At 52.0% G+C, this 133,599-nt stretch overlaps 1 protein-coding gene and 2 long non-coding RNA genes across 13 annotated transcripts; 1 reads left to right on the forward strand and 2 right to left on the reverse strand.

The window, feature by feature from the left end:
* Positions 1-36,370: 36,370 nt before the first annotated feature.
* BCOR (BCL6 corepressor) lies at positions 36,371-118,966 on the reverse strand. Of its 11 annotated transcripts, none has more exons than XM_062000076.1 (15): positions 118,735-118,966; positions 75,406-75,535; positions 73,903-73,981; positions 70,177-73,005; positions 69,417-69,470; positions 68,751-68,934; positions 60,504-60,785; positions 59,758-60,111; positions 54,113-54,441; positions 53,507-53,776; positions 47,593-47,759; positions 40,237-40,382; positions 39,027-39,104; positions 38,665-38,815; positions 36,371-37,522 (listed from the first exon to the last, which is right to left on the reverse strand). In XM_062000076.1, exons 2-15 carry the CDS (start codon positions 75,489-75,491, stop codon positions 37,228-37,230), a joined length of 5,304 nt encoding a protein of 1,767 aa, XP_061856060.1. In that variant the 5' UTR covers positions 75,492-75,535; positions 118,735-118,966; the 3' UTR covers positions 36,371-37,227. The 11 variants fall into 11 exon arrangements, with proteins under 11 accessions (XP_061856060.1, XP_061856053.1, XP_061856074.1 ...); XM_062000069.1 differs by having other exon boundaries at positions 75,406-75,538; XM_062000090.1 differs by lacking the exon at positions 118,735-118,966 and adding an exon at positions 95,552-95,572 and having other exon boundaries at positions 75,406-75,538.
* A 966-nt stretch (positions 118,967-119,932) lies between these two features.
* LOC133624677 (uncharacterized) lies at positions 119,933-121,103 on the forward strand. Its single transcript, XR_009818040.1, has 2 exons — positions 119,933-120,140; positions 120,251-121,103. It is a non-coding gene; the product is annotated as an uncharacterized LOC133624677 (long non-coding RNA).
* A 4,237-nt stretch (positions 121,104-125,340) lies between these two features.
* On the reverse strand, positions 125,341-128,229 carry LOC133624676 (uncharacterized). The gene is made up of 3 exons (XR_009818039.1): positions 128,158-128,229; positions 126,179-126,319; positions 125,341-125,624 (listed from the first exon to the last, which is right to left on the reverse strand). It is a non-coding gene; the product is annotated as an uncharacterized LOC133624676 (long non-coding RNA).
* Between the last annotated feature and the right edge of the window lie 5,370 nt (positions 128,230-133,599).

The raw sequence follows: 133,599 nt of genomic DNA on the forward strand, positions 1-133,599 counted from the left end.
TGCAAACACGATCACGTTCAGATATGAGAAAACAGTGAACTGAAGGCAGACCTTAGCACACAGAAGAGGGTTAAAAAGTAGAGTTAAGAAGATGAAAGCATCCTTACGTTTTTCTGAGGTCTCTCTTCATGCCCACCATCTCACATCATGGCCCAGATCTATCTCACACAGCCCAAACCTTCTGTCCTGCTCTCCCTGCATGTCTTTTTAGCCATCTGCTGTAAGTTACTTTTATTCAGAATAAAACCGAGTTTTACTCCAAGTTATGTGCTGTCAATCCAAAGCACTGGCTCACTCTGTTTAACTATGGGCACAGGGAACATTAGAAGCCATTTCCATAAAGGGGTACTAGGCTGTTATTTGATACAGGGGTCAGAGCAGAGGACATGGTCTAGATTTGACCAAGACAGAGTTTAAAAGTGGTCTGGATAAATGGAGTTTCACTGTAGAGTAGACAGGGTTAGAGGTCAGTCTTTGCAGAGAAAGAAGAAAAGAGTACTGATCCAACTAGGTAATTTCTGCAAAAAGCAGTCTTATTTATCAAAAAATGAATTGATGTAGCTTGCACAGCATTAAAGCCAAAGAATAAATAATAAACGGCACCTCCATTTGTCACATAGTAAAAAGAACAAAAGTGCACAACTGGGAAAATGTAATTTGGAGAAAAGTCCAATATGGAAAAAAATAAAGCAGAGTTGCACTAGCGAAATAAAACCAACCTGTGATTTATTAGTGACTATTGTGTGCTCTGTGCTGTATATCTTTATTCAAATAAAGCCCTGTTCAAATTCCTCTGAGGTGACTTTTCAGCAACATTTAGCACATTGCAAGGCAGGGCTTGAGGGTCATGAGTTCAAGAAAGGACTTGTGCTCCGCTGTCCTCCAGCCACCTGATCTGAGCTACAGACATGACTTATTCAGCTGTAGTGATGCTGCTGGTGGGAAGGAGCAGTGTGCCTTGTGCATTAGCGTCTCCTTTAAATTATCTTAGGAACAAGACTGATATAGCTGCAGACCAAAGCAGCATTTCAGCTGTCCTAGGCTGGAGGGAAGCTACAGCTGATGACAAGGAAGGGAAAGAAGCGAGGAAGAGAGAAAAACATAATTTTGGAGGGAGCAGTATGAAAATTTCAGCTGCTTTATTTGCACAGGCCACACAGCAATAAAATACAAAAGTGTTGGAATAGCTTATTCTCCTCTGGCTTCAAGCAATGCAGGAAAAGCTGCTGCTAGGTCTCCTGATGCCTTTTTTTTTCCCTCCCCCCATTTTATTATTAGCCTCCTACATTTTCTCTGCCTTTAACGGAAAATTGCTTTCCAATCAGCACGCTGTGACAAGGCTAACCAGAGGCAGCCAGAGCCCGTGCAGCGCAGGGCCCAGGCAGGCAGCAATGACTCCTATTCAAAGCAGTGACACCTCCGTGTTATTTTTCTTACCTTCCCTGACCCTTTGAGATCAGGGGGCCCTGACCATAATGCTCAGGCAGGGAAAAAACACAAATCCTGCTGGACTTGCAGCTGGGGGAGAAACAACCTCAGGAACCGGGAAAGGAGCTGTCAGCCTTCATTATTAATATCCAGCTGTTAATATTTAATGTCATAAAACCGCGGCTCCCTCCGCCGCCTAGTCATCAGACATGCAGGGGTCACACCAGCCAGAATCCTTTAGACAGACAATTCAATGTCCCTGTGCTTTAGCTTCATGCCAGGACTGCTAAAGGTGTTCTAGATGTATTTGAGATGAAATGCTAGAAGCTTTAATAAAGGCTGAGATTAAAAAAAAAAAAGAAAAATGGGAGGGAGGGGGGTGAAAAAAAATATATATAAAAAGTGGTTATGTTTCTGTCTTCCCAGACAGCTCTGCTCTTCAGCACTGCCCCATCCACCAAGCCAAAGGGCATCTGCAGCTGGCAAAAATAAACAGCACTGGCCAAAGCAGGAGCAAGTGTTAGCACAGCACAGACATCACCCACCGCTGCAGCTAAATCTGCTGGGACAAATCACTGCCCTATGCTTAGTGTCCTGGCACACAGGAAAGGTTTCAACACGAGGTAAAGAGAGGGCCAAGATTTAAATCTTTTGGACTACTAAAGCTGGACGATGCTACTTGAGGAAAAAGACCATCTAGTCCACTCCGGTCTGTGTGCCTGGGCACTCACTGAGGAGCATGAGGCAAAGCACGCTAGGAAATGCTATTGAATGTCTGGAGACATTAGCAGATGGAGATGGAGAGAGGGCCAAGCGTTAGCCGTTTCAGCGGTTCTTTTCAGAGCCTTCATCCTTACAGCTTCACAGAAGGGTCAAACAGCAAGGCTGAGAGCAGGCAGTTTTCCTCTCGGCGAGAGCAGGAGTGCGTCACCTCTGCGGGCTCAGAGCCACGGGTCCTGGTCCCCCCTGCAGATCCCAGGCTCTCCCTGCTAGCGGTTCCGCTTCCTCTGCCAACGTTGCCACTAAAGCTGCCTCGCAGTATTAATTTTTAAAGACTCCTTCCTCCTCCCGGGCATAGATTTAGAGACAGCTCCAGAATCCCACACATACATACCAGCACAACGCAGCAGTCAAACGCGTCAAACGAGATTTTAAGGGAGAATAGGGGAATAAAAAGCACAGCCAGAATGTTTTGGCACGCAGCGCAGAGATAAGCGTGGCACCCCGTGCTACATCTGCTACTCCTTGGCCTTCCCTGCATCTCCTGTTTCCACCTGTAAGCTCAAGATTGATTTCTTTCTCTTTTTTTTTCTTTTTTACCGAGCAGTGTAGTCAGAGGGGCTGGAGCACCCCAGGCAATGAAGAAACATAAGTAATGAGGATCCTCCAAGTATGTTAGTCAGCATGACATGAAGACAGCTGAGACGGTCCACAAAGAATCGGTCAGATCCAGCAGAGCTCATTAGCTCTGGCTTGGGGCTACTTCTGCCAGACCTGGGGTAGCACAAGGTCCCAGGTGTCTCTAAGCTGCCCTCTGGGCTCCAGGCAGCCTCATCGGCCCCGCACCGGCCTTTGCTGGCACCGGGGCTCAATATAGCACAGCCCCGCAGCTAGTTGAGGTGCTGCAGAGCACTGCAGAGTGCGATGCAGAGATATCCAAGTGACTCTTCAGGAAACAACGTGGATGCAGCATTGCCCATATTGAGAGGGAGTTATTATAAACCTAGCTGGGCTTGAGCTGGCTTTATGCACTGACAGCAAGTGCCTCTGTCCTTCAACCCCAGACCTGAGGTTTGGGGAACACAGTGCAGAGACACCTCAGTGGTCATGCCTAAGAAGCCGTCTCGGGTTTGCAGAGATTCATAGTGCAGACTCAGCATTTTGGGAACACATGGGGTCCAGGACTGATTTGATCTGGAAGCAGATACCTGTGTCCTTGTAGCATTATGCCAGAGTCCAGCTCACGCTACACATGAGGGCAGTTGTGCCTTCATACCTGCCCCCATTATGGATGATCCATAACCCAATTAACTTGCCTACAGAGATTGAGGGACTAGCTGTAAGGTTGATTATGACTGTAGTGGTCAGATGTGACAAGCAGAACAAAGCAAACCTCCCCTTCCACCACATTTGCTGACTGTAAAAGTGACTGTTCACAGATAGCATCTCCCTGCTATCTCCCTGTTAACAGTAACTTCAGACAACTCTTGAAAACTAGGACAACAAGTGAACTCCAGCAGTTAATTATAGTAAATATTTACATAATGATGGGGCCCTTCAAATTTAGAAGGAATAGTTAATGCAAGGACATGCCCTTTAACCATCCCATTTTATTACACAAACCACTAGGGAACCGAGCACACTAAGATTTGCAAATGAAGTGTTTGATATTGGCTGAGGCATTAAACTACTTACCTAGTGCTATAAAATGCATAGGTACAGTACATCATTCTTTTTGCAGAAATTTCAACCCCATTTACTTTAGTTAACTCTTCCTCCACACGGAAGAAGCAGCGCACACATGCTTCAAAGAAATACAGTGCATAACCCTAAATAGACCTGGTGTCACTGCTTAGCAGAGTCTGACTTGGAATAAAACTGTTTTCCTCTTTGCTGTTACTAAATTTGGCATCACTTATGTAGATTCTATTGATGTGTCTAATCTACTTAGCATCCTCAATGTTCTCCTATTAGCTGGTTGCTTGGGAATTTGCCTTACACGAAAGATTCTGCTTCTGTGTCCCATCCTCTGCTTACTCCACACACGCACTGTGTAATTAAACCAAGTTCTGTAAGTGGGATAATATTTTATCATCCAAAATGACTTGATTCTCGTAAGCATCGCAGTGAGTCTCGTAAGCGCAAGTGCTGTGGATGCTGTGAGTGAAGGGGTTGGATTGTTTCCAGCCAGGACATAGTTTTGAAAGGATTGCTGTCCAAGTTTGGAAATCCAAGTCAGTCACAAGCACCCTCGACTGGCAGGATTCAGACGTGACATGGATAAGGTGTGATCTACACCAGGAGCAAGATGAGATGCTGACGACTCCCAGGAGACACAAATTGTGGCCAGCAGCTGAAGCAACTCCAGAAATACTTGAAGACAAAGCAAAATGAGCTGATCATCTTCAGGAGCAAAGTGTAGAAGAAAAGGGTGAGAAATGAAACACAAAATAATCCCAGGAAAATATTTCCTTTTCCCCACTGCAAAAAAAAAAAATTGCATTCCCAGCTGCACAAATCAAATAGGGGAAAGGGTTGCCCATGGTTGCATTAGACATAGTTTTAGGTGGTCCATAAAAGAGCTCTTCTTACTGAAATGTTATCCCAGGTAGTATTTACTGCTCTATGACTTCCTTTCTAGAGGATTTTTGTGTTACCTTGGGGAGGAAAATGCTGAAAGGTATCATAAGTCAAAGTGCCAAAGTGTGCTGTGTAAAATTAGCTGAGAAGAGAGGATGAAGTGGCCCAAGAAATGGTCAAGTTTAGCCAAGGGACGACTGCTGCAAAATCTGGAACCCAAAGCGCTTAATGAATGGGGGTTTTGCATGTGTCAGAAACCTTCTGCCAGCCTGGCTGATTTATGGGACCGAGAAGGCACAGATGAACCCTCCCTCCTGAGCTTGCTCATAACATTATGGGGTAGGCTAAGAGGGTTACTCAACGTTATTACTGCTGTTGCTGTTGTTTATTTATTAATGCATCTGTATCAGAGACCGTGGCTGATCCTGGGAGTCTCGCTGCGCTACGTGCACAGGATGCAGAGCAAGAAAGAACAGCCCCTGCCCAAGAGCACTCCAGGTGCTCCCTTACCCCAGAACCAGAGCCAGCTCCCAAAGCTGTCCCCAGGGACACAGATCCCCCTTTGCACTGCCATGTTAGTCACTTATTATTTCCCAGCATAAATATGTTTTATAGAGAAATAAAGTCTGCAATTCTGAAAAGGGAGTGCTTTCACACACCCGCTTCTCATCTATAAAGGCCCATGATTTGGCATCTCAGGTTAGAGTATGAAATTATGACACCAGAATTGACTTTAGGAGTTTCTGATGCTTCCTTGGATGATTGCTTCTATAACTTATAGAGACAGGGGAGCGTTTGTATTCTACCAAACACATAAATTAATATCCATACATGAAAACGATGTGGAGAGAGCAGGACTGGGGCAGCGATGAGTTTTCTACAGAGAGTAACACCGAAGGAAGGTTTGTCAGCAGCGGTTTCTGTTGTATTTGGAGTGTTGTGGTGAGACTCTGTGAGTGCAATAAAGTAAATAAAAATATTTTATACTTGACTTTTTAAAGCAGCTGGGAAATTTACAGTCTTTTCCGTCATCACACCGTTTTGCGGGGGGAGGGGAGAGTGCTACTAAAAATAAATATACATTTTTATTCTTTCTGGTAGATACAAACCAGATTTTCATATTTTCACAAGTGCTCTGTATACTTTACACCATGAGCAGGGCAGGTTATTTTGCGTACTAGAGAACAGATGTAAAGGTATCTGAGTCTGGTCCTATCATGCATAAGAGATAAGGTTCCACTGTTCATGCTTGCTAAAAGCTTTATTTTAGTCTGTCATGGCAGAGACAAAATTATTTGGTTTTGCTTCTTCCCTACATTTCTAACAGCAGTGATATTATATCTGTTGAAAACAAATTAAAGCAAAACAGGCAACAGAATATCTCGTCCCTGGCACAACCCGTGGATCTCAAAGCTCGTTAAATCCGTGTCAGCAAAGCTTTAAAAGCAGAGAGGATGAAAACTAGCCCCACTGAAGTCAATGGGAAGCTCTCAGTGAGGAACAGGAAACAGGAGAGATAGATTTCACCATGTCCCCTGACAGTCTGATATTAGAAACAGCGACCAGGATGTTTCTGTTTCTTTTACCTCTGACCCAACTATTTTCAAAATTTGAAATAAAATCTCATCAATGCAGCATCAAAGAGTTGGAGACAGAGACGAAACTGTGGCCAGCTCCTGGCCCTACGCACTGGCCAAACTATACCTCTGCATGAGCAGAGGCAGCAGGCAGGCTGCTCCCATCAATGGCACATGCAGCTTCTTGGATGCCACTGCCAGTAGGAGCAAGATCAGAGCTATGTGACACGCACCAGTGGCCGGACCAGATGGAGGCTTTGGACTCCACTGCAACATTCGAGTTGTCCCCAGATCTGATGGCAAAGTCATATGCCAGTTTGTTAGTCTGGAGGGCTCAAAGCGATCCCGAGTGAAACCGTTATTCCACATAAATTGTCTGGAGCTGATGGATGGCAGGAGCCTCAACTATAAAAATCTCAGCCAGAAACATGATAAATAGTTGCAGTCCATTAAAAATAGGCAGCAGAGCAGCAGCCACATACATTGGCTGAGTAGGACTGCTGGTCAATGACTGAATTGCCAAGGCATTTTGGTGTTCAGCTTCAGAACAAGATTTCATGGTATTCTTGCAAGTGAACTGCCTCTCTAGTAACTTGGTTTTCAGTCTACATTGGATTTCCTCCGGATACCTTAGGACCTGGCCAGAAGCAAGCCCTGAGCAGTGCTTTGGTTGACTCTGATTTTTACATATAGTTGCTTCTCCTGGCCAAAACCAAGGTTTTCCCCATGGACATAATTTAAATTTGTTTGTTTTACCACCAAATTCTTTTGTATAAAATAATCAAGGCAAAAAGTTACCTCCCTGCCTCCTCCATCAATGTTTCTGCATTTACTGTAACAGTAGCTGTACTGTTGCGTGGCACCTGCTACCTTGAAGGCTCAGACTCCCATCGTGCAGGTAATAAATAAATATTACTGTGAGCTTTCTGGAGCAATTCTCTCCCTTATAAGAACTTTTATAAAACAACAGTCACTAGATTACAGATAGAACAATAGACCTTTTTAAAAAGTTTTTTCAACACTTGAAACTATAAACTAAGTACGTCAGTCACATGAGGTTTGCTCTATGTGCAGGGGAACTAATGAAACCTTGCAAATGTGGATCATACACCACAAAAACCCTCCTCCCTGTGACACTTAAAACTTTATCTCACTACAAAATTGCTCCTGTAGCACTCTAAATGTTTCCTACGCCCATAGTCTTTAGTCTGTTACAGCTTCAGATCTCTTCTGTGTTCCTTAAATACTCAAACTAGGTCATCTTCTCATCTCCACAGTGCCCTCTTCCTGTCCTGTGTGACTCCTGCCATGCCCACATATGCCCTCACACCACTTTTCCAGCCTTTTCTCTTGGCAAGAGACAACACATGCTGTTATTCAACCAGAAATACATAGATTTGGACTGAGGAGCTGTCAGATGCCAAGCCTCATGGGTAACATCTCTCCAGCTTTTCTCTGGTGGGAATAGCAATTGATGTCTTTCTACTCTAAGTACTACCATCGCCACTGCCCTCTGCCAAATTTGACCAGTGGAGCTCAGAAGCTCATAGTTGGGGACTAACAGATACACAATGTATTTGTATAGCTTTTGTGTCCCTAGGAGATAAGGCTGAAAACAGGAACACAAACAATGTCCTGCTAGCCTGTTCACAGATATCTTTCTTGGTAATATTTCTGTTGAACTTGCCTCTGAGAGTCTGAGCAACTCAATGCTAAGCACTGTATAAACAGAGAGCAAGGCATGGTCTCTACTCCAATTAAAGAAGACAAAATACAAAAAGCTATGTTGTTCAGCTATCAAAAATAATGACTCTTGTAAATATGCAGAGAGGAATAAACTGCACATGAGCATGGCACACAGAGGAACAGCATCAGGCCGGGATTGACCATATCTGATCTGCTGAAAGCAAAGATAGATCCAAACTTTTCCAACTTGAGCACAACATTGAAAGCATACATGGCTTGAAAAAGGCATTTGGAGCAGGTCAGATGCTAAATCCTCCACTAGGCAGGAGGAAATGCTAATGGCAGGGGTAAGACCACACCCCTTGTACGACATCAACCTCGCAACTTCAGACTGGCAACTGAAACTTATCCTCTCTAGAGACTTACAGTTCTGCTCCACTGCTTCTTCATTAAACATCCATCATTTGTTCCTCAATAGCCATGGGTTCAGGACACTCGTTGGCAGGAGGGACACTTGTCCCAACTACTCCACTTGGCTCAGACTTGATCCTCTACTGGTGCTGCCTCTCCTCGTGCTGCTATTTCACTTCACAGTTCCTTGGAGCAGAAGCTGGCATCTTGCTCAACTATAGCTCAGGGAGATGCCCTAGCCACAAGATCACATTGTTAGCAACCACATCTTAGCTCTAATATTCCATCAGTCTATACAATCATCATAGGTTCTGATTGGGATAGTCGATAGCTTGATGGTCAGGCTGCTTTTATGGGAGAAGCTCTTAGATCTGCCCAAATTAGGCAGGGTGAGGCTCTGAAAACAGGTTTTCCATCTATTAAGAGATTGCTCTAACTAATGGATGATGCGTGGAACTTACCCACAAGCTCAGGAAGTAGCTAAGTGGGGCACGTGGGCCTCTCAGCCTACGCAACTAGATGCCTGAATGCCTTAGCTAATTTCAGCCTTGTTTTAAAACTTTGTTACATTCAGACCAGAGTTGTTCTCCATCAAGACTCTGCAGATAAGCAGGATTCTCAACCATCATCTTTCTTTGCTGCACAAAGACGAAGTTATGAAACTTTAAATTCTGCCAGTCAAAGCATACAAAACAGACTGAGCCATTCCTACAGAGTGTCCCTCGGCCATCCCAGGGAGCTCTAGCATGCATGCTTGGCTCAATGTCAATCCCCTAAAAGAGCTCGTGCTGGCTACCAACATCAACAGAGCATGACTTGAGAGCTAGGATTCCTGTTTTGGAAAATACTGCCATGACGTCATCCAGCAAGCAGCTAGAAGTTAACTACACACATTGAGATGAAAACAAACGTGTAAAGGTCATACTCACTGGTTAATATGGTTTTAGTTTGGGGTTTTTTTCTAGAGGAAAGAGGTTTGGGTGGATGTAGACGTCTTGGCAGTGAAGTATGAGGAGAGTTAAATAGAGAAGCAGCAGAAATTTCGGGTTTTACCTCTCTTGTCTAGAATCCCAGCTTTCCTGTAACTGAATTTATGGGGAGGGGTGTGGGGAGGGAAATCTGCAGTTGTTTATTTCTGGAAGTTAAGATGAAGTCATTATGGCTTGCACGGTATGTTTTGCTATTCTGCTGCTGCAAACAGAGCTACAGAAAGGGCATTTAGTGGGAAATATTGTCAGCTGGCAGTATCGAGCACTTGAGTACCCTCCATAACATGCATAACGGAATCAATTTAAACCTAGTGAAAGGGACATTGTCTGATAAAGTAATTCCTCTTTGAACACAAGATGGCAGCCTTAAATAAATGCAACCCCGCACAGCTTTTAATCTTACACATCATTAAATTCCTAATTTACACATTATGTTTTCATGGGCCAACCCATAACTCATTAGTGTTGAACTCGCGAGTTGTAAAGACCAACACACTAGACAAATGCTGGTTTCTTTATCCGCTTTTCTTTAGGTGGCAGTTCTCTTTTAATTTACCATGGAGACAAACTTCAAATTCAACATTAAGAAAGCTTTCTGATCTTGTATACTTTGTGCAGCCTCTACCCCAAAGAAAAACCTCTCTGATTACTGCTCTGATGGTACAGACAGAGGGTGGAGTAGGGAATGAGGAATACCAAGGTTTTTCTCCTTGTTTGAGGTACTGGAGTTCCTTGGAAGATATATCTTTCTGCAAGAGGATTTCAAGCAGGCCTTGAAGTCAAAAACAAAACAGACTACAAAAAGTACTGGTTTAGGAGCTGGTCTTCCCACTTTTTCCACAAAACTTAACACACCAAATAATGTTTTGGTCTCTTGCATTTCCATTTTTTTTGTCTGGATGTTGCCTGAAGGCAGATGAATCATAAATGCTGTCTGAAGAGAAGGGGTTCCATAGTGCTCCAGTACCATGACACAAGAATTAACTGTATCAGAACAGGTGGTAATGTCAAGAGAAAGGCTACAATCGCTTTCTCTGCCTTGGAAACTCCGGGTCAAAAAATGCCAAGCATAGAAGTCTTTTCAAGAGACCTGATACCACTGCTTTAATACTGCATGTAAGAACACAAATGGCTATTGCAGCAGGTGAGGCCAAGGGCCCTTTCAAGCCAGTCCCTGGCCTCAATTTCCTTATGCAGACAGTGGCAGTGAGGAAGTATGAGTCACCACGCAGGGCCGTGAAAAGCAGAGCAGCAAGGCAAGGCTTGAGGCTAAGTTTGTTCTTCCTGGGCTGGGCTGCAGCTTGTCATGGCCACAGGGTCATCAGTTTGCAAGAACAGCTACTCTGAGCACGCCAAGGTCCAGTAGCCTAGGGCCCTGTGTCATCTGTTGGAAGAGGGCTGAGATTCACAGATGACCGGGACCACTGCTCATGACAAGAAGTTCAAGACCATCCCTTTCCACCACAGTTGAGCTAACTTCTGGGGAAAGTCAGTACTCTTCAGGAGAATGATCTGCAGTGCTACTGCCCAAGAAAAGCCACAAATCTAAGAGCAAGTAACACTGATGAGGAGAGAGGAGAAATATTCCCACCTCAAATGTAAACAGTTGCAGGATCTCCTCCCCATCCTCCACTAAGCCAAGCAGAGGACATCCACAACACCAGCAGAAGAAATCTTGCTGAAAGTCCTCATCTATTCTCTTGATAGTCATTTCTCCAGTAGCTCACAGCACTTGCACCATGGGGCGACTTACAGACCCTTCAACCCTTCTAGAGAATGACTGCTGACAGAACTCATCTGCTCAGTATCTCCTATAGCTAACTTTTCATTCTTGCAATATAGATGCCTTCACCCTCACTCAGTCCATTTTTCTGTTTATTACATAAACATTGCTTTTTGATCGGTTTTCTTTATTCGTCCTTTCTCTTTTCTTTTGGTGAAGGAGAATACATAGTTTTATTCATGATGAGTTAATGTCCACCTAAAGGGGAAAAATCAGTCGAGGAAGAAGCAACAACCAGGCAAAATATCTTTCTACAGACACCACTTTCCCAGTGGAACCTCCCAGTGAGCTTGCAGATGGTGAATGATAGTCAGTGTGTAGCAATGGGTGTTGAAAAAGTGGTCTGTGTTTCTTTACAGAGACTAAACTACCTGGGGAAGAAAGCGGACTTGTGATGTAGGACTGAACACCAGCATCAGTAGGTTTTCTTTAATTTCTGGCTCAGAAGGACTTAAAATCATACTGGGCTTCTCTATGCCTTAGTTTACTCCTAGGGAAAAAAGGTCTAGCACTTGGAGCATTTAGATGATCCACTTCATGATCTTGCAAAAGTGAAAGTCCTGCACACCGAGACTTGAGACCCAAGTTGCATTCTGTCCTTATCCACCTCTTCTCCATTAGTGATCTTCACCATTCTAGAGCTCTAATGCAATCCCTAGCACCATCTGTGCAACCTAGTAAGGACTATAATTTTAAAACAATAGATTGCACAAGCATATGGGAAAGGGATGGATTCCTTTCATAGTTAGAGCACAGCAGGAGGCCCTCAAAGATTTAGGTTACATTCTCAGCTCTGCCCAATAGTTTGCACAAATCATTCAATCTTTCCAAGCTTCCAATGCCCCTTTACAAAACAGGAACAACATGTAATTGGAAATACTATGAGGATTAATGCATGTGACATGAAGGAGGTGAGGGTTGTATTCCTAGGTGCATAACAGCAAGTACTCCCTGGAGCTTGCCAAGTTTCCTATACTCCTGTCAGAGATGGCATGTAGCCTCCAGAGGTGGCAATTAGAGCACTGCCAACTATTGCAGCGATGCGTGGCACAAGGCACAGCCACCCCTCCTTGTCAGGGCATCTTTCCAAACAGGGCTGAGCCACACAACTGCTCCCGGGTAGGGCAGTGCCCCTGCAGGCAGCCCAATCCTGCCCACGCAGGTCAGGGTGCCTGCAGAGCCAGGGCAGCCATGCTGCTGCCTCTGCTGCCGTAAGCAGAGTGGTGGGGCTCAGTGCAGCCTGCCTGCACTGACCCACTGCTTATCCTGCCTGTGCTGCCCCACTGCTTATCCTACCTCTGCAGCTGCACTGCTCAGCCTGTCTGCGCTGCCTCACTGCTTATCCTGCCTGTGCTGCTGCACTGCTCAGCCTACCTGCACTGCCCCACTGCTTATCCTGGCTGTGCAGCTGCACTGCTCAACCTGTCTGAACTGTCTCACTGCTTGTCACGCCTGCACTGCATCCCTGCTCATCCTGCCTGCACTGCTTCACTGTTTGGTCTGCCTGCACCCTCCCTCTGCTCCTCACAGTCACTGCTCCCCACAGCCTGCCTGGCCTGCCAGTATTGTTCACACTGCCCAATTCCCCATGCCCTGCCCATAGCACTACTCGCCCTGGCAGTACTGATCCTCTGCCTCTCCAGATTCTCACTCAGAAGCTCCACAGCTTTCTGTTCCCTCACATCCCCTAGCTCTGCACACTCCCTCTCCAGCCAGCCCTCACCAACTCCTCCAGAGTCAGTGCTACCCAAGTGCCTGCCTCTGCTGCTAATATCCACAGACACATACACTAGTCAGGGTTATAGCCCTTTCCATACTCCTCACCACGGCTCACTCCCACGAGCAAACCCCACTAGGCCATGCAGCCAGCAGCCCCCACCTCTGCACACCTTTTCCCTCATCCACAGTCCCTCTGTAGAACTCCCACGTGCCCTCTTCTCTCACACATAGCTTCTCTTACACACAGGGCTCAGCCAACCCTTTACACGAGGGCCAGCCTCTGCAATATTCACTGGAATATAAATGAGACATCCCCTTCAGCTACACATTGCCAAAGACAGCACCTCACATCGTGCAGAGTTCTCTCTTTTTGGGCCTGTTTTGCATACCAGATTTACTCTATGCCCTACGTATACCCCTTCCCTCTCAAATATAGCCACACGCAGCTGAAGCATGCACACACCTGTAGATCCAGAAGCATGAAGAGCACAGGTACATATAACTTACGTTTAACAGCCACGGGACTGAGTCAGCAGACAGCAGGGCTGTGATAGGGCCATTAATGAACAGAGGCCTAAAAACCCAGCCGTGAGGCAGCATGTTTCCTTTTAGGAAATATGTTACTGATCTTGCAACTGCATTCACCTCAGATACAGGCCAATTCCGTTATACACTGTATCACAAGGTCTTCATCTTTGCTCACCACTTGCCCACACCCCACTGACATTTTCCATCCAGGCTGTTCTCAAGCACTACTATAACGGACTAACCCGACAGCAGAAACAGCTGTTCTGAATCAAATGTATCTCTCCATCAGTTTTGCTCTGCTTGTGCCAATCCACAAGTCCCAGCTCCAGGGTTGTGCTGCCCAAGCACCCCCAACCTAGCTCTATACCTGTATACTTTACAGATGCTTACTTCTATACGTACCCCAAATATAGCTCCTACACTTTCACAGCAGTGACTTTGCAAACTCTTTGTGCAACTTAGGTACTATGACTACATCCACACATCCCATATGGATTTTCATACTGTCCAAGTCAATAACGCTCTACTGGCGGGGCAAGTTATGTTGTGATTGTCAAATCAAGAAACATCCCTTAAATCTTCATTAGAAGTAGTTGCAGTCTGCCCAGAATGGAGACTGAGGCTGCTTAGGGCTTTATTCAACTTACTAATTTATCCAAAGTAATATTTATTTCTATTTTTTGCAGCAAAACATACATCAGGATCCCATTATGTCTGATGCTGTAGCAAAATAGATCAAGAACTGACCCTCACACCAAACGGAATAGATCCTAAGTGAGAAGACACAACCAGTGCATACTGGAGATGATGCAGTGCTGTTCTGTTCTCTCCTCCTGCCTTACCACATGAATCTCCTTTCAAAATCTCTTATCATTCTTAACACTGCAGTGGGCTGCTTTACGCCTTCCTGCACTGTGGATACTAGCAAAAAAAAAAATAGTTTATTTCTCTCACATTGGTGACATAATCAACCCTGCCTCAGTTTTCCCTGGCTTCCATCTCCCATTTCTAGCCTGGGTAGTGCCTCTGGTAGGATTTCACCCCACTTCACGTGCTTTCCATCGTCACAAGGTCAGGTCACTTCCTTACAAGTGACCTACTGTGGTCAAGGTTGTTTTCCTTGACCTGGTTTATTGCCTTTTAAATGTTTTAGTGTTTTGACTGTTTCTCAGGTTGAGCACAGGATGTTTGTTGCACTGCTAAGAGGTTAGTACTGTGAAGCCCAGGGAGTGATATATGGATGGTTCATGCTTTCTTTTGGATTTAATTTTTCATCCTCTAGTGGCTCTGCGGTGAAAGGAGTGTTTGCTGCTTGCCTAGGGAGACACCTGACATTTAGACTTTTATCTTCTGCAAAGACTTGGGCCAAAATTCTCTTCTCTGACTTTGGGAGTGGCAGAAAAGGACACACGGTTGAAGCAAAGGAAGGGACATAGAGGGATTTTCACCCTTCTGATCTCAGGCTGCAGTAAGGGACAGAAACAAATTGATCCAATATAAAGGAGGCTCTCATTCTCCAGGCACTTTGCAGTTTGCCCTGCAGAAACTGCTTAGTCCCGTAGTACTCCTGGGCCTTGTGGTGAAGAGGAAGAAAAAAAGAGCAACTTGACTATAGTGTCCTGATACAATGTCTTAAATAAGGGAGTGTCCAATGCCTGATTTTGGAGCTCTCATAGCCCCTGCACACCAAAGTAGAATGCAACGGATGAAGAAAAGGAAAAAAAATCTTCCTTGAATACTTTGTGCTCAAAGCACTGAAATCCGCAGAACTTCCTTTCTTTCTCTATCTTCTTTCTTTCTTTTTTTTCTTTTTTTTTTTTTTTGCAGGGGGATGAGGAGGTGGGTTGAGAAATAATTTTGCATTGTCCTAACCTGGTTTGACTGCCCCTGCCTCTGGCTGTAGCTCATGTCTTGAGTCAGTAATGTGGATTTAACAGAGACAGATTTAGCAGGAGCAGGGAAAAGAACAGGGAAAAGAGACCTTTCTGGAGATAACCTTCTAGTGTAAAATAGGTAAGTGTATGAAACTTCGCATCTCCAGGGGCACTGGGTAGTGATGATCTATCCATCCCTCTAGAGCACTTGCTTTCCAAGAACTAAACACACTGACTTTCAGAAAGTTGCTTAGAGTTGGTTAATGAGATGAGGCTACAGACATAAGCTGGTCTTCTTCTATAGCTGGTGGGGCATATGAATGTTTGAACGTGGGCCAAAGGTGCCAGGAGAGGTTTCTTCTGTCGAATGAAAGGCTGAAAGTATGTGTTCCCGCCTCCTGAAACGCAACCATCACGTGACATTAGTTTGTAACTGCTGATGCCCAGCCACACCTGCATCTTCCCAGTCATTCAGAAAGCTGAGCTGAATCACTGATGGTCCTAAAAAGCCCTCTTGGCACAGTTGTTAAAAAAAAAATATGAACTTTCTGTAAATGACACTGGTTTATAGTTGTTGGAATAAATGCTACTTAGCTGGTTTACCAATTTTAGATAAGAATTTTGTCTTCCTTAATGTGCTCAGTGTGAGAAAGGATCAGTATGATTGTGTTTTGTGGTTGCCACTGCTGACTTCCCTGTGGATAACTAGCAACTGCTGGCAGAACTCTGCATAAACCTTTTATTTCACCAAGTATGATAGACTGTAAAAAGTTAGACTTGCAGCTTTTACTCCCATGCAAGAAGGATATAGTTATGCCCTGTCCAATTCTTTCCTATCAGAAATCCCGGTGGTGGGTTGTTTCTATCAAGTGGATTCTTCATCGTATGGAAAGACTGGTGAGCTCCCTTGTCATGCTTTGAAAGGAGGCCCGAGTGTCCTTGGTCTGATAGAATTTAGAGTGTGTTTAATTTCCATGCCGCTGAAATAAAATAGTATTTGTTTTAGAGATTTTGTGAAATACTGTTGTTGTTTCCTAGGCTGACCTTTCGAGGCTCTGTACTGCCGTGGCAGTACGTTGCTATGGGGATCACCTCACATGGGTGAGAGCACGAACCTGTACATAAAGATAAACTGGGTGCTTTATGCTGCACCTATTCAATAGTGCTGTACAATTGGAAATTGCTCCCAGAAACCTGGTAGGCTGACTCATAAACACACAGGGTGAGCTTGCTTCAACTTCCATCCTTTTTTACCTATATTTTCCTGTATTGTTTAGTGAGGGTAACTTTTTTGCAAGTTGGTTACCTGTATGTACGTGTGTGGTGTCATATATTTTGCTTTCTTCTAGCAAATAACAACTGGCACCAAACAGAGAATCAGTCCCAGAGGAATCAGATTGTCAAGAGCTTAAGCTATGCTATCTATGATGCAACTGAACACTTTTTTTTTCTTGATTTTTAAAATATTTTTACATCACCCATAAGGTAAAAGTATGTCAATGGTTAATTCCTCCTGGAGAAATCCAATCCAAATTCAGAACTACTTTGCTTTTGGACAGATGGCTGAAAGGAAATGATTAATCTACTAACCTTGGATTTAGGAGATATGGATTCAAGTCCCTGCTTGCTGCAAATTTTCCATGTGACACTGATGCGTAAATATCCTAGAATACGGCCACTAGCCTCTGTGCTTGAGTTCACAGACTGTAAAGTAGCATCACCCTGTCTCCCAGGGCAAGGTGAGAAGAATGAAGGCACATAGCCCCGGTTTCTTCACAAGGGAGACTGCAGGCCTGCAGCAGCAGGGTGAGCAGAAGATGACTGGGGCTGTGCCTGAAGTGTGCATAGGAGAAAAGGTAACGGCAAAACACTTTGTTACATTTCTAGAGCAAGGTAGATACGTGTTACAAATTGAGGCTGTTGGGTGCTGTGGCCATGGGGACCATTCCAGCGCCTGGCAAAAGTAAGGGTATTTTCAAGAAGCTAGACCACAATTTACAGCTGTTCATTCTGACATAGATTTTTTCCATAGTTTCATGTCTTGAGGACACTTCTGTTCTGTATGGGCATAATTAGTGCCAGTGACCCTCTCACAGGGGAGTGTCTGAACTGGAATGCAGCCATCCTGAAGACATAGTATCACGGGAAGATTGTCTGAAGGAAACAGACACATCCTCCTAATCCCCCTACCCATTCTCTTTCTCCATTCCCATAACCATATGTGACATCTTTCATACAGATCCAAGTACTTATTTAGCTCCTCAACTATTCTGAAGGACAGACCTGGTGTTTGCCAAAAAACACTCTCCTTCTTTGGCACTCTACATGCAACATAAGACATGCCATAGGCTGGCTATAGGCGCCATTATATATAGCCTATAGGCTATAAGTCGCATTACAATGCCACCTTACGACTCCAAATGAATGTCCTACATGCTCGTCATATATAGAGCATGTTTGTTAAACATGTGTGATGGTCCCTCTAGTGACTGACCGCAGGGGAGAATAGTCCATGCTTCATGTTACACTTGCTATCTTCAGACCATCTGAAAAAGCAGAGGTGAAGGCACACAAACCCAGTATTCCATGTTACCCCTCGCATATCTTCCTGAAAAACACGATCTCCCTCAAAACAGGGCTTTTCTCTGCTTTTCTGAAGAAAAATTCGTCATTAAAAGTATTTATTTGATTTAAGTGAATCCAGAAATCAAGTCTCCTGGCTGCTGTCTTTTGCAATTTCCTGAGCCAATCTCACTTCTCTACACAATTCATCATTGCTTTCTTTGTGCTCTGCCTGCTCTACCCCCAAGAAACATTCAAAGACATTAAGCGCAGGCCTTAAAAGTACACATGCCTGCACACGGCTGTCTCTACACATCCTGAGGCTGTATAGGCTGAATTCTCTAGGATTTGGAGCTTGGGGGAGGAATGCATCTAGCAGACGTCTCTCTTATGGACAGGGGCTGGGAGAGGTACTACCAGGGTTGAGTGTAAAGGTTGGTATGTTGTAGGGAAAAATCACAAACATTCCTCAGCAAGTGGGACCATGGTCCACCTCCAAGAGGGCCTCACAACTGGGAAGAAACTGCCTGCAGGTAATTGGGTTTGCTAGAGTTGCCTCTCTAATTAATAAGTTATTTGACTTGGAGATTTGAAATAATAGTTGAAATGATGGCATAAGCACAGGGGCACTGGAGCTGCTGCTGCTGTACTGTTAAGAAAGGACTTTCCTGCATAGTCTAATGACACTGTATGGCAGTTTGAGGAATGTGAAGTTGTTTGCCCAGGAGACCAACAATGTGATAATATTGGCATATAACCTTCTAGTATTTGAGTAATTAGTTGCTTAGCTACTTTGGATAGGTCATTATTTTGCAAACTGGAAACATTTGCAAGTGGTGATATTTTCCCCGGTATGGTGAAAGAGCTAAACCTATTCTGGCAGTGTTCAACTCCTAGAAATATATATGCATAAATTGTTTCTAATGAGACCATCTGCCTTTTATAGCCCCTTTGGAACTAAATAGTACCCAAAGACCACTCTGTCTTTTAGATATCTGTGGTCAGAAAGGCTGCTCCTGGCAGTAACAGTATATAGTTTTTCACAGACAGAGAAGCTTTTTGATTCCTACATTTCAAGATGTGCATCTGTGTGTGTATGTGTGTGCACACGGACGATACTGCTTATATTTGTTAAAATTGTTAGAAATCACTGGCCCAAATCTCTTAAGAGATGGCATCTGGCTACTCATCTGCTAGATTACTCTTTTCAAAGATAACAGAAAGTCCAATCTTTCACTTACAGGGTTGGGAGTAGCTTTGCAAAACCTCTTCACTGTGTCAGTATCTTCCTGTATTTGCAAGTGAATAACATTATTTTAAAGGAATATCCTAAATTTAAAAATCACAGCTGAATTTCTCAGCCTCTGTATCTCAGACTGAAGCTCTCACAGTTTGACTCTAGTACAAAAAGTGTACGAAGTAATCGGCTTCCACTGAGCTCAGCCTGTTGCCCTCTGGGCAGGAGACACACAGGGGTTCAGCATCTCTCGCTCTCTGAGCAGCTGTCATCCTGGTGCCTGCATCAGGCCTAGGGAACAAGTTTCTTCTTTTACATATGTTTATAATCATACACCAATTACTATAATAATAATACGGCAACCTGTAATTCAGCGCTTGCCTCCTCCCTGCCTTATTTTGGCTGGAGCCAACCGAGTGAGAATAGAAGAGTCAGGTGCTTTTCTTCACAGCTAGTTCTCAGTCAAAGCCCCTTTCAAGTCATCCTGTGGCAACACAGACCTTTAAAAAGCCTCCACTGAATGTTTGTTTGTTTTGCTGTTTTACTCTGCGACCACGTGGAGGTACCGGCATTAGTCTGAGGCTTTGTAAAGTCATAGTTGGTGTGGTTTCTCTTTAAATACTCCCTGCCTGAGGTTTCTGTCTTGAGGAAACAGCCTTGGGTATGTGCTGCCTCAGAGGGTCTGCGCAGGTCCCAGCAGATGGGTCACACGGTGCTATAGGCAGTGCCAAAGGGCACTAACTACGGTGTGATGGGACTGCATGCAGCACTGTCCCCTGGGTTCATAAAACCACGCTTTTTTTGTCCTGGTGACCTGAACGCATTCAGCATCGGCTCTGCCTGCCCCAGAGGAGGTGTCTGTGACTGTGTCCCACCATGTGTTCCCTGGTAGTTCGTTAGGCCAGATGGAGGCCCAGCCCTTGGTCCTGAGCCGATTTGGGCTGGGTGTGCTGGGTATACTGCGCACACTGGGGAGACTACAGCGTTCACACAGTGAAATATCCAGTGAAGGAGGCTGCATGCTTGGCCTGTGTGGGGGAGGAGGGCCAGGCATGGAGGTCACAGAGCAGGGACACAGGATGGCTGTTGAAAGAGGAACTCACCCAGGGACTGACTGTCTTGAGGCAGCTCCGCAAACCTCTCCTCCCTGAGGAATCTCTTCCCCTCAGCACAAGGCTCCTTCCCTCCACCACAGCCCTCAGGCAGGCACACAGCCTGGACAAGCCTGCAGCCAGGCCCGGCTGTTTGGAGGGGCCAGGGAGCAGCACTAGGCAAAGCCAGGCAGCGAACCCACACCCTGCCCCGGGGAGAGCAGCAGCGAGGGTAAATGGAGCTAAAAAACCTGGCAAAGGCACAACCTTGAGCCTGTCTCTGGATTAGCGCAAGTAAAAGCCATTGGTGCCCCTAGGACAGCACACAGGATGGGTTTTTCAGGGCGTACCTTCTAGGTGACCAGCCCTGAGGCAGTCAGATGTTTCCGTGATACTCTGTCTTGAATTGAATATTATCTGCCAGGTCATGTTAATTAACATTCCATCTGTCATAACACAGCAGGGTAGTGAGCTGAGGGGGGGGGAGGATAAACACTTTCCTATTCACTACCTGCTGTTAATTAGTGGCGGAATTAAATAATAAAAAAAAGAAAAGAGGCTGCACTCTTTTTTTCAGGGTTGGTGAAACAGTGCTTGATGGCACCTCAGCTGCTTTGGTGAATCTAAGGTCTCAGCTATATCCAAAACTAATCCAGAACTTTAGTCAGTGAATCTAGTGCATATTGTCGTCTTAATTACAACCTGTCAGTAGTCATGCTACATACAGCTCAGGACAAATGCTCATTCAAGATGCTTAGGGTTGGAGTTTTTTCACTCATCATCTCTGCACCCCAGGAAAAAAAATCTCTCCCTTTGAAAGCTCACTTGCCCTATTTCCTACTAGAAGAAAGTTTTCCTGGGAAGTTTGATAAAATTCCTTTGGTGTTTTCAGAGCTGTAGTGCTTTGAGATGTATCTGAACTTCCTTTAGATAACTTTTTCTCTTTTTACCCATTTTTGTTTCCTTGGTTCAAACACACTTCACAATTACTTGGCCTTGTTGTGTACTTGACTGTGGTAGGTTAACTAGCATCATAAGAATATCGCCGAGTTAGTGGCTTGTCCTGCTGTTTTTTAAATGTGGTGAAATCCCACTCTCACTTCTTGAGTCAAGTGTCCAGCAGTCACCGCAGAATTTGTTATTTTAGCTTACTTTACAGATAAGCTTTTGTACACACCATTGCAAGGGGTAATGTAAACATACAGGACTTCTTACAATGTAGATAGCTCTGCATCAAGTGCGTCCACAACCACTGCCACGCCAGTTGTGAGAGGCTGATGTGATCTCGCCTCACACGGGCACATTCACATCAAGCTCATCAGTCATGGTTAGCTTGATGGCTGCTGAAGCTACTTGTTTCGCTCTTTGGCAGAGCTGTTTTTGTAGTCTTATCTCACCAGCTTTACTGCTACATCTGAACTCACAGTAGAAGCATTTGCCAGCACAGAACAGTACCATTCCCCTACCTACAAAGCACCCCATGCAGGTACCATGTGACTTAGTGCTAAAAGGGCAGCTCTGACAAAGAGCTTGGTCTTTGTTGTTAGTGTTTGTTCCTGAGATAATGGGGTGTTCAAGCTACTGGGAGCTTGTTTTTTTTTAATATAATGGTTGGACTTGGGTTTGGTATTGTTTCCACACTTTAAAGTGGAATTTTTTTTTTCCATGATGATTTTATTTGTTTGCAAATATGGAGTCTCTACCAGCAGTCCAGGTCTTCTGCAAATATGTGTTTTAGTGCAATTAAAGACTGTCTGTAGACAACAGTTATCATCTGGTTTGTAAACCACAGCTCCAGAGATCAGAGGGGGACTTCCCTTGCAGCTTTTGTCAGAGCCCCAAGACGCCTTTCCCCTGGACTGGGTCACAGCTTTGACCTGTAGTAACATCATTAAGCATCTTAGGCCATTTCAGTAAAAATGAGGGAGAGCAAATAGCCTTTACAGTAAATCAACGTGAGCAAATCGCTTCTGTTGCATTGAGAACGGCATGACCAGCCATATGTACACACATACATGTATGAAATGTTATGCACGTGAAAGAGCCTTCAACCACAAGCAGGAAAAATAAAAGTTCACAAGAAAAATCATAGAATCATAGAATTGTTTTGGCTGGAAGAGGCATTTAAGATCATTGAGACCAATCTTTGTCTTAGCCCTATCAATCACTAGACCATTTCCCTAAGTGCAACATCCACCCAAACGCAAGGCATAGGCAAAGCAGGGTCCATGGAAGTGGGTGATCAGAGATGGACAGCAGGTAAGGAGACAGGACGAATCTGTGGAAAGTCTAAGAGCATGCTGGCTTTAGTCCCTTTCATTGTAACTGTAATTTGCTACTGTGACAGATTCCCTGGAGAATGAAGGGAAAAGACAAGACAAATGGCTACACTCATTTCCATAAATTTGGACTCCGAAGGGTGGAATCCAAACTTGCAGAGTAGTTTTTGTCTTGTGGTGTTTTGCAGGGTAGGAGTGCTAGTAGGAATTTTTACTCTTTACCATCTCCAAAGTGAGATGGACTCAACGGAAAATACAGGAGTGTAACACCAGAGATGAACAGAAGACATTTCCTCTTTGTACTGCCATGTAGCTCACCTGTAATCAGCCTGGGATTCTGAGAGAGAGATGCACATCGATGCCCTTGAGCAGTAGCTTGCCTCTGGACAAGCACTTCAGGCCATATCCCTGCCTCAGGCCCGCCACAGGCCTGTCCCTGGCCCCACATATGTGCATCCTTGCCCAAGCAGTCCCATGCCAGGCAGATGAACGCCAACAAATGGGTTTTGGTCATCAGACACTGCAAGATCCTAAACCACTGGGCTGCCTTCCACAGCTCTCTTAGTAAGACCCACCTTTCAGGCAGCAACAGAAGCAAAACGTTTATACACAGAGCACACATACAGAGTTCAGCTTTGCTGGTCGCCCGATATCTTAAACAATGCAATCACAGTCCCACTAACAGCAGTAATGGGAGAATGTTCTGGCAATCAGCTTTCTGAAGGTTACACCAGCAATCTTCAATCTTCCACCTGGCCATGGGTAAGCTATGAGAAGGTGGAGGGAGGGGGTGTGCACTGTGTGTGTCTGCACACAAGGACAGGGCTTTCCTTTAGCTGTTCTTCCTCAAGTAACTGCTTTTGGATACGAAGAACGTAATCAGAAGATTTTCCAGAGAAAAATTGTATTTATTTCTGGTGTCATAATGAAGTCCTGAGGGAAAGTGTCTTCACCCCCACCTGCCAATGCAGACGACACTCACAGATTGCTGGAAATAGCAATCCTTCCAATAAGCCCTGGTGTTAAAATGTTACATAAAGCATAACAATTGGCAGGATCCTCTCTTTGTGTTCCCCTTACGCCTTTTCTTTCTGGTCTTTAGTTTCCGTTCTATCACTGTGGTGCTGCTCCAGCCCTTTCTGGTTTTATTTTATCCTCTTTGCAACAAAGACTGTTTTCTTTTAGGACTTGTCCCTGTTCCCCTAACTATTTTTACCAGTTCCATCTCAGTCTCTTTCCCCTCTGACTCACTGCTGGGAATCCTCTGTTGGATCATTCCTTCTTCCTTCATCCCCATAGCGTCACTCCTCCTCTGCTAGAGGTCAGAGGATGCTTTTCCATTCCTGGATATATAAAAAAAATATATCTTGGAAATTTAATGCCTGGGGGCAGTTGCACCTTCCAAAAGCATAGTAAACAGGCTTCCCCGGCTTTTGCAGTGCTTAGCCAAAGCTCCCATCACTCGTGAGGTTGCTACGTTGAAAAGGGACGTGTCCTTAGCATTTCTACTTGGTCCCCCTGTACTGTCCTTCATATGCTACAGACATCTGCCAAAAGGGACTGGGTGCTGAGCAGAGGCTGACATGTTACCGGCCTCTGCATGGTCAGGGACAGCTTCTCCCTCGGGCTGATGGCCTTCAAAGGCAAAACCCTTGTTTCTTGCCCCTGTCTCCTCACATTGCTCACGTAAAAGTTGTTCTCCTTGTCCTGCTAATAAATTTTTTAAAGGCAGCAAATCTTCTCTTCTTTTAATAATTCATTTTCATCTGACCAGATTCCAGGTGGGTGTTTAGGCTCTCAGTTTCTCCTGGGACTTTGTGGATGGCAAGGAGCCTGTAAAGCACACCATGTGAAAACCCCCGTGCACTTGCCCTCGGCCTCCCGCGCTGCCCGGGAATGGCTCCTTCAGCTGCCTGGCTACAGCTGCCTGTCAGCAGAGGGTCTCTGTGAGGCTGTGTCTTTAAGAACCGCATCTTTTCCCAATGCCATGCCTTTGAGGTTGTGCTCTCCTTCCCCTAGACCTTACATTCCCTCTCTGCAGGATGTCAGCTGTCCTCCTTGTCTCCTCCCTTCAGTGGGATGGCTTCCTCTGCTCTTACTGTGATAAGAGTTTGTTTTCTTCTCCAACATACCCTGGGCTACTGCCGCTCTCTGCATTTTTCTGCTTTGATACCTACATTTATGTTCTGATTTCCCTCTCTCTCCTGGGGCCATACTGCTTTTCTTTTCTCACCCAAAGCAGCTCTGCCATAAAGACAGGTATAACTAATAGCACTGGGCTCCATCAACGAAGCAGAGTTCGATTCACCCTTTGCAGAGCCCACATGGAATCAGGCACAGGCAAGAAATGTTGGGCTAAGATTTATGTGGGACTGTTTGTCTAAATGGGTTCCTTACTTCCTTATTTCCTTGGAGCGAGGAAGCTGCCAACATCTGCTCTGTTCCTGATAACGCCTCCGATTCCATCTGTAGAAACTTTTCCCAAGAGACAGGAGCAGGTAATTTCCCAGGCTGGCAGGTTTTTATGTATCAGGGGCTCTGTTTCCATCAGGGAGATAGGTGCAGAGTGTGGGTTTGCTCTGCAGCTCCCGGCTGCACGCAGCCTATGTGAGCATTGGAAATCCTTTGCTCCAGGCAGCTTGTACCCACTTGCTCTCTGAAGGGAAGGGGAGACACGGAATTCGAGGTCATCCCTCTCAGAGGCTGCTTGCAGTAGGCACAAAGGCAGAGGAGCTCGTGCCTTGCTCAGCGACGGTGTGTTTCGACATCTCCCAGTCCTCCCCAGAGAGAAATCCCACTGATCTTCTCATTGCTGCTGTTGTGCAGGTCTGATGTGAGATCCAATGCTTCTGTTGACCAAGCTGTGGCAGCTCTGCCTCCTTCGGGGTGGCATGCAGCTACCAGAGAACAAGCAGCATGTCCAGGGCAGACTGCCCACTGCTGTGTGCTCCCCGTGTTTGGGGCCAAAGGAAGACTCCAGTGAGCCTCAGACATGGAGACTCTTCTACACCAAGGCTTCAATCAGAGAGAAATCCAGTTTTATGTCTAAAATTTATGTGGTTTATGGCTTTGAAATGTGCGCTAAGGCTTTTGCATGTCACATGCAGCCCCCCTGCACGGCTGCGCAAGCGTCTCAGGATTTTACTCTGCAGATACTCCTGCCTTCAGATGGAAGGGGATGTTGAAACTAATGAAAAATAGGCTGGCTTTATACTAGCCCTGTAACAAAATAAATCGAGGGGAATGCGTTAACTTTTGTTTTATTTAACTTTGCCAACTTTCAAGTCAGCTCTCAAGCACCCAGAAGGTTTTAGAAAATGTTTAATCTAGCTCAGACAATTTCCTGAACTCCCTAACTGGACCACCCCACTTTTCTGAAACCCTGCCAAAAGGCCTTAGCTACTTGCTTAGCTCTGGCGTGCTGCTCTTTCACAACTTCTTGCCGTCCTTTCACCCTCCACCCTCAAGCCGTTGTGTGCGTCTTAATATAGTCCAGAAAGAGGAACCTCGCAGGCCTCGCCGGCAGTGGGTGCCTGATGAAGCAAGCCCTGCCAAGAGCCACCCACGTGCCTGGCAAGCGACTGCCCAGGCGAGCGTGCTCCGTCTCAGGTGTGGGCTACAGCCTGCTCCTGGTGTGACCTGCCCACACTCCCAACTCCCCATTGCCTCTGGTGTGAGCCTCTGAGCTCAGCGCCTGTCCCTAGATAGTCCAGGGATGGCCCCTGGCACAGGCATGTGGGACAGTGGTGTAATCTTTCATCACCCTGGCTCATCTGCCAGGTATGCTGTCTTGATGCCCCAATGTCCTGGCCTCTGTTTGGGAAAAAGGAGCAGAGGCTGTATCTCAGGGTCACAGGATGGTTACGATGGTGAGCATCACCTCTCTCTTCTCACCTCCCTCATCGCCGGGCACTGCCTGTGCATCAGGCTCAGGGCAGGGAGCAAGGAGGGACATGCCTGGCACACAAGGATGTTGTGCTGATGCCAGAGCCCTAAAAGATAAAGCCTCCAGACCTCACAAATTGTTGTTTCTAGCAGAGTCAGAGCAAAGCACAGTTTCAATGGAGCTGCAGCTCACTGGGGTTTTAGTCACTCTCCCACTGAGGGATGCCTGCTGTTTGGAGGGCTTATCACCATGCGATAGAAGTTTCCTCCTGAAACTTAGTTTCCCGCTCTTCTCCTGTGCTTCTCTCTGGTATCCACCCACACCATTAGCTCCAAATAGGGGTAGAGGGCTCCCTAGAGCTCTCCACCACCTACTCATCACCCTGCTGTTCTTCCTTCCCTGCCCACTTGCCCTGTCTCCTCTTGGTCACAGAGGAGGCAGAAGGACAGGAAAAACTGACAGAGCTTTTCCAGGGATTTCTGGATGGATTTGCTGTCTTTGTCTCCTCAGACCTGGACCTGACTGGCTCATCTTCAGGATTTTTACTGGAAGAGGTTTCATTTGTCAAATCAAAATGAAATAAGAATTGGGGGGCAAATGACAAAGCACTGAGAAAAGTGATGAATTAAACTGCCAGGGTCATACATCTGTCTGCAGCTTCTCACTGACTGAAACTGGCCCAGAGCTCATCAGAAGCTATCCAAAGCCCATGGCATCAGAGCTAGCCCTGCAGCACAGCCCTGCTGTGGGACGCTCAGTCCCAGTGTGTGCAGGAAGGGGGGTGGCATTCCCAGCTCCCCAGGCAGAGCTGAGGGGGAGCAATGAAACCTCCACAGCACAGGGCTTTCCTCCCCTCTCCTCCAGGGAAGCAGCTTTACTGCAGGGAAGACACTCTCTGTAGGGAGCAGTAATTTTCTCAAGGCATACTTTTGCCAGGGGCAAGGGCTTTCCCGGGGGCAGAGCCAGTCAAGGGCTGGCAGGGCTGGATTTCACGTGCTCAAGATGGCTGGCTTTCTCTGGGTCTTGCAGGTGGTGTGCAGCTTTTAGGAGGTTAAACCTCCTGCTTCGACTTGCTAGAAGTCTCTGCTTGGAGTACAATGGCACTCGGGGTCTTCCACAGCTTCAGAGTCAAGGAGTTATTGCTCAGGTATAATTTCCCTATCCTCCACAGAATTATTGCAGGAGGGAGAGGATTAGCAGGTATGCAAATCACAGTAGGTGGGGGAGGGAGAGCTATGCTAAAAAATTAATAAATGCCACGGTGGTGTTGCTGTTCAAGCTCACTGGTGCCTTTTTAAGAAAACTAATGTGTTTGCAGGGTGACTGCAGGCCTGATGGAAGAGGGAGCCAGCCTTCCCCCTCCTGGCTTCTGCACTGGCTCAGTTAACAGGATCTCCCGCACAGCTGGAGCTGGGGACAAGCAGCCAGCACCCCCTCCACACACAAATACATGCACACACAGTGCAGAACGGCAGAGTCTCCCCACATCAGGGGAGTGATCAGCAACCTCCCTCCTGCACACTGAGGAAGAGAGATGGCAGATGATGACAGGAGCACTGCAAAGGCTCCCTGTTAAGCCAGCACCTGAGCGAGCGAGGAAAGAGACGCCCCAGCATGTCCGTCGCTGCTGGGACTGGCCTTAGTTCCTGTCACGATGGGCTGCCTTGAGGCCTCATGTCACGCTGCAGCCACACTGAACGCCTGCTCCTGCTGCCTGGCTGTCCTCTGGCTGTGACCAGCACTGGGCAGCAACCCAGGAACAGGCAGACGAGTTCTTCCTTTACTCCGAGGACTTCCCCATTCACCCTGTCCCAGCTTCCAGTCCCCTGCCCAGGTCCAACTGAAACAGGAGGTAGCACATCTGCACTCCCACCTCACCTAACCCAGAAGTGGACACATTGTGGAGTTAGTGGGATTTGGATAAGCCCCTTAATGCCCAATCTCGATTTCTAAATAAATCTGTTTTAAATTACATTGATTTATGATTCGCATGTTTTTATTTGATCAGTCAACAGTGCTGCAAAACCTTCAGGCACTGAAGGTGTTTCTAATCTCCCTGTGCAAAAAGCTTCATTTTAACCCCTGAATCCATCAGCCATTCAGCCAAGACCAGTCAGAAGCCCCATTCCTGTCCTTTTACTGGGCCTGTCCCTTTCCCTGGATCTTGTCCATCACTGTGCCCCAGTGTAATTGTTGCATCCAGCACCTCTGGGGGTCCCCTGCTGTCATGCTGTGAAGCACTGTGAAACTGGGGTGAGGATATTTTGGACACTGGCTGTGACAGTGCACCTCTCGGGGAGTTTACATTTTAACATTTGTCCCAGGAAATCAGCTCTCTCAGTGTCACAGGGTTAGACAAATACCTGATAAAGAAATAAATGTGTCAAATAAATTTACTCTACAAAAAGAGCCCTACAAAAGTCTCTGTTGTATGTTTCAAAACAAAAAAAATGCCTTGTACCTTCACAAGCACACTGCCTGGGACACTGCATTCCTCCCTGCCCCTGCCCAGGAGCTGCCAGCAGCAGCACAAGGAATGTCCTTGAGGCTTCCCTTCAGCAGCACCTGCTCTCCTCTTCCTCCTCCTCTGGGGCTGGCTCACCTTGCTCTGCCTCTAAAGCAAGGCCGAGTGCCCTGCCACGCGCCAAGCTCACTCAAGACTTACCACAGGTGAAGTTAAGGCAAACATGGAGTGGGAAAGACTATAATGTTAGAAACCAAGATAGATGTTTGAGGCCTTGGCAAGTCAGACACGGGCGGACCACAAGGCTGTGTTTTTTAAACAATCTGTCCCTGTAGAAATAAACCTGGGTAAGGCCTTTCTGGATTTCTCCAACTGAGATGGGGCTTTCTGGGTTTCTCCAGCCTGTGCAGCCCCTGACACAGCTTCTGCAGCTCTCACAAAGCAGCCCAAGATCAAATCCTTGGGAAGTAGTGAGTTGCTTTCCTACTGATAGTACTTGTTTACTACTAAATAACCTTGAAGGCAGAGACGTGCTTTGTGTCTGCAGAGCCATGAGCTGGTCTGAGCCACTGGTTTCTCCAGAATAACACACCCTCCCTTCTCTAAACTTTCCCAACAGCCAGAGCTGCTGCTTACTGCTACCCAGGGCATTGACTCCCAGACTAACAAGGCATCTTTTTTTTTGCTGCAGTGTATTTGCATCTCTTTGTTGACTTTGCTAATCAAGCTCACTCCCCAGCCTTTGGAAACAGTAGTAATCAAAGGCTGGCTGCCTCTTTGGGCACAGCAGCCGTTTCAGGAGAGGTAACCCCTTGGAGACCAGACACTTTCGGTCACTAGACTATTAAGGACATACTGAGGAGCTGATGGATGTGCTGAGGATCCAGGTTGTCAGGGCACAAGGTTGCTCATCTTACTGAGCCAAGGTAATGCCACACTGCCACCAAAAGGGCAACGTCTAGTTGCCTTTCCCTGACCCCTTGCCCTGCTCCCATGGCTTTTGCAGGGGGCTGAGTCACTCTCCCACCCTGTAACACTCCATCTCAAGGGTCTTCTGAGTCTGGCTTCTGCTGGTCTAGTGAGGACAACCTGCCCATGAGGACATTCCGAGAAAGGGACCAGCCTATCCAGAAGCAGGAATCCCTGGGATGGGCCGCTGGATCACAAAGCTGTGGCAGTTACTGTCCTGCTGAGCTGGTCGTGCAGCCAGGCACCTCAAATGCCCAGATGGGTAGCACAGGCAGGGTCCTTGGGCTGGAGAAGCTGAGCTGGCCAAGGTAGCCAGGCAGCTTCAATAACATCCTGGTGACATGGTGCTGGGGAGCAGAAGGATGATCTCAATTTTGCACCCAACTCCCATCCCGTGCCCATGGGTTGGCCCACTTCAGATAGGAAATTTTGTGTGTGTATGTGTGTGTGTATACTGACATATCATAAACATACTGAAAACTGGTATTTCCCCCAAGATGTCGCGGAGGGTGGAGGTGAGATATCCAGCTTCAAACTATTTATTTCAGTACCCTCAGTGCTTTATGCCACCAGTTTCAGAATCTCAGCAATGGAGCCCAAGTCTGACCTCAGTGAGCAGTCAGACACCAAATGCCCTTTAGATTCCTGTGGCAGCAGAGGAACTTCTCCTAACAAGCACCCACAGACCACTGGCCTAACATGTGGCAGCCACAGCCCAGGTCTCCCCACTCCCAGCACTGGGCTCTGTGATTAACAGCAGCTGTATGAGAGCAGCCAGGCCTGGCTGCTAGAGAGAGTCCCTTTGGCATATGTTGGCTCCAGTGCTAAATTTGCATACTGTATTTGCCAAGGGTTATTAGTGTTGATCAGCTGTTAAATAATCTGCCCTTTTCATTTTAGGAGGCCTGTCAGGACTTGCCTTCACACAGGCTTTACTTAAACAGGAGTTTTATGGCATATTGGAAAAGAGTTTTCATTAGGGAGCCTTTTCCTTGAAATTTCGATAGCTACGAGTACTAAACACTGCCTCTGACGTCACAAGTGTCTGCCACATGTGTTGCCTAACCCTCTACACCTCGGCACGTGGAAATGGCTGCAGCAACAGAGTGGCAGAAATCAAGCTAGAGCCCTCCTGGCACCCCTCATTTTGCCAGGGCAAGCTCTGAGAGGGGTGATGAAAGTAAGGACAGATCCCATATCAGAAAATTATCCATGTTGCATTACCCAGGCACTGGGATGTTGTTTTACACAGGTTTTAAAAATGGCCTCACCCTGCTCTGCACCTGCAGGGATATAGTCTTTGGGATGACTTATGGCTGCGTTTCACCATCCTCAGTTTTAGCTGTGTCCCTTCAGGGCCAAACACTCTTTGCAATTAGCAAGCAACAGGAGTTCCTGAGCCTGGGGAGACTAGGAGCACAGGCCAGAGGTTCAAAAGGGGTGGCTTGTGACTCATAAGGAAACAGCAGGATGGAATAAGAACCGCATTTGGCCTCATGGTTAGGCAACGTCGTCAAAGGCCTCTCGAAAGTCAAGCCAGGAAAAAAAATAACTTGAGGACTGAGAGGAACTTTGAATTAACCAGCTGGTTCCCACAAGTGGCATTATGCTCAGCACCCTACAAATTGCTAAAATAGCCAGAAAGGAATTAAAAGCATCAATGCAGCAGGGAGCTGGATGGTTTTGATGTGCATATTGGCTAGTCTCGAGTAGCCCAACAGAAAGAAAATCATGCTGCTCTGGTGAAATGACCTGCACTGTTACCAGTAAGCGAATCAAAATACCTGCTTGCAGGACAGCCCTGCACTCTGCATCTCCCGCTGCTTCTCACTGCAGATTCTGGACTCTGAGGGTTTTCCCCCTTGGTTTCTCCTGCACAGGGACATTCCTTCCGCACCACACTGAGGAGAGTGTGCTGCCTGCCCACCAGCCCCATCATCCCCGCCACAGGGCCACGATGACACAAATGGTGGCTGTAGAGCTGTCCTTCGTCTCCCTGGGGCTGAGCCACAGCTGGTGTCAAGGCCATACCTGCAGGGAGGAAAGGTGCGGTGGGGGCCCCTCTGAAGCTGTGACGGCCACATTTCCCTCCTCCAGAGAGGTGTGAGGAAGAGGAGAGGGCAGCAGCAGGTACTGCATCGGGGCACAGACTTCACTTTCTCTCTCACCACTCCTCTGGGAGGGAGAAACAAAAGCAACCCTGAAAAACAAATGATTTGACTGTAAGGAGGCTTAAAACATGTGCTCAGCTGCCTGCCCCTCGCTCACTCACCTCCCTGGCACAGCGACTCGGCTGTGCCTCGCTGGTACTGCCTGCCTTATGGTCATCAGGTGACCAAGCCAGCAGTTGGAATTGATTAATGGATTTGTACATTAAACAGGTATTCCTGCTCAATTATTGGCAGGTTTTTAAGGGATTACCACTTAAATGATTCCAATATTTTAAATTACATGTTATTTCATAGATACCCATTTACTTAAGGGAAAAAAAAAAGAGCACCCCTTGCATCTATTACCACATTAAGGAGAAAATAAAACATCCAGCCTGATATGATGCACAATGTGGCATTACTCTGAGTGCTTCCTCAGCTAGGGAAATCTTATTTGTTTAATAATAAGTTGGTCATGAATATGCAAATCTGCATCAGCCAGTACCTCACTGCTGTCACTATTAATGAGTTGCAAATTAAGGTGACAACAAAAGGAAAATCTATTTAGTGGCAGGTTTGTGTTTCATACCTGGCTCTAGAGAGCAATCGTCTACAGCCACGTTGTTCCGCTGGACGAAAGCCTACACGTGGTGTGGACAAGGGCTGGCAAGCTAGAAACACACATCACATTTGCTCCTAATGATCCTTCACACAGAATTTACAGGAGAAGACAATCTCTTGACCCTGCCATCACAGTGAACCCGTGCAAAGCACACTAACAGGTGAAACACAGAGCTGGCAAGACTGATGCAGGTGGGAAGATGGTGTGGATATCTAGGCACAATACTTTAAGAGAACTTTGTCTTCTTCAGATCTGTTTGGGGATATGTTTTCCCCCTGACAACACTACAAGCTCAGAAAGTGAAACTTACTGGATTCCAGTCAGCTTCTCCTGCCCCTCCTTTAGCACAAACGCAATGGTGAATATGTGTATTGAGAAAAGACCTCATTCATGTCTTCATGACTATGGCATCCAACTGTCTCGTGCAGTGGTGCCAAGCCCTCTCCTGCCAACACAGGACCCGTGTACTGCAATGAAAATATGATGGACTGCAAACAATTTTAAAGGGATATGATACCATTTTTCAGTTAGCTTGCATCTGTAGAAGTTTAAAAACACAATGTGTGCCAGTTTTCCTCTACAAACTGAAGAGATGCTGCTGAATGCTTACCAGCAGCCCCATAGAGCCTGGGAATGGCAGCTGCCTGAGTTTGCCACTCCCTGACACTTTGTTCATATTAATACACAAATGATGTGTCTCATCTACAGTTTTGTCTCTTAGCACAAAAAATAAGAGAGGAGTCAGCTTTAAACTCTTTGACTCAGGGAGTGAGCTTGGCCCCCTGGCAGCAATTTTCAAGACTATTTCATTTCACTGCTGTGATTCTGCAAACCAGAAGCCGGGTCAGGCTTCCAGAGAGTATGGGGGTTCTCCCTTCAGCAGATTGCTCCCCAAAGAGCACAAACAAGGACCAAATATCTCTGGCCCTTGCTTGCCACTTACTGTATCAGTGTCTTCAGTGCAAGTCTCCAGCCAGCCCATCAGAGGAAAAGGGAAAGACAACAGCAAAGCAGAAGAAATGAGGAGTGTCCAGAGAGAGAAATAACCCAAATGGGAAACTCCCAGAGTTGCCCTCACATGTAGAACCCAGCCCTCTTAGGTAAGGAAAAGTGGTGAAGGACAAGTTCAATATTTTTCCGTCATCAGCAGCATCATTGATCTCAGGGGAAACCTCCTAGCGCTGCCCATACTGTGGCCTCCCCACTCAAGCCAGGCAGCCATCCTGAGGCTGGGTATTTCCCAGGATTTCCCAGCCAGCACCAAGTAAAACTTTGACTAAGGAAACTCCCCACTGAGACTCACCTGCCCATTCTAGCTGGACATGGGCTTTTCCCTACTGCATCAGTGGTTCTCCAACACCTTCACAGGGCAGCACATGTGATAAGCAGGCGGAATTCAAGGAAACACCTTGGCTTGGCCCCAACAGCATCAACACTGCACTTTCACCTTGCAGAAGGCAGGACATGGGTTTGGCAGGGTTTTACCATCCCCAAAGGCTGCGTTTCTGTTTCCTTGCTTTTTATTATCCTGGAGCAATGCCAGCAGTGTGAAGCAAGTATCTTTGGCCCAAGGAGGATGTACAGGAAAGCACTTTAAAGAGCAGCATGAGTCCAGAAGCTGAAAGGCTGAACATCAACCCCCTCCGAGCCCTGTCGTGCCGTGCTGGTTGGAACTAGCTCAGTCCTCAGCCCAGTGCCATGCAGGATCCAGCCAGTTTCAGTGCTGGCAAGGCAGACAGAACTTCGACTCCCCTACGTACACTCGCTTTCACCTAGTTCGCTCCCTTGTTGGCATGCTGCCACCTCTCCTCTCCCTGAGGTAACTACCTCCTGGGCTTGCCTACTGCAAAACTACAGAATCACAGAATGGTTGGGCTTGGAAGGGAGCTCTATAGAGTCATCTAGTTCAACCTCCCTGCTGAAGCAGGTTCACCTCGATCACAAACTACACTTGCAGCCAGCCTCCCCTATGACAGTCTCTCCCAGATTGCTCTGAACGGGGTCAACCAAGCCAGCCTGGGGCACCTAACAGCACAGGATGCTGCTCTCCTCCTTCCCTGAGCTCTTCTGTACTCTCTCAAGCTCTCTAACACGGCAAAGTCTCTTTTTAAAAAGCACACCCTAGAAGATAAAAGGGTTACATTATGTCAAGGGACAGCACTGCGATCAGGTGTTGCCTGCCACGGTCCTATTTTTAGAGTGCAGACACATGCTTGCATTACAGCTGCGTGAGGCTGTCACTGTATTTGAGCACAGACACAAGCGCCAGCATGGAGAAGGCCCAACTGTACTCGGTGGAGACAGCAGAAAGCTGACTAAGCAGAGACATTTGGAGAGCACGTGCTCAAGATCATTTGAGGAGGAGCTGGCCAAAAGAGGAAGCTGCATCAGTCTCCCGTTTGCCCGTGGGGCATGGCAAGAAGCGAGGGGTGCCTGCCACACACCCCTAGAAGTGGTATGGAGCTGATTTCTGTTCAGTTGAAACCATCCAAGCTGATCGGATAAAGGTGTCTTAACAGTTGCTTTTATCCTCCAGTGCCTTCGTTCCTCTGGCCCATCTCTGCTTTCTGGGAAAATGACAGGGGTAAAAGCAGCTGGCACTAGAGAGTAGGGATGTCCATGTTTCAGTTCCTTGTGAAGCTGGTTTAAAAGGAAATCCAGGGTGTGCATGTAAGCTGCACAGGAGAGACCACCATCATTCAAACTCTGGAGAAATATGTCAACGGTTTTATTTAGGACTAAAAATTCCATGTCCTCTGCAGAAATGGGACTTCAGCTGCTAGCAGCAGACAGCTGTCAGAACCCTCCCTCACCTCTTAGCTCAGCTACAAAATCACCTTACCCCTATAGCCACAGTCCCACTGAAGCCACACAGCACAAACAGTTTGGTAAAAGACTCAATGGCAACACACCAGGCGAGACATCAGCTCTGGGTCTGCCCCTTTGAGGCACCTTCAGAAATGACCCCTTACCTTCAGGACCAGGGTAATTCACATCCTTTCTTAAACTCTCCCAAGAGCAAAGCTTTAAGCCACAGTACACTCTCTGTTAATCAAAACCTCTGAGCCTCACTGCTCCAGATGGAGAAACTTTTCCCCAGATGCTTTATCCAGACACTCTGCTCAAGACCCTTTTGGTGGGTTGTCCTGGCCCTCATCAGAAGAGCAGCATGACTTAAACATCTCAGATGAAGCTGGACATGCTAGTGTTAAAAAGAGCCTCAAAGCAAAAATCAGGTTTGGGTTCACAGAAATTCTTTCCACAAGGGGAAGGGCAGATCCAGATCTGTAAGACGGGATCTACCAAAGCTCAGGGAGTCCAGTCTCTCAGATGCAAATTCCTGAGCTGTGTAAAAGTGACATTCTAGCTACTGTCCCTTTAGTTTCCCCCAAAGAGTGCTCATGGCTTTAATGTCGCACATTAAAACTGAAGCATTTACCTTGGTGCTATTTTCCTCCCCTCTGCAGACACCGCAGAAAAGAGAATTGAGTCAATTCAACTTAAAATGATGGCAAAGGGAAAATAATTGAACCTATTCACAATTCTTCAACTAAAAAGCGGACTAGAAAGTATTGCGAGTGCTGCTTTTAAACCTCTGTTCCACAAAAGGAGCCCACCCTATGTTTTCTTGCAACCTTAAAGTCAGAAAGCCAATGCAGATTCCACCTCGGATTTCATCAGCTGCTGGCTGACAGCTGTGCCAGCTCTGCTCCGCTTCAGGGACCACGTGCGGAGAAGCCTCCTCGCATCAACACAAGCGAGTCGGAACTTGCTTCACAGCCAAGCACAGAACCAATGGGAGTCACTTTAGCCTCTTAATTTCTCAACAGTTTTATTGCCTTTAAGAAAATTTTTGTAAAATATAAATACAAAGGCAGGAGATTTACTTACAAAGTTAAAACACAGATCTCAAACATAAACACACAATTCAGAAAATTTAGTTTATGTACAGTTTCAAGCAACTTCAACATATGTTAGTTTTTCAATATTTTACAAGGTACAGAAAAAATAGTTCAAAGTCTTCTTTAAATAAAGAGCATAAAATGTTTAAACATATATAAACAATCCGGTTTGATGTGTGAAAACTAAATTTCACAGCTTTTAAATTAGGATATAAAAGTTCTTACAATTAGTTGATGCGTATGGATATGGTTTAATTTATATTACAAACTATTGAATTATATTCAATAGTGCTTACCTGGCCAAAGCAGGTAATTCTGTAAACAAAAAACCAAAAAAATAATATCACCAAGTGCCTTACCGAATTCTATCTCCCAAACAAGCCACACGACTTTGATCACATCACCTAGAAAAAGTATGTTCTGCGTAATCAGTGCTTTGTATGAAACAAAGTCAATGTGTGGGTGTGTTCCTTAAAAATAAAAGAAAAAGACGAAGAAGAAGAAAAAAAGATGTGTTCCGAGTAATAACAAACTTATCCCAAAGCCTGTGTGCATTTAAAGAAACATTATATAACAATTCTGTAAAAACTGATTGGAGTTAAAAAAAAATTCTTCCAAAATCCATCCAACTGGAATTCAGATCTCTTATATAAAGGAAAGATATTTTCATATTTAATAGTGTCCTTTCTTTACAGAAACAATTGCATCTGAACACATATACATAAAGAAGTAACTGTATAGAGCGCTGTACATTAAACGGCCTGAACGGTTCACCAGAGGATGTCGAAGGGAGGGTCCTCGTGTGGGTGCAGCCAGTGAAGCGAGGAGCCAAGCAAAGTCTTGAGCTCGCTTGTGAACTCCACCAAGTCCAACAGCTCTTTGCTCTCTGGGTTAAAAGCTTCAAGGTCCGTAGGGCAAGAGAACAACTGGCTGAGGGAAGTCTGTTTGTAAAACTCTGCCTCCGTGATGGTGACAACTTCCAGATTGGGGAAGTTGCAGCGGAAGATGCGAGATGACATTTTTAGCCTCTTCACCACATCCGAGAGCAGAAGCCAGTTTCGTGGTCTGTGAAAGCAAAGGAGAAACAGGCTCCAGTAACTGACATTAAAAGTCATGGACTTCTTGACTCTTCAACATACTGCTGCATGTCAAATCCTCTCACACAAGCAACCCCCCTGAAAACAAAGCTGCTGCCCGGGTAGGGGAGGTGAATATAACATACATGTAAATACATCTACGTATTTACTTGTATCACCACTGCCCACAGCTTTGGGGAAGGAGGGAGTCCAGGCATGCAGAAGCACTGGAGCCTATAAACCCAGGGCTCATGAGTGCGTGGGTCAGCAGTCATCCCAACAGCTACCCAGCTGAGCCCGACTCTCGTTTAGCAAGTCAGGAGACAGCTAAATTTCAGCATCTCTGACTTCCAGAGAGGTCAATATTACATACAAGTCAGCCCAGGTTTTTTTCTCAGATTAAGAAATTTTTTAATTCCATCTTAGTACTCGTCCACTTTGGAGAACTCTGGTTATAGCCATCACCCAAACAGTGAGAGCACGCTAAAACCTTGCACTCCTGCACGATTAGTATTTTCCCCACGGCTACCATCAAAACTGGTGCAAACGACAAATGGCAACACTTTACGAAGCTAATTTCTATTTTGAACGTAGAAGATGATTAAATTTTCCAAATCTTTGTTTATTAAGTATCACAGCATCTTCCGCGAGACCCTTATTTGTTTGATACGACTCAGGACCCGAAATCGGTTCTGCTGCTAAGTCTAGAACAGCAGTAATGGCGTCATTTTGTGTCACCGCCCACAAAAGTAAGTCCACTCAGCAAAACAGAAAAGCCCGCTGAATAAAACTGAGAACACCTTACAAACAGGATATCCGAATTTAAGAAGCATCACTTGTATTTTGGGGACATTATAACCGAGAAGCCTGTTCGGGATGAGAGAAGGAATCTGTGTACAATTGCCATTCATCCAGCTCACGGCACTCAAAAACAGTGCCCCGACAAGTCAGCCTTTGCCCCTCCTCTCACTGCCTATTAAGCTTATTTCTAAAAAGCCCAGAGGTTACGGTATTACTTTCTCGTTTACGTTAGATAAATGCAAACGCAATTCCCCACAGGAGCAAACTGCTGCCGTGCCAAGCAGATCGTCTCAGCTATTTTTATCCTAAAACCCTGTTATTTGTTCTTACCCCTGAGAGAGACACACTTGAATGTTGTAACACGGCAAGGGAGGCTCATCTGAAAATTCGAATTCAAACACGTCGCTAAAGCCATCTTCGTCTTCATCACCTGGGCCAGGAGGATTTGCCAAGATGTCAAACCCAGATTCGTCTTTTGGATCTAAATAAAATTGAATAAAAGGTGCCAAGTCAGCACTGAAGAGACTGCTGCAGGTCTCGCTTTTTCTTCCAATAACGTGATCTGTAAATAAAATCAGTTTGCTTCCTTCCTAGCTTCCTCTACCGTAAAAACAAAAACAGCCCCCACCCCCACGTGCCGTGTGTTTTGAAAGTCTCCGCATACAAAGAAATAGAAGGTAACATTTGCTCACCGCACACAGAGCTGCCATAGAAATCCCAGTACAAACCAGGGTCATCAACACTTCGACCTTGCAGGTCAGTTAAATACTCTGGAGAGGAAAAAACAACAACAAAAACATACTGATGAGAACAAAAAGCTGGCAAGTTTAGCAGACCGTGTGTCATACAGTCTCACTACGCATCCTCCACACTTCCCATCAAAAAAAAAAACCCCTCCACGCCATATTCCTGTACCACGTGCTACAAACAACAGCATGTACACACCATTGTTGCAAATATTACCGGGATCTGCCTTTCTCCTTTATCAAATAACGACCCACCGCATCAAATAATCACCCAAGGTCTAACACGGATAGACTCAACCTTCAAGCTTCAGAAACTGAAAGTTGCACTTTGTCTTTGTGAAAGACGAGACTGTACCACACTTTTTAGCCTGCATATTTATGCTGGATATCAGCTTGGGGGGGAAACGGTGGCCCCAAAGAAACTGATGGAAAAGGCATAATGTGGGAGATTTGCTAGCTGACTTGATGAAAAGACACTGGGACTCAAGATGCCAAGATACTAGACTTCACGGGAATCCTGATACACCTATGTGCTTTGTACACTGCATCATTTAAAGAGGTATGTGGACTAATACTTAAACTCACTGAATGTGAACACTGCAAACATTTTCAGAGGTAAGTTAGTAAGGAATGCAAGTATCTTTATCCAAAATTAAAAGGAAAAATACCTAAAACTTAGATGTTAGAACATGGACACGTTTAAAGACAAGAACCTTTAACATAGCTCTAGAGTGTTTCAGATATAACATACGGCAGAACTCGCAGAAAGGCAAGTACCAGAAGGATAAAAATCAAGATCCTGGGAAAGCATGATTGTGTTTAACAAACAGCTATTCAGTTTGGCAACTTTCTTATTTTCCTTTTGGGCAGGAAACTGAAGGCACCAAAACAGCCTGCTGACCTCCTGCCTACCTATTAAATCTGATGGAGGCATAGTCCTTATGACTTACTAAGAGCTTCAATCAGAAGGAGCCCCCATGCATGGACATGCTTCCCACCTGCAGCCACTGTGGGCAGAGAGGGAGCTCCTGCAGCATACCCTATGACACTCCTTGGCACAGAGCCATCCCCACCGGGCAGCAGGGACTTTGGGAGGCCAGGGAACGTCCCCCCATCTGCCATGAGCAGCAAAACCCCACGCAATGCAGTCACCGACCTGTGAGGAAGGTCTCCATGAGCTCGCTGTGAGTCATTTTCACGATGGTCCTCCCAGAGTAGGTCGCGAGCGTTGGATCAGCACCGTAAGACAGTAGCAGGCGGACAATTTCCAAGTGATCGTTTTCAACCGCATCATGGATCGGTCTGGGGGAAATAAAAAAGATCAGGGAGTTACATTTTGACCTTATAGCATTATGCAAATGTGTTTGACAAGAAACTTCTGACTTCAGATCAAAGTTATTTATAACAAATAACACTACTAATACAGCTGCCAATCATTATATTGTTGGTCTTGCTTGCACATCATTCCCTCCCCTATTGTCTTTTCACAGTCAAACCACTCAAGGCAGGTATTTCTCTTACATTTGCTCATTGCCATAGGTATTTCACAGAATGGCAGAATGGTAGGGGTTGGAAGGGACCTCTAAAGATCACCTAGTCCAATTCCCCTGCTAAAACAGGTTCACCTAGATCAGGTCACACAGGAATACACTCAGGTGGATTTTGAAAACCTCCAGAGAAGGAGACTCTACATCCTCCCTGGGCAGCCTGTGCCAGGGCTTCCTCATCCTCACAGCAAAGTTTTTTCCTTAAGTGGAACTTTTTGTGTTCCAGCTTTTGTCCATTACTCCTAGCCCTATCACTGGTCACAATGGAAAAAAGTGTTGTCCCATCCCATTTAAAGGCCAATGAAATAACTACACTGCTGTAATAGAAAGCAGGAGTTTGTGTGAAGCCTCACAGGCATCATTTTGCTGCAAATCACTCTACCACTCCAAATCTCTGCCAACTTAACAGTGTGTTGTGGAGCAAGGGCTCACTCAGCCTGCCTCTGGGTAAGCACAGAAATCGGTTACCCAAAGCTCCTAAATTATGTACACAGAAGTCAGTTATGAAGATTTGCTAGGAGTTAAAACTTCCACACTATATCCTCTTTAAAATATCTGCAGGACAATTCAACCTTTCCACTTGGAGAACAGGAAAACATGTTAAGTTTAGTACACCCATGCATTTTACGTGGCATAAGCAATCTATACAAGCTCAGACATAGATTTTGTGAGCCTACAGAAGGATTATTCATTAATACACATGCCTGCGATTCCAGGTTTAGAATTCGCTATCACTAATTATAAATCGCATTAACTTTTGCCTTTAAAATTGATTATACGTAACGGGGAGCTGTCTGAAAGCAAAACATATTACCCTTCAGACTAATGAAGATGTGTTAAAATCCCATCTTTTCCTTAGACAGCAATGAGCAGGGAACTGAAAGGGGAGTCAAAATGCATGGCCAGTGATCATGGCACTTCAACTCAACCCTACACTCCTCCTCCTTTAGGCTGTCAACACCGCTGCCCCCCAACAAGGCTTTCAAGCTCTCAGACAGGTATATTAAAAGGCAAGAGAAGCAAGGAAGGACTTTAACTAGGATCAGGTCCTGCCTTTCTGGTGAGCTTTCAGAACGGCATTATGAGAAGTCATCTGGAAGCACAAACAAACCCTTCAAACTCCATCTACCAATCTGCCAGGCAACACAGTTGGCTAATGACCATGACTGAAACTCCCTCTTGCAAGGCCATGTCCCACCACCCCTTCTGCCACCTGTGGCAATGTCTCCTTTACGTCACCATCACTTTGGTACAGGCTGGCATCCACCCCCAAGCTCTGGGGAGGGGAGAAGCAGATCAAACCAGTCAGAAGAAGAAGTCATCCCACCGTTTCCCTATCTTTCACATTATTCTGCTGGTAGGAGAGGAACTCTGATCCATCTCAAAAAGACCTATGTTCCAGGCATTCTTACACCGAGTACTTCCCAGTAGGCTGCGACTTAGGGTGATTAACGTCTGTGACTTGTGAAGCACCCTCACTTGCCCCTATCTTGCTGGAAAGCTCTCTGCAGTTTTGGTTTTGGCATATACAATGCTGTTACCGACCTAAGGAGGTACACTTGGAGGTGGCTTGCTCCCTAGAGAGAGAGGCCTTATCCCGTGCTGCCTGCCCTCCTACATGCCTCGCATCACCAACACAGCAAGCCAGCAAGCCTCAAGCTGCTGAGGCCAGTCCTCAATCCAGCTCATGCCACCCTCAGACCCCTGGCACCAGAGAGCACAACAGGAGCATGCCTTCAAAGCCCAACGTGCCACTCTTTGGAAAGCCACTGTCACATTTTAAGGCCAGACTGGTCCACGAGGATCGTTTGCAAAGGGTCACGGGGATATCCCCCTTCAATTTGTCAGGGAAGTCTCTAACCCTGAAACTGTCTGACACGCTTGAGAAACACGGTGCTGCAGAAGCCAGCATTCCTAGGGCCTCTGCAAGCCTCAGCCTCCCACCTCCACCTACTGACTCAAGTTCTTCCACACTGGGAATGTCACAGAACTGCATACCCACGCAGCACCCAGCGCATCCAGGACCTGGCTGGTGTTAAACGTCCCAAACAACACAACACAAGAGGTAACAACTAATAGGGGAGCTGACGCTGAGGCTGAAGAAATATCAGGTGTGTTTCTGGCTGTCAGAAAGCATTGCGACACTCCGAGCATCTATAGCAGAAAGGTCAGCCTTGCTGCAAACCCTCCTGTCTCCCACTGCGCATGAAGCAGCCCTGGCTGAAAGTCTGGCAACAGGCACCTGGAACGGATAAGAGTTACGGCTGCTGCCAAATGCTGGGGACACTTTTTCTCCCCCACTCACTCACTTTACTGGAGTCTTTAATTTTGAACAGTTTTCCACGTTACTTTAGAATTAGGATTTTCTGGGTTGTTGGAGGGGGGGGGAGGTGAAGAGTGTTGTGGGCTTATTGGTTTGTGGGTTTTCTTGTTTGTTGGTCTTGCTTTTTTAAAAAAAACGGACCTACCTAAGTGGCTTTTGAAGCAGTAATGAATTCAAGATGATCCCTTAACTTATTAAAAACAGCATCTAAATCACTGCCCAGTGTTTCAATCGATTTAACGACACCCGGACGAGTTTATTAAAAGGCGCCTGGGCATTCCCCAGGAAGGAAAATAAATCGCAGTGCATGGGCTATAACCCCAAGATGAGATGGGAGTATCTCCTGTTCTGCAGGTCACCCAGCAGTGATGCCAGGCAGGGGTCGAGGCAGCACTGGGGCAGGCAGCCCTGTCTTTGTTGCCAGACGGAGCACAGGGAGGCCACCTCGGGCAAGAGAGCGGACTTTATAGAGGCAAAGGGGAAGGAAAGGCATGCAGAAGGAGGAAGAACAATAAATAGTAGGAAGCGAAGGAAGGAAAGAAAACACTGGTGGGGAAGGGGGCAGGGGGGAGGGGAAGGAGACTCCCCATAGATAAGTCGGAGTGGAGAAAAGGCAATAACAGAGCCCTGACAGACTCTTTTTACTGGCTAGCACAGCTTCTTGGCAAGCTCACAAGCAGGACCATGCAAAGGCACAGCTACCCGTTTGCTTCTCCCACCAGGACCAGCAGAGGAGGGAGTATTTTTCAGTCTTGGCAGAGTTTAACCATCCTCTTTGTAGGACAAAGAAGTGGCTACTGGAGTCAGCAATTTTTTCAGATTGCAAGGGAGTGGGGGGGGAAAGAGATCCCTGGGAGTCATCTCCTGGGCTGCTTTACCCATATAATCTTTTCTGCCCTAAGCATCATGGAAATAAACGCTATCACTAACGGTACAGTTAACGGTAGCGTAGCTCTCTTTTAAAAACAAATCCTTCTAAAGGCCCCAGAAGGATCCGGGGACATTCGAGAGCTGCAATATCCTACAGGAGACACACATCTCTACCCTCTCCTGTGTACCATCGAATTCTTCCTCCTATTTTTACCGCTACTAGAGTCAGGAAAACATTTCACTGGGGGTTTATCATTCCACCACCAAAACTGTAAACTATTTAGATCAGATGGGGTTTGCTCTCAGCCTTTCAGGCACCACCACAATTTTCCCCACTACAATAGAGGTCTCAGCCACTCGTAGGCGACACACCCGTTATCTTGGCGCTTGGCTTTTTACTTCCATCTACTCTGTTACGCAACGTTGCCCCGCAGAAGAGGCAAGGCGCGAATTGCAGAGAGAGGGGCAGCTACATCGGATGCCTCTTTAATGCAATTAGCCGCTGGAGGGGTTCACTCTGCCAAGCCCAGCTGAAAGGACATAGGACGAGAGCCATCCTGGCTCGGTCCTCCCATGGGGGGGAAAGAAATAAATACATAAAAAAGGGCTGAGTTTGTCAGCCTCCAGCAAGAAGGATGAGGCAGAACTGGTTGTGCAGAGAGTCTAGCGAGCAAACTCTGAAGCAACGGAGAGGTCTCGCTAGCAGACAGGAGATGCCTGCATTTTTGGCACGTGGCTCTGCTTTTAAAGCGGCGCCGGTTCAGCTAGGGCATGCCACGGGAGGTAAGAGGAGAAGAGTAAGGGGATGAGGCCACATACACTGGCTATCATCCTTACTAATGTCAGCCACTGGCCGTCAGACCTCCCTCCTTGAGCTACTGGCTTACTGGGGTCCTGTGAGGGAAGGAAAGCACTCACCTCTTAAGCATGGTCTGTTATTATTTATAGGTAAGACGATTAAGAGCCCTTAGTGACCATAGCACCTCTGAGACAGGTCTTAAAGATCTCCCCTCTTCTACAATAATCTTTGATTAGCCACTAATTCAACAGCAGAGCGCTTGTACATTCAGGGTCTGAAGGCACTGCATTTGGAAAGCCACAATCAGCATAAAGCTTAAGGGGAAAAAGACAGAAGACCATTGTATTTAGTCAGGACAGAGTGCTGTGAATAGAGTAGCCAGGGGGACATGGGCAGTCAGCAGGGGTTCAGGCAGAGGCACATGTGCATTAGGTGTGCAGGCTGTGCTGAGCTGAGCCTGAAGGGAATGACTACACCATACTCACATCCTCAAATGCTGTCACCTCCTTGCCCTGCCCCTGGCGCTTTGTCTCCTGCTTTGGTTTTGCCTCCAGCAACATTTCCGATAGCATCAGGAACCAGAGGCTGAAAACCTAGGACAGACAGGCTGTCTAGGTACACAAAAGGCAACACCAAAGCAAGAAGCTCAGGTCTTTGCTTCACTTTCAAAAGCACACATGCGCAAAACCATCACACTGATTGGAACATCTGCAAGCAACCAAAAGGACAGAGGCACAGACTTTGTAGAACTCTCCTACAACTTTCATCTTCATATAGGTATTTTGTTCCTCAGTCTTCAAAACTTTTCAGAGTGTCCTCCAAAAAGCTGACCACAGAGGCCACGGGCAGCAAGTAACACAGAGGGAAGAAGCTTCAGGCAGCTAACACATCCACCGCTGCTGTCTGGGGACATGAGAGCTTCAAGCACGCCCAAAAATGTCTTTGGCTAGTGGGGCTGTAAGGTGGCTGAGGGGGCAACAAGGCATATTCAGTGTGGGTAAAAGCAGGGGAGGAGGAGAAGTCTTTGATGGTGTGTTTGGGGCTTTTTGGTTTTAAGGTGGTGAACTTTTCCAAGGGGTTAACATGCTCAGGGATTTGAATTTTAAAAGCAACAGAGTCGAGGAAGACTGACACTTTTTTCCTCCTAAAAGTTAAAGGAAAAAAACTTACTGAGGCTTCAAGAGAGAAACAAGATTTGTCTTATGAATGTTGTGATTTACTCTACATAGACAGAAGAGCCTGGGTCTACCAAAAGGCAGGGTCTAACAACGATCACAAGTTCCTTTCAGAAGCTTCTGCCCTCTGTCCTGACCAAATCAGGGTAGCCAGACCATCTTTCATCTGTATATCAGATGTGGTTTGGATTCACACCATCTGTTTGGCAGCTTTTCAAACAACACCACCACCAAAACGTCTGTCATCAGAAAAGAAAGGGAACCACAAGCTGAGTTCTGACATTACCATCTATGATCAGTTCATTATTACGTTCATTTCTAAAACACGTTTTCCCCAAAACAACTTTTCAGGGTACCCAAGCCAAGTTTCTTTCTTGAAAATCAGCTCCACCTGTGGATTGAATTAAAGGCGCACTCTGAACCGGCATGTGACTAAGACCCCAGGGTCAGAAATTCCCTGGGGTTCATTTTCCAAATAGGTTATTCCAACAAGTGAGACAAAAATAATTTAGGGTCCTTTTTATGGCAACTTTCCTCCATTGTATAGGTCACAGCAAAAAATGCAGGGCTGTTTGTCAGTCCAGAGAGATAAGACTTTTTACAAAGAAGTGGGAGAGGAGGAAGGAATCTGACAACCCAGCCAGAGCTTCAGTGTTTCACCAGAAAGTTTCTTTTGGGCCCTGATAGGCTGGTAATGACTGACCATCATGAACTTCTAATGGACCATTCCAATCCGTCCTCTTGGGACTTTTGTTTTCCTGACTCCTCCCTTCCCAAGTTAATAAATAAAGAGCTTAGAAACAAAAGAGACAGACTCTTAGTTATGCTAATTTTACCTCCCTGGCTATTTGGACGGTGATAGTGAATTCGATAAACCATTTAAGATAACAAGCTTGCAGGAGCTTCACAGCATACAAAGTGACCTGCCCCCGAAATGCATAGAATGGGTAATAGTCTGCATATGCTGAGCATAAGTTACCCCAAGGTCAGTGCGGCAGAGGTGCTTAAAGAAGTACTTTAGGAGATACACAAAAAGCTTAAAAAAGGTGTGAAGCAGCATTTCTATGTCCACAGAGCAAAAAAAGAAAAGCTGACTACCTATTCTTTGAGCATAGGAACTAAGCACCCTGTCAGTGAAGAAAAATGTAAAAAAAAAAACCAAACAAAAGCTACTTCGGGATTAAAAAAAACCCAAACCCCAAAATATCAAATGAGCAGGTAATTTAACAGTTCAACGAAATAACATTTTGATACAGCACATATAGGACCCACACACCCAACCGCTGCGAAAGCCCAGAGTGCTCTTAAAAGTCACCCTGTTAACACAAGGCAAAGCCCGCTATTTCGGCACAACTGGAGTACATAAGAGCAAGGCTGTGGCTCAAGTATCACTCCTTCCTGCCCTGCAACTGGCAATTTTACAAACCCTTAAAAAAAATAATTAAAATAAAGCACAACTTATTAAAATGCCCAGAAGGAAAAAAAAAAAAGACCCTGAACTGGAGTCACAACAAAAGCTTGTCCCCATCACTTTATTAACCAGAGAGCAGAGGTCACCGAGTCCTGCACACTCCTTCCTGCCTAAGGACCAGAAATACAGAGGCACCATGGAGGGGGACCTTGGCAGCATTAGCCACTTTGGGGGGGTTTCATGCAGGATGGGGAGGAGGGGCAAGGAGAGGATAAACAAGAGGCACAGAGAGAGGAAAATTACCCTTCCTCCCACCATCGTGGCCAGTGAAACCTCTGCTCGTTGGTGGTGGTGCCCAGCAGATGCTGGGCCAGAGGTGCTGCTCACCTGGTTCCATCCTGAGCGCTGCAGTTGACATCAGCGCCGTATTCGAGGAGATGCCGCACGATGCTCAGCCAGCCTCTGGCACAGGCTTCATGCAGGGCACAGTAACCCGCGTTGTCACGATGATTCACATCACACACCTTGTTTTCCAAACAATATAGAACCACTTCCTGGAAATAGGAGGAAAAGCAGACAGGCTGAGTTATTTCCTGCTGAGGAGGGGAGCAGATTTCTTGAAGGAAAAGGCAAAGAGGGGAAGGTCAAAACACAAAACCCCACTGATATGCCTAAGTTACCCTTCTTTGAGACAGGTTGTTCAAAAGACAAAAGAAAAGGGGGTAGCTGATGAAAGTCATGTATATTCAGGAGACACTGCAAAGATCACGACTTCCCATGAGCAGACTAGCTTCAGCAAAGCTTCACCGAGAGAGCTCTGTGCCCGGCAGGAACCTTCCTGCAGCCCCCAATGTCAAGAATAATCGCTCAGGGGGAACGTGCAAATTTTTGCAGACAAAACTCACAGCTTTCCATTTCTCAAAACTTCCACGCTGTAAAGCTGGCAGGATGGCTTTTGCTCTTACATCTGCATTTTTTAGCAGAAAATTCTGCAAGCACAACAGCAGCACAGCCGAGTAGTCAGTTTGATTTTAAAAGAGAAAAAGCGCATGACCCGAAACAAAACACATTTAAGACACACAAAGGATGGTTTTGCAATCGGCAAACAACAAACATCAACAACAAAAAAAGCCCAGCTCTATCAAGATCGGGGAAATCCCATTTTCACCCGCCCTGGTTTTCAGCATGCAGCACTAAAGTCAGGCACCAGGTTCCAATAACGAGCCCTGCGCTGTGGGAAGCCATGTGAATTTAACACAATTCATCTTACAGTCAAACACACCACGGTCGAGAGCCTAGGCCAGACTCAGCTGTCGCGTGGCCTTGAAACGATGGCTGCTCCAGCAAACAAAAATTTAGGATGGTGCAAGTCTTTCTCGATTTGTGTCAGATACAAAAGAAGAAGGAAAAAGCCCCCTACATTTCTAAGCGTATAAAACAGCCTCTGCATTCCCAGAGTAGTGGCGAGCCATTCATTTTGCATTTGCTCCCCTCGAAGGCTGAGCGACATCCTCGCAAAGTGGGATATGGCATGCAGAGGGGGCGAGTGTTTGCTTTGCCAAAACAAGAGAATATATAACAACCACCGGGTGTGGTACATTTATTCCTCTCATTTTGAAATCTACCGGAAAGCCCGCAATAATCTGTGCTCTGGGTATACCTGACCTGAGAGCTGGTATCCAGGATACAGCATGAAGCTGCTCTTTTAGCAGGCCCTCACTAACCAGGCTAAAGCCCAGAGCTAATGAGCCGCCAGTCCCAGGCACCAGAGCATCCTCGTCGTCTGCAACTGGGATGGAATGGTCCATCACTCCACCACCTACAGCTGATGCACCCATGAGTTTTTCACCTGGGATCCCCACAGTCCTGCCTCTTGCTGAACATAGGCTCCTAATGTTCCTGCCAGTCAGCCCAAAGGCCAAAAATCAGTCCAGAACAGATGCTCTTTACCCTGGGCTCACTCAAGCCCCTAAGAAAGGGCTGTGCAAAATTATACCCTGGAGGTATGAGTTTTCTTTTAAAACCAGACCACCCTGCCAGGCAAATTAGCAGATGGATATAGGTAGCAGAAGCGGCTGCTGTATTTGGCTCCACTTTTAGCATGCAGTTACCATTTAAAACAGACTCTACAACTCAAAATAAAAGACCTTTCATCTATTTTTGTAAAAAGGAAAGGCTCATCCCAGGGTGGAATACCTACTACTGGACGAAAAGGCTGATTTTGTCAGGCAATTCCGTGTTAAGAGGCTATAAGAAGAATGTCATTAACCACAAAATGTAACCATAAAGACCATAAAACTCTACATTGTTAATTAATTAAATGCCTCATTAACTTTTTTTAACATGATTTATTCAATTTACCAAAAAAAAAAAAAATCAGCCATCATTGCTGAATACAGGAACATGTGGTGCCACAAACACACTTTTGGTTTCACAAGCACCTCTCACTGAAGTTGGAGAAAGGCTGTATGGAAGTGCCAGGGGGCAATTTAATGTCTGTTCAGGTGCTCTATTTAAACCAGCAATCTGAAAATCACTCGCAGCTAATCCAAAGAGTCAAGTTAGCATGTCACAAGCTAGCAAGATCGGTGCCACTGCGGCTCCTGCTGCCTGCAGTTTTGTTAGCCAAATCACAAACAGTAATGTTTAAAGGTGCATGCTAATATGCACGCTCCAGTCTCCTCTTCAAAAAGATGCCTTTTGCTCTAGTGTCTACCACCTCCACCTTCTGCTGCTCTGCAGTCCCTCCCGCCCCTTTTCCAAAGGAAGGGGTCAGCATCTCCCCCTTTGCTACCGCCATGCTCTGGGCACCCGAGTTGCCACCAAGAAGCACTTATTCTTCTCCACGCAACCTGAAAACATGGCCCTTGGGTGAGGGATTAGAATAGAGCCATAAGGCTTCCCTGCAGCTCCATGCCAAACCCCAGAAGCCACGCTTGTTCTCAGGCAGGGTGCAGGACCACTAAGGGAGCTGTGCAAGGGCAGGATGATGCTCAGGGCCTCTTGTGGCAGTGCCACCAGGATCCCTCCTGTGAGGCATCCCCAGGGCAAACAAACTCTCTCCCCCTGCCTGGAAATGCTCTGTCTTTCTTAGTGTTTACATCCCCTGGAAACAAACCCGATCTGTCCCCCATCCCTGTCACACACTACACATTCATCTGATTTCACTGCCTTGCCAGGCAGGATTTAATCCCAAATTCACCAGAGAACTTTCCAAGTCCAGACGCACAACAAAAAACAACAAGCGGGCACAAAGATAGCCAGTGTTTCCTCTCCCATCAAATTCATTACGCAAGTCTTTTGTAATTTTTTTTTCCCCAAAAAAAGATTTTACGCTCCCTATAATTCCCCCTTCACAAAAAGTAAATTACAGTTTTAAGACTGCTATTATCTCGAGTCATTTGATTCAAATGGGGAAAAATAGGATGGATTCGAGAGCATCCACACACTGGGATGGGCTGCTAAACATCCTGATGAAGCAAGGCCCGGTGCAGAAACCTACTGAAGGAAAGGCCCACCAGCTCAGACTGCACAGATTTACAGAGCCAAAGACCCTTTGCAGCGTTGTCTTTAAAGAGCCTTGTTGGCTGCAGCCCTGCAATTTATCTGACCAGACACAAGCTGCATTTGTCCTTCGACATTCCACTCTCACATCAGCTTTTACACACAAAGTTGTAACCACGTGCATGTTCCCTTCCCTGAAACTATCTGGGGGGGCACATCCATACTGTGCAATTGAGAGTGGGGTGGAGGCACCAGAGCTATCACCCTTTGGGCTCCCCTTAGGTCCAGGAGTGACATATACAGTTTGCCAGCACCTTTGCACGACAAAGGTGCCACCTCTGGGTTTGAGGTGGGAGGCTGTCACAAGCAGGTGTGAGCTGATCCAGTCTTGGGGCAGAGCTCTTGGTGCTGCTCTGCCCCATCCAGCATCTCTGCCACCGTCAGGGCTCTGGTGCCCCACGGTGCCAGACACTTCCAGCTCCAAGCCCTGCATCAGCACTCAGCATCCCGCTGCAAGCTGTGGCCCTAGTGATGCCAACTCCTTTGCCTCCCTTGCCACCGAGCTGCCGAGGGCCCGTGGGGTTGCCCATTGCCACCGCAGCTGCTATGAGAAGCCCCCATGTGCCCATGAGCATCCAGCCCCCCCACCTTAGCATCAGCCCCTGGAGGCCACTGTGCCTCAGCCGGCAGAGGCTGCTGCCCCGCTAATGGGGATGGCAGAAAACAGATGTGTGTGGCTCCCGCAGGTCACAGACCAGCAAATTACCTTGACCCAATGAGACTTTTTTTAAAAAGAAAAAAAAAATAGAGGAATGTGTAACTTCTTGATCATTCTAGTTTTTTTTCTAGAGACAGAGGGAATGCAGCTTTCTACTAACTGCAGTAGCCTGATCACTAGTAAGGAAAACATCACAGCAACAGAGCTTCCACAGGCAACCAAACAATCACAGCTTGTCACAAGCCAAATGAAGCCCCGATAGGGCAGTGCAGCCACCCCCCTGCTCCATGCCCTGAGAGACACAGACACTGCTGGTGCACACACAGTGGAGGCTCTCCCTCCCCTGCCCAACTCAGCTCTCCTGCCCCACGCTCCGCCAACAACAGCACCCACTGCTGCATTGGCAACACCAGCCAAACCATCAAGTCCAAACACCACAATATTTAAGCCTTTTAAAAACACTGTCTCCGTTACAACTTGTGGGTTAATTTGAGTCAGAAAATCAAAACCCCCGACCAGCTGATGATAGGAAACCATGGTGAGCACATGAAGTTACCCCATGCATCTCTAGCTTTCTGCAACCAGTCCGCTGACAGGCAATGCTGCAGAGAGCTGCCATTACCAGGAAAGCAAACCCTGAGCCCTCGACTCCTACTTGGGCAAGACCTCAGCCCATCACTAAGTTGCTCCCACCAAGCTGGGCTCAGCAGAGTGCATTAGGCAGAGAAAGCAAAGCGCCCAGGCATTTTGTTCACCACGACAGACACCAAGCAGGAAGAAAATACACCCCGACAGACGCAGAACACACGCTACAACGCTGTTTGACTTCGGTTCCATAGGACATATTAGGTCTGTAGTAAATTAAAGCATTTAAACTATGGCAATTACCATAGCAACGTTGTAATCACTTCTCCACCTCTTTGCTTGAGTTGAAGTGCCCTGGGTTAGAAGTCTTTGCCTAGGGTAAACAAAACCCTTCCAACAAACCCTGCCTTACAGAGCTGGAGAAGGCAGCTCTCCACACAAGGCTCTCTGGCTACACGAAGGGCATTTAGAGGCTTCAACAAATCCCCGAGTCTGGACAGGTCCCACTTGGGCCCGGGCTGATGCCACTTTCCAGCACAGGGCTCAAGCCAAACTCTGAAGTCCAGCCAACCCTCTCATCACCAAGGCGAACCCTGCAGCTGTGACAGAAGCAGTCATCGCTCTGCTCTCTGCAATGAAACACCTCTCCACAAGATCTGAAGTTGAGCAACAACGACGCTCATACCTACATGCCCATATTTCCCCAATAAAAGCGTGCTTCAAAACGGCAGAGCTACGGGATTCATCGGTTTCTGATTTTTGTAGCAACAGGGGGGCCATTTCATTAGACAACATTGTTCCAGCTATGCCAAGTAGCTCCAGACTCTGAGCATAAAGCATGCAGAGTGCTCCTATGACGCATCTGATCATGCAAGAGGACACTCCAAGCGCTACATCCTGTGTAACATACCAGATACTCCTTGGAGAAAAGAACAAAAAAGAAACCCCTTCCCCTAAACTCCACACTCCTCACAAATAAAAGCAAAAAACGTACAGCTCATTAAAGACCACCACAAAGACTACTTTAAAAAGCAATATATATTCACTCCATTTGCAGATGGTTTCTATTTAAACAGAAGCGAGGGTTACCAATAAAACTTTACCCTTTGCTCCTTCACGCTGATGAGTCCCCAGCAGATCAGCAGCGGAGACTCATTCCTGCAACGACCTGCCCCCAGGCCCTGCACAAGGGGAAGGGAATGCAGTAGGGGAGGGGAGGGGCTGCTGCAAATTTCAACAACCAAACCCAAGACTGCCCCTTCACAAATTTTCCATCTACAAAACTGTGAGGGTGTGGAGTTTCTTTCTCTGGAGGTCTTCAAAACCCACCTGGACACACTCCTGTGTGACCTGATCAAGGTGGACCTGCTTTAGCAGGGGGGCTGGACTGGATGACCTCTAGAAGGCCCTTTCCAACACCCACCACTCTGTGACCGTGTGCAAACTGGAAGGAGAACTTTAACCTCTGAAATAATGACATCGAGGGAGCCTTACCTCGTACCCCAGGCGTGCCGCCCGCTGCAGCAGCGTCTCCCCTGCGTTCTTATTGACGATGAGCCTCCGCGCCTCGGGCGGCATGGGCCGGCTCGGGGTGGTCTCCTGAGGGGGGCTGGCAACCGGCAGCTGCGCAGGCTGTGAGACGGGTAGTAATGAGGGAGTCTGCTGCAGGCGATCGTACAGCTTCTGCTCGTATGACTTGGCTGGCGAGGAGTCACAGTCTGAAGTAGGCTCCGGTCGTTTCCTGACTTTCCTCGTTACCGTGACCTGTCAAAAGCATTATTGTGTTGCTTGGGGTTTCTTTTATTCTAGTTTTCACAAGACAGCAAAGGGATTCTATTTTGCCAGTAAAGACTACACTTTTCTTATTTCTTTCCTTCAAGAAAGACTTGCCACAGCTTTTAAATGCAAAGATGCCTCCCCCCCTGCAATAGCAACTTCAACTGGCGTTCAGAAAAGCAGCAATAAAATGTGCAAAAGCATCCACAGACAAATTTGAACATGATCCCCGCTACCCTGCATGCATGACAGCGCAGTAGTTTTTAAGCAGGCTGGCTCTGCCTTCTGAGAGGCTGGTGGACAATTAAGTCTAAATAAAGATACCTTATCTTCAGCATTTTCGATATCTGTGGTGTCATCCCCTGTCAGAGATGACCTCCTTCTCCTCTCCTGCAGTGCCAAGTGTTTTGTTTTACACTGACGTTTCCCTGATGGCTTCTCACACTCGCTGTATTTCTGCAGCAGAGATGCATGTTGGAAATCCTCCTCTTCGTCTGTGTACAGCCCATCTGTCTTCCGGCTTTCTTTAATTTTCTGCTGTTTGGCAGCCAACCTCGAGGCTGGAGTACAGCTTGGCTGAGCCTGCCTTTTGCTGTTTGCATTGGTGGATGAAAGGCTCTTCATGTGCGGAGACACTGGGAATACGGGCAAGCCTAAATGGGAAGGAAAGGCATTACACATCGCATGGTGTGTTAAAAGGAAAACACATTGCTAGCACTTCACACTCCTCGACTGCTTAAGAGATCTACCAATTACACTTTCAAATCATTAATATTTTAAGCGTTCCATGTTCAAATTGTAAATAGCATCTCGCCAGTTACATCAACAGTTACGACGCTCTGATAAAAACGGCTTTGATGAAATGCCCCGCACCAGGTGCCGGGGCACAACCCCATACGGTGCTGTGCCGTGTTGTGCCAGCCTAAAGCCACCACGGCACCGCCTGGCTGGGAGAAAATCTCACCTCCTTACCTGTAACTGCTTGATCTGAAGGGGAACCAACTCCTCCAGCAGCCTGGGCCCGGACAGGCTTGTCCATTTTTGGCTAAGGGTGGTTGCAGGGTAGGTACAGGGATGGCAGGGGAGAAGAGGAAAGCAAGAGAGGCGGGAGCAAGGATGAGGTCTTAATGTGGCAGCATGAGGGGGAACATTAAGCTTAGCCCTGCAATGGCAAGAAGGTGGGGAACATCTCCTTGGCAGCATCTTTACTTAAAGAACAAACAAAGAGAAGAAAGGCTACTCAAGAAGCCATCCTTACAGAAGCCTTGTGCAAACTCTGTATCCAAAAGTGCAGAGATATTGCAGGAAAAGCAATCTGCTGCATTTTCCCAAGGACTCTGTCTAGAATTGAGTCCTTCTGTGAGACCAGAAAGTCCTGGGAGATCAGGGGATGAAGGTTTGTGCTCTGCTGCCCACGGCAGGACACTGGCAGGGCTGAGTTTTCTCCAAGGGCTAACTCTTAACAAGTTGGATCCCACAATGTGGGCCACATGCAAAAAGCATGGTTACTCCTTCTTCTTCTTTCTTTCTTTTTTTTTTTTTTGTTAGAGTGCAAGCAGGTTGACAACCAAACAAGGACAGGAAAGTTGACTTTTTATAGTCTGAATTTCCCTTGGGAAGAGAATTGAGGTGACCTCAGAACCAGCTCCTCTACAGAAAAATTAAAGGTTGGTGGAAAGGAAGGGACACTTCAGCCAAACAATACCACACCACTGAGGGAAGGTGTGGAAAAAAAACCCTAAGCACTTGAAAGAGGCTTTTTTACTCCAAGAAGTCTCTGAAGTGATGTTACTTTCAGAACAGAAGAGATGGCAGGAGCAAATAAGGCAGCTGCTCAGAGAAAAGACCTGTATTTAAAAAAACTCAATCCAGAGCCAGCCGTTAAAAAATAAAATAAAATCTAGAATCCCCTCGGTGGGCAGATTCACACTTTTATTTTCCTTTAAATAGATCTGTGAAAGCAACTTGCAGAAGGTTTTCTAGATTAAAGATGAAAACAGAAATCCTTCAGTTCTTTCGAGTCACTTTCTAGAAAAAGATGCATACCGTGGCTTGCCAGACAGATGTCAGGGAATTTACAGGACAAATGATGAGCAAGATTGTTCAGCAAAAAAACAAGAAGTTTTTCAGGCTTTGCAATCCCGAAGGAAGGCACCTAAGTCATAGGCTGAGCCTACGGATGCAAGGCTGCCTTTCCAACTCTGCAGACAGCATGAAGTAAGAAGTGTTTCATTCTCCTGTTCCCAACTAACCTAATTGGAGTAGCATGTGAAAAGCCCGATTCCAATACAGAAGTATCAACACTATCTACTTAATCACTTGCTAAAAAAATTGTGAAGACGGAAAGCAGCAGTGATGAGGTCTGGTGAGTGCAAAGCTAAGTATGAAACTGCTGCCTGTAGAGAGACTAGAATAGAAAGGAAGAAACCTCCCAGGTCTGGAGAATGACAGAAATAGTGAGAGGATGGAGGGAAAAAAACACAGGAAGAGAAGCCTATCCCAAAGAACTGCAGCCTTTCCCAAGTAAGGATGTCAAGGCATTGAAAGTAGAAGTTCAATCACCACAAAAATGCTCCAGTCTGCAAGCTCCATGTAAAATCTGTGGTCCACTTTGACCCTCCAAAGCAGTGACTGGAGGCATCAGGCTAAATATGTGCCACAGCTAAGAGACGGGAGAGCAGACACTCTATGCCCAAGAGCTTCACGATCAATAACGTTGCAAGAGGCTAGCACTATCCAGAAACAGACAAGCATCAGCCTGGAAAATGCGAGATACATGGGCAGAAAAAAGGCAAGTGATTATTCCTGGAATCCCACCTCATCTTTCTGACCATTATATACGTGAGAGGAGAAGACAAACTAGAGTCAATAGGAATATCCCCAAATATCCATGAAAGAAAACCCCCTAAACAACAAAACAAAAACAACCCTAAACCAAAAAAACAAAAAAAACCCCAGGCCTCCAACTGATGTGGCTTGTGGCGAGTCTGAGTCAGAGCAGGACTTGCCTCCCTTCCCACAGAAGCAAGCTGCAGAGAGGTAGGTCCAGGCAGAAAAGTAGCTGCTGCCTCGTCACCTGGACACTGACTTGTTTAGCTCCCGCCCCAGCAGCTGCCTCTTCCTGCTTGCCAAGCCAGCAGCCACCACGCTGCCTGCAACTCCAGGCAGCTCTGAGGGGCAGGCAGAGCCTTTTCTGCTGGGACAGATCCTCCCAGCTCCTGGCTCTTCTCCTCAGGGCTTTTGTTTCTCTCCTCGAACGGGGTGAGTGGCTGCATCTGCCTGGGGGACTGTTGGAAGAGCTGGCTACCGGCATTGCTGGCAGCTCCAGGAGCTTATGGCTCAGCTGGGAACCCAGCAGAGACCACTGCTTCTGCCTAAGCCACAGGTCCAGGCAAGCAGCATGATGCCCTGAGGCTGCAGGCATCCACACTCAGCACTCCAGAGAGTCAGCAATGGCAACATCGCCTCACAAGCAGGATGAGATTGGGCCTCAATATCATTTCTGGCAAGTCACATCCCATCTCTCGTGATCCTCTCCCACAAGTGGGACTGCACGGAGGTGACAGCAGGAAGAGTCACTGAGGGAACATTTCCAGCAGTTACCAGCAGGCACTGACCAGGGGAGAGAGGGGTGACAGCCTGGCGGCAGCTTCCAACACAATGCATCACTCCTCCCATACACAGGCTGAACACAACTGGAGCAACAAGCCCAGAAGTCAGTACTCTCCATCTTCCCAGAGATTTGCAGGCACAGGCGGCAAATCACCCTGCTGTTAGACTAATGCTTCACAGGCACAAGAGCAGACTTCGACATCCAGCCTCTGAGCAAAAAAAAGCTGCAAGCTACAGGGTATAGTCTTGTATTCACTCTATCTGCTTGTTTAAGAAAAGTTTGAGGACTAGTCCCAGGGAAAAAAGACAAGCTGGAAGATTCCATCCCCACATGACTGTCCATGCAGAGGATGCTCTGTCACGCAATGGAGAAAAATGTCCTCATTCTAGTAAGCTAAGAAAAAGAAGATTCACAGGTTTACACTTCAACAGGGCTGGAGGAGCATCAGCAAACTGAATGCCCTCCAGTTCCTCTGCACAATGAATGGCGAGGCATAATTTAGTCCAGTTTATGGCTTTATAGTGGCTTCCAAAATTGCCTTGGAGTGGCTAGCTCTGAATGCCTTTGGGAATGGTGCACAAATTTAGAGCCACCTCTTTCATTGCCGAGGTCATATGTTGGAGAAGCTTGTCGCTGACAGAGAAGGCATTGCAGTAGAAAGCTAGAGCAGAAACTTTACACAGCGCTGCTTCTTGTTAGTGACCCTCATGTACTCTCTAAAAGGTATCTCCTTCTGAGAGTACAAAGAGAAGCAGGTGATGGGCAGGGATGTTTGATCCAATAGCATGCTTGCCAAGGCAGCACATAAAGCCAGGGTGTAAGAGTCAGTAAGTTTTGATCTCCTGTCTCCACAGGAAAGAGGTTTTTGGAAAACCTCCTCCACAAATAAGCATCAAAAGTTTGGTGTTTTCTGCCCTCAGATAATCCTACCAAGGGGAAATACGGGTGAGGAGCTTTGGGACAGAAGGGAAGCTGATACTTTTGCCTGTGACTGTTTCAGAGATGCTACCTAGGAAAACTCTCACCAGTGCACGATGACCTGGATTTGGTTCTTTCCGCAGCATGGGACAAGAGGATCCAATCTCCCTGTGCTTCTCTCTTTGGCAGGAACCTCACCCAAACTACAGGTTACGACGAATGGAGGGTGAATGCCTACCAATTTGATGAAGCTCCCAGGTCTGCGAAGGAGGAAGCAGCCTAAACACCCAACTCAGAGCTCCCTCTCCCTAAAGCAGCCTCTCCTCAAAAGCAGGCAGAGGACTCAGAGGGATAAGAGGAGAAGAAGAAACCTATCTCCAATCTTTTTACCTGAAAAGCCAAAAGAGGAGACAAGGCTTCCCTGCTGTAACCAGAGGACACCGAGATTCATGATCATTTGCAGGGGATGTGAGAGGGGCATTGGTCACATGTTGCCATTCCCCACTAGCCCTCCAACCAAGCTACGGCAGCAAGCGTCACAGGGAAGGCAAGAAGCAGCAGAACAGACAATGTGCCCAGAGGCTGAGGACAGCAGGGACAGGGGAATGACCTGTCTGTCCAAAGGAAAATTTGGTGGATTGCCTCTACAGGCTCTCCCCCAGGACGGGGAATGGGCAGAAAAGGGGGAGAGGATGAGGAAAAGGAGGAAGCGGAGTGAGAAGCAAAGAAGCAGCCAGAAACAAGTCAAGGAAAGCTGATGTGCTTTGAGGAAGTGACGCTTCAGGAGAGAGCTGCTAGGAAGATCTGTGCCAAGGGGCCAGGGAAGGGGCGCACAGAGGTTTATAAGACATGCTCCAGACAAAAGAGCAAGGCATCCTCCTGAGAAGGATGAGCTTTGCTCTTGAGCACATGCCCTGGGAAAGGCAGGCAAACCCAGCAGTGCTGAGGGTGCTGGAGGCGTTGGGTTCCCGAGATCAAGAACTGCTAGCTGTGCTGATGCTATTTCAGAGGGTGACAGCCCCTCAAATCCTACGTGTGGTTAAATGCTCTTACACCAACTAGCAGCCTGTTCACTTCCTCCCTCACCCAGGAGCATGCCCATGTTATATGCCCCCACCCCCCAGCTCTCCTCTGGAGACATAAACTTCATGTTATCTATGAGAGAGTATTTAAAGCCAAAACACACACGCATACACACACACAAACACATAGTTAAACACACAAACACATTTTCTTGTCTGTCAAATATTAGCTACAGTGCAAACTCTTAAAGAGGAGGTGTGAGTCCTTATATAAATGGACATCTACATAAATATATATATATATATATATAATTTTTATAAAAAGGAAAAGCTCTCAACAATTCCTTAACATCGGTGGCAGCATGCGTCACTGTAAATGCTAAAGCCGTCTGGTTTCCCTAGTAGTCTCTGCATACCTTGTTCATTGTCACTTGTTTTGAGGGACTCTTCAGACCAACTTCTATTGCTTTTGGCCTCTGACCTTTTCTTGGTGTGCCTTTCTTCTGTGAAGTCTTTGACCTTTGCAGTGGCCTCTGGCTGAACAGCCTCAGCTAAATCTTTCCTGCTTTGCCGGCCCAACTTGCCGGACGGGGATCTCTCTGGTGACACCTGCTGCTCCCATAGTTCCCTAAGATGCTGCAGGTGACGCTGCTTTTTGGGATGGAGCCCTGTTAATTCAATGCACACCTTCAGGTTGGTCACCTCATTACAATTGGGCTCTTCTAAGTGGTTAGAGGAACTGTTTGTCATTTCCCTCTCAGGCCAGTCATCTAATGGAAAAATAACTAAAAATTAATCAAAAAGCCCCCTCAACTTAAAACAAAAGCTACATTTCACTTTCGGGGCATATAGTCTCAGCTTTACCACCACACTATGCATTTTAAAGGTTCGCTCATTAAGGGTTACATGCACTACAGTAACTTGTACTGCTGTGGCTACAGTGTCCAACGACTACTGCTTTACCCTTATATACCAGTTTTTTTATATATACGTATATATATATATATATACACACATATATATACATATATATAATTTCAAGTGAAATGACAGTGCTCACATTAGTAACTATCAAGTTCAAAAATGGAAACACATTAAGCCAAAGGGACGTTCCTTTCACAAGACATTCCTCAAGAGAGACTAAAGCAAAATGCTGTCTTACCTTTGGAATTCTTCTTCTTTTTTGCTTTTGATATAAGCTCATCCTGCAGTTCATCCACAAAGTTTTCATTTTGGCTGCCATCATTTTGCACTCTCTCACCAGAATGTTTACGCTTCCTGTCCAGACGTGGACATGGATGTTGGCCAATATCTTCTGTTGGCTGGTCTTCCGCTTTTTCATATATAGAATGTCTCTCTAAATAACATTTCTCATTTGAGAGATCTTTTTCCTCTGGAGTTTCAAGAAAGTGACCTTGGTTGTTTTCTGTACTAGAAAAGTTACCTAAAAATAAAAAACAAACAAACACCACAAGACCCAATAAATACAAAACAATTCATCATGAGAAAGCTTATGTTCTCTGATCACTTCAGAGTCACTTCCATCACGACTTAAGGCTCATGAGGCATGCAAATAATCACAAAATGAACAAGTCTCCCCTCGCCGGCCTAAGGCGGTTTTCTCAACAATTTAAGTACAAAACCCCCAAAAGCGCAACACTTTGAGTTGTTTTTAAATCGGTTTAGGAAGTACAATATTCACAATACCTGTATCCATAGAAACATCACAATACTCTTCTTAAGGAACATGTTTAGTTATGGAAAGCAAAGATCCCACCCAGAAAGCAACCTCACTCCCTTCCCCAAATCATGTTAAGTAACAATTCACATTCCACTTTGCGATTGTTTTCAAAAATACCTTCTGATGCTACTAAAGTATTAGTCTTTAATTAATTCCTAATCTTTCCCCAACTTCTCCCACCAAATTGCAGAGCCTGATTTAAAAGCGTTTGTGTCCCTTCTTCTGGAGATATAAACGGGATACGGAGCACGCACGCACACGTACATGGGAATACCACTAAGAATAGCTGTGATATTTTGCAAAAAGCACTACTCAAATCCAAGGTTATAAAAAGGCTTCCTCACTTCAAGTAACCAGCCAGTCACTGTACATCACATGATCTTTGTCACCTCTTTTCGTAAAAGGCCTCACTTTTTTTTCCCAGGGAATTATTTCCAGCAGCAGCAAGAGGGTGAAGAGCTTACTAGAAACTAGTCCACCGAATCAGCCACATATTCTCCTCTCCAATATCATTCCCCCAAATTTAGAGACAGGTTAAGCAATTTTAAATGGATGTTTGACTTAAACCAACACCTAATCACCACCTTGAGTAGGTATTTTTTCTCTTGGGATTAAGCAAACTGCCCAGGCAGTTAGGCAGACACGAGGTACAGACTGCAACATGGTTAATCAGATTCCTATTTACAGTTCTCACAAATAAGTGGGGTTTCCCATGCATTCCTCCTAGCTGGACCAATACCCTTTCCTGCACATCATCCTCTATTTAGTAAACTATGCTCTGTCCTATTTCCCCACAGTTCACTGTCCCTTTTCCTCTTCCTCCTCCTTGCTGTTCCTTCTTCTCCCACCTCCCTTCCTGCAAATAAATCAGCTGTTTTCCTACCTGGACTCCTGACAGCCCTGTTGCCCTCCTCTCTCCCCTGATCCTCCCTGTCCTTACTCAGCCCCATCCCCCATACAGCCTGGCCTTCAACTTCTGCTCTATCACCTCACCAGGACAGGCATTGCTCCCCTGCAGTCTCTTATTCTCTCCAAGACCCAGAACACCAGCATACAGGCACCAACAGCCCCTAGATGCAGCTCAACTCTATCCCACCTTATCTCAAGAGCACCTTCCTACACCTCTGCCAACATCTTCTGGTTTCACAGCCATCCTTGAAAAACCTGTTGTGAGCAATGGAAGACTGAGATGGGAGGGGGAAAAAACCCCAACTTCTCTGATGACATTTTTCCTCATCACAACTTGGAAATGTCTCCAAGAAGCACCTAAGGTTCTGGAGATGTCTGTGGGCACCAGGAGACACCCCAGCATCATTTTTATGCTGCTTGGGAAGCTGCCTGCAGGACTGCTTTATAAAAGAGTAGAAGATATTTGGCCAAAAAAAATCAAAACAAAAGTTGATTTTTAGCAGGCAAGCAGGACAGCCAGGCCATTCTGCTATTTGGCGATGCTCCTCTGGCTCTGCACGGCCGTCTGGCCAACACCTGCTCCCTTTCAAGACTTTAAAAAGCACTTTGTCACTCTTCCTCCAGCCAGCAACGCTGACATGATCCAGAAAACAGGTATCACAGCTCTCTACAACTGTGCCTCTAAATCGCTAGTGTTCCCCCGAACCAGAACGAATCTGCCAACACATCACACTTGCAATATCTGGCATGAAGATGCTGCCCAACAGCTGTGCCTTATAACCACACCAACAGCACTGGCAGTCCTGTTTTACACAGCATAAAAGAAGCTGGACGTTTGAAGTCTCACTTCAGAAATGCTTCTATCAGGTTTCATTTTACATTTTTAATGCAACCTGCTATTTTCCCCCCTTCATAAGGAAACATTACATTTATATGCTCAGTTTCCCCAAACAGATCAGGTAAGGGCGCTCTCTGCCACGCTCCCACTGTTTACAGCCTTCACATCTCCAGCAGTGCCAGCAGCTACATGCCACGGCTCACGCTGAGAGTCGCTAGATTGGGACGGCTTTCGTGCTCCTAACACTGTCTGGCCTGAGAAAAGGCAGGCACATCCTGACCAATTCCCAGAGAAGCTTTCCACAGGGTCAGAGGAAGTAGCAGGCTGTGGCGGGGGAGGGCGTGGAGGGGGGTGATGGTCTTAATCTTTGGGGCTTGCAGGAAACAGCAAGCTAATTCCAGCCTGCCACCACTGAAAGCGACTTGCTGCGGATTAATTCCTTCACTATCTGCAAGAGGACTTGGCACAGGGACGTCAAGCGCCGCTCGCTCAAACTGTCTGTGCTAAAAAATAAAAGAGGGGACAGACATTTGCTGTAGCCTCGCTGACAGCTTGTCACCGTCAGTGTTTCTCCACGTGCCAAGGCGAGCAGCGCACACCTATTCAAGTCCATCCAAAAAGCCCTGGATGCCAGCGGCTCTGTGACACCTTTGTCTCCGCTCTCCGGTCACATCAGAGAGATACCCCTGAAGCGACTAGAACTACGCTTCCCTGGCCACCGAGTCAGAAATCCCTCTCGAGGACTGTCCACTGCACACGCGCCTCTGAAACAAATCCGTCCCGCCAGATGCAGTTAAGGCCATTAGAAGAGCGACGTCTCTGCACATTAATCCGGGTTGTGTAATCATCCTGCATCGACGCGAGAGGACGGCGGCGGCAAGGCCAGGGAGCCGCGCGGGACACGTCCTCGCCTATCTGCCCCACTGCCAATGCTCCCCGCCTCTTCTACAGCCTGATTTTCACCGTGAAAGAACAAAGGTCGGTCGCTGTTCGGGACACTGCATAACCCAGGGGCTGCCAGGCTCTCTACACGGCTTGCACGGACGCATCGCACACCGAGAGGTTGGTTCCTCCCCTTGGCAAAGAGGCGACCGCTTCACGGAGCGCGGGCTCTATTAATATTTTACCACTGGATTCCACTCTGTCCTCAAAACTGTTTTGCAAGCAACCCGGATCAGACACGATGTCTCCCCAAATTAAGATATAAATGTCAACATGACGCATGGCAACATAAGCATATCGTGCATGGCCAACCAGGACGAGTGGAATTTATTTGTTTCTGTTTCCCTCCCCCCACTTCCCCGCCATGTATCTACAACATCCTTTTCTCCGCCCAAGGAAGAAAACAACAACAAAATACTTGGGAGTTTTCATATCATCATTATTCAAACAGTGACGAGGTAGCCAGAAACACAGGATAAATGCTGAGTTCTCATAGCAACACACCTCTATGAGTAAAGAGATTAAATTCTAAAATATGTTCCTTCCTCAAGCCTCCAGCATTCGCCAGTCTCACACCAGCTGTGAGGACCTGCACCAACAACTCAAACCATTTCTCACTGTCCTACGGAACAAGAAACAAGGAAGAATTAAGAAGATGTTTCTTCACATAAGGTTTCTGCCTGCAACAGTATCTCCTTAGGGCACAGGTTACAATCTCACGAGGAGCAGTCACTCACACGCACGCACAAACACGCTGCCCAGAAAAACTTTCCTTCATTTTTCCATCTTCCTGTTGCTGTCAGCTGCTTGAGACCAGGCCTTCCCATGCAACGCAAACAAGGAAACATATCTTAGCGTTTAAGCTGCGATTCTTTTGTTCAAATAACATGGCAACTAAAACCAGCCTTTCCTCTTCCCTGGAGTAACCTCTCATTGCACTCACTCACGCAAGACACCCTTTACTCATCCGAGGACAGTAACGACTATCCAAATGCTAAAACCCAGTATTCAGCATGGACATCACAACAACAGTAAGAAATTCTCTAAGTCACCTTCAGCATCCAATACTGAGAATCCCAAGGGGCAGAGGCAACCCATCTGATTTCATTTTTCCCTCCAAGTACCTCTGCCTGGGAGCTTTCCACATTCGTTTTCCTCTGCCCGAGCCTACCGCACTGCACAAATCCGCAAGCACCATTCTGCCTCCACAGACTTTTGGTTTGCATCTCTTTTTTTTTTTTTTTTTTCTTTTTTGCACTATGTCCCATGGCAGGAAGGTAATAACTGACCAGGGCAAAGGACATGTTTACTGTCTCCGTCTTTCACTTGTTCAGGTATACACACAGCCAAATGAGAAAAGCAAAGCAGTGGATGTCCATGCAAAGGGACGTCGGCACCTCACTCCGGTGCTGAAGATGGGCTCTAAAGGGTTTGCACATCACATCATCTACTTCCACACATAGGAACTGCTTAAACTTTTTCCCTGTGACCTCATCCTCCAAGACTAGGGTTTTAACATACTGGGCTGTATTTTTTCCCAGCTACGGCTTAAACAGGCAGTGTCTTCCTCTTAGAAAATTAGATAAATGGGTAAAATCACACTCCTCGACCCAGAAATTCACAGCTTGTAGAATTTATTCAATCTTTCACACTCGGGTATGATTTTCAATACCGCTAGAAGAGCTTTGTTTATGAAGTGACATGCGATCATCACGTGCCCATATCGATGCATGTGTCCGTGCCAATAGCTTAAATCACTTGATCTCTGAACAATCCTATGACTCATGACACATGCATCCCATAATTTATCATGTTTGTGCTATGGAAATGCACCGGAGCAGCATCGCCTCAGCAACATTTACGAGTCACCTTGGCAACAAAGCAGCTCTCAGAATGCCCAGCAAAACCTAAATGAGACGGGAGAGAATTAAAGCACTTCTACTTTACTCCCAGGCTTTAATTGCTTGTTAATTAGCTACCACTGCTACCCCCCTTAAATTGGACCTTTTTTAAAATTAAAAAAGAACCACAAGAAACAAAATGAAACAAGCAAAGAAAACACCTTTTTCACTCTTTTCCAGAAGGCACGAAGAAGCTTAAAAAGACTCTCAGTACAGCAAAGCCACACACTGCCGAGTCAGAGGAAAAGTTGAAGGAATCGGATGTTGTGTGCCTTTGCTTCCAAAAAACTCTGCGCACGTGCTACACAGCTAGGAAAACTGGCGAGCCTCAAGGCAGGATAAAAAAAGGAGCTTCCACCCCACCGGATGCCTCTGTAAGCATCGTCTGCCCATTATTCGGCCTTTTGTTGTTGTTATTGCCATTGCACTGGTAGATTTAGAGGAGTCACGAGTGCAAGCAGGTGCCAGGGCCCCAAGCAGCTCCTGCGCTCCACGCTGGGCACGGCTGCAGCCCTGCGAGCCAGCTCCGTGCCACAAGACGCTTTCGCTTGTGGCTTTGCTCTTCCCCACCAACACCAGGCAGGCAAAGGGACCGCGGCAGGGGGCTGGGCCTAACAGTTGGCCAGCTTTGCTCCTGAACTCCCTTCTCACACACATAAAGGCACGTGGCTTTGCTCTTAGCCAGCATCGGACATACGCTTTGCAAAGTGAGGTGAAACACCTTTCTGGCATCAAGATAGCCTGCAGGAGGCAGAAAGGAAAATGGAGGAGAGCTTTAAAGCCAAAAGCACCAACAGCGTGCTTAGGAATTGGAGGGAATAATAAGGCAAGAGATAAGTAGCCCTGGCTTTCGCTGGCGATAAACGAAGGGGAAGAGCAAGCAGAGGACATCACCCCTTTGCCAGTCACTTGGCAAGAGATGCATCAAGCCCCACCAGAGCCCAAGCCACTACACTAAAGGCATCCAAGAAGCGTGAAACTCCTGATTTATCAGCTGCTATCCCAAGGGGCAGGAGGTGAACCACCGCCATAAAAAACTTTTACAGAGACCTGAATCTGTACCGGTAAGTATTTGCTGCTGCTCAGAAGAGGAGCTCTCTTAAAACAGAACAGATCTGCGCTTTTAGGAATCTAGACATTTGTCCGAGCCCTGAAATAGCCTGTTAAGCCAGAGCTAACCAGTAGTGAAGAGGAACAAACTAATGTAAGACTGAATATGCTTTCCCGGCTTCCAACAGTTATTTAATAGTCTCAAACACATTTTAGCCTTCAGATTTAAGTGCTGGAGACCTTGCTAAATGATGAATTTAAGGACACGATGTACCACAGGTCTTTTGCAAGGATTAGGGGGAGGTGGGCTCTTTCAGTAAACCATGAAGCTCTTAACACTCTCCCTCTGGCAGCACTCTCCATACCAAGCAGCATGCCCCACACCCCTAAAAGGCTCTCTCTCCCTCCCTTGTGCCCATCCCTGAGCCCACAGACCACCATCCCCCTCTATCCCGCTGGACCCTTCTTGCCATGTAGCCAGAACAAGTGGTCAGGACCCCACTGCAGCCAGCACATCCAGGGTGGGATTAAACAGAGGACATCACCGAGACACCCTCTGAGGAATAGCAAGGGAGGCTGCAAGAGGGAGAGTCAGGGTGGCAGCCTGTCCAGCTCTCGGCTTTAGTACGAGGACCACAAAAGGCAACAGTGCCCCCCTCTCCAAAGCTACCCCAGTACAGCTTGCAGAAGGGAAACCCTGCTCTGCTTCCAGGGGCTCAGCCTGCCTCTCCCCACCCTGGCACCTTCTCTGCTTCCACAATTAAAACTTTCCCTTGCTATTTTGCCAGGCCAATTTTTGTTGAGGCTGTTATTTCAGTGACAGCAATACCACAGTAACTTGATTTAGGTGAGTAACCGCGCAAGTACGATTGACCAGCATGCTCTCTGACAAATGCATTAACCAAAGACCAGAACAATAATTCAAAGTTATTAAATTGCCTCAACAAAATTTTCTACTGGCCCTACTCATGAATCTCCACCCACGGAAGGGCACACTTAACCACCGAGTCACACAGCGTATACGTGCGCGCACACGCATGATGCAGTCTGCAGTGTGTTTCCTCTTCTTTTGTAATGCGTTCAGCATAGATTTTTTTTTTTTTTCCTGAGTTGTTCAAGACAAAGTAGCAGCAGGAGGAACTGACCCATTCTTCATTATATAGGTAAAAGAAAAAAAGATGGGAAATTGATGGAAGTCACACGCTTACCGAGTTTCGGGAAAAAAAGAAAAAAAAGTGGCTTTTCTTGCACATGGTAAAAAAATCCCCTGATAACATTTAATTATTTATTTTAAAATTGATCTTACTTTTAGGACAATGTAGTTAATCTTACTTTTAGGACAATTTGGCTAGAATGCATTTTCCATAGTACTCTGGCACTGTGCCACAGCCTAGAGGGATCAGCCAGCCCCATGGGGAATTTCACAGCCCCCCGCCTGCTCATGAGGACCTGTGCCAGCCAGCCACACACACACCCCCACAGGCACTGCAGCAAGAAGTCACTCAGGCAAAGTAGCTTCTCATTGTTCAGAGTCTTCCAGCCAGCTCTTATGGATAAGCCAGCCCAGCAGATCATGTCCTTTCCCGCTCCCCAACATCCTTCTGTCCTCCTGAAAGCTGCAGTATTGGCACTACAGCAACTTCAGGAAGCTGAATCACTTCTTGCCTCTCATTCTTCCCCCACCTTCTTTCTGCATTTAAAATATAACCTCGGACCTTTGCTTTCACCACTTGATATGGTATCCCATCTATGGAAAGGACAATCTCTTTAAGACGGTCACTTTAGCGACAGTTAACTGTCTCCCGAAAAGCAGGTACAACCATAACCAGTAACTTGCAGACCCCGAAACAAGCAGAGGGAGCACCAGCTGCGGCAGCTCCGTGCTTGCAGAAGCTGAGGTCAGCGACTTGAAGCAGCAGCAGCACCGCGAGAGCGCAAAGATTACACAGCCCGTGTAGCTTTGCTGAGAGCTGCCGCGGCAGAGAGGAGACGCGTACGCGCTTTGGAAAGCCATCTAAATTCGCTTACATCTGTCATTGTCATTTTGGTCAGCAATGGCATCTTCCAGAGCGACAGACTTTGGCTTCTTTTCACTGTTTCCTTTCAAGTTTTCCCAGTCTGCCTGGCTGAATCTGCAGACCTCTGAGTCTTTGGTAGCTGTTTGGCCTTCTCTCTCTTTCATCTCCAACTCTGAGAAGCGCATCATTGCACGCTAGAAAGAGAATTGATATGAAAAAAAAAAGGTCTTGCGATAAAAGCTACTTAATTTTCCTTACCTTACATGAAAGCATTTCCAAAGAAAAATCATCTCAAAACCAAGGTTTCAGATAGACAGCTAACATACGAGTTTAACACGCCTGACTTGTAAAACAGTGTTCTAGCATCTAGACGCAAATAGTCACATAATTCTTTCACATATAAGTATATATATATATAAAAAATATATATAAACATACACTGTATATAAAACAAAAACATTCTGTTTTGGAGGTAAAAAGAGACAAAAACATAAGGAAGATAATAAAAAAAAAAAAAAGAAAAACTAAAAAAAAAAAGAAAAATAAAAAAATAACACAGAACTGTACAACGAATAAAAACGACCATGGCCCACAAACTTCCCTTCGTGTATTTGGAAATGAAATTTAACTCAAAGGTTTATGTAAGAGTCTAGTAATAAAAATTTGAAGAACTGACCTCACAGTAAGCAGCAGGTAGACATAAAATACTGTCCTCTTGTAATCCTTCCATCTATGTAATTAAAATGGGCACTCAATGGATCATTTAGATAATTTCATCCATTTTTATAAGCATAAACCAATTCTTTTCTTAACAACGCAAAACAATTTGGCTTAACTCATCCCTTCATTAAAAGTAAAATACCTTAAGGATATTCCTACACAATATCTGTCTGTCATCCCTCAGCATCGACCTCAACACCGCTCCTACTCTTCCCTACGCGTTCGCTTGGCGCAAACGTTGCCTGAGACCCGCTAATAGATGGCTGCGACTCCTCTCCATCAAATAGTACGTTTGGCATACTAATGGCAACTCCTGGGCACGCTTTGCTAGCCGGCACTACAGGCCAGCTGGGACATCACAGCCATCGCTCGCGCCAAGGTAACATGCACGCCTGTCCAACTCCCCTCCGTTAACTGCACAAACATTTCATACGAGCAAAATTAGCGACTTTAGCAGATCTTAGCAAAGCTTACTAGCGCGTGCGTACATACGTAAAAGCCATACATGCCATTCCTCACACCGCCTCGCTCTCATTTAACGAACTTAACTCTGCTATTTAAAACCACTTCTGACGAGTACGCCCGAACCGAGAAAAAAAACACATCTGATTTCCCCACCTGCGTTGCTTCTCTCAACTTTTAATATTTGACTGCGACTCGCAACAGAGAAATAACGACAAAAAAAGCGCGGTGGCCGTCGGAGCGCGCGGACTCACCTGCAAGGCCCGCTGCTCCCGGCTGAGCTGGCTGGAGTCCGCGTACAGCTCGGTTGTCACGCACTTGAATCGGTCACCTACGTAACCGGCAGAGTTTGCGATCCTCTTGGCCAGCTTCGAGGGCTTGGGTTTCAGTATTTTGCCATCGGCAGATTCCGCGTCGTCGGCTCCGTCTTTGGTATAGGTCTGGCCGGCATCGATGCTGGGCGGCGCGGTCCCCATGCAGAATGGTTTCGCATCCTCCTGCACCTTGCCAAAAGCCAGAGCCGGAGCATCGCTCTCGTGAGCGCTTTCCAAGAAAGCGGGTGAAGGTTGGACCGGCGGTCTCTCTTTAGGCTGGCTCACGGATAAATCTTCTTTCCTTAAGGCAAAAACCGATGAACCCTGGGCTTGCTTGAAATTATAGGTTTCGTGAAGATCGTTATTTCTTCCAAACTCCTCTCTCATTACAATAAAATCTCTGTGCTGCGACGCCTGCTCTACCTTGTGCTTTGTAGGGTCATTAGCCTGATTACTGCTTTCCGGAGCAAAGCTGGCTTTCGCTACGTTTGCTTCACTTTTAACCTCTTGCTCCTCTCGCAGGAGATCCGGGAAGAGGTGTTTGTCACTTTTGGATGAGTTTTTACTGTGGCCAGAGCTCTGGTGCAATTTCATACCCTTGTCACCGGGTACTTCAAAATGCATCTTCCCACTGCTCTCCAGGAGCTCCGGCAACCGTCCCCGCAGAGCTGGGTCCTCGTAACGGACCCTCTCGTGAGACCGTGACCTCCTTTCTGCCTTCTCCTCCTTACTCATCTCCAAAGCTGGGTGCTGCAGCAGCATGGGGTGCACCATCCCCATCCCCAGTGCGTCCTGGTAGGTCATGAACTCCCCTCGCCCCGTCGGCAGGCTGTAGGGGAGGCCAGGTTTGGGAGCCAGGTGGCCAGGGTAGAGGCTGCCATTGGGCAGCAAAACAGGGTGCGGATACACGTGTCCTTTCCCATGGAGGGGGAGAGGGCTGATGGCTATCCCCTCCGGCACCGGGTATGGGAGGTAACTCCTGGGATAGGGCAGGGGTGGGGAGCGAAACGCCTCGTTGGGTGGCAGGAAGATGGGGCTGGAGGCCAGGGCAGTCTCACTCGCTTTGAAGTTGGCTTCCTGGCTGCAGGATTTGGGCACCTTACTGCTGTGTTTCGCAGGGGTGGAGACGGGCTGCCCGACATGCTGTATGACCGAGGCAGTGCTCTCCGCCGAGCTCCTGGCCGTCTTGGCGCAATCCACGTTGGCGTTGGGAGCCGGCGATGCCGACGCTGGCCTCCCCCCTGTCGACATCGTCCCCGAAACGCTGCCAACCACTGCCTCCGTGCCTCCCATCCTGGGGCAGGAGGAGCTCCGCTGCTGCGGGATCACCCAGTCCAGTGCCTTGTTTTTTAGCTGGACACTCTTCCCAGCCTCCTCACCAGGGCTGGGACCGGGAACGATCCAGGAGGATGGCGCCGTGCTGATAATTTCAGGCCTGTAGATGGGGCAGCCATTCCCAGGAGAAACAGTCTCCTTCTGAAGGATGTCGCTGCCAGACAAGTGCGTCCCTCCCGCCGCCCTGCCGTGTACCAGCACCGTCGGCGTCATTTTCTTACCATGGTCTGACTTGCTGGCAGTTTCCGCATCAACGACTTTCGCTGACAAGTCCAGCGGTTTGTCGGTGACGTCTTTGGTTGGGGTCTGCTTTTCCAGGAGTGGGGGGGACCTGCCATCTTTCCGGTCATGCCCAGCCTTCCGCACGTGCGGGGCAGCTGGCGGGGGCACCTCTCCAGCATCGCTGCCCTTGGGAAGCTTCCCGTTGGAGAGGCGGGAGGGCGGGAATTCGCCACCAACGTTCACGTAGGGCTTTGGGAGGGTAACAGCAGAGGAGGGAGAGGTGGTGATCCTGGGAAAGTGTTTGTGGAAATCAGTGTAGGCGTCCCCAACCTGGGCGGGCAAGGGGAGCCGGGGGGATGGCCGGGGCGAGTGCGGCAAGAGGAGCGCGGGGTCCGCCGGTATGTTGGCTGGGGTCGGCTTGGTGGCGGGGACCCGGGGCTGCTTGCTGCTCTGGATATGGGGGTAGGCGTGCGTGTCAACGGGATTGCCGGGGCTGACGCCCATCTTCCACGACAAGCTCTTGTCCGGGCAGTGCACCAAAGGCGGGATGGCTGGCGAAGCAGAAGCAGTCGAGAGCCTCATGGGCGACGCCAGCGATGAAGGGATGTGAGGGGCAACGTAGTGGGAGGGAGGCAGGTATAAAAAACGTTCACCGTTTGTACATACGGGCGAGTAAGCCAGGTGCTGCGGTAAGCTGTAGGTAGACTGCTGAGGTAGCAATGTCTTGTACATGTTCAATGAATACTTATTTGGTGAGTCGAGGAAAGGGTATATGGTGGGCGTCGCGCCCTCCATATAGGGGTTTACCCAGGGGAGCCTTAGGTAACTAGCACCATTGACGCCGAGGGGACTCTGCTTGTCACCCCCAGCTCGGTCCAAACCCAGCGTCTCCCCTGTCGGGACAGAGTTTTTTTGTATTCCAGGTGGCGTTTTGTATATAGCGCTGAAGCCGTTTGGGGCTTTTCCAGAGACGGCTGCGTTTTCTACCACTTCGGGGGGATTAGACTTAAACTGTATCTCTGGATTTCTTTCGGGAGTAAATCCAAGCCCAGCTATTGAACTCGTGGCATCCCGCGATTTTTCCGAACTGAGTCCGCACAAGCTGGAGTAGACAATACTACTGGGGACTCTGAGTCCTTCTCGCATGAGTCCGGACCTGTCCATACTCAGAGCTGCGAGACCGTCAATGCGATGTGTGGTAGTCGCATCCACCTTTACAGAACAAGAAGTACGTTACTTTCACGTTTCACTAACATGACTACCAATCAAGCAACAAACATATCAGCATTCTGGAAGAGAAACAATACCCAAGCAAACACAGTTAGCTGTGAAAACATACAGAGGCTGAACGTGCTGGAAAATGGGAGAACGGGAACATTTTGAGCAATGTATATCCCTAAAAACGTCAACACAAATTTCTCTGCATCCAAAATTCACCTACTACAAGCAAAGGTGTGAGGGGCCCATAGCTCAAGCAGCCAGAAGTGGCTCAGAGACGATGTTCAGTGCCACCACTCCCGTGCAGCAATCAACTCCTCAGTCCTTGCCCTGCCAGAGCAAGAGGATGTGGGCTGTGGCACAGAGAGCAAGAAGAGAAGGATGGAGAGCCTCTCCTCCTCCAGGACCGCTCCCTCTGCTGCAACTCTGCTCTGGAGCTCACCACCACCATACAATTCATGGGGAGTGGCATCTAACAATGCAGCACAAAGACAGGACTGACGTCAAATTTCTTCCTCATTTGCTGCTCCCCACACCAACTTTGCTGAAATGCTGAGGGTACTTAATGCCTGCAAGAACTACTCCTGTCAGACATGCGAGTAGGCCACATGACATTATCCTTAGCAGAGCAAAACTCAGAATATCATGTCATACAACACCAATCACACCACAAAGTCAGACTCTAGAGATTAATGAGAGAAATAGACAAAAGCCCCATTCCACTGTTTCACAGAAACAATTTGCATGTGCCCAAGCCCAGCTAGAGCTGCAACGGGGAAGTGTTTTAATAGTTTTCTCCAAATGCATCACGTAAGAACACTCAGAGGCAGGAGTCGGGGTGGGGAGGACAGGCATGGCTTCGGTTGTAGCATTAAGCTATTAACTTCTTACCACACTGTGACTCAGGTGATTTTCTTCCCTCAACTCCAGTCTGCTTTTCGGTGCATCGCCATCGTTAACGGGAATTTTCCTGTTAAAAAACGGAAACTTACTACTTGAACAAAATCCTGCACATCTCAGATCAGCACAAGATTATATCACCTGCATATTTTTTTTCCCCTAGAGAAGTCCCATACGATACCATATTTATCCTATTGCATACCTATGCATAGCAACTACTTGAAAGCAAGGACCGTTTGAGAATAATCTGAGAGCAATCTCTTCCAATACAGGTGATTTTTGACAATGTTTTCTCTTTAGCCCCTTGTCCTTTTCTCTTTCCAAGGAGAGAATATTCAATTTCAAACATATCCTGCTTGCGTACTACCCATAAAAGCTGCCAAGGAGAAAACTAAAACACACACACTAATGTCATAGGAACATCAGCTGTTCCATGCTAAAGAGAGAGCTACACATCTGTGCCATACCAGTGTGGCAATACTAGGACTTGGTATCACAGAAAGTTGTAGCAGAAGAAAAGTTTTAGCATTACCCAAAAGAACTCCTTTCAGTCACAAAGTGCTTAAAAGCACATCAACACTTTAAAGCAGAAATGAGATTTTCATGTATTTGTTTTTAAAAGATTCACCTTTCCCGCGAGTAGTATATAGAATTATTGCCCTTAAATAAAACTGGGAGGAAAGTGGGGAGGGAGGGTACAAAAGCAAAGTGAGGTGTTTGGCCATTTTCCTTCAGCTTATGTTTGCAAACAGTATTACCTGCAAAGACCAAAAACTTTCCCCAGCTTTTTCTGGGGCTTTTCACACAACAGTGAGAACATGGGCTCACAAGAGAAAATGCTAAAACCACACAAAATTGGCACAGAGAACCAGGGGCATATCTGCAGCTTCTGTTGTTGTTTTGCTTCTTAAAAACCTGGGGTTTAAGGGAAGAGGACACCAGCTAGCGCTTGCATCACCCCACTGAAAACTACTAAAGACTCTAATTTCAGTCATTGAATGAATAATATTCAGCAGCAAAAAAAGCGGAGAGGATGAGAAATTCCCTTGTGGGAGACAGCAAGGCCGCCATTCTTATTTCACAGGACAAGCTGCTGGTCTGTAGGCAGGGAATGCCAAGTCGCAGGCAGGAGCCCCTCTGCCACAGAGAGCTGCCGCAAAGAACACGTGCACTATTTGGTTTAATTCCCCCTCACAAATACAAAATAATAAATTAATTGTAAAAGCATGTTTAAAGGCTGCTTTGGGGAGTAATCTCTTTAAAGGGCGTCCCCGCTTCACTGACCCAGGTTGCTTGTTAAATAGTAAATCAGCCACTGCTCCACCGCTCTCAAGCACGTCTTGTTTCTCCCACCCCTGCCCTCCCTCCAAGCTGGGCTGATCTCAATGCGAGGCAGCAGCTATCTGCTCCAGTACTGGGGAAACGAGCAAACTCCGAGACCTCACACTGCAGAATTACAGTGTGGTTTAACTTGCCAGAAGCTTAAATATTTACCTGTCTTCATTAATTCCACACATGCGGACCCTTTCATTGCTCATCCAGCTATGAACGTTGCCATACAGAGGAGTTGCTGAAAGCATGACGTCTTCTTAAAAATCAACGCTTTTCTTCACGGTTTTATATTCTACTAAAAAAAAAAAAAAGAAAAGAAAAGAAAAGGAAAAAAAAAGTTGAGCAGATTTGCCTGGGAGGAAGTGCAAACACCACATCGGAGCAGCCAGCCTCCCTCCGGGTAATTAATAATGAATGCAGGATTGGTGCGGGGAGTAAGCTGCCTACGTTAACCGCTAAGGGAGATACCCTGCAATAAAGGAGCAAATTGAGGGCATTTATAGGTCAGAGGAGATGGATCTTTTCCCCAGCACATATCCAGAAAATTAAGAATCATTCCAGGCTATCGACAAACAAAAGTTTCTCCATCCGCTTTCCGTTTCCACAAGAAATGATTCGGCCTGCCAAGTTATACACCAGTCCCCAAACGTTCACCTCACGTAGGCTGAACCGAGGAGAGAGTTCCCCACGGGCTGGGAGAGCATGCAAAACTGCCCATGGTTGCTCACAAAAGCCCTGCATTAGGAACACACAGAAGCAGGAGTGCCTCGCAAGAGCCCCATACCGCTTGTATTGGCTATGCTGGCTGCTGATAAAGCCTTCACACGAGGACTTAAAACTGAAGAGCCACGCTACAAGAAGGGATCTAAATAAAAACCTCCCCTTTAGCATCTGCACATGACTAACTTGGAGAAAAGGGTTAAAAATAGTAAGTGGGTTGGCGAGCTCCCCACCCCTCGATTTGATTAAGCATTGAGCCCTGGTGGCTTCTGCATCGGAGCTGCTGCTGCTGCTACTGCTACTGCTGCTGCTGCTGCTGCTGCTGCCACTGCTGCGAGCGCTTTCAGTAATTCAATGATGCCTGCTCACTCCAGGGAAAGAAATCATTAGCGAGCTCACTGGAGAAGTATTAGCAGTCCAAGAGGATCGGCACCACGCGCAGCCAGAGAGGCAGGTGAAAGGTAACCACATTTTCGCGTCCAGTGGTGGAGGGGAGAAAGGCTTTTCCTCCCCTCTACCTTGCCTCATGCCACCTCTGCTCGCATTAAATTCTAGTTTGCTGCATGAGCGGAGTGTCAGGACAAGCTGCGTTTTATTAACAGGATTATCGCGGCGCATGATTTATTCCTGTGCAAGATTTTAATTGCTCTTCGGAGGTTGAGTCGTTTCTTTTGACTGAGCTTCAGTCTGCATCCTGCTGCTAAATGCTGGGTTAATAAGTAGGGGGAGCCTTTAATGCACAGGATATCCCTCAGCTCTTCCTCTCTCACAAAAATAGAAGCCTTTAAGCGGGAGGCATGATACTCCTTTTACACACACACACATAAGCCGGTAACGGGCGATTGACCACTGGGAGTTTAATGCCTAACGTCTCCCAAAGCATCTATGCTTCCCCAGCAAACTCATTTCCTTTGTCAGGCTACAAAATATGCAAATGATCGCTTTGGCATTTAATGGGGAAGAAGCCCAGATTGGGCCTTTAACACAATACTTCACACACGTTCAGAGAGGTTTAAGAACTGAAATGGCAGGAAAGCCTTGTTCCCAACACTTTTTTCTCCCCTCAGAGAGGCCTTTTGTGCAAAACTCCACGTCTGGAACAAATGTATATTAATGAAACGGCATGTTGACCCTCCTCTCTCCAGAACGGTTGGCTTTCCCTAATGAAGTCTGCAAAAATCGCTGTGAGGAAACAAAAATCCGCGGAGATTAGATACCACGCTATCATTCAAAAGGAGTTATTTCACTGGAAAGACGGTTTCTGGACAGATTTACTGGTTTCCAGATGCGCCGCTCGTAATGTTTTCAATAGAGGCAGCAGCAGCATGGAGAGAGTGATTTAGGGTTTTACATAAGGTTAGTAGCCGCCCCGTGCGCTGCCTCATCTGTGAGGGATGGACGTCGGGCCCAGAGGAGGCAGGCCTCGCTCCCAGTGCCCCACTTTCCTTCAGGGGCACACAAGGCCAACCTGCGCTGCTACTCAGAGGGGCTGCCTGCACCCGCCTGCTTCCCTCAGTGGAAGTGTACCATTAAGATAAGGCCCGGTGACTGAATTAGAGCCCGTCAATCCCCTGACACGTGCAGACAGACAAACACTGAAGTTGGATGGGCGACTGAGAGCTGAGCTTCTCCAGCCACGGTGGGTAACCGTGTCCCACCACTGACACAGTCGGAGCGACGCAAAGCCCACCAGAGCACAGGAAGGTGGTGAGATGTCCCAGGGCCCACCTGCGTGGGTCAGAGCCCACACCCCGATGGCTGCCAGCCCCTTCCCCAAAGCCACCCCTTGGCATTTGCTGCCCCGGGTGCACGCGTGTGTGCAGTTATAATCGCCGCCCTGATGAACTTCTTGTGAACTGTTTAAAAGTGGAGGTCTGCTGAAGGAGCAGCGGCGCCACTGCCAGCCATAATTTCATTGCAACAAGCAGCAGACTTTTAACTCTTTGCACGCCCCTTCCCTCCTCCTCTTTCTCCCTGCAACTGGCTATCCTCCAGGGGACTCGCAGTTCAGAGGGGACTCCAGTGGCTTGGACAAGCGATGATAGCTTTGCAAGTCCTCAGCGCTGCGAAGATGGGGAGGGGGTACAGGAGGATGGGGGACGGGGGTGGTGGGATCGCTCCTCTTTATACCTAGCTTCCGTGGGAGCGGGCACGGCCGGCCCCGTTATGCAACCTCGATGGTGGGCTGACCGTCCCAGTGCACAGAGGAAACCGAGGACACGTCTCTCCCTCCCCGCTGGGACACCGCGGGTCCCCGCCCCGCGGAGCTCCCCGCCGCTCCCAGGGCGCCGCAGCCACCCCACCCCCACCCCGGCTCCTCCTCGCCGCTGCGCGGTGGGGTGCGGAGCGGGGCTCGTCCGCCGGAGCGCGCACGGCATTTCCTCCGGGAGGTGTCTGGCCGATAAAGCCATTTGCGGCTAAATATAGACGGTGATGCACGGAGGAGAGAGAGGGAGAGGGAGGCGGGGGCGGAGGGGGGAGCCGCGAGCGAGACGCGCAACGCACACTCGGTTCCACAGCGATGCCGCCGTGTGAAACCAGTTGTGAAAAGCGCTTGCAAGCACTAACCTGCTTCCCGGCGTGCTGCCGAGCGGGGCCCAGCCGTGCCGCGCCGTGCCGGGAACACCCGCCGCCCCGCCGCGCCGCAGAGGCAGGCAGGCACACACCCCGCGCTGCTCGGGCAGCTGATTAAAAAGGGAAACGTTTGGGTCTCCCTCGCAACGTCAACAGACTTTTGGCAGCTATTGACGCCAGCAGCAGCAAAGTTTTGTTAACACGCTCCTGGCGTGGAAACGAGAAAAACCCGGTGCCCAGGGGGAGGAGGAGGCGGACGCCGCTTCTCCGTGCCTCCGGGGAAAAGAGCAGTGGAAGGCAAAGCCTCCCGGGCCGGGTCAGCCTGCTCTCTGCTCGTCGTTCCCCCTCGCTCCCTCCTCCCAGCTCCTGGGCGCCCGGCGGCAAGTGTGCAAGGTGAAAGTCTCGGCGGGGAAGGCTGGCGGGGGGGACGGGGCGGAGGGTAGATTGGAGAAAGCCCAGCGGGGCGGGCGGCTGCAGCGAGCCCGTACGCGGGACGAGAGGGGAATTGCAGCGGCGCACGAGTTCCCTTTTGGCGCCTTTACTCCTTTCCACCTCCGAGCTCCGCCTGGCAGCCCGCCAGTTTCCACTGCACAAGCCCCAGAGCCCGCGGCGGCAGCGGCGGAGGCGGCAGCAGCGCAACGGCAGCCGGCGAGGAGGGCTGCAGGGGGTTAAAAACAAAAAAAAGAGAGAGAGAAAAGTCTGCGAGCGCCAGTGGCACGGACGGAGCGGAGCGGCAGGCGCTTCGGCAAACAACCCGACCTTTCGGAAATTAAAAAAACGATGCAATAAATTACCCAGCTCTTATATGCACACACACACACATTTCCCCCCACCACCACCATCGCCGTCCGGTTCCAGGCCACTGAAAGGATCATTTCTCGATTTGTGAAAATCCCTGCGAGAGGAGTGAAAAGCAATCGGGGAGTCGTAGCAATCTACTTCGATTAGCCCTCAACCTGTTCATCTGGAGCTTGATTTAAAGGGCAGCGCTCGTACGGTATTTATAGGCTTAAATATGGGCAGCTGCTTATGAATGTGTTTAGGTACCTCGTTTATCTTGTACCTACGACTTACATATTTACGAGTTGTAAAAAACAACGACCTATGCCCATGGCTAGAAAAGAGAGTTTAAAGACACTGTATTGCTGCACCATTTACAATGTGCCGTATAAAGCTCTGGCAGCAGCCACTGATCTAATATTAGACAAGTGTTTAAAGAACAGGGGTGGCTGCGCTTTTTTTTTTTTTTTTTAAAGTGGGTTATTTTTTGCAATCTCCACACGGCATCACCGCCGGTGACATGTTCTGTAAACCAGAGGAGGAAGCTGCAGACTAAGTAGCCGCCGCACGGATCCGCGGATTAGAGGAGAAGTTTGACCTTTACCCGGGACGTGTGGCATTTCATTTAACCATAAAGCTGAGCACAATGCGCCAGCGAGATCGCTAAACCGATTTAAAATACATATGGAGTCACGCACGACACTAGTGCAGTTCGATTTAGGCAGCGCAAGGGGGTCGGTGTCTATTTTAAGGCTCCTGCCGCAGCCACCCTCCCACTCCGTCCCTCGTCGTCGTCCCCGTGAGTCCGTCGCCCCTCCCCCCCCCCCCCCCCCAGCGGCTCCCACATCGTCACGTGTCAGACGGCGACCAGGACTTTCTGCCGTGTAAACACGGCGCGGCGAAGCCACCCGAGGGCTGCCGGGGCAGCCGAGCCAAGCGCCAGCACCAGCGCCGGTGGGGCATCCTGCCCGCCGCCCCGGGCTGACCGCCGCGCTGCGCCCAGCTCCGGCCCGGCGGGGACACCACCCCCCCCATCCGCCCGCAGCGGGGCTCCGGCGGGGGCGGCCCGAGGGAGGGGGGAGCCGCCCCCCCCCCCCCCCCCCCGCGCCGTCTGTCACGCCTTGGACCCCGCACAGACACAGTCGCTGCGCCGTAGCGGCACCGGCGCGTTCCCCCTTTCCCATATGCTGCGAGGCGAATCCTTGCATCGCGCTTAGCGCCGGCGGCAGCCAAAAAAGGGGGAGGGAAGGAGGGGGGGGAAAAAGTTTTCAATTAATAATAAGCCTAGGAACTGGGGAAGGGGGCGGGGGAGGAGGCCAATAAGGGAAAGTTAAAATGGCTGGCGATCCTTCAAATAACCCTGGCCGTCTTTCCTCGGAGCCCTTAACGGCACCGCCTGCCGCGGAGCCCCGGGGGAAGTCCCGGACTCCTAGATACATGTCGGGGAGCCGAGTCTGCCCTGGCACACGGCAGTGTCCACACCTGAAGCTCACGGGGTTTTTGCAGGGTGAGATCCCTCACTCTCATTACCCCCCATCACCCCGATTAGAACGTGTCGAGCGGGTTGAGATAGAGGGGCTGCAAAGGCTCACACGTACACACCGGGGAGAGGCGAAGCGGCTGGTACCCAACTTCGAGGCATCAGTGCATGAAGGATTTCCTGGGGATTCGCGGGAAACGCTGACCCCATCCACCGCACCGGCTGTCCCCCACCGCCGCTATGGTTCCCGCCCTCCCCCCCAGGCCCCCCGGGGCTGGCGATGCCTCCGTCCCCGACCGCTCGCCGCGGGGGCGGCCAGGCAGTCAGGCAAGCCAGCAGCTCTCTCCGGGAGGGGGGAGTAGGGGTTTCCTCCCCTGTACGCCGCGCTGGGCAGCCCGGCGGATCAGCCTGCAGCCGCTCTGAGAAAGGCTGGTGGAAGGAGGCCATGCAGGAAGGAGCCGCAAACCGGCTCTGCCGCAGAAACCCCCGGGCCCCCGCGCAAAGGAGGGCCCCCCGGCGAGAGCCCGGCCTCCCTCCCTCGCCCACCCGCCGCGGCATCTCCCTACCCAGGCCGTCCGCGCCATTTTAGAGACACACACACACACTCACCCACACACATACACTCGTGCACACACCACACACGCACAGGGAGCGAGGTTTCCGCTGCTGCTGCCAGAGACAACAGGCAGCAGCCGAGCCTGGGCTGCGAAGGAGGAGCAGCGGCAGCAGCCGGGAGAGGGACATACGCACACGCGCGCACACCCACGCACCGCGGGCCAGGCAGAAATGTGCATTTCAGGTAATTTAAGGCCGCATTCCCGGCGCGGAGAAAGGGAGAGCACAGGCCTGCGCGCCCCCACCCCATTAACCCGCCGCGCACTCGGCATCCCGGCAGCTCTTCATTGTTGCCTTTATTCCGTATGGCTCTTGCTTTTCAGGAGACGGATAGAAAGAAAAGAGGGGAGAGAAGGAGAAAAAAAAAAAAGATGAAAAAAAAGAGAAAAATACCACCAAGCCAGCCCCTTCCCCCCGCCCGTCCCCCATTGTTCGGCTGCGGGAGGCTGGGCGAGCGCAGCGCCACGGGCTCGCCATTCACCGGGTTCCACCGAGCCCTGCCGTGCCCCCCTCCCCCTCGCATAGGCCGTGAAACTTGGGTGCACGGGGGGACAGACACCCCCCCTCCCCCAAATCCTGAATACAAAAGTCCCAGCGCTCCTGCGAGAGAGTTGGGCGAAAGCCTGCGCTCACTTCCGCAACGTTATCCTTGCAGAAATACCGAAGCACGGCCCTCGTTTCCTTCCCCCAGCCCCCGCCGCACCCCCGGGGAGGGTGGAGTGATTAATGGGACGTACGCCCTTGGTTTCCCTCCGGCCACCCCGGCGCACGGCTCCCCGGCGCGGAGCCGCCAACGGCATGGCGGGCGGGGGCGGCCCTCCCCACGCATCCGTCGGGGACGTTGGGAGATATTGATCACGGACGACTTCATTTTGCATAATTGCGGCTGACAGGGCCTGTGGTTCCCTCATTTACGGAGCAACAGCTTCGAGGGGCTGATGGATGGGGAGCGGCTCCCTCTGCTCCCCCTAATCCCCCCCCCCCCGCGCCCCCGTGGGAGCCCCGCCGGGGGCAGGCGGCTACGCGCCTCATGTAGCAAATGGCCGGCTCACAACAGCGAAACATTAAACTTAGGTGCCTCCGTTTCTCGTTTTAAGGATCGCGGACGGCCCGAAAGGCTCCCGCTCCCCACAGGGCTTTGTCTGCACAGCCGCGGCGGGGCCGGGGTTGGCCCCCGGTGCACGGGGACCTTAGGCGGCCGCACGTAAGAAAAAGTCCTTGGGAAGTTGAGGTTTTTTCCTATTTTTATTCCCCTTCTCCCAACACCAAATAAATAAACAGCTCGGTTTCTGCTAAACAATGCATTAAAATTAGCCTCGCCCCAAAGTTTATGTCGTGTTTACGGCGCTAACGTTTCCCCTTGATATGGGGAACTGTTTCCCCCAACACTTCTGGAAAGCGCTGGCAAGCCCCTCGGTTACGAAAGCGGCATTACAAGCACCTCTGACAAACATCTCCGCAAACTCTGTGTCCCAGCCTCAAGTCACCTCCAGACCTTCAGCAGAAAAGCATTGCCTGTGCCGGCACTGCCAGCGCCTGACACACCACCCGGCCCGGCAGGCAGAAAACACCGGGACCGAAGAAAGAAAGAAAGAAAAGAAACTCAACAACAACGCTCAGTTTTCCCTGGGAAAAAAAAAGAAAGAAAAAAAAAAAAGGGGGGGAAAAAAAGGGAAATATTAGCTGCGGGTGGCGGCAATGCCCCTTGGTGAGGAGGGCAGCGCGGGGCCGCCACCGGCCCTGCCTCCCCATCCCAGCGCTCCACGCCGAAACAAAGCAGTGCATCAACTGCGATGCAGATGGGCGGCTATGAATTTTTTGCTGCTGCTTAGAGCTTTAATTACTCGTTCTTGATCCGTGGGACTAAGACACGACACCGCCAAGGTTAAAATGCCCTGAACAGCTCTGAGCAGATGTGAACGAGTTGGCAGACGCGCAAATGAGGTCTGCCTCTAAGCATGATAACAAGTGACTAATACATTGCATATCGCTGAAAGAAAATTATTTTTCTCTAATTTGCATTAGCTTTTTTTTCTTCTCTTTTTTTTTTTTTAACACCAGCGACATTCCCTCCTCAGAGGCAGCAGCACAATCCTGAAAATATTACTCCGTGACTTTAAAAGATTTGGAAGGAGGCAGAGGTTGCCAGTGTTTTGGCTATGCAGACTTGTTTATCTTTCCGCCTTTGCTCCAAGGCGAAACTAGTTTCGCAAGCAGGATTCTTGCAGAAAAAAATGGCACATGCCATATAAAACACCAGTTTATAGGAACTGATGCTAAAATTGTTGCGTGCTTTTGCCGCTAATAGCGCAGCGTAATCCATAAAGGATCAAGGGGATAGTCAAGGCCGAAAGAGGAAAAAAAACCCCACACCACAACTTAATAGATTGAGTGGAGAGAAATAGGTAAAGACAACCCACTGACCAAAACTGCAAAAAGGAGGGTGGACAAGGAAATACTCATATCCCTTTCCTACCTGCTTTGCACACCAGAGCTGCCTCATCAAAAAGACAATAGTACGTGGAGGTCACTTGCTATATAAAACACAGCGATTCTCGTAGGTAGCAAAACTATGTCAGGTACAAATATAGGCCGGAACCCAGTTCTCCAAGTTCCCTCGACTTTCCAGAGGCTCTTCTGAAAGGGCTGGGAGAGATCATTTTGGGTATAAGAGCAAACTTCAAGAACAGGCAAGCGTTTTATATCCTAAGATCCAAAGGTGAACCAAGGGGCTTAGATGCAGAGGCTTTGAGATGAAAAGAGACGCTCAGGCTATATACGCAGAAGGAGCTTTTTCACTGAGGACCTACTCCAGGGGTGCCTGTGCATCCAGGTTATCAAGGGTTGCATGCTGCCATCTCCAAAGTGAAAAACTTCTCTGCCAACATGCACTCAGGCGGCACACACGCCAACCCACCAGCCAACCCACCTCGCTCGCCTTGCGCGCACCGAGGCCCACAGCGGGTCTGCTTGCTCCTCCCGCAGGGCTTCCACGATCCCTCACCCTCCAAGGCACAGGGGCCGGCGCAAACCCGCGGCCTGGGAGGGATTTCCCTGCGCTGGAGGTGGCTGGGATCGGGCGCGGAGCCGGCCGCTCCTCCCGCAGGCTCCCTGCGCTGATAAATGGAGAGAAGGAGGAGAGACGCGGGGGGAGGGGGGGCGGCTTCTGCCCTGCCTGGCAACGTGTGCTAGAGGTTCGCCGGCGCAGCGGGGGAAGAGCAGCTCGGCTCTACGCCGCTGGCGGGGGATGCCCGCCGAGCCCCGGGGTGCCGCCTGGGCCCCGCAGCGGCGGGCGCTGCCTCCGGGAGCGGCGGGACGGCCCCGGGGCTGCTCCGGCCGCAGCGAGAGCTTTTGTGTGCAAGTGCCGGCAAGGCGCGGGCTCTTCGCGCTCCAACAGCTGTCACATTATTTGCACTGGCTGTAAACAGCCTTCGCCTTCCCCCTCCCCTGCCCTTGCTTCTCCACAGAGTTAAATCCAGACTAACAATTCCCAGTTAGAGATCAAACCAACAACAGCAGCATTGTGTCTCCCTTCATTGCTTTACCATCAACTACTGCAGCTGGTTTACTCGAAACAAGGAACACCCTCTACCCACCTCCTCCGCCCCCCCCCGCCCCGGGGCCAGAAACGTGCTTGTTCCCGGCGGTCGGTCAGGCGGAGCCGCGCTGCCCCGGGAAGGGGAGGGGTGGGGGGAGTGTTCCGGCAGCCCGGTGTCGGCAGGGTCCCGATAGCTGCAGGGCTCTCCCCCGCCGCGGAGACGGCTTTCCACTCCGCACTCGCTCCCACCCGACGAAAAACCCGATCGGAAGTTGAGCTCGGCTCTCGGTTTGGCTTTCGGGAAGGGCAAGGGGGAGCCCCGCAAGCATCGGGGAAAGCCGCGCCTGCAGCTGTGTCGCGGCACACGGCGAGCGCGCCCCCGCGGCGCGCCCCCGCGGGAGCAGCCGTTCCCCGGGGAGGCCTGGCTCCCCAGCCCCGGGTCCTGCAGCTGTGCACCCGGGCCGCAGCTCCCGGCCCGTTATCGCAGTGCACCTCCTGCCGAAAGGCCCCTCCGCCGTGGACAGCCACCCCCGTCGGCCCTGCCCCGGGCGATGACCCCGACCCCGCCGCGGAGCCGGCCGGCAAGAGACGCCGTTCCACTTTCATCCCTCTCCCTCGTAAGGAAAAGAAAGAGGAAAGAAAAGGAAAAATAATAAAGATAAAAAACACAAGAACCTAAAACTCGAGGCCAACTTTGCTCACACTGCAACCACCCAGCAGCAAAGGAGTGTGCTGCATGCTCTCAGCAGACCTTTTGTTGGGCACAGCTGGAACTTTGACTGTAAATCCCCGCACCTCCTTCTCCACCCTTACTTATTTTTGTCCCGGCGACCAAGTTAGAGGAGAGGTGGAATTTACTGAACAGAAGCAAGGGAAGAATAAATCAACCCGAGGAAATCTTTACTGGGCCAGTTTGACTCCCAGCAGTACCCAAATTGCGCATCTCCAGGGGAAAACCACGACATGGCAACTTTCTCTAAAATTTGTGTACTGCACAAACTCTTTAGGAGGCCAAAGGAGCTAAAAGCACACTTTCTAGGTGCTTCTATAGGAGTTTGGGGACCAGCACCAGCGAGGGAAAACTGATGATTTTATTAGAAGCCCGTCTCCCACCTTGGCCTGACTCCTGCCAAAGGGCAGCACTCCCAGGCAGGTAAGGTGCTTCGCACCAACTTGTAACGTCTCCAATCGACTTCCGAATCGGATTCACCGTTAAACGATGCCAGTACGTACTCGCAGGTCAGTATCATCGACTATTCATTGCCTATACGTAGCTGGAAATCTGCTGGCCTGGTAAAAAACCACTGCTAACAAAACAATGTCAGCAAAGGCTGCAACACACTCTTGTGAGAGACGGGCGATTCGTGCCTACTGAGGCTCTTTCAGCACAAAGGCTTTTAGAGGAAGAAGAGAGAGAAGGGGGGAAAAAAAAGGGAGGGCTCTCGTGTTTCAGGGCTGCTGTCCCCTGGGAACCAAGAACCAAGTGTAGCTTCAATCAAATGCTGACTTCTCCTCCGGGAGCTCAGTAGGAAACCTGATCTCACTAGCTCATGCCTGCCTCGATGCATATATAGGCTGGGTTTTCTTTCATACCAGCAATTTGTATAAAGAGGAGAGCCAATACAGTTTATTGCAAAGGAGATCCCGCAGTAACGGACCTAGAGAGATATTTCTGTAGCTAAAATAAGACAACCTTCAGCTGCCTGCTCAGGGCAGGCCATGCCGCAGCCGCCCCCAGCTCTGCGCGTACAGCTCTGCCGTGGGCGCCCCTGGCACAGCGTGGCACGGCACGGCCTCCCACACATCTCCCCGAGCCCTGCATCCTCCCCAGCTGGCAGCAGCCGCCCTGGGTTGGGTTTTTGCGCAATGCCAGGTTACACTTCCATTAAAACGTTTACCCTGGGAGATCACTTCCTGCTCGCAAGTATTGTTCCGGCTTCCCCTGCTGCTTGCAACTTTAGCTGGAGCGATTTCCCTCTCTGCTGGCCTAGCGCAGCGTGGAGACCCTGGGGAGCATCCACCCCTTGCCCGCTGGCCCTGGCTGCCCTGGCACGGCAAAGCACGGCACGGGAGGTCTGCAGGGGGAAGGCAGGCGAGTCCTTCAGGCAGAGCTCGGCATAACTTCACACCAGGCTGCTTAACTCTGCACGGGGCTTCGCTAATCCACTTTGTGCTTGACTACTGAAACGGGAGGAAAGGAAAACACCACGCGGGGAGCACGACCAGGCCAGAGCGAGGTGAGCCAGGGGGACTGCAGCCTGTGGGAAGGGCTTCCCCCAACGCCCAGCTGAGCCTCCTACCATTGTGGGCAAGCCGGGGAGGCTTAGAGCACAACCCAGCACACCAGGGCGTGGGAGCAAAGGGGATTGCCTGGGGATCAGGGATCTCTGTAGGATCTTTTCTCCATAGCCAGGAGCATTCACATGGAGAAAGTTTGACTCGGGGAGGGAATTTACACTTAGAAAGATGAGGAACTAAGCCCATCCCTTCTCCTGCCATTAGCAAGTTCTCTCTGATTTTCAAGGAGAGCTGAGAATACGCCTCTCCAGCTTTGATTTAACTTCTCTGTCCCTACCTGCCACCGTACACAAATGCCTTACTCGTGGCTAAATACACCCCGAAAAGCTCTCTCACTCCCTCCACTCGAGGAGAGCCCTCGGCTGCAATTCCGCCCACCTCACTCCTGGGGAGCACGAGGGAAGGGCAGCAGGGGGTGAAGGGCAGACAGCCCCAGTGGCACCTGGTCCACACAAGCACAAGGACAGCCATCGGGCTGCCCCAGGCACGGGGCGTACTCCTCTCTGCTATCAACCGTGCCAGGCACCAGCTACTCTGATACTCCCGTGGAGGAGGAGATCTGACTTTTACAACCCAGGATACAGGCCCAAATGTTTTGTAATATGCAAATACTGCAAGTCGAACAAGGCCCCTAGGTGAGGTGTTCCCGAGCGTTAAACGAACACCTGGGGGAAAGAGCAAGAGCTACTCCAGATGAAAATGAAAACCAAAACACGTTCTGAGAAAAAGCAGGCTGGCTGGCAGCCCTGGCAGACTGCAACCCATTGCGGGCCGTCTGGAGGTGCATGGCAGGGGAACGGCCCCACAGCAGAGCTGTGCCACTGCAGCTCCCGGCTGCAGGAGATTACTTAGAAGGCAGCGGGAGCCATGGAAAGGAGAGCGCGTCTGGCTGGGCACACTCTGGCCTCTCCTAGCCAAGGAGCAGGCAGAGGAAAGCACTTCCCGGTGCCGGCTCGGCCGCAGAGCACGGCCCCAAGCCTCCCCCTTTCCCCAGCGCTCTATTGAACACACTCAGCTCTTTATCCGAGCCATTCCCAGCGTGGCTGGTGGATTCTGCGCTTTCCACTTTAATTGTCTTATCCAAATAAAGCTTTGTTTTCCTTAGCACGACAATCCCAACATTCAGGCCAAGATTTTCATTGGACAGAGGAGATATTTTATTCTCCGATTGTTTAGAGACTCGGGGCTTACACGGAACAGCCCCGGCTTGTGTGCCTTCACTCACAATGGGGTCTTTGCAGCCCCAGTCTCCATCATGTAGATTCATTTTCCGGAGCGATCGGGACGAGAATCATTTTTTTCTCTGAATTTCATAGCTTTCCCAGTCTACCCTAGACTTTAACAAGTCTTTTAGTTTGCACCTAGACAATAAATTTAGTTTAATTTAGCTTCCGGTCTTTAATTTTAGCAGGTCTTCTTTTTGCATGCAAATCAATATGGCAATTACCATCTAAAAGCTCGCCCAGCCCCAGGTCAATGTAAATTGATCATTGTCCGCCTTCTACAAAATAACACCGGGAGTCTGTGGTGCATAATGAGATTATACTGGAAACTGTCTTTCAGATCACAAATTATATTTCATGCTGTCAGGATCTTCTCCAAGCGAACTTCCTTGCATGTCTAATCATATGGCATCGAATCTATTAGCTCAGGAGGTAGGTTTGGGGTACGAGAGGCTCTTCCATGTGGAAGGGGAGTCCCAAAAAATTCAGACAACAGTGTAGGGAAAACAGCAAGGCAGGTACAGAAGCGTGCTCTCGCTCACTAACTTTTCCAGTGGCGGAAGAGAGGAGGGGGAAAAAAAAAATCTCAGCTCGGCCAAGAACTGCTGTCCAGCAAACAAGGAAAAATTAATTCCCTGCTGGAAAGCAGCAGAACTTTCCTAAATCCACATTTGCAAGGAGTTCTTGGCCTCCTCATTTCTGTCCCCACCTCCTCTGTTTGGCCGTTCAAAGCAGCACTGGCAGCTCACTCCAGAGAAATCCCCAGAGAAATCCCCAATCCCCACGAGAGATGCGAGATGCGCTCCCCAGGGGAAAGATGCCCCTTCTCAACACAGCCTCAGGACCTGAGCTGGTCATGTCGGAGGGAAAGGTTGCTCCGGAGCAGCGACCACAGTAAGCCAGTCCCCTGGAAGGCCAGGAGGATTAACGGGAGCTGCTCAGGGCCGAGGGAACTCCCCCTGCCTGCAGCTCGGGCCTCCGCGCTGCCTCCTGCACGCGCGCACACACACACACACACACACACACATCCACGCAGCCAGCCAAAGCTGCTCCCTCGCTGCAGTTAAAAAGGGTTTGCCTCGCTCTCCTCAGACAGCTCCGCTCTGCCGCTCAGCTCAGCACAAAACCCAGAAAGAGAGGAACAGGAACGCTCCCACCATCAATTATTTCTAAAGCAACACCAGTCTAAGGAGGAAGTATTAAACTCGGTTTCATGCTGCTCCACCTAAGCCCGCACTAAAACGTGATCTATTGCGGTGCTTGGAGGAAAGATAGCATATCGCATATCACCTGTGCAACCCAACCACGCTGCAGAGTCACAGCAAGAACCCACACCTTTGTCAAGACATGCAGAAACCAGAGCCCGCTTCTCCTCCGCGCCAAGCACAAATTCACACCAAGACACTTTTACTCCCAGGGCAATATGGATGCTAGAGCTACGACCTGAACTGGAGCAGGCCTTGTGCCCGTCTTTGCAGAGGCCACTCGCTGGTCAAAGTTGAGAGACCTTTTAAAGGACAGCCACAGATTGCTAAGACTACTTTGGTATGCGCAGCACTCATTATTTTGGGCTGTGGTGGCCTGGGTCCATTTTCTCTGCAGATGGGAGACCCAAAAGCATGTCAACAACTTTGTGTGGTCTCACAGCTGCACAGACCCACAAAGTTTGCTTGCAGGGACTGTACAGAAGCCCCCGGCATTCAGTCGCCTTGCCTCTGGCATCCCTGTTAGGAGACCTTGGTCTCTTTATTAGCCTTCAAATAAGTGAATAATCACAGGGCAGGGAATGAAGAGGAGGGAGAAGAGACGGCAATATCAAACTGCCTGAGAAGCTGCAGCTCTCCGCACATCCTGGTAAAGGCAGATACAGTGCGTGACACGGAGCCTGGATTGTCCACCAGAGCAGGAATAAAGCCAAGGCACCAGTATTGTTTCAAGACCCAGTCCATATTTGGGCATTCAGTTCACACATCCTAAGTATTGCTTTAAATATTAGAACAGAGACATTTGCCAATGTGGTTCATAATGCACTCAAATGGGAGAAGTCATTTCTGTTCGATCTCAGATTGCTGGCTTGGTCTTGCTGGTCTTTGCGGGGGGGTGGAGGGGGGGCAGAAGAGAGGGAAACCCTGCTGAGTCTGTTTGCACTGGTCTCTATTAGATATGCAACAAATCTGCCATTTCCGGCGTTGCTCCTATCTAATTAGAGATGTATTTAGATGTGACGTGTAAATAAGCACTGAGCTGCCTGCTGCCCTGGCTGCGCGGACTGCTCGGGAGCGTTTCCAATAAAGCTGTAGCGCCCGGAACCAGGGCTCAGACAAAGAGGAATGGGAATGGTCTGCGCTGCAGGCGAATCCAACAAAACCAGCTTTTATCTATCGCTCGAAAGCCTTAACTGCTTTTAATCTGTACCGCCCAGGCTTGCACGCCAGGCCAGCGTTGCATCTCCTCCACCACCGAGGCCTCCTCGGTACAAAAGGAAGCACACAGGAACGGCAGGAGCTCCAAATAACCCCCCGACCCATTCCAGCCCCAACGCAGAGCCAGCTCTCCGCCTGCCCTTGTGCTCCAAGGGGTGTGCGTGCCCCCATGGGCTCCCGACCACCCCGAGGCAGGTATGCCCAGCATCTGCCTGCACAGACGCACGTCATGGGCTGCCCCACGCTGAGAGCACACCAGCGGCCCTGTGGGGTGAGGGGCGCAGAGCTGCCGGGGCAGGCAGTGACGGGCCCAAAGGCAGCCGCAGCAAACTCCTTACAAACCCCCCCACAAGTCTGGGAACCTCTGCGGCGGGATTTCCATTGCAACCCGCGGGAAGGGGAGGGGGCATGGCAGGGCCAGTGAGGCTGAGAGCCGCCAGTGACACCCCATCATCCCGGTGAGTTGCCTGCCTGACCGTCCACCCACGAGCGTGAGGAGCTGTGGTGGCTTCCCTGGCCCCGCGACCACTCGACCTCGGCTCCAAGCACTCACTCCTTGGAGTTTCCAGAGACAGGAGACTCCTGGGAACAAAATAATCTGCCGCTCGCCTGGTGAACTCTTTTCCTGTTGTGGGAAACAGCTCTTGGAAAGCCATGAGAGGGACAGAGCAGCGCTGGGGGCTGTAGGCACACTGCCTCGTTGCTTTCCCCAACCCCCCACCCCGCCTCTGCTCCAGCAGCATCCTTGCAACCACTGCTGCTCCCACATCCATCCAGGTCAGAGTAGCCGGCTCCGATCCCCTCTCAGCTTTAAGGGTTAACAACCACCGCCACAAAAAGAAGGGAAAAAAAAAAGAAAAGAAAAAAATATCGCAGTGACCTTTTCCTCTCCGACTCCCCCACTCTCCCTTTCAGGCTCCGGTTCCTGAGCTCGCAGGGAGCCTGAGCGGCTGTCTAGACCGATCTATCACAGACGGACAAACAATACCAGGAGAAGCCCCTGCCTGGTCCCTCAGCCTCCGCCACTCACCTTAGAAATGGCGAAGAACAGAAAAGTGACCGCGATACAATCCTCCCTGGTATATTTATAGCCTTCCACACAGCCCACCTTCATGCCTGACAAATGAGATTTTGTCTGCTCTCTCAGCGTACGCTCCAATAAACACACATACACTTTTTTTCCTCTCTTTTTTTTTTTTTGGTGCCTGTTTGTTTTTGGTAACATTCACGGGCTCGTCCCTCCGACCTCGGGGAAGGTGAGGGCCCACCACGCCCGTGCGGGGTGGCAGGTTTGATAGCCTGGGCGGGAGGGGCTGGGGGCGGGCAAGGAGCAAGAGGGGACCCGGCTACTCATCCACACGCAGCCTCCCAACCAGGAAACTTTAATGTCCGTATTCATCACGCCCCTTCGCACCTAGCCCTCCCTCACCCCAAGTGCTCCCTGCCAGCACTCCTGGTTGCGTATTAAAGAGGTATGCAGGGCGAGGAGCCGGAGGTCCAACGCTGCAAAAGGCTGGGGAATAACTAATGAGCTGTGCAGCCCATTGATCCGGTGCATACTTCCTAATTAACTCTGAGTCACCTATTTGTGACAGCAATTCAAAGAACTGCACCAGGGATAAACTGCAACCCCGGCGCGCGAAGGCAACCCGGGGAGGGGGAGGCGGCGGGGGAGGTGGGGGGAGAGGAATTTGCTCCTAATCCTCCTAAAAGCAATTAGGGTGAGCGCTGCGCTGGCTACCTCTCGGGAAGGAAAAAGAAAAAAAAAAAAGGGGGGAAAAAAAAACCCAACCACCCAGCGGCTCCGCCAGCAGAACAGAAGAGAAGAGAAGAGAAAGGAAATGAATCGGTGTGTCGCAAGCGCGGCGGTACCGGGCTCCAGGCGGATAGGCAAGCACCGGCGTCTCGGGGACGAAAGTAGGCGAGAGCGGCGGCCGGAGGGAAGCGGTAACGCTGTGCTCGGCGGGAGACGGACGGGCGGGGAGGGGGGCGGCGACCCGGGCGCGGCGGAGCCACCGGTGGGGGGGCGGGTGCGGGCGCTGCCCCGGGGGCCGAAACCCCGCACCGCCCGCCCGCTCTCGCCTCCAGCTTTGTTCCCAAGCGGCCCTGGCACGGGCGCAGCTCTCCCCGGCTGCCCCCCGCGGCCGAGGCAAGGGGAAGGGGAGGAGGGGGGAAAAAAAAAAAAGTTAATAGAAACCTTTGGAAAATGCGGGCTTTGCTACGGGGCTACGTGGTGCAGACCAGGCTCCCCCCACTCCCCCTTTTTAATACAAACACGAATACAAAAGCTGCAGGCTCCAGAGACCAGATGAAAGCAATGAACGGAGTTTCTGGAAAATATTCATTAGTGGGAATTAATGCTGTGAGGAGCTCCGAGGCGATACCATTACAGCCAGTCCCCACACTTTGTCAGTTTTACATCGCTCACTACCGTCTGGGCTTTACGGGGGGGAGTGGGGGGGGGGGGAAGTAGAGGAGGAGGTGCTCCTCGCTTCCCCCTCACCCCCTCCACGTTCATCAAACCAGGATACTACAGTCCGACAGGCAACGCGGAAACGAGAGAGAGAGAAAACAAAAACAAAAAACGCACACACATCGAGAAAGAAAGAGGAACGTGAACGCTCTGCAGCCCTCGCCCCCGGACTCGCTCCGCGAACATCAAATGCATGCCTCATATGCTGCGCAGAGCCGCCCCACTTGGCCCCGGCTTCACAAAGCAGCCTCCGCTGCCTCCCTCCTGACCGTCTTTCTGGACGGCTCTTTGATGCCAAGCCCCAAGCCCTCCTCGCTCTCCAACTCCAAACTACAATTCAGGGCTGACTAAACTTCCGTGTCACGCCGGACCTCACGCCAGCACAGCTCCGCCGCGCACGGGAAAGCCCCGGGTTGCCCCTGCCCCACGTGCGCAGCGGCACCTGCCCCACCGGGGCGGAGGGAAGCGGGGGGAAGAGGCGCCCCGAGCTCCCCGAGCCGGGGGAAGGCATCCCGCAGCGGGCTCCCACCGCTCACCTGCCCGCCGCCCCCGGACCGCCCGCTGCTCTCGGCGGGGAGCGTAGAGCACGGCCCGCACGGCGAGGGAGGGTCGGCAACGCCGCTCCTCGCTCGCTCCGTCCCCCGGGAGCCCTCCGCACCGCTGCTACTCCGGCGCCTTCCCGATCGCGAAGTGCGAGACGACGGGAACACCGCTACCACCCCCGACAAAGGCGCACCGGAGCCGACAGCGCGACAGGCAGCTTCCCCCCCCCCGCCGCCCCCAGCCGCCCCAACAGGCATCTCCACAACCAACTGCCTCCAAACTTCCCCTCCGCCACCGCAGCCCCGGACGCGCACCGAGAGCTCCCCTCTCTCCCGCGCCGCCGCCTGCCCGCCACTCCCGCCCGAGCCCCGCTGCCCCCGCGCCGTAACTTTCGGACGCGTCGCCGCCGTTCCCGCGGGGGAGCGAGAGGAGCCCCGTGGCCGCCCCGTCCCCGCGGGACCCAGCGGTGGCGGAGCCGGGATTTCCCCACGGGAACTGTTCGCGGAGCGGAGCACTGACCTTTCTGACGCGCCGCGGGGCTGCGGAGTACGCGGTCCGCGCCGCGGGTCCCCACACCGTCGCCTCGCCCTGCTTGGTCTCCCTGGAATGGCAGCCCCGTCGGGGGCTGGGATGGGTCGGAGAGGCGAGAAAAGTTTCCCGATCTCCCTCTCCCTCTCAGTGGGTCCGTGTGCCGCGGCTTGCCCCGACTCGGGCGGCCCGGGGAAGAGGTGCGGGAAGGCAGGGCGCGGGGGACAGGAGCGCTGCCGCCGCTTGCGCCGACGGGGCAGGTGCCCGCGGGAAGGGCTTTGCTTCTCGGTTCGGCTGGGCTCAGCAGCGGGAGCGGCAGCCCACTGTGCTCATTCCGGCTGCCGGCTCTGGTTTGGCAGCGCCATGTTGCTGGCTTGCTCCGGGCGAAGTTCCTGCGCTGGCGAGCGCGGCGCTCCCCACATCTCGCCCGCGCCGCCGTCTCCCGTGCCCTGGCCGCCGCGGCTTTGTGTGTGTGTGGCTGGGGATTTAATTCTCCTCCTCTTCTCCTCCTCTCTCTCTCTCTCTTTTTCTTCCTCTCCCCCTCCCTCCCCTCTTTAGTCCGCCGGGAAAGCCGCTCTTCCTCACCTTGCCGCTGGGAGACCGGGCTCCGTCTGCTGCACGCTGCGCTCCCCTCGCATCCCCCCTCCCTCTCTCTCTCTCTCTCCTCCTCCTCCTCCTCCTCCTCCTCCAGCCGCTGCCTCCCCTCCCTTCCCCTCCCCCCGGGCAGGCGCTGCACCGAGGGAGCCGCCGCCAGCAGCAGCGGCAGCAGCAACAGCAGCAGCGCCGCCACCGCTTTTTCCCTCTGCAAGTTTCCCCCCTCCCTTGACTACGTTTCCCTGACCAGGCAGGGCTCGCCCGACCGTTCGGCCGCACACCCCCCCACCCCTTGCCCTGACTAATTGATTTGCCCCCCCCGCAGCGCCGCCAGCCCCTCGCCTCGCCCGCTCCCCACGGCTGACTCAGGTCGCTGCCAAGCTGCGGCGCCCCGGGGACACTACGCGCTTCGCGGCCGGCAGGGAGAGGAAACCTGCCCCCCCCCCCCCCCCCCCCTCGCCGCCCCGCCGATTCTCCCCTCGCTCGCTACCCAGAAGGCCAGTGGAGAACCGCAATTACCATAAAGCTCCGCTCACTCCGCTCCGCCAAGCTGTCAAAACCCCGGCGGCGGCGGCGGCGGCGGCGGCGCTGCCAGACATCGCTGCCAGGCTCCGCGGCGGGTCGCGTCGCGCTGCCACCCTCTGCCGCCCCGCTGGCCCCTCCGACGGACGCCCCCGGCCCTCCCCCCCCGCCGCTTCCCCCGGCGCGCCCCGCCGCTCCCGGGATCTCCCCCCTGGTTCCCCGCCCCCCCGCAGACCCGCTGGCTCCGGATTTCCCCAGTCGCGCAAGGGCATCCTCGCCGCCCCAAGACCCGCCGCGGGCTCGCAGCACTTCTAACCCCCCCGCAGAGATCACGGCGCGCACTCGTGGAGGGGTTGTTCCCCCCCACGCGGCCTTGTGGCCCCTCTCTGGTCCCACCCTCCGCCCCCAACTTCGCGCGGTCCGCGCAGATTTCCGCGCTTCCCCCTCAGCATTTCTAGAGTTTCTACAAGCCCTGAATCGGGATGGGGAAAAAAAAGCCATTCGTTTGTCAAAGTCTGCATTGCGCGGGGCGGAGGAATCCGGGGGGGGGGGGGGCGGGGAACCTTATTAAAGCGTGTTTTCGCCTGATCCGGCTTCGGCAGCCTTTAAAGCGCTTTTTTTACCGCGTCTGAGCGGGGTGGCAACCCGGGGCGGGGGGGGAGGGAGGCGTGGGTTCGCTGGCATTTCTACGGCTGCCTAAGATTTCTGCCCGATTTGAGGAGCCCTTTAATCTCGGGGTTGGTAGTTATCGGCTGCATCTATTTACTTTGGCAAGGCAAGTTTTGGCTCGGCGAGCTCGACTCGTAAATTTTACGTTCATAACGCCCATCCTGGCCGATACTCCCAGCTTTGGTCCCGCAGAGCCCGCGGCTCCCGGGGCAGCATCGGCCTCAAGGCCAGGCGGGCCCTAGGCCCCGCAGCTCCCACGCACCGCCCGGCGCCTTCCCGAGGAAGGGGGAGTTTTGCCACCTCAGCCCTCCCATCGAGTCCTCCTAGCCGCCGCTCCCAATGGGAGCTACTGTCAGACAAATGCTCAGCGATTAACGCGGGCAGCTCGCCCTGAGGGGAATTTTTAATCGGACCCTGCGTGAAAAGCCTGCGTGCGGAGGCACTGCGAGCCAAAGCAGGACTGCCGGGGCTGCCTGCCTGCTCTCCCCTGCTACTGCTTATCTCTGAAATGAAAAAAACCAGGAGTTCTCGAAAGTTGTGCCTACCAAAGCACATGACGTCCCATCCCCTCTCATCCCCTCCCCCCGAAAAAATTGAGAAGGTTTTAATCGAGAATCTAAACCATATCTGAAAATAAAAAGGAAAAAAAAAAAAAAAGAGGGGGTCACCAGATGTTCAGGGAGAGAGATGCAGAATACACACATACACACACACACGCAGACACAACACACAGACGGGGCACGGCCAGAGAGTTGGCATTTCGTGAAACTGCCATCATGGGGCTTTGGGTTTTCGCCCTATCTCTCTTTAAAAAACTCGCCTGTCTCAAAGCAGAAGTGAAATATCCACCGCCTGAAACCCGAAACTCCATCCGCACCGCTCTGTTTCCTCGCAGGGGAGCACAGGGAGCCGCCGGGCGCAGCGGCCGGGCTGCGATCCCGCTGTGCCGGCCGGCAGGGTGCACGGCCCCGGGCAACGGCCAGGTTTCATCCTGGCGCGACAGGACACGCATCTGTAAAGGCTCACACCGTTTTGGTTTTTTTTAAATCCCCCATTGCAAGCAGAGGACATCTGGCCTATTACGCTGTAAAGCTATTTTTTATAAAGATGTTTTAGGGCTAGACATTAAAAGTTATTAGACTGAGCACACGTGAGTTACAGGCACACAGCTGGAAGAAAGGCCTCTGTTGGTTGGGGCTTTTTTTCCCTTTCCTAGGGAAAACCTAATTAAAATTGTTTCTTTCAGTAGGAAAGCAGAACCAACGCATCTTCCAGCGAGATGACCCGAGCTACAGCTTCCTGGCTGTGCCTATCCGGGCTTTTTGTCTCCCCGTAGGTCTGGACCTACAGGGCCATCAGCCCGCACTTGCATCACAAAAGTCCCCTGCTTGCCTTCCCTGGGCTGTGTATGTCCACAGTATGGGGTTGGGGTGGTTGCGGCTGAGTTGGGGCTTTGTTTTGTTTTTTCTTTTCCATTTAAATAATGACTTCAAGTTATCTCGGGGTAAAAGTGGCTACACTTTTATTTTTAACCATAGTTAAACTTTCTTTCTCTGTGAACGCAGTTTCCTCCGTGGCGGGGAGGAACAGACCCGCGCTTGTTCGCCTCTGTGCCTTTTTTGTTCCCCGGGTCCCCAAGCTTTGCTAGCGGGAGGCTGGCGGCTCCCGGCGAAGACATTGGGGCTTCAGTTTGCTCCTCCCGCGGCCTGGCTCGGCCTTCCCCTGCCGCGGCGGCGGCGGGCACTGCCGAGCTAACCCCGGAAAATTCAGAGCATGCTCTTGCCTTGCGGATTACCGGGCCGTGTGTCCGTCCCCCCCCCCCGCTCCCACACGCCCCGGAGGGAGCTGACCCCCGGGTCAGGCCGCCGCAAACTGCTCTCTCCCTGGGAGTGGAGGCGGGGAGTCCACAGATGCTCGGGGCTCCGCGCTGCTGCTGCGGCTGCTGCTGCCGCGGAGCTGGGCAAGGATGCGCTTGCAAAAAAACGGCTGCTCCGATAATGCTAAGTACTTAACCTCCTCGTAAAGACAAATCCATTGTTAATGGCAGAATGGGCTTCTCGCAGGAGGCTTCCAAGTGGGATGGCTTTACGGCGGCTCTCATTTACCTCCAGCGCCGCCTGTAATTGGAAGCCTCCCCCCCACCCCGGCTCACCCCGGTGGGCACACCTCAGAAAGTTGAGGGTTAAACCTTAGGAGTGGCCAAGCCGGGTTCCCAGTCCCCCTCTGTGCTCTGCTCCCCAGCTCACCGAGCAGCAACCAGAGCCCGCGGGTCCCCCGGGCACGGAAAATGAGAGGGGAGATGGGCGCTGCGAAGGTAAAATGAATTAATGTGATCGAGGTGCTCAGACAGCCTGGTGATGAGTGCTAGGAAAAGCCTATAAATAACAGATCACTGTCCTAAGCTCTGAATTGCCCTGCTTGAGTGTGTCTTAAATCAGACCTTTATCATTGCTTATTGTAAGGCTGTTTTTAATGGAAGTGTAGAAATCTGAATAACAAAACAAGACAAGCCTCAATTGGCGTTATACAGGGTCTGCAGCACTTTCAGACCTGACACGGTGCCAGCATATTGTTACACCGCCATGCAAACTCCCCGTGCAATCAAGGGGGTTTTGCATAGCAGAGTATGATAATTTTACTTCGTAGTTCAGGGCTACTCTGTTGACAGGAGATCCATTATTTTCTCTCCCTCTCCCCAGAAGAGCCCAAGACGCGCTGGGTTCACGGACTGAGCGCCGCTATCTTTCTTTACAAAGGCAAATGACAAATCTCTCCGGTTTTGTTTGCTTTTTGCTCCGCACCCTTTCCCAGCTCCACAAACGACTGGCAATGCCTGCGGTCCTCTGGGCCCCGTTGCTGCTCAGAGTGGACAGCCCAGGACAGTCAGGCAGACAAATACACGGACGGGTCGGGCGACCGCCACCAGAGCAAGCACTCACCGGGCCCGGGCAGAGCTCGGCGGGAAAGGCGCAGCGCCGAGCCCATCGGGGCGGCCGCGGGGAGACGGACTAGAGGCATGGCCCTGGCTCCAAGCTGGGGAAGCGGGGACACAGCCCCGTTGCAGAAGGAAGTCTGGCTAGCTGCGAGTTGCCCCCTCTACCTCTCCCACTTGCATAGCTCGGCCATTTTGTCTGCTTGCGGCGCGCCTGTCCCCCCCGTCCGTCTCCGTGTCCCCCACCCCGTCCCCTCGGGAAAAGAGCTGCTGCGGAGCGCTGGCCAGGGCGCCGGGGCCCGTCTCTGCGGCTGATGGGGCGGGCCGGCCGGCCGGGCAGGCGGAGGCAAAAGGAAGGCCGGGCTCTTGCCAGCGGGGAGATGCAGACGCTAGGCAAGGCCCTGCAGGGGAGGGGGCGTGCGCCGCACAAGTCTGAAGAGGAGTAAAAATAGCGGCGGCAAGGTTGTCGCTCTCTTCACCTCCCCCAAGCCCGGCGGGGGGCGGCGGGGGGCAGCAGGCGGCGCGGCTGGGCTCGGCGGGCGGTGGGGAGGGCGCCGAGGGAGGGCAGGAGGTGAAGCCAGACAAAAAGCCTGGCCCGGAGAGCAGTGCGGGTGAGGTTGAGCTTTCGCCGTTTGAAGGCGATGCGCGGAAGCACTGCGCTACATCCCCTTTTCCCAGTGGGGTCCCTCAGCCCCGGGGGCGCGGGCTGCCCCCCGTGCCTGGGAAGCCTGAGAGGACTGGCAGCGAGCGGCAGCTCGGCGGAGACACGGCAGCCACCACGCTCCTCGAGTTTAAATATAATACGGCGGCCGGGGGAACCGCCATGGTTTGAAGGTGTGTTTGCGCAGACTACAGCTTGTATGTTAATAATTGGATACAGTCGATGAATCACCTCCGTCCTCCTTCTGGTTTTGTTTTTGTGTTGTGTTTTGTTTCGGAGGGGGTGGGGAGAGAAAGCGAGGAGACGATGCCGTGGCTCAGTGCTGAATACCAATTCCGCGCTCGGGTTGATAAACACTGGGGTTATTCACTCCGCCCCAGAGGTGACAGCGGAGGCCTCCGCCGCCCTCCGCGCCCCGCGGCGCAGCCCCCAGGCTTGTCGGCGTGCCGAGCGGGATTTGCGCCCCGGCTGGAAGCCCGGCAGCGGCGGGTGGCTCGCCGGGGTACATACATATGAAATGAGAGCGTGCAACATCAAAGCGGCAGCAGAGCGGGAGCAGGGAGGGGCTTTTGGTGTGTACGCGTGTGTACCTTTCCAGAGAAAAGCCCCTAATTTTTCAAATTGGAGCTTCGGCCCCCTCCCCCTTCACTCGCATGGGAGACACGAGGAGAGATTCTTTAGTCCTGTACTTAACACTTCACAGTGTTTTTAGCAATTAAGGCGAGAGGGGGGTGGGTATAAAGATAAGCCACTTTTTCGCCCTGCAAGTGTGAACGATAAGATAACAGTAAGCTGGGGCAAAACGTCTCCTTACAACCTCCCCCCAGCGATTCTGATCGGTCACCTCTTATCGCAGAAAATGTTCATTTCGAAAACACCTTCAAAAAAAAAAAAAGCCCAAAACCAAACATCAACCAAGGGAAAATAAAAGCATATTCCCTTTAGAAATGCCATTAAAAAAAAAAAAAACAAAACATCCTCACTTCGTCTCCCTGCGTCGTCGTTGTCCCCGCCACCGCGGTACCCAAGGCAGCAACAGCTTCCTAGCGCCTCTCGGCAGACCAATCAGGTAGGTTAATCAGAGGGCTGAAACCTACCCGGCGCCCAGATTAGCACCGAGCCCCACTCATTCCCCGCCGCTCCCTGGCCTTGCCCGTCCGCCACCCCAGTCGCAGGCGGGGAACTCGGCCCGCCTCACCAAACCCCTCGCTGCCGGCAAAACATTGAGCTGCGCTGGGGATAGCTCCTGCAGACTCCAGGTGAAGCACAGCGAGAGCTTTTTTGCAGGTCGCACCGCTGCAGCACCCCCGACGGCATCGGGCAGCGGAGGCGGCGAGGCTCTCACCGCCCCGCCCTCAGCCAAACTGCAGGATCCGCTGTTGGCGGCTGTGCTCGGCGTCGAGTCTCTTCAGCTTCCTTCCCCTCCCTCCCCCCAAGACTCTCCCGGCCGCTTCCTACCCCGCGGTCGCCCCCCGCGCCCCGTCGCCCGGCAGGCACACGCGGGCACGGCGTCCAGCGGTGGCCCTGCCCTCTGCCGCACCGGGCAAGGCCCCGCCGCGTCCACCCCGGGGCCCGCGGGTAGGATGCGAGGGCTGCTTGTCGCCAGCCTCAGGCAGAGGGTCTCGGCGTGCCCGTGTCTGCCGCGGTTACGGCTGGGGCTACACACTGCTTCCCCGTGTCCTAGGGCCTCCCCCCAGGCCCGGAGTTTCCCCTCTCCCGTCTTTCAGCCGTCGCCACCTACGATAAGCTGAGATGCCAAGTAGAGAAGGCTTCTCGTCACCTCCCCGAGGGCAAGGTGCGGTCGCGCCATGTCCTCGCTGCCCTGGGAAACCTCCGCACGGGCCTCCACGCGAGGCAGCGGAATGTGTGTGGCATAGGTGGGGCGGGCGTTCCCTTATTCCCCGGAACAGCCACAGACAAGGCCTCGAGTAAGAGCCTGGACAGCAGCGACCTCGGAAAGCCTCGACGTGCTCCAGTCTGGAGCAGAACCAGGGTGGCTCGGCGGAGAGCCGAGACAGCACCGGGGGGGACTTCCCCGGGCTGACCGCATCACCCGTCTCCTCCGTCCCCCTTCTCAGAAACCCGTCGGTGCCGTGCTCTCGAAGTGAGTGGGTCAGCAGCTGATGACGGGGCGGGGGGGGGGGAAGAAGAGAGCGAGTGAAAAAAAAAACCCTAAACCCAACAAAACACCACCCTCCCAAAGCCTAGCCTGGCGCGATTACTCATCCCCCAAGTTCCCCTAAGTCAGAGAAACTTGGCAAAGTCCCAAGGCCGAGCCGTTAGCACGGTCTGAGGCTTCCCGGGCACCTTCCGCCCCGGGGCCGGGGCCGAGGGCTCAGGGCACAGTGGGGGACCCAGGGCCGCAGCTGGGGGCCGAGGCGGCGGGGAATGAGCGTCCCCGTCCCCGGTGCTCTTCGCGCTCGAGTTATTGTGGAGCGTTTTATCTTCACAGTCACATCGGCAGCTAACGAAGCTCGGCGGCTGCAGCCCACACGACTTTGGTTCTCTGCATTTATCCTTCAATAAAAGCCGATTCCTTTATTAGAAACAGGAGACGTGTCTCCTACCGCCCCTATCAAATCCCAACTGGCAAGGCGCAGCCGACACCTCCCCCTCAGCCCCCCCCCCCCCGCCTGAGAGGGGGCAGGCGGCACCACCCCCGGCCTACGCCCCCCCCCCGGACCCCCCACTGCGAGCATCTCGCTCTCCCTCACCCAGCCCCCCCACGATTAGGGGCAGCCCTCGCCTCCTTCCACTGGGGCGACCAACGCCCCCTCTCCAAGATCCCCCCCAGGCAAGAGCGGCCGAGGCCAGCTGGCCCCCTTTCGCTACAGTCCCCCCTCCCAAAACAACCCGCGTCGGCACGGGCAGCCGCTTCTTCCCCCCCTCCGCCAAATCAATCGCCCCCACCAAGCGCACCCACACGACTTTCGTTCCCCTGCATTTATCGTTCAATAAAAGTCGTTTCCTTTATTAGAAACAGAGGAGACGCTTCTCCCACCGCCCTCACCTCCTGCCCCCTACGCGAGCGCAGCCGGCGGCCCCCTTCCATGCGCGGCCCGCCCCACCCCCCCCCGCTTCCACCACTGCCGCCCCCTAAAAATAACAATAACAGTAATAACAATAATAACAGCCGCCGTCCCCAGCAGTCGCAGCAGCCAGCCCCCCCCCGCGCCCGAGCCCAGCCCCCTCCTCCCCTCCCCTCTCAAATCCCCCATCACTAGGCGCAGCCACCCCCACACACCCCCCCGCCTTTCCACAGGCGCAGCCAACGACCCAGCAAATCCCCTCGCCAGGCAAGGCTCGGCCCCTGCCCGCCTCGCAGGCCCCCCCCCCGTGCCCCCCTCCCCCGCGGGCACCGAGCAGGTCTGCGCGACGGCTCCTTGGTGCGACTCCGATCGGAGCAGCCGCCGCCGCCGCAGCCGCTACCGGGCGGGGAAGGTTTCCCCAGCCGTTGCCGGGAGAGCCGGTGCTCGGAGGATGCCAGCCCGCCTCCGCTGTGCCGCTCCGTGCCCTGCCCCGCCGTCCGTGCCCTGCCCCGCCGTGCCCCTCCTCCGCGCCGCGGCTGCGGGGAGAGAGCCCGGCGGCGATCTCCCCGCTGAGGAGGGGCCGGGACGGAGCACGCTCTGTATCGCATTAAATTAATCGCCCGGCTCCGGAGGAGGCAGGTGATTCTGCCAAACACAATGAGGGGTTTTGAGCGCTGCGGAATAAAGCGCCGTTCATGAGGCCGTAGGCGGCGGTGCCCGGCTCCGCTGCGGGATCGCTGGATCCCGGGGGATCCTGGCGCTGCTCTCCGCCGCCTAATCGCCGGGAGCTCCAGCTCGGCGCACCCCACCTTCGCCCTCGGGATGCAAAAAGGGAGGGAGAGGGATGAAGCATCGAGCAGCCGCCCCGGCAGCGGGAGAGCAGCAGTCCCCAGAGAGACGAGGGGGCTACAGACAACTACCCCGCCTTCCCCTCCCGCGGGGCGGCGGCCCCCTGGCATGGGGGGCGAGCATCGGCCTCCCGCAGCAGGGGGGCAGGGGCCAAGAGGCAGGGACCACGCAGCCCGCCGGGCCGGGCAGGGAGCGCGGGGCCCCCGGGCGGCCCCCGGGCGGCCGGCGCGGCGCGGCCCGAGTTCAGGCGGTGGCAGGCGTTGTTTTCCTCGGAGAGCGGAGGAGGAGGAGGAAATCTCCGGATTTTTAATGAGGGGGTGCAGCAGGGCTGAGCACTGGGATTACACGGCGCGGAGACAGAGCTGCGGGCTGTGTGTGCGCAAGGCTGGTAGTCTCCGCCCGTCTGCCTGCTAATCGCACGTTTTCCGCTGTTAAAAAGAAACCGAGACGTTGTGGCCGAGCCCAGCGCTGTCTCTGTGACTGTGACATGAAAAGATGGCGCTCTCTCCCCTCCCCCAGCCTCCCTCTCGGCTTACACTTCCTCCCCAACAGCTTTTTGCCTTCCAGTTTTTTAAAGCCCTCTTTTCTCCCTCCCTTCTCCTCCTTCTCTCCCTGCCGGACACCACCAGTTTCCCAGCCGGTCGGTGGGTGCTTCTTGTAGCGACGATTTTTTTTTTTTGTTTCTTTCTTTTTTTCTTGAATATCTACCTCGCTATTTTCGCCTCTTTTTCTCGGAAACCTCGATCTCCCTCTCTTTATGTCTCGCTCTTTTGTGAACTTCTGCGGCTAATGGGAGGCAGTTTGCAGGAGGCGGGGGGGGAAGAATGTGAGGAAAAGCTGGGAGGGTGTTTCCCAGCCGCTTCTCCCCCGTTCACCTATTTCCTCCCTCTTCTTCGAGCCACATCGAGGTGTTTGCGTGCCGGGGGGAGGGGGTAGGAAGGAGGCTCCGGGAGCTGCCTGCCCGCGCCGCCGACCTGGTGGTGCTAGAGTTGCCCCCGCCGCCGCGGGAGCGCCCGCCGGAGGCAGTCGGGGGCAGCCGCGATGGGCTGGCGCGGCGAGAGGCCTCCCCGTCGGAGGAGTTCATATCGGTTTAGAAATACTGCGTGGTGCTGCACGCACTAAGGTGGTCCCGACTCCCGGAGTGGGTCGGTGAGGCTGAATGTAGCCCCTCTCTGAGGCAGGTGTGCTGCTCCAATGCCTTCCACCTCGCTCCCAGAGATCATCACCAGATTGCATCAAGTGCTAAGTTGGGGTTTTTCTCCCATTTTTGTTTTTTTTTAAAGAAAGCCTGCAAATTAAATTCAGTGCTGCTCTCTCCTATTTTAGTCTGTGACTTGCATTTAGCGCTGGGGCGCTGCTTGCAAGGGGTGCATGAAGGCCTCAGAGATTAACTGCACGGTCCGGCTCAGACTCTTGTCAGCTACCAGCGAGTTGTTAGGGGCCGCCGAGGAGTTGCACGATCCCGTGTGCTCTCGGGGCGTACTGCTGCCGGCTGGCCGTTCTCAACCCGGGACAAGTGATTCTTGTCTGTGAGGTCAGGGTGGCAACAGCTCCTTCTGCGCCTGCAGATCAGTTTGCGTAAGGATTTGCATTGCGGGAGGACAGGTATTTTTCCTCCCCATGGATGGTAAAAATGCAAAATTAGCGTGACTGTTTCTAGGCAGAGGCGCTGCGCTTACGTGATCTCGCCGAACCTGTCGGTTGTGCTTTCTGGAAACCGGACACCTTTATCAATGGCGACTGGAGCTGTTCTCCTGGGCGCTCACCGTATTTATCGACATCTAACCTCAGGCAGCCCGCGAGCACCGTGTCATGGCCCTTGGCCTGCCCGCTGATGTCCATGGGGCTGCCTGTGCCCCACAGTATAACCCGGCCTGACTGTGAAGGATGTATGGCTTTTACAGACGTGTCCCTTCTCCAGCACCTACTTCATCTATGTGTTATCAAGGGATGGCGCATGGAGTGACTGAGCCTAATAAGTTGTCCACTTGTTCATTTCAGGAGCATTGATTTCTGGTTCCAAGGCACTCTGTTCTAGCTCTGGCTACAGCTGCGGGGCATTTCGCAGCTGGTCTTTTGCCTAGACAAATATCAGCGAGAATGTGAGCGTTATTAGCCACATAAATAAATCATTAACGTGCACACAAATGTTATTTTAACATAACTTCCAAGGAGCAGAAAATATCCCGTCGGGGCGAGATGGAGAGGTGCGTTGTCTCGGCCCGGCCTCTGCACAGCCTGGCCGGCAGCGGTGGGTGGGGGTCGGCACACCCCCCCCCCCCCCCCCCCCGGCGGGAAGCCGAGAAGGGGAGGCACAGCTCCTGGGCTCTCGATTGAACATTAACCGGGCCGGCCTGCCGCGGCAACAGCCGTGGGGCCTTGCCTCGCAGACCTTTGTCTGCTCTCCTGAGGCCGGGCGGGGACCGGCGGCCGCTTTTTCCCCCCTCAACGCGACGGCACTAATGAGATTACCGGCCGGCTGGCCGCAGATGATGCTGCGAAGCACCGAGCCCACGGGCTGCAGTCCGGCCCAGTACAGCCGCTACACTTCGTTAACCCAGAGCCCGTGGCAGAAACGACGTTGGCTTTTGGCCTCTCGCGAAGGGCTGCCGGCTCGCCCGGCGCCCGCCCCCTCCCCTCGCCGTGCCCATGCTCGTGCCCCGGCGGCGGCGGGCGGAACGGGGAGCGGCAGCCGCCGCCGCCACCGCCCAGGCCGCGCTCGCCCTGCCCCGTGGAATCCCGCGGCTGCCAGTAAAGCCCTGCCTGGGACCCGTGCCAAGGCGGTCTCGCTTTGATATTCCGCGCCACGGCCGCTCCTCCGCATGCTGCTAATCACGCAAAGGCGAGCGAGCTTGCTCCGGCGCTCTCCGTAATAAACACCGAGCGCGTTTCACCGGGGTCCCAAAGTAAATATTGTATCGGGGGAAGCGGGGCTGCGCTGGAAAGCTGAAATCTTCCACTTTTTCGCACTTAGCAACGGACTGAAGCATTGCGCGCTCCCTCTCCGAGCCAGGCTCGGTGTGATTTACTTTCTGGTTGCGATGCAGATATTCACTTGTCAGTTCAAGGACAGGACAGAAACTGTGCAAGCGGAGTCTTGTGAACGGAAGTCTCCCATTTACGAGGTTCTGCTCCACCACCAAAAGCCACCTTTACAGCACCTTTGTTTCGCAGGCAGCTGCTTTATTTCCCCCTCTGCCCCGGACACATCTCCATCCGACCCTTCTTCCACGTCTCGCTCTTCAGATGCATTCGCAGTCTTTTCCTGACTGACCCTTGGGGAGGCGGCGGGCGGGGGAGCACAAGGGGGAGGGAGACCGTGAGAGGTTGATGATGAATGACAAGGCAAATGATAAGAGCCGAAGCGACAGCAAAAGCAAACAGAAGTGGTCTCTGCTCTCCGGCAGGGCCCGCCCTGTCCGCAGCCACAGGACTCGTGCCTGTGCCATGAAAGCAGGGTTGGTCTCCGAAGGCAGCCCGGCTTCTCCGGGGCGAGATAAACACATTTTCGGTCACGTGGCGAGCCTATATGGTGCCATGCTCCTATTTGCCTTCCCCTCTCGCTTTTCTCAGTAACATGCCATCCGGTAGCCACCTCCAAATCTAACCTCACCTCCTTGGCGCCCAGCCAGCTCGCCTTGGCCTGGCCATGCGAGAAGCCGCGGCATCCCTGGGGAGGCTGCACCCCAAGCCGGGCTGGGGCAGGGTCCGGCTGCATCTCGGTTTGCGGCAACGGCTTGGACCGTGACTCGAGGCTAGGGCAGGGACTGGCAAGTTGGCAGCAGGGGGCTGGGGCAGAAGCTGGCCACATAGGATGCGGAGCAGGGGCCGGTGTTGGCCGCATCCGCGGAACAGGGTGCGGAGAGAGTGCGGTGACGCCGAGAAGGGGCCGGGTGGGGTTTTACCCAGAAACCGCATGTGTGGGCGGTTTCGGCTTCGGGGGGGCAGTCACACATCTTTGGGAGCGTCGGAGTGGCCTCCACAGAGAGAAGGCAAGGAGGGGGGAAAGGGGGACCGGGGCACTGGCGGGAGACGCCAGCTTTGGTGCTTTGAAATGGCTGAAAAGGGTGTCCCCGGGCATCCCCTTCCCGGCAGCAGTGCCGGCGAGCCCCGTCGCCCCGAGCACCGCGGCTGCCTGAAGCAGCCCTGGCTGATTACGGGAACAATGAGGCACCGCGGGCGCGCCCGGTGCCTCCGTGCCGGGGCCAGGCGGGGGCAGCGCCGCAGGGCCGGGGGTGCGGACGGCGGGGGAGGCGGGCGGAGGGAGCGAGAGGCTGGAGTCAGCCAAGCCCTCCCCCCCGCCCGGCGGAACGAGCGTGCCGTTTAATCCCTTTATCCCCGCTCGCTGGTGGCGGTGCGAACCACCGGGCCGGCCGCCACCCGCCAGCCGCCCGGGGAGGCGACGTGCTGGCTCCGTGGCGCAGATGTCGCCGGGCCGGAGCACGGAGCCTGTCCTTACCGGCACCACCTTCACACCGGCGGCAGCGAGGGAGAGGCGTAGGGGGGAGGCCCTCCCTTGGCTACGGATCCAGGGATCCTCGCCCTTCGGAGCCCCGAAGGGCTGCCAGCCGTGGGCACCGGAGCCATGCGCCGGAACCCTGCGCGGGGCCCCGCGGCCGCCGTGTCTCCCCGCTCGCGGGACAGGCCTCAGTGTCTCTCCGCAGGCACACGGGCTGCAGCCTCCCCTCTCCCCGCCCCCCCCCCCGCGCGAGGCGATGAGCAGCCCCCGCTGAGGTGCCCAGGTTGGGCAGCCGCTACTCGTTTGTCCGTGCTCCGAAGTCCAGCAATTATGAAAATACCCGGGATGCTCTCCCGTTTGATCTGAACTTCCCCGGAACGATCCCTTCTCATACGGAGCATGAAAATGCATCTCGGACGTGCAAAGTGAAATACAGAGCTCCTTTCATCCCCTTTTGTTACCCGTACCGGGCTCGTTTCTCCGGCCTCGCATTCCCAAAACGCCGGGAAAAGAGACGGAAAAAGGTTCCCGGGGTAGGCGGCGGGACATGGGAGCAGCCCAGGCCGCCAGTTGTCATGGCGAGGCCAAGCGTCTTGCCAAGTTATGTGCGACTAATGGGTTTGTGCCCCGCTCGGCTACGGGTTCACCTTCCCGCTCCCCGCCGACCTCACCACCCGCGCCCCGGGAGGCTGCGGCCGCCCCGGTGCCCCGTCCCGCTGACTGACGCTGCTCGCGTATCACACGCTGCCGCGTTCGGAGGCGGAGGCGCGGGTGGGGGCTCCCATCAACGGGAGCTCAGTCCCTCAACGACTTCAAGCTGTGAGCCTTCCCACCTCTTGTTTCAGTTTTGATAACGGAGAGTAACGAGGCACTGAACGTACCGTACCGTAGGTTTAGTATGTCCACGCAACCGTGGATATGATTTTCAAGACTCCCGAGAGCCATGCCTGGGATTTTTAGTTATCTCTTTTTCTTCCCCTTCAGAGAGATAGTAAGAAAGTTTATGCTGTCTTGAAAACTACTCCTCCGGTGTAAGAAAAACACTCTGACCATTCGCTGGAGGCCATTTTACGCAACTTCAAGGAGGTTAAGAGCTCGCAGAATTTCAGGAATACCAGGTGTCTCCGTAATACCTTTTCCCCTTTCCCCGCCATTCATTCAGGCAAGCCAGGAGCTCTGCATGCCTGTGATAGACAATGGCTTCCCATCTCTCTCTTTTCCACTAGAAAACGGACGGACTTCTTCCCCATTCTGTCCATGTACGTTGGGGAGAAAAAGCCTGCAACATAGCTGCGAGATGAAGGGATGCTTGTGAAGGAGGGCATGGAGTAAAGGAGGCTGCCCTAACTACGTGGGTTGCTTTTTTTATTTTGCTGGAATTTGCAATTTCATCTCGAGGAGCATTGGTAGATGCGGCACGAATGAAATTGTGCTGCTGCAAAACAAAGCTGAGCAAACAGGAGAAGGAGAATTATCTGAACTGCTTTTGAAATGTTGTCATGTTTGTTAACAGCTGCTTAACTCTGGTGTCTAACAAGCCCTTGGAAAAGAAGTTTTATTAATTAAAAAATAAAGGCAATCCCCCTGCTTGCTTACAATTAAATGATGACAGTTTATAATGCATTCCTTCAAGACCTCCAGTAGTATCGGGGCTCAGGGGACTTGAAATACCTAATTCATAGATTTTTTTAAACCAAGAACGGACCGTTATGATCAGCTGGTCTGACCTGCGACATATCACGGGCCAGTGAATTTCAGCCAGACGTTCTTGTATCAGACTCATAAATTCTGGCTGAGCTTTTAACCTGGCATACAATCTTGCTCCCAAGACTTTTAAAGCATAGAAAACTCACTGCTTGCCTCAGTTGTTCCAGTGGTTATGTCCCCTCACTGGTTTAAAGGAAAAAAAAAACACACTTATTTCTGCTCAGAATTCATAGAGCTTCATTTTCCAACATAGGATTTTCATTATGCCTTTGTCTGCCACATTAAAGAGAGCTCTACTATCACAAATCTCCCCATAGAGACACTTAGGGCACTTAAAGACTATGATCAAACCAAGTCATAGCCTCCTCTTGGATAAATTAATAGATGGGATTTCTTTAGCCTTTTGCAATAAGATGCGATTCCCAAACCTTGAATCACTCTTGTAGCTCTTTTCTGATCCCATATTAATTTGCTGGTCCACTTTTAACACACAAACACCAAAACAGAGCTGGACAAAGTATTCCAGCTATGGTCTCATTCGTGTCAGAAGTGTTAATGGCATCATTAAGTTTACTTGTTTAAAACCCTATGCAGATTACCTTTATAGATAGCCTTAGCAATACTGACTTTATTAAAACCCCATTTTAAAAGTCGCCTGTCTTCATGCAGACTAATGTTGTTCATCAAATTCACAGCACTGAGCATCGCTTGACCAAACTGCAGAGCCAGCTTAGTTTTTCTAGCTGAGGCTTTTTCCAGTGCTTCATCAGCCCTAACCTTCAGTAGGGCTTCCCAGTTTTTTCTTTTGTCTATAAGAAGCAACTGCTGCATATTCTCACAATGGCACTAGCCCTGGCTGTGCACTATCAGAGAAGTGCATAGACAGAACCTAACTACACCATCTCCTTTTTTCCCCTCTCGCCCTCCTGCAGTGCCAAAGCCCCACTTAAATTCCAGCAAAACTCAAGGTAGTTCACTCCTTTCAGGGGCCTTGGTGGGGCTCAGTTTTGAAACACTCCTCCCCAGACAGTTCACAGACAGCATCCATGATGATTTCTTCAGCCACAGCAACTGGTCTACTTTCACATCCGAGCCCATTGCCCATCCACCTTCACGTGAATATCTGCTCCGAAAGACAGACATTAATCAAAGTAGAGCTGTCCCACCAAATACCAGATTAAACGTGTCCTTTGATAAAGAAACAAGAGCTTCCCTTCCTCTCCCCATCCTGGGGATGCCCATCCAATTTTCAATCTGTCTCAGCTTCTGAAAGCCTTACTGTGCAATGGCAGCATGGAATGGCAGGATCTCGGAGGACCAGATGTTACAGAAGCACTCCTTGCATTGTTCCACTACCTTCCCAGTACTCTTGATCTTCTCGAGCTAAACCAGGAAACACTGCACATAGCGTGTGCTGTTGCGGTGGGTGCTGCAAGGCTGGACTCTGTTCTGTGGTGGCCTGGGTTGTAGCTGAGATGCTGTGGATTGTTTAGATGAATCTGGCTCCCAAAAGCCTCAGCTATAGGTAGGACTGCATTGTGCTGGGCCTCGTGTAATGAGGGCAAAGTATTCTGTGCCCCAAAGATCTCTTTCTGTATTAGTTGTATCCTTGAAAGCAGAAAATCATATAGGATAGACATGGTCTTGGAAATGGCTGACCCCCAGCTACATACACAATCCCTGTGCTTCCTAGCACGACTCCTGCTTGAGCAACACTCCTGTATTTATTTGCCTCCCAGGTGATAGGTCTTTTTTGATAGGCCCAGCTGGAGATTGACATTAATCATGACGTCACAGTCTGTGCATCAGACCAAAGGTGCTTTTTGCATTACAGGCAATTAAACTGGCCCATCTTCTCGCTTACTCAGTTCCTCAGGCTGTTCCTACTGACACCTCTGCCCTAAGAGAGGTCATGGCACATGCTGGAGACCAGGTAAGCACAGTGGGCCTGCAGCATGGGCACCTTCTAGTGGGAAAGCAGCTACCACCCACTCAGGAAAGCTGTTCTCCATATAGGAGTGATTCTCCATCTGTACATTGCTGATCAAGGGACTCGTACACTGCTTATTCTGATACTGCCTCTAGGGACATGGTGCCAATACAGCGTAAAGCCTGTGTAGCTGTGCTTTTTACCCTGGGGTAAACTATGATGAAGTTCATGTTGTGTTATAGGACCCTGAAACTGCTACTGCAACACTCAGAGAGGCCCAGCCTACATAAACCAACACCAAGACGAGGGCAGCAGAGGATTAAGTCACGTTTGTATATATGCCCCACCTCATGTTCTGTGCCACGCAGTTGCACCACAACGGCCCCTTTAAGCTTAAATTATCCACCATAAAATTATTTTTCCCATGACACACGGCACAGCCTTCACACCCTACTAGTAGCAGCTCTCCCGTCGTTTATACTTTCCACGTGCCCTCGTTTTACTATGAGTCAGACATGCTTGCCCTCTCTTCCTATGACTTACGCTTTCCTACCTCAGAGGACGCACATATCAGAAGATAGATCTGATGGCCCAGTTTATGGATATCTTCTCATACATTTGGCATCACTCTTTTCCAAAACCACTGCTAGATAGCCAGCAGGTTCAAACAAAACTCTCCGTTAGCTCTGGCCATGAAGAAGTGAGCACAGAGCAGACACCTTTGTTATAACAAATCACTCTTAGAGTTGCACTTAATTGTAGTAAGGAGCACATTAGCCTCACTCGCTCTACCAAAATGCAATTTATGCTTTTAAAAAGCAACAATCATTCAAACCATCAGACCTGCAGCTCCGAGGCACTGCGTACCACAGGATGGGATTACTTCTCTTCTTTCTAATTTACCTGCAAGCACACATCACCCAGCCGCTCGTGACAACCTGCTCTTTCTCCCTTACAGGCTGCTGCAGCGGCAGTGTTTGGGTCTGAGCGACTGTTTTGGGGCCTGCTCTCCTCTAACCCTCCAAGGGGTTTGTCATTAGTTTTCATGGAGAGCAGAACGAGGCTGTATGTGGAAAACCAATATTGACATTTCCTTGTTTAAATATCATACATCAGAGGAGGGTCACGGGAGCCAAGGCCACCAGAAAGGGTTCCCCCCACAAGCTATTATTTCCTTTTAAAAAGCACCAGGGACTCAGCAGTCTCTGCTGGGCCTCACACCCGCATGTCTGCTCTTCTCTGCGAGTTGGCTGATTGCAGCCCGTGCCACTTAGCAAATACAGATGTTCAGGTCTTTTTCTGTCATCACAGGTCTCACTCATCCCTGCACAGAGGCCTGGTACTAAATGAACACCTGCTTTTAGCCCTCTTTTCAAGGCTATGCGAAATACACACCCCATCCGCGCTCACTTCGGTCTCTGCTTGCAAAAATCTACAGCACTTCCCTATCAAATTTGAAACAAATGGCATTCAAACTTATTTTAAAAATTAATTGAACCAATACATCAACAACTTTCATGTTTTCAGAGCCTGCACAGCCCTCGCCTGGGAAATTAGAACTGCAGAATGGTGATTTTGCATTTAAATCAACAGAGCTCTCTTTCCCAACAAGGTTGCCTTCATGCTTTGTAAAGCCAAGCAGTGCTACGGGGGTTCAGAAGAAGGGAGCCCATTAGGTGTTCCACACCTACAACAAACCTGATCTCCCTGCTGGGGGGGCTTCCTGGGGGACTGTAGGGGAGGAACCCCACCATTAACACCACCCAGTGCCATGCTGTTGAGGGGTACTTCTACGCCCTACACTCTGGTTCCCTTTTCCTCCCGTTCCCCTGAGCAGCACCTCAGCTGCTGTACCATATTCCTTGCATTTTCCCCCTGTTCCCCGTGAGGTGAGCAGGCTTTCAAGGTGAGATCGGATGCTGAGCTAGGAAAAAAGGTGTTTAGAGACTGCTAGGAGAAAGGGGCAGAGAAAGTGACAAGCTCAGGGAAGGAATGGCTGAAGGATCTCTCCTTTTATCTAAACCCGGGAACAGATTTGCCACTAAAAGAAAAGTAATCCACACGATGTAGAAACAAAATTACATTCACATGAACACACGCATACAAACACACACTGTTCTCTCCTAACCACAGGACATGGGCTTTGGGAGCGGTGGCCTCAGAGAGCTGTGGCAAATGAGCCTGCAGCTGAAGCCAGGAGATCTCCTGCCTCCCGTCCCACCAGCATCGCTCTCCTGGTCATCTGCTATTGTAGTTTTTATACTTCTGCTTCATTTTTGGGGGGGGGCAGGTGGGAGCAATCTGCCTTCTGTGCCTACAGAGTCCCCAGTATGCTAAAGCTGCTGTCAGGTAACACAATACTTGCAAATCTGTAAAGATAAAATACCACTGAAATTTAACGCGTGTCGATCTCCCTATTTATCCTTACACATCCTGAGCCTCACCCTAGTCCAAAACTTCTCCCCCCTGTTTTGTGTTTAGATGATATCTATAGTTAGACATTGCGAGGCAGCTTACAAATCTGGACAGAGCTGAGGCAGCATAAACAGAGGTTATAAAAATATGAAGACATCATTTAGGTGGTCATGCAGAGGACTGTAAGAGTTCTCAGTGACACGGCTTTTGAAATCACTTTTCCTTGTCTCGGGACTGTTCTGGAGGTGGTGAGATGTTAGGAAGTGGTGAAAAAGAGAGATGTTTCGACTTGACAAACTGTTACAGGCTGAACGTCAAAGGTGCAAGCCTGGCTGCAAGAAGGCCTGCAGGCTGGCAGGGATGGGGCGCCTGCAGCTTGCTACTGCTGGCAGGAAAGGGCTGGGGCTGTGAGAGGAGTCTGTGGTGTGCCTGTCCTCCAAACTGAAGCAGCTTTTGTGCCTTTCAGTGACCCTGACAACTGCTGCAAGCTATCAGGGTTTGCCCGTTCTGCTTTAGTAGTGTTCTCCACTGCGTTGTTTCTGAGGCTTAGCCATCACCACCTAAGAGCACTTCCAAGGAGATTTTAAAATGCCTCCAGGGCAACAAGGGACAGCAGAAGGAGGAATATCTGAACCATTTTGGTCTGAGACATTTGGACTTAGATCCATCCAGGCGTTAATTCAGTGAAAGCCAGACAGGATCAGGATGAAACTGGCATTATGCACTGTTGGAAGCAAATCCAATTCACATAGTTTTAAGCACACGCAAACCATTTTCTATGGGGACCTGGAGTGTTTTACAAGAGCGCTTGAGGGACCAGGTGACTTTTAGCATGGTGAATTTCAGCAGTGTAACCAAGGCTTAACGTTGTGGCCATAGCCGTCCCTGAGGTGGGGATGACTGTAAAGGCCAAGCCAGCAAGTTGGAAAGAGTGAGTTCTTTTCCTTTCTCCATTGCTACTGTATTTTTTTCCAGCTTCTTATTATGTATACTGCTTGAAGAGAAAAGTGCTGTATCTTATCATCATGAGACAAGCTTATGTTTTTCTCTCCCTGCTAAAATGCTGGAGGTACCTAGCAAAAGAACAGCTCTGTGCAGAACCTACAGGGAGGTGTGGAGACCCTGGAGCCAGTTTTGCCTACTGCTCTCCAGGTTGCTCAGAATTTTCGGTCGTACCTTCAGCCAGTAACAACAAGGCCCAGGGCTAGAAACAGCAGTGGCATATAATATCTGTGCACAATCTCTCCTGTGACAAGGCAGGCATGCGTCAACAACACCCAAACCCCGGTCAGGCCCCTGGGAAATGGGTTCCAGCATAGGTTTGCCACAAACCTTGCTCCAAATACGGAAGAAGGACCATGTCTCAAAACAACCTGAAACAGCTGTGTAGACACACATATCCGCTGTTGTCTTGTTCACACATTCTTCCTTCAGGTGCTTCCTTGCCATGGAAGGGGGGATGTCCCCGAGTTCTCACTCACATATACATACAGGACTGCTTCCCAGCCACAGTTTATGGTCAGCTTTCCCCAGATGAGAGTTACTCTGACATCTCAGATGCAGAGGGCTGTTTCTGAATACTGTGGACACCATCTTTTGCTCTCCCACTTCTGGACAGACCAGGGCTCTGTGTGCCCAGACATGTGCCACCCTTATAACCCATGCTCTGCCCAGATTCTGTCCCCATCTCCCACTCCTTCCACAGCTCCGACACCAGCTGCATCTGCAGCACTAGAGTAACTGCCTGAGGTGCAACAAGGGCACGAGTCATTTACTTCCTAGCCAGTCCTGTCTGCCATGCTCCAGCGGGATCAACATGGTCCCCTTGCTCCCTGTTCTTAAGCAGCACTGAGAGGTATGGGGCAGGTTATAGATTTCTACCTTTCTCTGGCCTTTGAGCTTAGCAGCAGCATTTTGTACTCAGCAGGCCTCGCTGTCTGCTTGGCTGCACAGGCTGCTGGCTTGCTGCTTTCCTTCTTTGCTTCCTCTGCCGTCCCCTACACATTAAAACGTCCTCCAAGAGACAATGGTGGGAGGCTGGTGAGTGCAGAGGAGAAGGCAGGCTCCGTGGAGCACTGGGGTTGTGAATTGCTCCAAAGTGCTGGTGACAAGCATGAAAGTAGCTGGCCTACTCTGCAGAAGCAGGGCAGTTGTGAGCAGGCAGTCTTAGGCTGAGAGGTGTCACTTGCATGACCCCGGGCTGGGGCCACCAACTGGGTCGGGGGGGGGGCAAACCACCCTGTCTGGCTCCAGTCAGGTTCCTGCTGGGCCAGGGCACAGCTCCCTGCAGGGACAGACAGCACTTACAGCCCCATGCTTCACGGCCACCTCGGGGACCCTGGCATGTATCAGTGGGACACCACCTGGCCCAGCAATCCTCCCAGTGAGCTGGCCTCAGGGGACACATGGGGAAACCCTGCCCCAGTCCCGACGGCACAGCCTGGCCCGGCCTGGCTACTGTCCTCAGGGCTGCAAGTGGTGCTGGCCCCGGGGCAGCGGGTGCTCCCCGGCTTGCGGGACATTCTTTACATCAACAGGAGCCACAACCCCTGAGGTGCACATCAACCCTGTCGTGGGGACAGCCCACAATGTCCCCTGGCTGGCTGAGGGTAGGGGGGAACTCCAGAAAATACCGAGTTCGTGCTTGGATTGCATCAAAGGTACTCACTTTGATTGTCCCTTGGCTGTAACTTCCATCATTTCCCTTTGTTTTATAGCTGCTCAAGTTTACTTGCAAAATTAAGAGAGATTTTGGGGGGAGGGGGAGGAAGGGGGTAGGAAGCCTTTGTTCTCTGGAGTATGCTTGCCGTACTTTTGCATCATGTGGCCTGAGCGGCAACCGCCACCCCCCCCCCCCCGACCGTATTTACTCTATCTCGAATGAGTCCTTTGAAGGAGAGGGCAGAGTCGTCGTTAACCCTCTGCATGCCTGCTGGGCCCTCCGCCGGCAGAGCCCGCCTTCGTCGGGGACGCAGCGGGTCCTAAATCCCAGAGCCGCGGATATCTCTTTGATGGACGGCATCGGGGGCGGGGAGCGTCCCCCCAAAAAAGCCCAGAGCGCCCGTCCCGCGGCCGGTCTCAACGCCAGCCGTGTGCACGGGGAGCCGGCGGCGGTGGGCCTCTCGCAGAGAGCCTGGGAATACCCCTTGATCATTAGCAGGCTAGCCTGCTTAACACGGGTGGAGATGCCTACAAACTCGAAACAGCTGCTGGGCTTTGCTCTGGCCTGCCTGCTAAAATACGCCGATCTCCTTTTAATCTGTTTCATATTCACAAATTAAGCACTTAGCCTAGGTAATAAATCATGAGGCAGTTTACGAGGCTAGCAGGAGACAAACAAGTGGAAAGGGAAAACAATCGCCTAAAAAAAAGTACGTTCAATATGACTGGAAAGACGCGCTCGGAAAAACCCATCCCCGCGCTGCCCTGCGCGGCGGGAGCACCCTCCCGGCTCCGGCCGAGCCCTGCCGCTGGCTGGGGGGCCGAGCCAAACCCAGCCGAGCCGACAGCCCCCGCACTTGGCCGCGCCGCGGGGTCCCGCACGCAGACCCGGGCTCCTGCCTTTGTCTCCCCGCATACCGGTCGCCCGCACCGGCTCCACCTGGGAGAGACTCCGGCCTGGAAATAATGACTCGAGCTGGCAATAAGCTCGTCCCGCGCACCCGCACCAGCTCGGCCTGGGGCGGGAGATGATGAAAAGGATGCTGGAAAATAACATGGAAGTGCGGGTTGTGCTCAGGCCGAGCCGTTCGTAAGCACCCGCGGGGGACGTGGCACTCCCCGGTGTCCCGGTGGAAGGCAGCCAGAAGACGTCCCCAGGGGCTCTGGAGCGCAGATGTCTGGCCGCATCGCCTCGGTGCTGCCGTAACTGGGAAGTACGCCTTTGGCTACCGGAGTTGCCCCCCGACCCTCTTTCCGGGATGGCCGGTGAAGGAGAGCCTTACGGTTGGCAAGGGACCCCCCCATCATGGGCCACTGTCACGCTCACCACGCGAAGGGGCGGCGCGGACAGGACGGGGCTCCGGAAGGCAGAGCTCAGCCCGAGCCCCTCGGCTTTTGCGACGCGAGAGGGGAACCAGGAGGCGGGCGAGGCTGCAGAAGTGCCGGCCGGGCACTGGTAGTGGGGGGCCCCGGGGCGCCGCTACCCGCGGCGGCAGCCCGGGACACTCCGGCGTTTTCCCCGGAGGCTCTTCCCGGGAGAGCTGCCAGCCACCCCAGGGGAAGCAGGCGAAGGCCCCAAGACAAAAGACCCGGCGCTAAGACCCCTTCCTGGCAAAGACGCAGGCTGTTGAAAGTATTTTAGCAGAGACTTTTCTCCCTCCACCCCCCACCCCGCCGAGGCTCCGGGCCGGTGGCTCCACGTTGTTCCGAGCCGTGGCAGCCGGTTGCCAGAGGGGGAGCGAGCCGGGAAGGGCGTGCGGGGCCGGGGGTGAAGTGCGTGGGGGGGAAAGGTCAGCGGCATCCCCCGGGAGGGGTGAGGAGAGGAGCAGTGGTTTAAAGAGACTCCCGCGAAGGAGAACGACACAGACCTGCGGCTGTCCGCCGAGCGCAATCTGACGAGCTGTGGGTGCGAAGAGGCGCTGTCAGAGGTTATTTATCTCTCGCCGGAGCGGCGGCTCCAGTCCCCGCATCGCCCGCCGGTAACAATGGCAGCGGCCGGCGGCTCTCCACGCGCCTAGGCGGCGGAATGGATGGTGGAAGATACCGCCGCGCTCCGCTCAGGCGGGCTCGCTCATGCATCCCTCTTGGCCAGAGCCTCTCGCTACTGCCGCTCCGCCGAGAGCTCTGGCCCGCTTCCCCCCCCGCCCCGCTCGCGCCACCACCTCCCCCCACCCCCCCCGCCCTTACCCAATTTTCCATTTTCAGGACCTTGGCGCTGAGCCAGAAATGTCAGGAGGGGATGAAACTTGACACAGAGATCTCAACCCAGAGCGGTTTCCTCCCCCCCCCCCAACCTCCCCCGCCTCCCTCCCCAGCCCCGAAGTTAAACGTGAAGATAGTTTGGCCATATTTCAGTTTGAAAAGAAGGGGAAATTGCAGGTCACTGGTGCATGGTCGGGCCGGGTGCATTTTTTTAATTTAAAACGGTAGACACCGAGGCCTGAAAAGCATCTGCAGCCCGTGCACTTTAACTGCTCCTCCCGGCCGCGGCGCGGTTAACCCCTGTGTGCCTCGGCCGCCTGCCCAGCGCCGGCGGCATCCCCTGCTCGGGGAGAAGGGGGGCTTCGGTGCCCTCTGGCCAGCGACCCCGGCGCAGAGCCGCAGAGGACGGCAGCGGAGCTGCACCGGCCCTGCTTCCCCACCCCCCCGTTCCCCGCCCCCACTTCGCTACCAAACTTGAGGGCTGGGTCGTACCCGCCAGCAGGATGAGGCCCCTGGCGCGGAAGGGCGGCCAAGCGACAAGCAGCTTGTTGAGGCGAGGCTCTCCCTCCCTCCCTCCCCACCCATTCGCGCTCCCGACTCCCGCCGTCGTCTCAGCCCGGAGCAGCGCGCCCCGCGGAGTCCCCGTAACGCAGGGGAAGCAACGCCGCGGACCGGGGCACCGGGAGAGATGCTCGGCTCTTCCCTCCGTCGCCAACTCGGCCCCCTCTGTCCGGGTTCCCCCCCGGAGGACTCTCCTTGCCCCTGGCCAGCTGTGCGTGCCGATAAGGGCGGGTGATCGGCGGGGGGGGAGGAAGGGAAGGGCAGGGGGACGGAGCAGGGAGGGAAAGCTCCCGAAACGAGGAGCGCAGGGAGCGAAGCCCAAGCTAACTCCGGGGAGGATGCCTCAGCACTTTCTCTATTATGCATTTCCAGCACAAGGAAAGCTAATTCCTCCGCTGAGGGCCTCAATCAGGCATTTATTTGACACTCATGATGCATGAACGGCTAAACACTAGTCTAAGCGGAGGATCAGCCGCTAGTTTATAGCTCGCAAGGGTTTTTTTTTATGCAGGTGAATTATGTTGATCTCTGAATGCCTCGTATTCCCGGAGTGGGGGGAAGAAGGAGGTAAAGAAAACAAGCTTGGGGGAGATTAACTTCTTCAAGCTCTCTCCCGCATAGGAGGGAAACATTCTGGCCGGGAGTTTTGACTGGCACCCCTCCCCACGGCCCTCTCCTGATCTCCAGTCTTCCCTGCTGTCCCCCCTCGCCTCTCCTCGCTGCCTGCTGGTTCGGTCGAAGTTCTCAGGCATCCCAGCAGGGCCGGGCCGTGCTGCGCTGCCGGGCCCCTACACACCGCGGCGGGGAAACGCTCCCCCGGGGCACGGAGGCATAACATGGAGCAGGGAGAGTCACGGAGACAACATGGAGGGGGGAGAAGAGGAGGAGAGGAGAAACCATATGGAGCAGGAGAGAGGGAGGTAACGCGGAGCGAGGGAGCCGGGAGAGCCTGGGAAGGAGCAAGGAGCAGGGCGGCCGCCGCGGTCCGAGGCACTGGGGCACGCGGCAGTGGCCCCGGCGAGGCCTGCGGGGGCTGGGGGGCACGGCGGCGAGGAGGATCGAACCCCACTGCCAGCGCTCCCGGGAGGCTGCGCTTTCTCCTCCATCTCCCCCGTGCCTTCTCGGCCACTGCCCTTTATTCCTCCTGTGGAGAATTAATTTTTCTCCCCTCCCGCTAGCCTCTTTCCAACTGTTGTTCCAGGACTGAAAAAAAAAATAACAATTAAGTAGGAGTCATGTCTTGTGACTTGCACAATCTCTTCTAACGCCTCAGTTCAATTTTACACAACATTTAATACAAATATTAAAAATCAATATATCAAGGGGGTTGTTAATGAAATGTTACAGTGAGTGTGTGTCACCAGATAGAATTTCGGTGGGAAACGTGTCTGATTTAGCAAAAGCTGAATGCTGTTGTATTCTTTATCCTCCTCCTAAAAACAAAAGATAAAGGTGTTCATTAAATCATATCAAATCGAATTAAACTCTATTGGCGGGTCCCTCCAGCAGAACAGAAGTCTGAAAAGCAGGGGATGGAAAATGAATCTCAATGCATCTCTTGACAACGGAACAGGAATCGGAACGCATTAAAAATAAATCAGAGAGCTGCTGTAGGTCACAACACAAGGATTAGACTGTACTGGAATAATGGGACGGGAGACAGCAAGGCAGAGACTACCCTGCAGGTACACTCTGGCACTAGAAGGGGAAGCCAGTTTTTTTAAGCGATAGGTCACGCCAGTTCTGTACGAGACAGTTTATGCTCCTTTCAGGCTGCTTCTCCATGCACCTTCCCCAGCTCTCGGGACTGCAGTGCTCCCCAGCTTCTCGGCATGCTACCAACTCAGCATTTTGCAGGCTGGTGGCTCTGCCTGTCGTGTGTGTCATCATCCTCCCTGGCTCTTTGCACCTTTCCCTTTTTGCCCACCCTGGCCGCTCCCTGCTCACCCTGGCTTGGCTGAGCTGCCCCCACGTTAGCTAGGCCTCTTGCATTCTATTCAGCTATTTTCCATGACCCTTCTCAGCCTTTGCAGAAGTCCTTGGAAGATGCATGTGGAGCAATATGCCAAAAGCTGGTAGCTGCCGGAGTGCTGGCGAGTGTTAGTGGTGTTGACACATGCCACCCGGATCGGTGCCCGTCCCAGTGGCAGCCCCCGTTGTCTCCACACCCAGCTGCGATCTCTGCGTTGCTGGGGAGCGGCAAAGGGATGGGACTCAGCCCTCTGCCACGGTATGGCTGTGTCAGTGGAGCACGGATGGGAGTCCAAGCCACAGCCCTATGGGAACTCGGGGTGCAAGTCTTGCCCCCCGGTGCACCAGGGCCCCAGCCCGGGCCGTGCTCAGGTGGGAGCAGAAGGCAGGAGTGAAAGGTGTTCTCCTGCCACGGCCGAGCTTGGAAGGATCAATGGCCCCTGGGACGGGGGTTGGTGACCTCTCACCGAGCTCTCGTCCAACTACTTGAGGCTTGGACTTCGCTGTCCGTTCTCCTACTCCGGCTCCTTTCACCCTCCTCTCTTGAGGGCACGCCGGGCCAGTCCCTCCCAGTCCCCGGGGGTGGCAGGGCCTCTCTGGCCCGGTTTGTCGAAGGGTGCTAAAGAGATGGCTGTTCCTGCGAAGCCCTCCCAGAACAGAAGTGCTACATAGCCCTTGCTCAGGTGGAAGCCGCCTCTCCCCCTGTGTGGGCTTGCAGCGAGCAGCGCTCCAAAGGAGGCTTCGGAGGCACTGGGGGGCTGGCGAGGCGGAGGACTGGGGAACACCGCCCCCAGGCACCTCCACGATCAGGGTCAAGACACAAGACGGCCAGTGCCGCCGGCAAGCCGGCAGGCTGTGCGCTACCGTGCTGTCTGCAGAGCCGGGAGTGAGCGAGGCGGCGGCGAGAGGCAGCGTGGAGGCTGCTGCGCGGCAGCCGGGAGTGCTCGGCACTGAGCCCAGAACACGCGGCGAGAGCGGCAGCGCGGCATCTCCCTCACCCCACCCTGCACGGCCAGCGGGGACGGCCCCGCCTAGCCCCGCCGACCCGGCGGCGGAGCGGGAGCCCCGCGGGCGACGCTAGAAACCCTCCGGCAGACGCCGTCCCGTCGCTTCGCGATCGAGCGGCTCTGCTCCTCCTCCCTCCCTGCCTCCCCGGGGCCGGCTGTGCCGCAAGGCAGCGGTTAGGCGTGCAGCAGCGCCGGAGCGCGATAAAGAAGGGCGGCCAGCTGCCCTCTGCCCGCTGCCAGCCCGGCGGCACCGCGCCCGGCAGCGCAGGGCGGCAGCTTAGCCCGGCCCACTCCCGTCCCGGTGCCGCAGGGAGCTTGCTCGCCACCCCCAGAGCGGCGGAGCGGGGCGAAGTGGGGGGTCGAGCGGGGGCGGGGGACCGGAGATGCTCGCCGCGGCGGCTCCGTGCGCGGTTGCCTGCTAACCCCGCGGACCGTGCTGCGGGCTCCTCTCGACGGGAGCGCAATTTCTGTTCCGACCTGAAGTCGCAGCTCCTCTGTTTGTTTATTTCCCCGGCCGCGGTGGCCGGCTGCCAAGCACGCCGACCTTGCCTATTAAAAACCCATTTTTCTTGCCCTGCGCGGAGCAGCAGTTTGCTCGCCGCGCTCCGTTGTTCCGTTAAAAGAAAGCGCTGCAAAGTCTGCTCGGGAGCGCCGGGGGCGGGAGTGCCGGGGGAGCTGTGCCCGCCTCACGTGTCCCGGCCCGGGGCACTCGCGGTCTCCCGGGGCGCCTCCCGGACCACCTCCCTCCCGCGCCGGCCGCCGCCGTGCCCCGGGACCCCGGCGGGCTGGGGTGACCGCCCCGGTTCCTCGGCCAAGCCATTTCCTGCCCTCCGGAGCCGCAGCCTCTCGCCGTCGGCCAAGCAGTAGCTGGGTCTGGCCGGTGAACGGCGGGCAGCGGGGCCGGGTGGAGAGGAGGCGGCGGTGGCGGGCTGGAAAAATCAACACGCGGCGGCGGTGGCGGAGGGCAGCGACTGATCCCATTAGCCGCGCCGAGCCGGAGCCGGGCTGAGCTGGAACAGCGGGGTCACTGATGCCCGGGGCGCAGAGCGGCGGGTGGGCGATGCTGAGCCCCATCCATGTTTGCCCCGGAGTGCCCTCTCCCTTATCGTCCGCCTCAGGCGAGAAAGGCGGCGGAGGCGATGTCGCTGCCCATTCCCGGGGGCAAGGGGCCCGACGGCTTTGTGTGCCTCCGGGCGCGGGGGGCGATTTCGTCTCGCTGCTTTTTTCGGCGGCAACATTGCCCGCCGGGACGCGCTCAGCTCAGCCCGCCAAGGCTGGGCTCGTAGCGCTCTCACCCTTGGCACTGACCCTCTGCTCCGAGCCTGTTCCGGCACCCGAGGGCAGTCTCTCTCGCCTTCTCCTCCAGGACGATCTGAAAGTCGTCCGAAGCAAGCTGTTTTAGGGCAGATGCAACAATAAAGTATATTGAAATAAGTCTGCGGTTGGTGAGTTTCCAGCGTTACTTAATGGCACTCACGGTAAACAGTCCCTCTCTGTGCTAGCGGGGAAAATCATCCAGACACAAGCACATTCCACCCTCTTTAGGGCTCCCTGGCTGTTATTATAGTTATTGCATTACTCTGGTGTAAGCCTTTTGTAACTAAGCTTCTATAAAGCCCCGCTTACAAGCACCCTGATTAGAATTTTCCTTGCCAGTAACCAAAGGCCACCCGCTTTCCAGTGCTATACAGAGGGAGCCGTCAACAGCCACCCCTCTGAATGTATGCTTTGTTCCTGGCAACAAGGAAACGAGTGGGCTTCTATTGGGGAGAATGCAACCCTTCTTTTAAATATCACACAGCGAGAGCTGATGGGGCACCGGCCTTCAGAGAGGCCGCGGTGGAGGCAGAGAGACGCGGCAGGGTCACGGGAACGCAGAGTAGCCGAGCCCTAATGCTACCCACGAAGCGGCTGCCACTCAGCCGTTGGCTAGAGGATCATCTGGCTGATCCTGGCTCAGGGGCCGGCAGGGACTGAGCCGGGGCCTGGAGGGAGAAGAAAAGGAGGACGTTGGATAATGGTTTCCCAGCAGCACCCACCACTCTGGCACCCGGATGCGGAGCAGGCAAAGGTCTGAAGATCTGCGAAGTGCAGAGAGACAAGGACACCTAGCCGCGGGAGATGGACAGGATTCTTCGGGGGGCCTACCTGGAGCACCAGAGTCCCCTCTCCCCCCCGTCCCATCGCCCACCCGGGGACACTTGGCACCCTGGGAAAGCAAACCTAGGGCAGGTTAGAACATTGCGTTTTCTGCGAACACGGCTTGGCTGCTGGGCACCCCCGTCTCCAGGGACGAGGAATCCTCTGCTGGCGGGGAAGAAGCCCGACTGCCCCCCTTCCCCGGGGCGCTCCCCCAGGCAGCTGCAGCCCGGCAGCCGGCCGGCCTTCCCCCCGGCGGCCTCCGCAGCCAGCCCAGCTATTGTGAGCGCCCGAGAGCCCGTCTCGCCGGGTGTAAGCAATTACTGTGATATGTCCAACATGTATGTTAGTGACATTACCAAGGAGGTGAGAGCTTGGTGCTCAGAGGGCTGAAACGCTGGACTTTCACTTTCATTCAGGATGTGTGTAAAGCAGTCTTTTCTCAACTCGCCTGATTTTAAACTTCCTCTAAACCTCACTTCGCCTCCCCCCCCCCCCCCCCCCCCCGCCCCGCCTTCGCTCGGAGAACAGCAACGAGAGACCGAGAGGAAACACGCTGCTGCTGTGCAAAATGTGGACCATGTGTGGGAACTATTTACTCAGAGTGCAACTGCAGGCACCAGGCGAGGGGCTGGCAGAGCCGGGGGGGCAGTGGAGAGAGAGGCTACGTCTCTTTTTTTTCCCCCCCTCTTTCCCAAAGCCAAACCACGTCGCTGTGTGTGTAACGGTGCATTTTACTGACTTCTCGCTGGGCACGTGTTGGTTGGGGTTTTTGTTTTGTTTTGTTGTGTTTTTTTTTCAGCCCAAGGCTTTCGCGATCTCCTTTTGTGCTTACGCACCTCAAGCCTCCGCTGGCAAAGGGTTAAATCTTCGGAGCTCTGCAAGGAAGCAGTTGAGTTTCAACACACAAAAAAAAAAAAGAAAGAAAAATGGGGGGGGGGGGGGGGAAGAAAGGAATGGGAGCGTGAAAAAAGCGGGCAAAGAAGGCTGCACGGCCCCCTGATCGTCCTTTTGGCTGCTGTAGAATAATAAAAATAATTAATAACAACAATAATGCTCAACCTTTCATTTCTATTTGGCTGCATCAGGAAGTGTCTCTGGCCTTGAAGCTCCCTATTACCTCTCTTCCTCCCCCCACCCCCCTCCCGCGTCCTTTCCCTGGGAAGTGAGAAGAAAAAGGTCTGCAGCTGACAAATATTATCCATCCTTTTCATCGATCGGAGCATATACAGATGTGATAGCTTGATGTACACTGCAAACCGGCTGATCCATCGCTTTCTCCCTCTCTGGCTCTGGTTCGGCCCCCTCCTCCTCCTCCCGCTTTGTTCTCCCCCCCCCCCCCCCCCCCGCCTTTCCCTCTCTTTAAATAGATTTCAAGGCGCTGCCTGTTGGAGAGCAGCTCTCCAGAGAGAGCGAGCTATTGCTTCCCTACCGATAGCCTCCCCCCTTCTCCGGTTTCCAAACAGAAAACAATCCTCGGCTCGAGGAACCTGTGCTGGGCTGCAGGAAGGAGTTAAACCGGCAGCGAAGAGCGAGATAAGGAGGCAGCTCCCTGCACCGTCTCTTTCGAGCCCTGTGTAAAGAAAAACAAAACAAAAAAAAAGAAAAAAAAAAGGAGAAAAATAAACAGAAATGCAAATAGCGGCTCCCCGTCGTGCGCTATCACGTTGGGAGGGGACGGTTTGTCTCGGGCCATGACCGACCAGGGCTCCTGGCCGCGGCACGAGCTGCCCCGAGTCCCGTGCTGGCCGAAGCGGACGGGCGGGCGGGAGGCGGCTGGCGACGCGGAGCGAAAGGGTTAAGCCTCCCCTCCACCGCCCTCCTCTCTCGCCAGAGAATAAGCGCTCGCATGAAGCGTTTCTGGGGAGGCAGGCTGCTAGCAGGCCTTTCGCCGTGGATCCATGGCTACCTCGCTGCCTGTCACTGACACGGTGACCCTCCCCTGGTGCTCCGTGCGGTCCTCGCGGGCTGTTTGTTAGCAGGCACTTGCCATCAGTTTTTCGAAGGGTTAGCCAAGATCCTCGACCCTTGCAGTCCGGGAGGCATTAAGAAACCGCCTTTGTATCTGCATGCACTTACATTAAAAGAAACCCCAAAAGGCGAGGAGGAGGCGAGGGTGGGAGAACAGCCCTCCCCGAGTGGGGCGCGACCCGGGGCAGTGGGCTGGAGGCTCTTCCCGGGAGGGCGTGGGGACCCCCGCCGGCATCTCCGATGTGGCACCGCGCCGCAGCACAGGCAGCTCGCCCGCGGAAGGGTTGGGGTGGCCCTCGCCGCCAGCCTGCCCCAGACTCCGCTCCCCCGGCAAGACCTGCCCGGTGCCCGCCCGGTGCTGGAGAGAGCCAGCCGGCGGCGGGGCTGCCGAGGCGAAAATGGAGTGGGAGGAGGGAAAAGTGCTACCCGGAGAGCTGTTGTGACAGATGCTAAGCTGTGCCCTACGCGTGCTGGTGAGAGAAGGAGTTAAAAGCAAGCTGGTTTTTCGATCGAGCCGCTTCCCCGAGCGTCGGAAGGAGCGGCTTGCTAGAAAGCCGTCCATCAGCAACCAGTCCAACCTGCCCGTGATAATATGCGATCAACACCAAATCACCCCCGCTAGGCACGATCCATCATCGCTACGATGCAATGGGCCCTTGTATGGATGTGTCTACACGGGGGGCGGGCGGGGAACGAAGGGGAGGGAGCGGAAAGAGAGAGAGGGAGAGCGCGTGTAGATTTGTGTGCGGGGGGGGGGGGGGCCCGCATCATCCTCCGGAATGGAAATCGCCGCCTCCCCCGGCTCTCGGCGAGCGAAGCTGTCCGACCCAGCGGAGCCGAAAGTTGCTGGGCCGGGGCTGAGCGGGGAGCCTGGCACACAGCCCCGCCGCCGCCTCCGGCTGACATCAGCCTCCCCTCCCCCCTTCTCGCTCCTCCTGGGCAAGCTTGACTGGCGTAAAATTTAATAATTAATAGGGTGAAATTGATTAAAGGGCTGGGGCGCACGATGGGGGCGCTCGGAGGGCCCTTCCCCTTCCCGGCCGCCTCAGCATCCGCCTCCCTGCCGGCAGCGGCCCGGGAGCGGGGACTGGCCGCCGCCGCCGAGCCGGGGGAAGCTCCGGGGCAGCCCCAGCCCGAGCAGGAAGGAAAAGGGCGGCGGGGACCGGGGAGGGGGAGGAAGGCGGCGGTTTGCAGAAGCAAACTCCGCTGGGTGGCTGACTGTAACCGAGATCGGCCGCACTAGCAGCGGCGGCGGGCGGGAGATGGCCCCGCGGCTGGCTCGGCTCGCGCAGCTGGGGGTGTGTGTGTGTCTGCGCGTGTGGATGTGTGTACAAAGCCGGGTCCCGGGAGCTGCCCGAGGGCGATTCTCGGTACCACAAGGCCAGCCTTTCCCTCCCCCCCGCCCCCCGCGCCCCCCGAGACTCCCGCTTTTTCCCCTACCGCCATCAGGCTCTGCTACGGAGGGAGTGGGGAACCGCAGGGGACGCGGCTGGGCCGGCGCACACCTCAGCCTCCAACCTCGCGGAGGTGGGAAAGGGTTAAACGTTGGAGGGGGACGGGGAGGAGGAGGAAGGGGGATGGGTAGCGAAGGGGGGGGGGGAGCTGCCGAGCACAGCGCTGAGCGCAGGGAAACCACAGCGCACCTGGGCTCGGCTCGGGAGCCGGAACGAGCCGCCGCCTCCTCCTCTCTTTCCCTCCCTCCCGCCCTTCCTCCAGCTCGGTGCCTGCCAGGCCCGTATCACGGCTCTATCTCTGCAGCAGCGGGAGCTCAGCTCCTCCGTTCCTATCAGCTGCTCCTTCTAACCCCAGTGACCCAGATAAGCGCGGCGGCCTTCCTCCCGCTTCATGGCCCGCCCGCCAGCGCGCCGGGGCCCCCCGGCCTGGCTTCCCATCCGCCCCGCTCGCCCGCTGCGCTGCCTCCCGCGGGGCTGCCGAGCCGCCTCCCCTAGCCCGGCCCGCCGCCTGCATCCCCAGCGGCCGTTTCCCGGCTCCGATCTCCGGCTGGTACAGCAAACGTGGCTCGACGCCTGCCCCCTCACTGGGCTCTCCCCCCCCCCCCCCCCCGTGCCCCTCTCGGACGGCTTGGGGTCATTGTTTGCCTGCGCCGCGCCAGCCCACCGTCAAAATAATAATTAAAAGCAAAACAAACACCCCGATCCGGTCTTTCCTGGACACGCGGGTCGGAGCCACCGCAGCCCAAGTGTTGTTATTCCCGGGCTGGAAATAGCCCTGGCTCCGCCCTGGACCATCGCCTGTCAGAGGCCTCTTCTCTCCCCTCCCTGGAGGCCCTTCCCTGCCCTCCTTTATTTACTTTTGAAGTGTCTGGATTGATGGAGAACTGCGGACCGCACTTTCTTCCCCTGGCTCCCTCCTGCACCAGGGCTCCGCCGGAGCCTCTTACCGCACCCGGCGCTCCGCGCCAGCTCCGCATGACCCAAGATAACCCGGCCCCGGGGAGGCCGGGGCGAGCGGGGGAGGGCGCTTAACCAAGCCAAACAGATCGATCCGTCCGCAGCCGGGGCCGCGGGAGCCCGGGGGGTGCACGGGGAAGGGTCGAGGGCTCTCCTCGCAGCGGCAAGCGGGCGGGGGGTGGGGTGGAGGGGGAGGCGGGGCAGAAGGAGCCGCGATCTCCGACGCCCCGGAGCAGCCAGTCGTCCCCCCCCTGCTCACCCGCCGGGGAGTGGGGGCGGAGAGGAGATCGCGGCCGGGCCCGTAACGACACAAGGGATAAACACCAAAGTTATCACCAGCCGTGACCAAAATAAATGCCTGTGATAAAAAAAGCCACTGACAGGATGATCCATTACGCGGGTGCTCACCTGCCTACAACCGGGTTCAATCAGATACGCCGGTTGCCGTGGACAACGGGGGAAGCGGCGGTACCGGGCTGACGACTTTTCTGGAGAGGCGGGTGGTGGTTGCCATTAGGGAGGTGACACGGTGTGATCTTCACGAGGGTGGCCTGGCGTCGCGGAAAGGGACAGACCGCGGCGGTCCCGTGCCTGCTCCTCCCGCGGTCGCCGCTCGCCCCGCTACCTCTCCGACCGGCTGCCCGACTGGGGAGTGGGTCTCGAGTCACTGGCACATCGCTGAGGAGTGTCCTCCCCACAGGTGGCCCCGGGAATGTGTACTGTGCGTCCGGGGGAGCACACCTCCCGTTTGGCATGCCGTCGGGTACTTCTCCGTTCATGCCCCCTACCCCCGTTCCCCCGAGCATGGCTCGGCTCCCCGCGGCTGACCGCTCCCCGGGCGCCCCGCGTCCCTCCGCAGCCTGGCGGTGGAAATCAATGAGCGTTTGTTCCGTGCGGCGTGACCGTCTTCTGAGCAATGCCCTGTTATTAGCACGGAAAGGGGAAAGGGGGCGGGGGGAGAGGGAGACAAGCTCTCTGCGGGCTCGGTGTTGCACGTCGTCGCCTCCGGCGGAGCCGCCTGCAGGTGCCGGAGCGGGGGCTGCGGGGGCCAGGCTGGCTGGCAGCGCCGCCGGCGAGAGCCGTACCCCCGGGGCGTCCGGCTAATCGCATGGCAGGTCAGCTCGGCGGGGACGCCCGGGCCCCGGGCGGTGCGATTAACGAAGGCTCAGAGGCAGCGGGGATGGGCTGCGGGCCGATCCCATTTATGCCACATTCCTCCAGATCGGGCCGGGCCGAGACTCGCCTCTCCTGGGGAGTGAGTGGGGGCGGCGGGGACGAGGTCCTCGAGTCAGATGGAGGACCAGCCCCTCTCTCCCAGTCGTCCTCCCCCCTCAAAGAGAACAGGCAGCCTTTGGGAACGGCCGTGCCTGAGGTACGCGGGGGCGGAGATGCCGGGCTGGCCTCGCCGGTGTCCTGGTGCGTGACACGCCAGCCCCGTGCCTCTTCGGGGTGAGAAACTAACAACTGCTAACAACGGGTCGTTGCGCCGCCGCAACGCATCTCCGGGCCCAAGCTTTTCCCCTCACCCCGCCCGCCGCCCCCTTCCCGTCACGATTTAATGCTTTTCATGTTCTTCGGCAACTGCGTTTCCGCAGAGAAACCCGGCGCGCTCCCGGCGCGGCTGCTCAGCTGTATTGTGCGAGCTCAGGCACAGCCGGAGTGAATCCATTACGCCTCGATCCTTCAATACAGGTTTATGCGGATACCCTCTGATTTACATTTAAAACAGTGTATGGGCATTGTCTGGTAGCCTGAAAAGAAACACAGCCCCGTAACTTCAAATGACCTTCAAAACGATGCAATTAACTCTCGTAATTATCAGTACACGCCTTTTAGAAAAAGACACAGGTGCTTGCCTCGGTGCTGTTCCACCTGGTTAGTCAGCCTCGTCCTAGCAGGGAATGACACCCCCCCCCCCCCCCCCAGACACTTTTGCAGTCCCCAAATCTGGGACTCGCTCCGCCGTTCCTACATTTCGAAATCTCCCTTCATCCTCCCCTTCCCCCGCCCGGGCTGAGGGACAGCTTGCTCAGCGCGGCGAGGCTTTGTCACACCGCCCACACACACCACCGCCTCGCTGGCTGGTGCCGGCGGCGTGTTTGCTTTCCTCGCTCCCACAAAGCGCTCCCCTCCCGTCCGGCCCCCGGACCGCAGGCCACGCACGGCCAAAATTTAGGTTAATAGGATGGGCTTTGATCCGTGGTCCCATTCGCCCTCCCTTCACCCCGAACGACATCGATCCGCAGCATTTACTCCAGCAGCGATCGGGCCCGGCAATCCCGCTCTTGCGCGACGAGAGAGAATAAATACATAAAGAAATGCCCCCGAAATACCCAGCCGAGGGGTGGTCCCCAGCCCTGTCTCCCCCAGCCCCGAGGCCGCCGAGGTGCGCACGAGTGGCCGGTCCTTGGCGGGTAAATGTGCAGTGTCATGATGGCTCCCACGGCCCGCGGGCAGCACCGGGGGTGGCACCGGGGGTGGCGAGGACACAGGCAGCTCGGGGAGGCGGTAGCGCTGCCGACCCCGCAGGAACTGCCGCCCCCTCCCTTTTGCACATACACACACGCACACACAAAATAAATAAATAACGAGGCGGCTGGAGCCATCTGGGGTTGGATGGCTTCTCATCTCATTACAGAGCATTAGGAGAAACAGGCAAATATACAGCTATTAAAATTAATCGCCTCGCGCTGTCAGCTGAACATAATGGAAATTATTTATAGGCTGCCTACGATGCTTTTCTCGTCACGGAGGCTTGGTGCGGAGAGGCGCACTCGCGGCTCCCGGCACGGAGAGGCGTGCGGGGGGCGCCAGGCTCGTCTCGGCCGCGGACAGCGAAGTTTGGCAGCTTGGGGCAGTGCGGGAGGGGGAAAAGGAAAGGGAAAGGAAATCCAAAGCAGCAGAGGCGCCCCGTTTAGTGAGTTAGGGTAGCTGTTTTTCAGGTGACTGGAGGGGAAGCGGCGGAGGCGCAAATAAGGCAAACCGTGCTGATGAGGGCCGTCGCCGGGACTGCTCCGGCGGAGCGTTCCCGGGGCGGTACGAGGCAAGGTCGGGGGCAGCGGGAAAGCTCTTCGGAAAGAAATCGCTCTCGGAACCCGGGGCTAGGGGCTTAGCAGCCACCTTGAGATGCGGAGAGGGGCACGCCGGGGGTGGGGGTTGGGGGAGGGACGAGACGGCAATGCGCTTCCCCAGCGATCTGCTTGCAGATCGCTACCAGATGAAATGTTAATTGTCAGCCCTTCCGTTCCTGCCTCTGGGGACAGCTTTGGGAACTGTTTGCTTCTGCTTGGGGGTAGATGGGGGGGGGGGGGGTCTCTTCCGCCTAGGGGGAAAAAAAACACCCAAAACCCAACACTAAACTCAATCAGGCAGAGCTGGCCTGGTTTTCCGACCGAGAAAGAGAGAGCGTTCGGAAGGCGAGAAAACGCTGTTCGTGCATTTCCATGTTCCCTTCGAGGCTGTTTTGGTCAAAGAAGCCACTCCCAAAGCGAGCCGCTTTCCTCCACCCGCAGCTGTGGGGCTCTCTGCGGTGCTCTGCTGGTGTGAGGAGTGAAACCTCCTCCGCAGGGGCCGGAGGAGGCAAAGTACGGCTGGCACCGGCCACTGGAACGGCCCGGGTGACACCGGCTGGGATAGGGGCGGGAGTGCCACAAAATCGGAGCGAGAAGCTGGGAGCGCTGCTCCGCCAGGCTTGAGAGGTTAATAAATACACCCGTCCCCTCTCCTCAGCCCGCCTGAGGCTAAGACTCGCAGCTCAGCGGGTAATTGACAGTCTCAATCCAAAATTGAAACATGTGTTAACAACAACGCCACGCATCCTAGGAGCTACCCGGAGATCGCCACCTCACGGTCTTTATATATTATTTGAATCCACCGGAGGAAAGTGTCACGAGGTTTTCAGAGCACGTTTCACCCCTACCTGTAAATCAGCTCTTATCGCTTCTGGCTGCTCAGACAGAGCTAGCCTATGCTTTACAGCGCCGGAGGAGGAGAGCCATTGCTCCCTTCCAGTCCTTTTCCGTGCCGCGAAGCTCACCGGCACCCCCTGCCAGACCCGGTCGCGTCCCGACGGACCCCCTTCCCCGCTCCCCTAGGGATGGGCTTAGCGGCGGGTCAGCGCCGGCCCGCCCGTGTCCGGGAGTGGGTGAGGACGCTAGGGTCTGAGACCTGGACGCCGCCGGGGTTGCGCGGTTTCTAGGCGCTCCCTGCACGAAGCAGGAGACACAGCGCCGGGGACGTGGCTCTCGGGGAGGAGGGCTGCACCACGTTCCAAGTCGCATCCTGCATCCATCTTGTGTGTGTGTTGTCCCCCATCCCCAGCAGCGTCTCTCCCTGCAGGACAAGCAGGACCGGTGTCCGTGTCCTCAACCCCCTTCGGGTGAAGGTCATACAGCCACCCGCGCCATGTCTTTCCTATGGAGTTTCATGTTTCTCGAATACACCGAGACAGAAACACTCCTTCAGGGACGAG

The sequence above is a fragment of the Colius striatus genome, chromosome 1 (genome assembly GCF_028858725.1).
Source record: "Colius striatus isolate bColStr4 chromosome 1, bColStr4.1.hap1, whole genome shotgun sequence".
Lineage (NCBI taxonomy): Eukaryota > Metazoa > Chordata > Aves > Coliiformes > Coliidae > Colius > Colius striatus.

Excerpts from the sequence above, each read along its gene's own strand:
- BCOR (XM_062000076.1), bottom strand. The coding sequence starts at position 75,491 with ATGCTTTCAGCAACTCCTCTGTATGGCAACGTTCATAGCTGGATGAGC. Across the intron at positions 73,006-73,902 it reads ATCACCTGAGTCACAGTGTG|GTGGATGCGACTACCACACA; the intron begins GTAAGAAGTTAA and ends TGTTCTGTAAAG. Across the intron at positions 38,816-39,026 it reads CTATGGCAGCTCTGTGTGCG|ATCCAAAAGACGAATCTGGG; the intron begins GTGAGCAAATGT and ends AATTTTATTTAG.